Source organism: Mytilus galloprovincialis, chromosome 7 (assembly GCF_965363235.1).
Source record: "Mytilus galloprovincialis chromosome 7, xbMytGall1.hap1.1, whole genome shotgun sequence".
In the NCBI taxonomy this organism is placed as follows: Eukaryota; Metazoa; Mollusca; class Bivalvia; order Mytilida; family Mytilidae; genus Mytilus; species Mytilus galloprovincialis.
The window spans coordinates 68,057,723-68,201,901 of NC_134844.1; the positions used below are offsets into that span (position 1 = coordinate 68,057,723).

General features: G+C 33.5%; 4 protein-coding genes and 3 long non-coding RNA genes across 7 annotated transcripts in view; 5 read left to right on the forward strand and 2 right to left on the reverse strand.

The window, feature by feature from the left end:
- The window catches only part of LOC143083521 (uncharacterized), a 14,328-nt gene extending 12,223 nt beyond the window's left edge, over positions 1–2,105 (forward strand). The window contains exon 3 of the mRNA XM_076259773.1: positions 1–2,105. This exon is cut by the window's left edge and continues 1,264 nt beyond it. Within this exon, the coding sequence (XP_076115888.1) occupies positions 1–34 (34 nt within the window). The 3' untranslated portion in view covers positions 35–2,105.
- A 5,164-nt stretch (positions 2,106–7,269) lies between these two features.
- LOC143083522 (uncharacterized) lies at positions 7,270–14,449 on the forward strand. The gene is made up of 2 exons (XM_076259774.1): positions 7,270–9,065; positions 11,081–14,449. The coding sequence occupies exons 1-2, from the start codon at positions 7,499–7,501 to the stop codon at positions 12,376–12,378; spliced, it is 2,865 nt and encodes a 954-aa protein (XP_076115889.1). The 5' UTR covers positions 7,270–7,498; the 3' UTR covers positions 12,379–14,449.
- Positions 14,450–24,802: 10,353 nt separating this feature from the next.
- On the forward strand, positions 24,803–30,208 carry LOC143083523 (uncharacterized). The gene is made up of 2 exons (XR_012980761.1): positions 24,803–25,812; positions 28,098–30,208. It is a non-coding gene; the product is annotated as an uncharacterized LOC143083523 (long non-coding RNA).
- A 23,050-nt stretch (positions 30,209–53,258) lies between these two features.
- On the reverse strand, positions 53,259–65,977 carry LOC143081906 (sulfotransferase 1C4-like). The gene is made up of 6 exons (XM_076257555.1): positions 65,841–65,977; positions 58,228–58,438; positions 56,762–57,088; positions 56,062–56,162; positions 55,291–55,453; positions 53,259–53,402 (listed from the first exon to the last, which is right to left on the reverse strand). The coding sequence occupies exons 2-6, from the start codon at positions 58,418–58,420 to the stop codon at positions 53,272–53,274; spliced, it is 915 nt and encodes a 304-aa protein (XP_076113670.1). The 5' UTR covers positions 58,421–58,438; positions 65,841–65,977; the 3' UTR covers positions 53,259–53,271.
- Positions 65,978–73,582: 7,605 nt separating this feature from the next.
- Positions 73,583–102,731, reverse strand: LOC143084253 (complement C1q-like protein 4). Its single transcript, XM_076260662.1, has 4 exons — positions 102,671–102,731; positions 100,978–101,073; positions 99,110–99,276; positions 73,583–73,906 (listed from the first exon to the last, which is right to left on the reverse strand). The coding sequence occupies exons 1-4, from the start codon at positions 102,729–102,731 to the stop codon at positions 73,616–73,618; spliced, it is 615 nt and encodes a 204-aa protein (XP_076116777.1). The 3' UTR covers positions 73,583–73,615.
- LOC143083524 (uncharacterized) lies at positions 73,936–82,668 on the forward strand. The gene is made up of 3 exons (XR_012980763.1): positions 73,936–74,387; positions 75,503–75,610; positions 82,506–82,668. It is a non-coding gene; the product is annotated as an uncharacterized LOC143083524 (long non-coding RNA).
- Positions 102,732–114,980: 12,249 nt separating the features above from the next.
- LOC143083530 (uncharacterized) lies at positions 114,981–118,165 on the forward strand. Its single transcript, XR_012980767.1, has 3 exons — positions 114,981–115,335; positions 116,862–117,308; positions 117,736–118,165. It is a non-coding gene; the product is annotated as an uncharacterized LOC143083530 (long non-coding RNA).
- The last annotated feature ends 26,014 nt before the right edge of the window (positions 118,166–144,179 follow it).

The following is a 144,179-nucleotide window of genomic DNA, read 5'->3' on the forward strand; positions in this document are numbered from 1 at the left end:
AATAGACAATACTAAGCTACCAAGAAAAAGATAGACTGGGGAAAGTATTTTGACACCTGAACTGTAATTATAAGGGAAATGATAGACAAGACAAGAAGTATAATTTTTCTTCTTTTATTATGAAATCACATGTACTTAAATATTTAATTCATGCATACTACTAGTATAACAGCTATAACATTCATGTACATGTATAGAAGGTATAAATTTGTCAGTTTTAACTTAAATTTAAAAAGCATCAAAGTCCATAATGTAATACCATAATACCTTATATTATAATGAAGTATAATCTTTTCATATTTGCTACAAGTTATATGTATACACAGGTAGTTTCATAACAAGCTCATGGTGTTTGCTTTAACTGTGCTCTATTTAAAATAATTTTTTGAAGAAGAAAACAAATCAAAATTCTTACCTTTATTGAAATCTAAACAAGAAATAATTTGTAAAAGACTAATTTAAGCAACTAGATATTTACACTGTTTTATTTGTTTTTTAAAAATTAAGTTACTAAAAAAAAGGACATATTGTTTACATTTATGAATACAATGAAGTACATGTACCTGTAGTCTGTAGCTATACATAGATAGCCATAATTCAAAATTCATATATTTTTTGTAGCTAGCTATACATAGATAGCCATAATTCAAAATTCATATATTTTTTGTAGCTAGCTATACATAGATAGCCATAATTCAAAATTCATATATTTTTTGTAGCTATACATAGATAGCCATAATTCAAAATTCATATTTAAAATATATATATATATATATACATGGTCATCTACATGTACCATAATGTACAGGTCCATCTGTTTACCTTGTAAATACTGTTATTATTATTTAAGAAATGATATAAGTAATTTGTGTACATATATTTTGTATTTGTATTGTCATTCATACTACATGTACAGTAATTAATGTCTTTCATACTTAGTTGTTAACATGTCTTTCTTTCAACGCTTGTCTCAGACTGCTTGAGCTTTTTTTCACAACTTTTTTGTTCTGTATTATATTATTACGATGGACACGAGTGAAAGCATTTCCACGAATGGTTAGAAACAATTTGATTATGTCCTCCAAAACAAGTATGTATTGAGAAAAATCTAAGTCTGTAAAAACCTTTTCGGAATAGTATTTCACCATATAGGATTCCATAATATTCTCCTGTAATTTTTTACACAAGAGTGATGAAGCACATATGTTGGATGGAATGTTTTTCTTGACAACCATCTCAAACTCACGGATTAGGAGGTAGAAGTTGTCACACGGCACAATAAGCCCACCACGGTCATTCTTAATGGTCCATTTAGAAAATCTGGTGAGGAATGAAGAGGTGCTAGATTGCGACCTCAATCTGTCTATACAAGCCATTTTTGAACCTTTTTTTTCACCTGTCAATTTACAACACTTTTTGCTGCATGCTCTTATGATGTAGCCACTTATGTAGAATAGAATACTCTGGTCTTTGTCGGAAAGTTCTGATTGTTGAATGTTAGATTTCTGTGTTTCGTGTAAACATTGTTGATTCAGAAGTTGATTTATGAGCTCAAGCATGAACACTTGCAAGAAGTTTTTGAAATCGGATTCAAGAAATTCATTACTACTAAACAGGGTGCTGTATGCCTCTGTCACGGATTTACTTAATCTTACTTTATGGAATTTGGAGAAGAACATTTCTCTGTCATGAGACAAGCATAAATTGGCATTAAATTTGAACAAGTCACTGAATAAGCTTTGAAAAAATTGTTCAACTTCATTGTTTGTCTTACATTGATTAGTAATTTCTGTAATAGCTGAATCACCAAATAGATTTTGAATAGGATCTGATATGATGCTGTCTGCAGTATCTATGTAGGCAGTGTGAAATATTGTGTCATATGTAGTACTGAAATTGCATTGACCATCTGTATTTTTTTCTTTTTTTACCTCAATTTTGTTGGATTTTTCTTTAGACAGGTTAGATGCTGAATTTGTAACCCTATGGTCATAAGCTGTAAGAAATGAAAAAAAAATTATTGAATATGAATATACATTAATGGCATTATAATTATATATATATAAATAGATGTATGATAATAAAAATATTATTTATACCTGGAATGATTTTTTGTTCTCTTGACTTATATTTTGGTTTAAAGACTGAAAAAGTATGGAATCATATGCAGTGATATTTTAGATACATGTACATTGTATAAATACAACTTCTAATTGATTGTCGGTCTGACTGGTCCTTTTCAATTTAGAATAATAGGGTGTATGGTGGAGTTATTTTTACAGATGTGATTTGGTTCATCAAAAAGCAACTACAAATTAATTGGTTAATAGGTTTTATAGATTTGCTGAACGTGGGGAAAAAACATCACAAAAACAAACAGAACACAAAATCATACGGCTTGTGATAATGATGAAATCTATTAATCATGCCTTCATTCTGTATATTATATACATGTGTATGGTTGTTTCAAGGAGATTTTTAATAAGTCCAAAAGAAACATGTAGGGTTCGAAAAAACATAAACCATGAACTGATGTATGCTTTGAAGTCTTGCCAAGTTACTTGTCGTGCAACACAATATTATGTTTCTTAATACAAAACTTTTACACAAACGGGTAGCAATTATATATAAAAAAGGAAATGTGGTATGATTGCCTTTGAGACACCTATACACAAAAGACCAAAATGATGCAGACACGGCCGTGTTTATACATACAAAAATGAATGAAAAACAAATATGTCACCATAAACCAGCGACAACCACTGAATTACAGGCTTCCCACTTGGGACAGTCGCTTCCAAAAATATTTTGGCAGGGTTAAACATGTTAGCAGGATACCAACCCTCCCCCTAACCTGGGATAGTGGTATAACATACAACGTAAGAACGAACTATAAAAATAAGTTGAAAAAGGTTTAACTCATCAGATTGACAAAAATACAAGTGGACTTGGCCGGGTACTTATACTTTCCGATAAAAAAAGACAACAAACAGATCTGAGAATATCTGACAGCTATAGTTCAAAGCCAAATTACAACTACAAATCATGCGTCTTAGACTAATATATCTGCTACTATGGGTTCATTTAGTTTATTAAGCAGTTTCTTACAATTTTAATATGGTTTTTCCTTCGAGATCAAAAGTCTTCAATTGTCATAAAGTGTGATTGTTGGAAAATTGATGTCCAGTGGCATATATTTCATGTATGTTCATGACGGGTTAATGGTCAGAAAGTCACATGTTTTGATAGGACAAAAAGTCACTTATAGTTTGTTGAAAATTGCTCAAATATTTTAGAGAAAGATCTTGAAATAATTCTATTTATTCATGTTAAAGTTAAGGAAATTGTTCACAAGCCTTCATAAATGCAAATGCAAATTCATAAAATTTTAATCGGATACGTTTCTTGACACTTAAGCCACTTTAACATTTTTTTTTTCATAACTAAACTATTATTTGACCGTTATTGAATTTTATAATTACAAAATTGCTTTATATATTGAATAAATAGTTGAAGAAAAAAACTCAAGATTTAATTTTTAATTGAGTGTTTTCCTGTTCAAAGCTGAATTGTGACTTTCTGTCCTACATTCGTTCAGGACGAGGGTTATGACATTTGTATTTAAGATAATGCAAAGAAAAGTAAATTCACTGTACCTTTTAAGTCTTGTCTTCCGTGTTGCTTTGATGTGTGACCACGGAAACCACTTAAAGTTTTTAGATATTTATTGCAAAGGGGACACTCATATCCATGTGCAGTTGCACTATTGTTCAATTCTTTTTGTTTTGGTTTTTTTGCTGGTATCTCACTAATATCTTCTTCACTATCACTATCGACAAAAAGTTCGTTATCAGTGTATTCACCTAGGAGTATATCCAAGTCGTAACTATTGAGATCGTCATCCCACGAAATAAAATCGGACTTCGACATAATGCGTGCACATGAATGTAGTTTATTTCAAATGAGACAAAAATTGCCATTTTTTTATTAAATATATGTCCTAAATACACAATCCATGAAAAGGAGAAACCATAAATTTTACCGACAATCATAAAAAAAACAACTCAATGCAAGCTCATAAGGAAATTTCGAAAATCACACTTAGAAAACAACAATTTACCGACAATCCTAAAAAAACAAATCAATACAAGCCCAATTAATAATGAACACAAAAAGTAATCAACTTTTAATTATCTATATAAATCATGAATATAAGACAAAAGTCGATCATGATTAACGATAAATATACAACAAATTAAGTTTTTTTTAACACATTAATCATCTTTACTTTTGTAAATAGTACTTTCGGAAAGAGTGTGGACACCTGTGGTGTAACAACGTCTTGTTTACAAGGGGTCAATTAAAACTCTTGTTTTTTTTCACAGGTTGTGATTTACCTGACCATCGAATATACATGTCACCTGTGAAATTATATTTCCGAGAGAGGTGTATATTCAATAAAAATCCATTATGAACTATCAATTAAAATGAACTCTAATACAATTTATCAAGTATTATTTATTTAATTAATATCCCTTTTCTTAATTTAAATTCAATATCAAATTATGTCTCTTTTTCGATAATATATAATACAAATCAAAATGAAATGACATTGAAATAAATAATTATGTATGAAGTCTAATTATTTAATTAATTATGTTAAATTTAACACTGAAGCAGTTAATTTATGCGTACACATTCGCCCTTACTTTTAGTACTTTTAATACTTTGATAATGACTCTATTATCCAAAGAGATCTCGCGAGATTTAAATGTGGCCGAGTGATATTACGGGATTTCGCCGAGTTGCCAATCTCTTGTATTATATGTCTCTGCTAATAAGGTGTCTAAATCCATGTGTATATTTCCTGTAATAAAGTAAATAGATGTTCTCATCCTCTCTCTAGCCTCCTCATAGTTAGAACAATGTAAAAGGTAGTGTTCTACAGTTTCTGGCTCTCCACAGGAACAGTTTTTGTCTGATGATGGTATAATTTTGGATTTATAATCATTTAGATCACAATAACCTGTTCTCAAACTAGAAGTAATTGAAAACGACCATTTGGATGGTAAATCTTTTGGTATTTTCTGACAGACTTTTTGATGATAGTTGTAATAATTTCTGCCACGTTGACTTGATTCCCATTGGTTCTGCCATTTTCTTAAAACACTTTCTCTTGCTGCACATTTTATATCCTGCCTGGTTACTTCTGATGGTTCTTCTATTTTTTTGTAAAACACGGATTTTTATCATTACTTTTCCGTCCTGGTCCGGTATTTAGAAAACGCCAATGTAATGCTTCTGGTTTCTCGGGAGTTATCAACCTATTGTTGGGTAACTAACTGACTTCCGAAGAGGCAAACTTGCATTTTATGAAGTAGCTTTCCCCCTTTCTCTTCTTCTCCTTGACAAAACGAAAATGTACGAGTAGAGAACATCTGAACAATTAATGAATGGAATGCTACTACAGACAACATGTTAAACGACAAATTTTAGTGCACATCACTTTGCAACCACTCGTCAGTAATTTTTATTGGTAAATGCACGTTTATGAATGATTACTGAAAACTTTTCAAAAATACGGAAAATTTGATAGTTTGTTACTGATTGTGTCAAAAGGGGGTTGGCATCTATGAAGATTGTGCCATTGTTTTTTTTTATAACCCTGTTTGCATGTTTAACCCCACCACATTACTTATGTATGTGGCTGTCCCAAGTCAGGAGCCTGTATTTCAGTGGTTGTCGTTTGTTTATGTGTTACATATAGGTGTTTTTCATTATTTTTTTTGCTTGTTGTCTCATTTGAATTGTTTTACATTGTCTTATCAGGGCTTTTTATAGCTGACTATATGCAGTATAGGCTTTGCTCATTGTTGAAGGCCATTAAGTGACATATAGTTGTTTTAAAATGTCTGTGTCATTTATTTAAAATTTGAAAAGTGCTATTCATGCGGTGCGCTGCAATGTTTGGATTTTACTATTAGTACAAATGGTCATATGTAAAAAATGTTCCTTTTATATTGTTCAATTTATATCTGCATGAGTAGACAATTAAAGAAACAGTTCAAATATAAATTATTTTAATCTCAATATGAAGTAATTTACTACAATGTAAACATTTTAACAACGGATTCTGGACAGTTTCAATTTGTAAAATTTTGATTTCGATTTTTTTTCTATCTTAATTGTTCCACACTTCTGTCTTTCTGATCTACAAATTGTACATTTACAATCAAAAATGAATCCTTTGACAAAGAGGCAATCTTTGTGCTCATCCTCAGCTGGTAGATATTCTTTCTGTCTTTAAAAGTTAGCATTGTTAGTTATTTAAACATGTGTGATTGTCAATGAGACTACTAGTTACCCCTGACCCAACGACCTAGAAGTTAACAACTATATATTGTTCAACGTACAGCATTCAACCATGAGCAAAACCTTTACGACATAGTCTGCAATTAGAAAAATGTGTGGACATCACGGGGTACATTATATTTAGACAAATACAGTAACATGTATATCCCCTCCACATCCAACATTATAATTTTATTTAAATAGAGGAGTTGGTATGATTGCCAATGAGACAACGGTCCACAAGTTGAAGAGACTAACACATAAATTAACAACTATACGTCACCGTACGTCCGTCAACAATGAGCAAAGCCCATACCATATAACCAGCTAGTATGTTTTCACGCGTGTATGTAACTTGTTAAAATTTGTAATTAGTTTCTTGTCTGTCCCTTAACCAAATGTTAGGAAACTTATACACCATGCCTATTACCTCAAAACACAGTCTGTAGTTTTGGTGGAGTTACTGTTACAGTTCTGGTGCCATTTATAAGCCCCTCTTTACAAATTGAAAAATTGCTGAATTTTTTGTAAGTTTAATTTGCCTCAAACAGATGATATAAAACTTGTACACAATAAACATTATAAAATTGACAAAAGAAATGTGGAATATATCAAAGAAACAACAACCTGACTCAAAATATAGTGCTAAGCAGACACTAAATAAAGATTATTACTTAATGAAGTTGATGTCAGTAACTTATATTGTATGTTAACTGTACATGTACAACCTTCAACAATTGACAAAAACATATCCAATATATGTACCTATGGCCATAATAAATATTAGGTTTGTTTGCCCAAACGCTACCTACCCAGAAAAAATTTGCCTAATCAAATTCTTTTATTGTCCTGATTTGAAGAATTTTTTTTTAATCAAATAGGCATGAAGAGTAATAAACATCTGATACATGTACTTCAATTTCTTTTTTTGAAAAAAAAAAGAAAATGCCTACCTACCTACCCACTGTCTCGACCATTGGGTACGGTTTCGTCCAACCAAAATATTTTTAAGTGTGGCCTTAAATAGTAAGCTTTAAAAGGCCCATACAGGACAGAACAATATTTAAAATAGATTTAGCATAATAAAACCTGAATATTGTTGCATGACATAGGAAGTAAAGTTTAAAAGTAAGGCAAATACTAGTAGATGTTGTATATAATCACGATAATCAATAATAGGCTCAACAAACTCAATTTTTTTTTCAATTCTAAATTTTTTATTTTTTTTTTATTTAGAATGCCAAAGAGGAAAAGAGGTAGTAAGCTTACAAAAGGAGTAAAAAAGAAAAGTAATCCTCGACCATGGCCAGCAGTTGGTCGCATTATGGAGGAGATATCAGTTGCAGTTTCCAACCCCACTGAAGATGAAAAGGATGAACCATGTTTTAATCAAGACTCATCCCTGCTCGAGTTTGTACGTTCGGAGGAAATTTCTAATGCATCAGGTGAAGACAAAGCAGAACACATGTTAGATGAACACTCAGACCACACTTACGCAGCAAAAGAACAGCTATTTGAGAATGAAAGAACATGTACACTTCAATTTGATTGTCAGGCAGATTTTTTTATAGCACCAGTGGAAGGCACAGAGCAACAGATTACTCAAGAAATAGAGATATCTACAGTGACTGAGACACGCAATGAACCTGAAGAACCTTGCCTTTCTCCCTTTCAGACTTTATGCGATTCATTACAAGGTAACATCAGCAATCCATATATCCTAAGCTGTACAGATATGGAGATTTGCATAGTTGAACTGTACCAGATCAGTTGTAGAGAAATGAGCATTAAACTATCAGTTATTATTGACAGTAACTTTTGTGCCAAAATATATGTACATAGGAAGGAAGTGCCAAGAGACAATGATGTTTGGACAGGACTGCCAACAAAATATGATAGCTTAGAATCTGTGACAAAATTATTAGCACGTCTTAAGTGGTTTTCTGTCTGTGTCGGAAATCCTGATGAGGAATATCAGTATATAACTCCAGTTGGATGTGGAATCAGTGACAAGGTCACCAACACTATTCGCAGCTACAGGGAAGGTAACTTCAGTGCCACATCAGGGACTTTTTCATACGGATCAACAATCCGATCAGTTCATTGTTCATTGTTAGTCAGAGGAAAGCGCTGTTCACAATGTTTAGATGACCGTCGCATGTTAAGAAAGAGACACCAAAGAGCTGTAGAGCGTCAGAATTCACCTCCAACAGATTTTGTGCACAAGACAATCAAACATGAAGACATGAGTAGATCAAACCTGATAGAAAAAATCAACCAGCAGCGAGATGAAATGAAGTCTATGTCATCAGAAATTGAAAAACTGAAGAGAAAATGTAAGCAGGATATTCTCCAGGATGGTGTTTCATTTGACCAAGTGCAGAACATTGAATTAAAAGACTTGATGTCCACATGTAACGACGAATTTATGAAAGCATATCCAGACCCAAACAGTGTACAAAGACTTTTTTGGGAACAACAGTGTAAATTTGAGACATCTGGCAAAAATGGGATGAGGTGGCATCCAATGATAATTAGGTGGTGTCTTTATATGAGGAACAAAAGTGCCAAAGCTTACGATGCCATGAGAGACTCTGGCTTTATACAACTGCCCAGTGCAAGGACCTTATTTGATTATTCACACTACACTAAGAGTGCCTTGGGATTTCAGCCAGATGTTACCAAAATGTTACATGAGGAAGCAAAGAAATTAGGTATGTACATGTAACACTTGTTAAGTGTAGTGCTCAGTCATGATCAATAATATATATATGGCATTAATTTATTAAGATAATTTAAGGATCATGAAGTCATGGTAAAAATTCATTGTCACAAATTCTTGAAGCAAAATACATTTATTGTTTGAATTTATATTTAAAACTCTAAAATTTCAAAATGATTATAATTAGACCTAAAAAATGGAGGGTCTTAACCAAAGTGTTGTGTTTCCTTCTTTCCTACATGTCATATATGTATATTGTCATGATTGTTTGAAGGCTTTATATATCTCTGATATTGAGTTATACATTGTACATTGTAACATAAGATTAAAAAATATATTTTACATGTACTGTACATGTACCTTTGGTTATACATGAACATGTTGATTTTATACATGTACAATACACATGATGATGTAAAGTTAAGAAAATAAACTGACAATTAATGCATGGCAAAAAAGGCAACAGACGTAAACATGCTGAAGAAAAAAACAGCAGCCTAAATATACCATAATGATGAATACAAATATAATTTGGATTCAGTGGCGGATCCAGGAATTTTCATTAGTGGGGCCCACTGACTGACTATTGCCCTAAGAGGGGTCCCGCTCCGGTCACTCTTCAGTGATTCCCTATATTAGCAACCACTTGGATTAATGTGGAATATTTTGAATAGGTGATGAAGTACATAACTCACAAGCATGTTTATCATGTTTAAGAATGTTGGATGTACATGATGTACATGTATATATATATATATTTGTTGTTTTGTTTTGTTTTAGTTTTTGGCAGTATTGCTTTGTTTTTCATGTTTTTCATACTGTACATGTAACCATTAGGCCAAAAAAAAGTATATGTATGTCTGTTTCCCGACCGACCCTGACTCAAACTCCCAGACCCTAGATATTTTTATTAAAATCTGGTAAGAAATTGTTTACGGTCCAATCCAGATCCATATCTTACTATGCCCAAATAATCAAAATGGCTGCTCCCAGCACAAATGTGCTACAATTAAGGTTTAGAATTGTCGGCATTGGGAGGATTATTCAATTAAAGCTTCTTTACAGGGATTAAATCATTTTGGGGGTATAGAACCCTAACCAAACATGACATTTAACCGACTGCAAATCTGACAGGGAGTGCAAAAAAAAAATTAAGAAAAAAAAAATCCCGACCAACCAACCCTGATTTATTTGCCTTGGCAGCAGGAAACAGACATATATTTCTTTTTGGCCTGACAGGGAATTAGTTGACTTCTATCTTGATAACACTGCATGCATGCATATATTATATATGCAGTCAGAGCTCAGACATAAACAAGTCTATTTTTGTTTTTGACTTAAAGAAGTCAAAACATGTATTTATCATAAAATGAGTTTTCAATTTTAGACTTATCTAAGTCATAAAATGACAGACTTGTTTAGGTCTATTTATGTTGATGAAAAAACTTAATTTCACTTGGTGGCCAAACTACACAACCTATGACAGCAAAAACCTGTCTGAGAGTTCACAAGGACTTGAGCTATCTATATGTAATTGTCGAATTGAACATCCTTGCTAAACACAGATGTTTTTCCTCATTAAGTGTAGTTCCAGGTGGTTGCATTGTAAGGTTAATTAACATTATCTCCGATTTTTTAGACTCTCATTCATATTTTTCTTTAGAAGACAAAGCATTGTCTTTCAATGTTGTCATTATTTGATTTAGATGCATGACCTCCTTATAAATATGCGTGGGTCTTGAAGTTAACCAATTTTGATCACTTATCGACTTGTAGGAGTCGATATTTGCAACTTTTTGATTCTGGTCAATTATTTCTTGCTTAACAACATTTGACTTATGTAAGTCGTATTTTGTCTTGCATTAAAGGGAGACTAATCCTAAAACTTACAAATTTAGACCTCCATGAGTCAAAAGCAGATTCAGACTTATTTATGTCTGAGCTCTGACTGATATGTATTTGTACAATATTGAGACAAAATAATTTGAGATGTTATTATTATTGTAGGTATGTTTGAAGAGAACTACAAAAGTTATGTAGGAGTATTGTTTGATGAGATCCGCATTAAAGAAGACCTTGTTTATGACAAGCACACAGGAGAATTAATTGGGTACTGTGATTTAGACTCTATCAGCAACCAAATCATGAACTTAGAGAAAGCTGTAAATGACAGCAAGCCAACACAAGTGGCAAAGTTCATGCTAGTGATAATGGTCCGAGGTATAACTACAAATCTCAAGTTTCCTTTTGCAGGCTTTGCAACAAACAGTATAACTGCAGACTTTTTATACCCGATCTTTTGGAAAGCTGTATCAATCCTTGAATGCTCAGTTAAACTTAAAGTCCTATTTTGTACATGTGATGGAGCCTCTGCAAACAGAAAATTCTTCCAATTGCACAAATTAGACAACAGTACAGAACCTGTGTATTTCACCCAGAACCCCCATGATGAGAACCGTAACTTGTATTTCATTTCTGATGTGCCACATCTGTTGAAGACCGCCAGAAATTGTTTAAGCAACTCGTATTCCCACAAGAAAACTCGTCAGTTATGGAATAGGGAAAAAGACATTTCATGGATGCACTTGGTCCGTTTGTTTGAAGAACATTGCGAACAAGATATTTATAGTCCATGTCCAAAATTATCAAGACCGCATATTGATTTGACAGCTTTTAGTTATATGAAAGTCAATCTGGCCGCTCAGATATTAAGTGGAACTGTTGCTAATGCATTAGAACATTTTTATGATGAAAGTGTTTCTGAAACTGTATGTTTCATTAGACATTTTGATAGATTTTTTGATTGTCTGAATGTACGAAGTCTTTTCGAAGGTCGCAACAAAAGAAATCCAAATTTGAACCCATATACAGATGTAAATGACGACCGTTTGGAGTGGCTGACAACAACTTTCCTGGGATACTTTGAGGAGTGGCGACAAAATATTGAAAACAGAAACATTGCTGCAACCACTAAACAAAAGTCCGCCATGACTTTGAGTAGGCAAACATTAGATGGACTTAAAATCAGTGTAAAATCTATTACCGAATGTGTTAAATTTCTGCTTGAGGCTGGTGCTGATTTTGTTCTTACACATCATTTTAATCAAGATCCCCTGGAACAACATTTTGGACATTACAGACACAAATCAGGAGCAAACAATAACCCGTCAGTATATGAAGTGAGAAACATGATGACAACACTCCGTGCCGTTGGTTCCCAGGCTCTCCAACCAAGAAGAGGTAACATCAGTGCGAACCGGGAAAACATCCCAATAGACAATACTAAGCTACCAAGAAAAAGATAGACTGGGGAAAGTATTTTGACACCTGAACTGTAATTATAAGGGAAATGATAGACAAGACAAGAAGTATAATTTTTCTTCTTTTATTATGAAATCACATGTACTTAAATATTTAATTCATGCATACTACTAGTATAACAGCTATAACATTCATGTACATGTATAGAAGGTATAAATTTGTCAGTTTTAACTTAAATTTAAAAAGCATCAAAGTCCATAATGTAATACCATAATACCTTATATTATAATGAAGTATAATCTTTTCATATTTGCTACAAGTTATATGTATACACAGGTAGTTTCATAACAAGCTCATGGTGTTTGCTTTAACTGTGCTCTATTTAAAATAATTTTTTGAAGAAGAAAACAAATCAAAATTCTTACCTTTATTGAAATCTAAACAAGAAATAATTTGTAAAAGACTAATTTAAGCAACTAGATATTTACACTGTTTTATTTGTTTTTTAAAAATTAAGTTACTAAAAAAAAGGACATATTGTTTACATTTATGAATACAATGAAGTACATGTACCTGTAGTCTGTAGCTATACATAGATAGCCATAATTCAAAATTCATATATTTTTTGTAGCTAGCTATACATAGATAGCCATAATTCAAAATTCATATATTTTTTGTAGCTAGCTATACATAGATAGCCATAATTCAAAATTCATATATTTTTTGTAGCTATACATAGATAGCCATAATTCAAAATTCATATTTAAAATATATATATATATATATACATGGTCATCTACATGTACCATAATGTACAGGTCCATCTGTTTACCTTGTAAATACTGTTATTATTATTTAAGAAATGATATAAGTAATTTGTGTACATATATTTTGTATTTGTATTGTCATTCATACTACATGTACAGTAATTAATGTCTTTCATACTTAGTTGTTAACATGTCTTTCTTTCAACGCTTGTCTCAGACTGCTTGAGCTTTTTTTCACAACTTTTTTGTTCTGTATTATATTATTACGATGGACACGAGTGAAAGCATTTCCACGAATGGTTAGAAACAATTTGATTATGTCCTCCAAAACAAGTATGTATTGAGAAAAATCTAAGTCTGTAAAAACCTTTTCGGAATAGTATTTCACCATATAGGATTCCATAATATTCTCCTGTAATTTTTTACACAAGAATGATGAAGCACATATGTTGGATGGAATGTTTTTCTTGACAACCATCTCAAACTCACGGATTAGGAGGTAGAAGTTGTCACACGGCACAATAAGCCCACCACGGTCATTCTTAATGGTCCATTTAGAAAATCTGGTGAGGAATGAAGAGGTGCTAGATTGCGACCTCAATCTGTCTATACAAGCCATTTTTGAACCTTTTTTTTCACCTGTCAATTTACAACACTTTTTGCTGCATGCTCTTATGATGTAGCCACTTATGTAGAATAGAATACTCTGGTCTTTGTCGGAAAGTTCTGATTGTTGAATGTTAGATTTCTGTGTTTCGTGTAAACATTGTTGATTCAGAAGTTGATTTATGAGCTCAAGCATGAACACTTGCAAGAAGTTTTTGAAATCGGATTCAAGAAATTCATTACTACTAAACAGGGTGCTGTATGCCTCTGTCACGGATTTACTTAATCTTACTTTATGGAATTTGGAGAAGAACATTTCTCTGTCATGAGACAAGCATAAATTGGCATTAAATTTGAACAAGTCACTGAATAAGCTTTGAAAAAATTGTTCAACTTCATTGTTTGTCTTACATTGATTAGTAATTTCTGTAATAGCTGAATCACCAAATAGATTTTGAATAGGATCTGATATGATGCTGTCTGCAGTATCTATGTAGGCAGTGTGAAATATTGTGTCATATGTAGTACTGAAATTGCATTGACCATCTGTATTTTTTTCTTTTTTTACCTCAATTTTGTTGGATTTTTCTTTAGACAGGTTAGATGCTGAATTTGTAACCCTATGGTCATAAGCTGTAAGAAATGAAAAAAAAATTATTGAATATGAATATACATTAATGGCATTATAATTATATATATATAAATAGATGTATGATAATAAAAATATTATTTATACCTGGAATGATTTTTTGTTCTCTTGACTTATATTTTGGTTTAAAGACTGAAAAAGTATGGAATCATATGCAGTGATATTTTAGATACATGTACATTGTATAAATACAACTTCTAATTGATTGTCGGTCTGACTGGTCCTTTTCAATTTAGAATAATAGGGTGTATGGTGGAGTTATTTTTACAGATGTGATTTGGTTCATCAAAAAGCAACTACAAATTAATTGGTTAATAGGTTTTATAGATTTGCTGAACGTGGGGAAAAAACATCACAAAAACAAACAGAACACAAAATCATACGGCTTGTGATAATGATGAAATCTATTAATCATGCCTTCATTCTGTATATTATATACATGTGTATGGTTGTTTCAAGGAGATTTTTAATAAGTCCAAAAGAAACATGTAGGGTTCGAAAAAACATAAACCATGAACTGATGTATGCTTTGAAGTCTTGCCAAGTTACTTGTCGTGCAACACAATATTATGTTTCTTAATACAAAACTTTTACACAAACGGGTAGCAATTATATATAAAAAAGGAAATGTGGTATGATTGCCTTTGAGACACCTATACACAAAAGACCAAAATGATGCAGACACGGCCGTGTTTATACATACAAAAATGAATGAAAAACAAATATGTCACCATAAACCAGCGACAACCACTGAATTACAGGCTTCCCACTTGGGACAGTCGCTTCCAAAAATATTTTGGCAGGGTTAAACATGTTAGCAGGATACCAACCCTCCCCCTAACCTGGGATAGTGGTATAACATACAACGTAAGAACGAACTATAAAAATAAGTTGAAAAAGGTTTAACTCATCAGATTGACAAAAATACAAGTGGACTTGGCCGGGTACTTATACTTTCCGATAAAAAAAGACAACAAACAGATCTGAGAATATCTGACAGCTATAGTTCAAAGCCAAATTACAACTACAAATCATGCGTCTTAGACTAATATATCTGCTACTATGGGTTCATTTAGTTTATTAAGCAGTTTCTTACAATTTTAATATGGTTTTTCCTTCGAGATCAAAAGTCTTCAATTGTCATAAAGTGTGATTGTTGGAAAATTGATGTCCAGTGGCATATATTTCATGTATGTTCATGACGGGTTAATGGTCAGAAAGTCACATGTTTTGATAGGACAAAAAGTCACTTATAGTTTGTTGAAAATTGCTCAAATATTTTAGAGAAAGATCTTGAAATAATTCTATTTATTCATGTTAAAGTTAAGGAAATTGTTCACAAGCCTTCATAAATGCAAATGCAAATTCATAAAATTTTAATCGGATACGTTTCTTGACACTTAAGCCACTTTAACATTTTTTTTTTCATAACTAAACTATTATTTGACCGTTATTGAATTTTATAATTACAAAATTGCTTTATATATTGAATAAATAGTTGAAGAAAAAAACTCAAGATTTAATTTTTAATTGAGTGTTTTCCTGTTCAAAGCTGAATTGTGACTTTCTGTCCTACATTCGTTCAGGACGAGGGTTATGACATTTGTATTTAAGATAATGCAAAGAAAAGTAAATTCACTGTACCTTTTAAGTCTTGTCTTCCGTGTTGCTTTGATGTGTGACCACGGAAACCACTTAAAGTTTTTAGATATTTATTGCAAAGGGGACACTCATATCCATGTGCAGTTGCACTATTGTTCAATTCTTTTTGTTTTGGTTTTTTTGCTGGTATCTCACTAATATCTTCTTCACTATCACTATCGACAAAAAGTTCGTTATCAGTGTATTCACCTAGGAGTATATCCAAGTCGTAACTATTGAGATCGTCATCCCACGAAATAAAATCGGACTTCGACATAATGCGTGCACATGAATGTAGTTTATTTCAAATGAGACAAAAATTGCCATTTTTTTATTAAATATATGTCCTAAATACACAATCCATGAAAAGGAGAAACCATAAATTTTACCGACAATCATAAAAAAAACAACTCAATGCAAGCTCATAAGGAAATTTCGAAAATCACACTTAGAAAACAACAATTTACCGACAATCCTAAAAAAACAAATCAATACAAGCCCAATTAATAATGAACACAAAAAGTAATCAACTTTTAATTATCTATATAAATCATGAATATAAGACAAAAGTCGATCATGATTAACGATAAATATACAACAAATTAAGTTTTTTTTAACACATTAATCATCTTTACTTTTGTAAATAGTACTTTCGGAAAGAGTGTGGACACCTGTGGTGTAACAACGTCTTGTTTACAAGGGGTCAATTAAAACTCTTGTTTTTTTTCACAGGTTGTGATTTACCTGACCATCGAATATACATGTCACCTGTGAAATTATATTTCCGAGAGAGGTGTATATTCAATAAAAATCCATTATGAACTATCAATTAAAATGAACTCTAATACAATTTATCAAGTATTATTTATTTAATTAATATCCCTTTTCTTAATTTAAATTCAATATCAAATTATGTCTCTTTTTCGATAATATATAATACAAATCAAAATGAAATGACATTGAAATAAATAATTATGTATGAAGTCTAATTATTTAATTAATTATGTTAAATTTAACACTGAAGCAGTTAATTTATGCGTACACATTCGCCCTTACTTTTAGTACTTTTAATACTTTGATAATGACTCTATTATCCAAAGAGATCTCGCGAGATTTAAATGTGGCCGAGTGATATTACGGGATTTCGCCGAGTTGCCAATCTCTTGTATTATATGTCTCTGACTGCATATATATATGAATTACTTTTCAGCAACAGACATTGTCTTTTTTTAGTTGTTATTTTGTTTGTGATTCGTTCCAATCTGTCCATGTTCAAAACATTTTTACTGTGTTTGTGTTATGTTGTGTTGTTATACAACTGTGTCAATTTGAGAAAGTGGTGGGCACTGGGAAGTTCGTTTTATCTCGTCACACTTTGTATGCGCCTTTTTAAAGTCATGATCGAGAGCCTTTGATCCATTACAGACTGATTACTATTTGAAGTATTCGTGTTTCGTTTATTACGTTTGCATTAACATGGCAGTTGGTTATTTCGTTTCAACTAATTAACATTTTGCCAAGAATGGACCTTCCACATCTGACTTAAATTTTACGGTATGGGTTTTGTTCATTGTTAAAGTCCATACAGTTGCATTATGTTGCTAACCTTCACATCACACATACATGTGTGGATAGTTGTCTTATTTGAAATCAAATCATATTTAAATAATAAAAAATATATTTATGTAAAATTAAAAAAATTAATATTTTTATTAATAAAATGCATATTTATACACCGAGAAGTTGAAGGCATATAAACAATACAATACAAATATATGCACAATGCAAACATTATAAAATATCAAAAATCATATATATATATAGCGGTACCGTAGTAAAACAAGTAATAATGCATGTGTTGTGTCCACTCTCCTCAGTCCAAATGACTTTTTAAAAAATGGAACAGAAAGCTGCTGAATATCAAATGAAGATAGAAGTAATTATAATCTATTTTTGTCAGATAATCCTGGAAAAATACTATTTATGTCATGAAGATTTTTTTAAATTTACACGTAAAGAAAAAGTGAGTTTCATCTTCAACTTCATTAATATTACAATTTTTACAATTTCTATTTTATGATGATTCTGTCATTTAATCTCATAGTTCCTGCATTTGACACTGTAATAACATCCATAATGATTGCTGATCTCTATATTTTGTTGACTCGTATCCACGATCCGTTTTAATTTTCCTCAATTAAATCTAGACATCGCCGTACAACATTTTATTGTTTTTATAGCTTTATACGGTGTCTTCCTCGAATGCCAACATTTTATATGTTACCTATTCCTGGAACGCCAACAAAAATATTTCAATAGATGTTTATATATTAAGAACAATAGGTGTTTTTATAACTATTTAAATCATTTTATAAGTATTTAAATGTAAAAAATAATTAGAGAAATTGATAAAATTGCAACATTTTATCACTTCTTGATAAGAAGAAAGTAAATTTTGAGGTTAAAATTATCATGAATTTTCAAAAAATAATAAAGAAATAAAAACATTTTTTATTACTTTTTATTTAAAAAAAAAATAATTTAGGAATGGAAAGGTTTATTAACATAAGACATGTTTTAAAAAAATTAAAAAGTCGAGTTAAATACAATTATTTCAAACTAAAAAGGATATTAAATATTTATTTAAATCCATATCATTTTAAATATTTTATTAGTTAGACTGAGTATGAACTACTTATAACATGAATTTTTCACAATAAGTTAAACTTTACACTTGTAATAGACTCTTAAATGTGGAAATTGCTTGTATAGAATATTCAACAATAATTATCAGATCACATATGAAGATTTGTGCTTTTTGTCAATGTTTACTTAGGTTATATGTATTGTTTTCTGTATATAAAAAATAGAAGATGTGGTATGATTGTCAATGAGACAACTCTCCACAAGAGACCAAAATGACACAGAAATAAACAACTATAGGTCATCGTTCTCTGTCTACAAACAAATAAATACTGTTCAACATTTTCTTCTTTTTATGCTATGAAAAAGTATGAGAATATCCTCCATATAACTCTACAAAATTTCAAGTCCATAAAATAAGAATTCTGATGAATTGCCAACATAACAAACACCTGAACAATATATCATAAATGACTTACAGTAAACAAAAAAGGGTGTAATATTATACCCAAGAAAAATATCCTGAACAACTGAACAAAATAAAACATAGTAATCTAACATTCATACAAAGTTTCGAGAAATTCAACATGATGATATGACAGCAAACACAACTATAGAAATATTGGAAAAAAGTATCCAAGTCCAAAGACTTTGTAATGCAATAAATTTCAAAGTTTTATTTTTAGAGAAGAGCATACTGGTTTAAGCAGTTACAGCAAAAAATGATTTTCAACAACTTTACAAACATGAATGTGATTTAGCTACCTAGAATTTACCTTAAAGTTTCTGTTTAATTAGTATAATTGTTTTGATAAGCATGCACTTTTGTTGTGATAACTACTTGCACCTATTCCTCGAACGCCAACATAATTTTACAGGTAAATTGTCGGTAGATCAAAGGATGTTGGCATTGAAGGAATAACCCGAAATTATACCTGTGTATGTTAAATCAAACTTGCCATGTCACATCACTTGGAAAAGGACTGTCCCTACATTTTTTTGTTTCTAACAAATGATACTTTGTTCAAAAGAAAGTTTGTATAAACTGTCCTTAAATCTTTCTGTGTACTGTACATCAAACCGCTCATTCTGTGCTACTGTAAAATGGTTTTTCCAGTCGCCTATTTCCCCTGAAACAAAATTATTGGAAAATCATATCCATACTAACTTTTGCAAGGAGCACTTTACCTTTAATTTTTTGAATTGTATGTCATCGATATTAAACTTTGACAGTAACGTTTGGATTTAAATGTAAAAATCGAAAAAAAAGTCGTATGGTTAGTTCTTATATTGAGCTGTTCCTTTTTTTAGGTGCAAGTATATTTTGAACATCAATGTCTATATATTTTGGCAAATTTATCAAAACAAAATTGTCTAAGGTGGTACATAACACTACAGGGAGATAACTCTGTAAAGTCAGCTAAACGATTTAATTACATTGTTTTGTAAAGGTACCAGTCTTGTATTACAACTCCAGTTTTCCGGTGCATGTCAAAACATGGAGGGAAACAAAATGGTCTATTTTTTTCTGAATTTTTTTCTGGACTCAAGTTTTTCTGTTTGATTATAGATTTATGCTGAATTGAAACATATATATAGATTAAAAAAAAATCTTGCATCTTTTTGGGGATATCAATCCAGGAAAGTGGAAGGATATCATGTTTACTGGAAGTGGTGCGGCCTAGTAAAAAACAGCAAACAGAAAGTAGAAAAAAAATTTTGACTTCAGGGTTAATTAACTTTTTATTCTTCGTGGCTTGACCCACTTTTTTTTTCGATAAAATTTCACATTAGTACATACATGATATGAACATGAAATTGTTTTCTATGAAGCATTTTTTATTTTACAATTACTTAGTAATTACAATAGGGAGTTTGGTTATTGCATAGCTTAAGATGAAATCAGTCCCTTTAATTCCTTTCCGTATCCTCTACAGATCACTAGCAACCTAATCTGGTATTGTACAGCAGGATAAAACAAGCAAAATCGTAAGGAATTTTGAAATTAAATTGAAAGGTTATTTTACTAAATTAAATTTGATTGTTAAAACAATGCACATTTTGTAATCTCTGTGTACTATCTTACATTATCTTACCCTTTCTATATATGGAGCCTTTTCCAGAAACTACTCTCGTGATATCTAGTTTATTTTGCTGCTTATTATTAAAGGAAGTTGTTCCGGAAATATTTTCTATAGTCTTTTCGGTGCATGGTATACCTAGGAAATTAGCCAATCGCTGTATCACTCTTTTACTATCCTAAATAGAATCAAATATAACTTCATTAGAGCTAACACATTGATACCACGTGACCTTATCTGTAAAGTCCAATGTTTTGCCTGCCATATAATGTTAATCAAAAAGTCATTTAAGGGGGTACCCAACACTTTGACTAAAACAGATTTGGCTCGTTTAATATTCATAAAGTTTTGACAAAATATTTACTTTGACCTGTTTACAAAAATATGAACATTTCTAGAGATTTGAACCGCACAATTTACAGGAATAATTTGGTTGGCTATATAACAGTTTGACAAACACTAATTTTGATCGTTCAAAAGCTTGATTTCTGCTTACTAATACTATAGGATTAAAACGCTCAACTGTTTTTTTAAGACTTAACTCACTTAGGTGTTCTGTTACCCCTTAAGATAAAACGTCATTTGGTTTCTGGTGTATACTTATTACATTGGAGGGTTGAGATCTCACAAAACATGTTCAACCCCACCGCAGTTTTTCGCCTGTCCGAAGTCTTGTTTTATTTATTTTTTTTATTTTAGTTCATTTATATGTTTTGACTTTTAGTGTGACGTCCATTTTCACTGAAGTAGTACACATTTTTGTTTAAGAGCCAGCTGAAGGCGGACTCCGGGTGCGATATTTTCTTGCTGTGTTGAAGACCCATTGGTTGCCTTGGGATGTTTTATGCTTTTTGGTTGGGTTGTCGTCTCTTTGACTCATTCCCCATTTCAATTCTCTATTTTATTATTAAATTGACAATCAAATCACAAGCATTCTGATTTAATCTGAAATTACCCTTTTCTTTCGGAAGACTTGTACGCTTGTGGTGTAAATTATTTTTAACCATCTGCTTGAGCTGTAAATAAGAGCAGCAGTACCTAGATGTAAAACGTTTTTGACTGTAAAAGAGAGGAGAGGGATAACAAAAGGACATCCAAACTCACAAGTTGAAAATAAACTGACAACGCCATGGTTAAAAAGAAAAAGACAACTAAACAACAGTACACAAAACACAACATAGAAAACTAAAGACTGAGCAACACGAACCCAACCAAAATAGGGGGTGATCTCAGGTGCTCCGGAAGGGTAAGCATTTTCTGTTTCACATGTGGTACCCGTTCTTGTTGCTCATGTGCGTATTGGAATAAAAATGCACATAATGGAAATGATTGCATTATGTCAAAAAAGACCTTTTTCATTTCTTCGAAGTAGCAAGTAAATATCATGCCAGGAAAATCTTTCTCTGCTTGTTCCATTTCTTTCTCATAATTGTACCATGATCCATAGACACCTACAATTTAATAACATAGTTTTAACAATATAATTCTACTGATAAGAATGAAAAATACTCTTCCATATAAATGAGAAAAACAGTAAAAACTTAGTGAACCAAATTAGGAGGACACAAAGGAGGTAAAATTAAGCATGGGTCCAAATGGATAGATAGCAATAACTTGGAGAGTTGAAGGCCGTACTTAAACCTATAATGGTTTGCTTTTTACAAATTTTGACTTGGGTGGAGAGTTGTCTCATTGGCACGCATACCACATTTTCTTATATCTAAAAATAAGAAGGCAATAGACGGTTAAGTTATATCCGAGTGTTTCTGTCCTAAAACAAATCGATCTTTAATGGTATCTGTTAAAATAAATAGCATTTTTTCTATATTTAGCGCATTTTTTTTTAGATTGACTTACAATACAGAGACGTGTTCATGGTTGATGATCAAATTCTGAACTGAATATGTAGTTGGGCTTCTTTTCCATGTTGCAGTCTCTGACGTCTATCACCGTTTTATAATTAGTGCTGAACATGTATGAAATATTTCTCACTGGACGACAAACAACCAACAATCAATCAATTAATCTCATTTTATTCATAAATAATTACATCAGATGTACTTTGTTTCATTATAATACGTTATTCTGATTTGCTACACTGCAATCTCGCGTTATTCCTTATTAATCAACTTCATCACACAATAAAATTTATCAGTCATGATGACACGAGGTCCCACAAAAAAGTGCACAGGTAAATTAAATAAAAACTTGATAAAAATCATGTTTTCAGGATCCTAGCTAAAAAATGTAATTATAAGTATTGAATGCTTCTTTTTGTAACTTCATAGGGTTGTAAAAGTGTTGACCGAAGTACATTTTTAGAATGAAGCGCTTCCGCGCTTCATACAAAATGTACTTCGGTCAACACTTTTACACCCCAGTGAAGTTACAAAAAGAAGCATTTAATTCTTTAAACAAGATTTTCTTTTCTTTTTTTATCAGTTAAACTATGTGGATCATTTGAATGAATGCCAAGATAAATAAGTTTTTTTTCAGTGATTTTGAATGCTGGTAACTTAGATTTGTCTGACATCCACATTTCGAGAAAATCATCCCAGGATTCAGTAAAGTCCAGTACTTTGCGTGATAGTAAAAAGAGACACAGACATTTTTCGGGTTTTTAATAATATGAATAATCTTGCATCTAATTTCGATATGCTTCTTTGGTAGATATTTAAATGAACAATGAGTATTAAGTAACCTTGGTGATGACAGTGCATCTAAGACTGAGAGATCAGGTATAACTTCTAACATCGTCGAAATATTGCTACTGGTATCCAGTTCTGTTTTATTTCTTATTAACATATTGGTAACTTCATTAACCAAATGCGTTCCTTTGGATTAAAAAAAAACCACTGGAAAATTAACAACTATGAATTCAGGTCTTATTAAATTTATTCGTATAATAGGAATCGATCGTTTTTGTTATTAAGACAATTGTGAACGTGCCTTTCCCAAGTCCGGAAGCTCATCATATGTCGTGTTTAGTTATATCTTACAGAGTCAGATTCTAATGGATTCTGGGTAATTTCATTGTTCGTACCCCAAAAAGAAAACAACGTCACGTCGTTGGTTGAATTTTAATTGTTTTGGACGTTGTTAGCCAATCACAGCGTTTTGGTGTACGCTTTTGAAAATATTACCCAGAATGCTTTAGATTCTGAAACGGCGAATTGGTGGTGACATTTGATTTTTGGTAGCCTATTTTGATTTTATTCACATCTTGTCAGAACTGGGTGTATTAGAGCCTGATAAATAGTTAACACAATTTAATTTTTGATTGTTACCATGGTTACAGACGGATATTTGTTCTCTAAATTTCTTTTGTATTTTGTTTAGTTGTTAGGTGACTGACTACTGACACATACTATGCAACTTCTTTTAAATAAAAAATAAACAATTATGATGAATATTGTTGAATGATAACTGTAATTTTAAGTGGTCAGAAAATGGTGATATTTGATAGATAATTAGAAACAGGTACGTACTGCTATAAATACGTGCGTAAAAAGATAAATACATTTTTTAGATCAATTTTGCACGGAGAAATGTGCATCTGGCACTGGCACCGAGGGTATTACCAGTAGCCAATACTTATGAAAATGCGGATATTAAATATTGTTTTGATCAAAATTTACTGTTATGAAATTTTAATAATCATTCAAAATTTACTGTTATGAAATTTTAGAAATCATTCAAAATTAAGGAATGTATCTCCCTCATCATGCTCATGTAAAGCCTTGATTCCTTGTTCGGCTTTGGCTGTACTGTAGGTCGTTTCGGTGGATCAGCTTTTTAACGTTTGTATTAGGTTTTGGATTTTCAAATAGTTTGGCTTCGAGCATCACTGAAGAGACATGAATTATTGAAATGCGCATCTAGTGCAGTAAATTAGGACCGTTTATATTATTGTGTAATTCTCGAATACATACTCACATTTATAACGTTTTTATATTGTGCACACAAAATTGTCGTTCTAGTGTTTTATGAAATAATGTGTGTAATTTGTTTTATTGCGAGACTTTTTCAACTGTATAAACAACATGCGCATGCTATCGAATGATTTGATTATTAAATGAGAATTATGTATATAATTCAGGTTTATACAAGAGACGATTTGCCCCTTGCCGTTCCTCATTGCATTATCTACATTCAATTATTTTTAGCACGTGAAAACTATTTATAAATTTTCTTTGTTTACGTTGAAGGCATCGCCATTCTTTTTGTTAATATATTTAACACAATTAATCAACTAATTCGTATATATCAGCTGATATAAAATTCGATTCTAAGTGACATTCCTTATCAATAAGGATTTATCTGAACATTAATGTGTTGTTTTAATTACAAACAGTTTAATACACACATTTCATGAACTATTGGTGAACTTTCGAAACCTGAGATAGTTATTTATAACGTGATACAGAGGATAAATTTCTACACATCTATTTCTTTTAATCGTACGTAAGTACATCAACTAAAACAATATGAGTGGTAGAAAGAGGCCACGTAAGCAAAACATTGATAATAGTAGAAATTGGCCAAAAGAAACATATCTGGAAAAATTAAAAGAGATGGGTATCGGGGTCAATGCAACGTGGAAGGTAGAAATGCTTCGCCAGTTGTATTTGGCTAATAAAACAAAAACTCCGTCTATAACAATTCCTGAAACATCTAATCAGCCTCCCGTTAATGAGTTGCAAAACTCTACAAATACGAATTTGAATGATCAAGAAGTAGGATTATATCACCCGTCAACGCTTCCTGTCGTTAATGATACGCATATTCATACGCCAGGTAACACACCTAATCTTAACAGTGAGGTACTCTTCAGGGAATCTGCGGCAGCCTTTACTTCAGCAACAGAAACTCTTTCAAATATCGCTAAGCTCTTGTTAAAAACTTCAAATACAGAAAATGTTACCGAAAAGGAAGTAACAACACCTACACTTGAATCTGCAATAAGATGTTCTAATAGCCGACCAACAGATTCCGCTCCCGAGGCTACATCGACAGGAAAAGTGTACTACGCCGAAGATCTCCCAAAGATGGATTTCGTTGCACCTTCCATCAAAAAGCAGATAATAGAAGGTAGGGACATTAACCTGGCTACATTATTGGCACCTAAATATGATATACCTCAAAACCAAACTATGCAGTCAAGGGGGTTTACCGTTGAGCTTTCGAGTAAGAAAGACGTAAGATTGGACCACAATCTTTCAATAGAAGAATTTAATAGGGCTTTCCGGAAATACCGTAATATTATGGGGAAAGCTTTCCCTCAGAGAAAAGTTGAATTGGAACAATATGAATCTGACATAAACGAAATATCACAAAATTACGGCCCATGTTTCTATACATATCACAAGATGTTTTCTGCTAAAGCAGCTGCTGCCATAGTTGAACACAATATTGTTATCAACTGGTCAAAGGTCGATGACAAATTGTTGAACCTTGTTACTCATAATGTTCAAAGCAGAGCATGTACTCACTGCGGGGAATTTGACCACACATCAAAATTCTGTGAAAAGGCAAAACACGGCAATCCAACTTTATCCCACGGGGCTACAAATATTCGTAACACAGATAAGAGGGGCAGACCGGTTTCTAGTATTGCAGGGGCAGAACTCTGCAATAACTACAATTACGGCACTTGCTATAGAAGGGAATGCAAATTCATGCACGCATGTAGTCAATGTGGGTCAAGCGGGCATGGCATGAAAACTTGTAGTTTAGCCAAACAACAGACAAAACAACCAAGGTCAAACAATGAAACTGCAAAATTAGATAAATTATCCAACTTATCTAAAGCTTCACAAAAAGAAATGCCAAAGGCAAACATCTGACTAGATATGTCACCTATAAACGTAAACAGACTTGAATACGAACTTAAAGAACACCCAGATAAACATTTTGTTATGTATCTTTTGAATGGTATACGTTTCGGTTTTGATACATTAGTATCTATACTCGATTTACCTACGTTTGAATGTAAGAATTTACTTTCTGCCATCAGAGACCCCGAAAGTGTTGATATGCTTTTGAAACAAGAAATAGATAAAGGATATGTTAAAGGCCCGTTTAGTAGTCCACCTTTCGAAACTTACCGTGTTAGTCCTATTGGGATTGCAGAAGGCAAATATTCTGGCAAAAAACGTCTTATCCTTGATCTATCTTCTCCACACGAACATGAAACACATGAAAGCATCAATAGTCTTATAGATAAGGAGGTATGTTCGCTATCTTATGTAAAAATAGATGACGCAATAAGGGCCATCAAGCATTTCGGAAAGCAAACAATTCTAAATAAAACCGATATGACCGATGCATTCAAACAGCTAGGGATTCGTAAAGACCAGCATCACTTATATTGCATGAAATGGAAAAACAATTATTATTATTATGTAAGACTTTGTTTTGGTTCTCGCAGCTCGCCTTGCATCTTTGACAATCTATCACGGGCTATTTGTTGGATAGCAAAGGAAAATTACGGCATACCAGTTATACTTCATCTCCTAGATGATTTTCTCACTATTCAACCACCGGACTCTTGCGGATTTAGAACAATGGCGCTAATAACGCTTATATTCAATCGTCTAAATATTCCGATTTCTAAGAAAAAGACTGTAGGTCCCACTTGTACTATCGAGTATCTAGGAATCATACTAGACACTGTAAGTTTTGAAGCAAGATTACCTAATGAAAAGGTAGAAAGAATTTCAAATTTTATCGACAGTTTTCTGCATAAAAAATCGGTAACGAAAAGAGAATTATTACAACTGTTAGGACATTTTAATTTTGCGGCCAGAATTATTCGTCCGGGTAGATCGTTTGTCAGCTATCTCATTAAGTTATCTACAAAAGTTGATAAACTACATCACTATATATCATTATCAAAAGACTGTAGAACAGACTTAATCATGTGGCGAGATTTCCTAAAAGGCTGGAATAGAGTTACTTTCTTTTATGACGAACATATAACTTTAGCTAGTGACATTGAACTGTACACAGATGCGGCTTCTAACTTTGGTTTCGGAGGTTTTTTTCAAGGTAAATGGTTTAGTAGTACTTGGCCTTCTGAACTATCAACTTCACTCGATTCAGACATGTCCATGGCTTTTAGAGAACTGTACCCGATTGTTGTTGCATCTTTATTATGGGGGCACTTATGGAATAAGAAACGTATCATGTTCCACTGCGACAATGAAGCCGTTGTTAATATAGTTAACAAAGGAAGATCTAAAGTGCTAGACATTATGAAGTTAATGAGAACACTAACATGGCTATCCGTTAAACAAAACTTTACTATTCAATGTCAACATATTCCCGGAGTTAAAAATGTGATAGCTGACTCTTTATCTCGTTTTGATTTTCAGACCTTCCAAAAAGCAGCACCAGCAGCAGAGACAGTACCCACTCCGTGTCCGAAATCTTGGCAAGTAATGTGGAATTAAATGCAAAAGTTAAAACTTTAATTCACAACTCCATCGCAAGCAGTACGCGTTCGCAGTACGAACATGGATTTAAATCATACAAAAACTTTTTGTGTCTCTCCGGTTTTAAGTGGGATGATAAAACAGATATGCCACCTCTAACGGAAGATATTTTAATGCATTACGCTACACATTGTCACGAAAATCTTAAGATAAAATGTTCTACAATAAAAATGTACATTTGCGGTTTAAGATACATATATCTTCAATCCGGAGTACAGTGTTTATTCACTGACTGTTGCTCTTCAAAACTGCTTAGGTTAGAAAATATTTACAGAGGTATTAAAAAACAAGAAGTAAAGAGTTCCCGAAAAAGATTACCGCTAACTTATGATATAATTAAAAATATGATAACAACGCTTCATAAGGGAATATTTCCGCCATTTGTAACTGCACTTATTGAGGCAGCTTGTGTCGTTGCTTACTTCGGATTTCTCCGCTGTGGTGAATTAACCGTCAACACGGACTTCGATGCATCTTGCAATCTATGTTTAGAAGACATCACTTTCGAGGAGGATTACGCAATCTTACATTTAAAGACGTCTAAAACAGACCCTTTCAGAAGTGGAGTAAATATTTATCTTTTCAAAAACAATACTTCTGTGTGCCCGGTCAAATCGTTGATTAGATACCTCGATGTTAGAAGATCTAGATTCAGCATAGCTTGCAACTCTAGTCCGCTATTTGTTATGGAAAATGGAGAGGCTCTAACACGTACGTTTTTCATCAATCATGTTCGATCCATCTTGGAAAGTATCGGACTCAACCCATCTAATTACAACGGACACAGCTTCCGAATAGGAGCGGCAACATCGGTTGCATCAAAAATTGAAGATCACCTAATCAAGATTTTAGGTCGTTGGAGTTCCGAATGCTATACCAGATATATTCATACTCCAAAATCAACGATTAAGCAAGCCCAGCTAGCTTTGATATCCGATTAGTCTAGTTTTACTATTCAACTGTTTTCTTTGTAGAGTTCATGGAAAATATGTGTGCGATTCTATAGTGGCATAATAATCCACTGTTTAGAATGAGTGTTTTCTACAATTCAATATAATGAAATTTCAATTAAAAATTCAACTAAAAGTGGTGTACTTTTCCGGATATGATTTGAATATATTCTATTTTGAGCATCATGATAGTGTAGTATGATCATGTATATACTTCAGATTGTCAAAGTCATATGCTTTTATTTTTAAACTATACTTCGTGTTAAGACTAGTTATTACCCTTAATGAGTTATAATTTTCTTACTTAAAAACTGAATATTATGAATATGAAATTACTGACAACATCGAGAACATTTTCTTTAACAGTCAAAGAACTTCTTATATGCTATTCTTGCTGTTTTTGGTTCCAAAAACACTTTAATCGGAAGTGCTGGAAACTTCATTTCATAGTTACCATAATCTTATTTTTCATACTCCCTTCAATTTGGGGTCCATCTGTCTCATCGGCCTTATCAAAATATTCAACATCTGTTTTTGGGGTCATTTCGAGTTTTCACTCAAATCACAAATTTACGGGGTATTCAGTGGTCACTTACATCCTAACTTTAGCATAAGTCTTGCCAATATTTTCTGGCTAGAAAGCTCAGACAAAGGCTTATGCTAATTGTTTCGCAGATCGGCTCTCTCTGGCTTTCTACTATATCTTTGGCTACTTATCTGAATCACAGTTCAGATGCTTATCAATCACATGCTTTGGAACCAGGAGAGCGGATTGTGCATAATATAGTGTTTCTGTAGTAGCTTTAAACTAGATTAGACACTGGGCACTAACCAGCCGATCTGACTACTTTAAAGTTATGTTTGCAAGCAAACCGCAGTTTGCCTACAACTACACTATTTCTATTTGTTTTTCAAAAAATTCGGATAAAGTGACCATGCACGCTAAATTGCTGAGACAGCCGTACGCCAAAAAAGTATTGTAAATAATTGTATATTGTATTAGTTAATATGTTTTGTAGTTTAGCAATAAAATTATATTCCTAGCTTGTCTTGTGTATAAAATGAGAATTATGTATATAATTCAGGTTTATACAAGAGACGATTTGCCCCTTGCCGTTCCTCATTGCATTATCTACATTCAATTATTTTTAGCACGTGAAAACTATTTATAAATTTTCTTTGTTTACGTTGAAGGCATCGCCATTCTTTTTGTTAACCACCTTCCTCCCCTCCACCACCGATAGATTTTACTGTTACACATTATTAGCATGTCATATGGTTTATTTAGTGTATTTTTATATATAGATATCTATATATTATTATTATCATTTTTTTTTTCTCATTGTTATAATTGTTGTCTCAGTTGAATGCTAATGTTTTCATACTGTTAGATCATGTGGGTCATTTCGAGTTTTCACTCAAATCACAAATTTACGGGGTATTCAGTGGTCACTTACATCCTAACTTTAGCATAAGTCTTGCCAATATTTTCTGGCTAGAAAGCTCAGACAAAGGCTTATGCTAATTGTTTCGCAGATCGGCTCTCTCTGGCTTTCTACTATATCTTTGGCTACTTATCTGAATCACAGTTCAGATGCTTATCAATCACATGCTTTGGAACCAGCAGAGCGGATTGTGCATAATATAGTGTTTCTGTAGTAGCTTTAAACTAGATTAGACACTGGGCACTAACCAGCCGATCTGACTACTTTAAAGTTATGTTTGCAAGCAAACCGCAGTTTGCCTACAACTACACTATTTCTATTTGTTTTTTCAAAAAATTCGGATAAAGTGACCATGCACGCTAAATTGCTGAGACAGCCGTACGCCAAAAAAGTATTGTAAATAATTGTATATTGTATTAGTTAATATGTTTTGTAGTTTAGCAATAAAATTATATTCCTAGCTTGTCTTGTGTATAAAATGAGAATTATGTATATAATTCAGGTTTATACAAGAGACGATTTGCCCCTTGCCGTTCCTCATTGCATTATCTACATTCAATTATTTTTAGCACGTGAAAACTATTTATAAATTTTCTTTGTTTACGTTGAAGGCATCGCCATTCTTTTTGTTAACCACCTTCCTCCCCTCCACCACCGATAGATTTTACTGTTACACATTATTAGCATGTCATATGGTTTATTTAGTGTATTTTTATATATAGATATCTATATATTATTATTATCATTTTTTTTTTCTCATTGTTATAATTGTTGTCTCAGTTGAATGCTAATGTTTTCATACTGTTAGATCATGTGGGTCATTTCGAGTTTTCACTCAAATCACAAATTTACGGGGTATTCAGTGGTCACTTACATCCTAACTTTAGCATAAGTCTTGCCAATATTTTCTGGCTAGAAAGCTCAGACAAAGGCTTATGCTAATTGTTTCGCAGATCGGCTCTCTCTGGCTTTCTACTATATCTTTGGCTACTTATCTGAATCACAGTTCAGATGCTTATCAATCACATGCTTTGGAACCAGCAGAGCGGATTGTGCATAATATAGTGTTTCTGTAGTAGCTTTAAACTAGATTAGACACTGGGCACTAACCAGCCGATCTGACTACTTTAAAGTTATGTTTGCAAGCAAACCGCAGTTTGCCTACAACTACACTATTTCTATTTGTTTTTCAAAAAATTCGGATAAAGTGACCATGCACGCTAAATTGCTGAGACAGCCGTACACCAAAAAAGTATTGTAAATAATTGTATATTGTATTAGTTAATATGTTTTGTAGTTTAGCAATAAAATTATATTCCTAGCTTGTCTTGTGTATAAACAGTCAGTTATGACAGTATTCTAGAAGAAGAATGAAACTGTGCATTTTAAAAATTGCATTGAATTTATGAAGTTTAATAACGTAAACGATTTATTATCATAATCTTTTGGGAGATATATATATAATGAAGTAGGCTAAAACTAACTAATGCAGTAAAATAGGTCATTAAGATACAGAAAAGAGAACGATGGGCAAAAACAAAGAATGAAGAAAAAATGCCTAAAAATTACAAAAAACGGAAATAAAGACAAAGTGGATTTAACTTATGGCATGCACATGTATGATAGGCAAATAATAGTATTTGATTTTCAGATGGTTGGAAAAATCTCTTATCTAACATATTAAAAGCTACTTTCTTAAATGTTGATTCATTTGATTTCGTGGGTACCAATTTTCATGGATAGCGGTGAACTTGAATTTTTGTGGATATTTGATTTCGGGTTTTAACATACATGTACTCCACATACATTTCTTTGCATTTGCAATTCGTTGAACATTTAAATTCGTTTTTCTCCTGTACCCATGACATCCACGAAAATGTTAACCCAACGAATAATAATGAATCAAAAGTATGGTGCTTTAATAATATTACCTGATTTTGGATATGTGCAGATCATAATATCTTATTCCCTAAACTGAATTTCCTTAATGTCCTGTAAAGCTTTCTCGACTCCCTTTTTTCTTATTGAAATTACAGCCGGAAATCGAACCCCTTCAAACTCTGGTAACGGAATTGGTTTCATGGTATTTCTCAGTTCCTTGAGTTTCTCCAAATTCAGATCCATCATTTACAAAACTTAAAATTAATAAAAGCAGACTTTTGGTTGCATTTGGTCTCTTGTGGAGAGTTGCCTCATTGGCAATCCCACCACATCTTATTTTCCCTTTAATTGCATTTCATACTAAGTAAAAATTGCAAAATAGTTACAATGGTTGCCATTGAAAACTTTATTGAATAGGACTTAATAATCTAGTACAAATATAAAATGATCTTGGAGTGGCCATAATTTTTATAAAACCGTTCAGACGTTTGACACCTCTATGAGGTTTTTTTCAGAAGACAAAAATCAAACACATTTTGTTTTTAAGTAGGACAGCTTTTTTTTACTATTTACTACTCTCTATATAGAAAGATTAGGAATATATATATTCCAGTAGATCTACAGCTTAAGCTATTTGATCTTTAATTGATCCTATACTTTTATACGGGAGCGAAATTTGGGGATATGAAAAAATAGACATATTGGAAACGGTGCACTTGCAATTCCTAAAGAAGGTGCTCTCTGTCCGAAGATCAACGCCAAACTTCATGGTGTACGGCGAAACAGGTAGATACATGTATCTGTTCCAGACCGTATGAGTATTTGGACCGTACGCGTACGGTCTGGACCGTATGCGTACTTTTTTCAAAATACTCATACGGTCGGACCGTACGCGTACGGTCTGACTAATATTAAAAAAGATGGTCAGGTTTATTAGATACACATGCATATAGCAGATCAACATAACTTAACTATCAAATTAATATAAAAAAGTTCAATTGTAATTGAAACCAAAACTTTATATTTTAACTTTTTTTTTAAATTCACGCTAATTAAATATGTTAATCTCTTGTATCTATCATGTCGATCAGTAATACATTAATTGAATTATAATAACTGAAATTGAAGATATCGGAAGTAAATATCATGTGGGAGGTCAATTGTTTTGGAATATTTAGCCACTTTACCACAAAATACAAATGCAAAGAACATGCATGAACTGCATACATGAAAATGTAAAAAAAATATTACGTTACTTGAATTGTGTCATCTTGGGCGATAGTACCAACATAGGATGCAGATATACCATTAAACAAATACTTAATTTCAATTGTTCGTTTGTTCATTTTATCTAATTGTAATAACTTATCAATAACAATTTGTAAAACTTAAAATCACTAGTAAAATAAAGATTGTGATAAATGCTAGTTTCAATTTGATTTATTACCCATATGATCAAATAACATGTGTGGTCAGCTCGTACCGGACCGTACGCGTATACTCATACGGTCCGACCGTACGCGTATGGTCGGACCGTACGAGTATACGTATACGGTCCGGACCGTACGCGTACGGTCCAAATACTCATATGGTCTGGAACATATCCACTAGACATACATGTAAAATTACGTATACTTAATTTTTGGGTAAAATTACTTTCGAATGATTCTAGAACTGTCTAGTATTATGTATAAGTTATTGTATGAAATGAATTGTTCAGGAAATATGCAATCAAAATGGTTATTAAATGTGAAATCTATACTGAATGATGTTGGTTTATCGTTTGTATGGGATAGCCAAGAAATTCTTAGTAAAAATAGTATAAAATATTATGTTAAACAAATCTTACAAGACCAATTTGTACAAAAATGGCACAGTATGGCTGAAAGTGCATCAAGAGGGGAACTTTATTTATCATTTAAAAGGGATTTATGTCTTGAAGGCTACTTGATGAAACTAAATAAACAACGCAGAGTACACTTGAGTAAACTGCGATGTTCAAATTTAAAATTCCCTATAGAAGCCGGTAGATAGTTAAATATACCTCTCGAGGACAGAATATGCACATTATGTGACATGGGTGTAATAGGAAATGAATTTCATTATCTGCTAGTATGTGGTAACCCTAATATTGAAAGAATTAGAAAAATACATATACCAAGATACTATTTTTTTAACCAAACTGAGGACAAGCTATTTGGTTTGCTATACTATTGTAATATAAAAGTGCTCAATAATGTTGCATTATTTTTGCAAAAAATCATGAAGTATTTTTGATAAAAGAAACTGTTTAGTACTTACCTAATTCAAGTTGTGTGTTATAATCCAATTAATCATACGCTATATATATATATATATATATGCCATGATATGTATTAGATAAAATACAAAGGTAACAAAGAAACAGGCCGGTAACAACCGTTGCCGGATAGTTTTTCTGCACGAGTAGTCAGGTCAAGGTCCGAGGCGATAGCCGAGGACCTTGACCTGACTACAAGTGCAGAAAAACTATTCGGCTGGTTGTAACCGGCCTGTTTCTTTTGTTACTTTTGTTTTTTATCTGACTTGTACGACGTTTCAAGAAAGTAATAATACTTTTAGCAAGACTAAACATTTGAGAAACGTAGACAGCCATAAAGCAGTAAATGTAAGTTACAGCATAAACACATTTTTTTTTCATTTCCCTTCAACCGAGATTTTTTTCATTAAAAAAAAACCAGGAATTTAATAATTTGATAAAAAAAAAAAAAAAAAAAAAAAGAACCATTTCAAGTAAAAGATAAATGTTTTACACATTTAAGACTTTTCAAAATGCAACTTCGTAAAAAAGTAATATAAAGAAATATTTTAGTGGTTTGTAAGATAACGTTTGATTTTTATGAATAAAACAGAAAGCGGGGAAAAGGGGGGGGGGAGGGGCTAATTCATTTTAAAATAAACAGGCTCTGATCTTTATTTTTAATGAAAAAATGCAGGATGTGCCATTCCATCCCCCCATTCCCCCTTAAAAAAAATCGTGGAAATCGCGCGTTTGTTGCCAAATACATGAATTTAATATGCAGTGGTGGGAGTCCCGGGGGTTGGAACAACCCTTTTTTTGACGATCAATGCATTTAAATGGGGACATAAAGTTGGATCCCCCCTGTTTTGTCCTAGATTTAGACCTGGATCCACCACTGATATAAATTCGATAAAAGTGAATTAAATGTTTATGAAAAAAATGGATTTTGTCTATATTCAGCCATATACTTTGATTTTTTTTATAAATTCATGCTCGTCTCTAGATCTGCAAGTGTTGATCGGGATTAAACACGTGTTACTATATGATCCAATCGCAGCTTACCGCCCAAAATTGATGACATAAGTTGAATGATTTTCTTCTAGATTTGCTGCTTATTTGGACGTGTATTACTTTTTGTTTATAGGATCAATCGTGCATTGGTGAGTTGATAGGGATTTTATCTTTTGATATTAGATTTGATTTTTATTTACTTATTTCCTGTCTTATTTTTATTGAAATATACACGTCAGTATCATCCTTTCTTTACTTTAAGCATTGTCCAAAATACTATGCATGTCCATATATTGAAGAAAACATTTATTGACCGAATATTTTGCTTCATAAAGGGGGAAGTATGTTCTTTTTTTTTAATATATATTAACTATTTACTTTTCAACGCCATCACCCAAATGTTTTTGTTTAAATTAGCACCAGGGGCGGATCAAGCCATTTTAAAAGGAGGTCCAAACCAGGACAAAGCAGGAGGGGTCCCAACCCAGGATAAAAGGGGGGTTCCAACTATATGTCCCCATTCAAATGCATTGATCGGCCAAAAAAAAAACGGGGGTACCAACCCCCGGATCCGCCAATGAGCACTATTAACGGTATTCGGAAAATCAGGAATCATGCAAAACATTAATTTGTCATCTGCTTGACCATAATAATTTTTTTCTCATAAAATTTGGGATCAAAATATCTATTTTAGGAGAAAACCATAACCCCCCCACTATTGAAGTTTAATGTCTAATCCCTAAGTGTACTGATATGAATAGTATTTAACTGGAAATGTTTGAAAAAAAGATATTGATGCTAACGTAAATATTTTGTTCAATAAAAAGACAGGAAATAAGTCGGTGAACCAAAAAGTTCAAATCTAATTAAAAGTTAAAGTGCCCATGAACTCACTGATCATGCACGAGTGATTCTATTCATAAAAAGTGTCCGTGTAACAACTAAAAAGAGTCCGTGTATCGTCTAAAAAGAGTCCGTGTAACACCCGTTAATGTACTGTTTTTCTATAGCTCTGCGGGGGGCAAAGTCGTACAAGTGTATTTGTTTGGATCGTTTAAATCACGTGTTAAACAACCGTATGTTACGGTGTGTTTGATGACTTATATTAAATTGACCTGTATATATGTTTATTTCAGTTTTGTTCTGTTATTATACCACTTCTGTCAAGCTGTATATTATGTATATCTGCCTCTTGTAACAGTGTAAACTGTCAGAGTGTACAATACAACCTTGAATCTTGAAACTAACAATTTGTCAAGTAACTTATCATTAAGATAATAAAGGCAACAGTAGTATACCGGTGTTCAAAAGTCATAAATCGATTAAGAGAAAAATATCCGCGTAACAAACGAAAATCGAGGGAAACACATCAACTATAAAAGGAAAACAAAGGAACAACAGTAACACTGAAGTGCAACAAAAACAAAAACAAAAAGCATGCAGTGAGTATTGCATGGCAATACATAGTCCCCTACCGGTTAAAAAAAACATTGTAATGGAACAAAATTCTAACTTGATCTAAAACTTGTCATAGTGTAAACTACATAAAATAATAAAGATTTTTAACTTATCTATAAAATGTCAACAACTTTTATCTACACAATGTAATGTAATGAAATATATACCTTAATACAAATAGATAATTATCTAATGAAAGGATTTCACCTAATATTTTTTTTATATGTATATATATATATATATATATATAGCATTCAGAAAATTAGTTTAAATACAAAATAACAAACAAACCTGGCACAAATTTTTCAAACAACTTACTAAAGAATTTCTTTTAAAAAATGAATTATCTCTCGTTGTATAGAAATATGGTTTAACGTACATGTAGTACGCTAACATTAGATATGGATTTTTTTTTATGGACCATCACTCAGGACTAAATCATCAGACTGGAACAAAATTCGAACTTGATCTATAACTTGTCATGATAAAATAATATACCAAATATCAAATCAATATCTTCAAGCATGAAGAAAAAAAAGTCTGGAAAACTAATTTGCCGGACTGACGGATGGACAGGCGGACGGACGGACGGAACGATGAAAGATGAAAAACTTCGTCCAGTATTTTTTTTAAAGTTGTAATCTCTGTCCTGCATTTTTTTCTCACTCTATCCTGTCGGCTTTTTTTTTTATTAGATTATCCTTATTTTTTTTACATAATTGTCATCCTTCCTTTTTCTTTTTTTTTTGCAAAGTTGCTAATCCTGACATTTTTTTACTCAAAACTTCTGTTTTTTTTTAAAGAAGTAGGCCCGGTAAGACCCCTTTTTGGCCCCAAATATAGATTTTTTACAAATTGTTAAAAATGTAAACTTTTAGCTATATTTGGAAAGTGAAATACTGTTGTTGCATCCAAATACATTTCTAAATTTACAGGTTTACTGTAACATGTGTAACTACTTCCTTGTTCCAAACATACATTTGTTAAATTCCGAAATATATATGATTTTCAAGATATCATTTTATGTTATAAATGGAATACTCACTTGAAACGAACTTTGAAAACCACTTTGATTAAACAGTCACTTAATATTTTAACCGTGTGCGCATAGTTGTAACTAATATAAATCTAGCTACATGTACGATCTTACGTTCTACCTTATGAACTTTTAACTTTTTGTTATATATATAAACAGTTATCTCATTGTAATGTCTTACTGATATGTTTTTTTTTTTTTCTATTTCAAATTAAAGCTTTTGTAATCTTTTTCTTTCAACCTGTTCATATGTATACATGGTGTACTATGTGTGGTTCCACCTTCAAACTGTAGTTTGTGCATGGTAGTGAATATATAGAAATGATGAATATACACACAGGCATTACATTGTAGTACGTTGCAAATATATCTATATAGTCTATAGATACTGTGTGTGTGTTTTTGTGTGTTGTTTTTTTAATGGGTAAATAGCTAAACCTAATTTGTTAGTCATGACAATAGTTACCTGTTAAAAACAGTGCTGTAAAACGACAAACACTTGTATTTCGATACAGTTTATCAGGCATTCATTACGTAAACAACATGTGTACTGATAAAATCACACTATTTTATGGAAGCCCATTAAGGACCTTCCACAAATATAATTTGAATTCAAGATCACGAATTCAAATCGTTAATCATCACGAATTATACACGAATTGTATGATTCGTTATCACAGATTAAGTTCGTGAAAACGTAATATCGTAAAAGTAATACAACAATATTGTTACTATTTCTAAGCATTCTACATGTTCTAAGGGCAATCTAACAGCTCAAATAACATGAACAAAATGTTCCCCAATAAATATAATTTTTCAAAAAATGATAAAACTGTTCTACTTAGAAGATGCAGTTCCTGTGGTTCTCTCCGGACACCCCTGTTTCCTCTCCCAATACAAACTGACAGCCTTGAAATATCCAATATTGCTGAAAGTGGCGTTAAACATCAATCAATCAATTAATCAATCAATGACCAAAACAAAATCTTATAAATATATGAAAGAACTAACTAAAAAGTTTGAAGTAATTTGTGGTAATGGAATCCGTGACTTAATAATTTACTCGCTATACATAGATTGCGTCTTTTTATCTCTAACACGTCACTATAGACATGTGTATAGGAAACAAGTTGTGAAATATATAAACCATAAGAAGGTAAAGAAGGTGCCAAATGAAAATTAACAACACATGTCTTCTATTTAGAAGATATTACAGTATCGGGAAGTCGAAGTCATTCATTATGTATGTTGATAATCCTGTATTTTACCTGAATCTTAAAGCAATAAGAAATCGTGTAACAAACGTGATCTTGAAGTTTGCTTTTGCATATAAAGTATGCATTTTGCTTTTCATTTTACGGAGATCTTCAGGGATTTGTTTTTGTTCATAGATCACGCTTTTTTCTGATTCATTTTACAGAAATCATTTAATAAGTTTACTGTGAACATTACTATACCGATTGTGACCTACCGAATTCAACTATTTACCGGGTTTGTACTAACATGATCAACACGACTGGTGCCACAAGTGGAGCAGGATTTGCAATTTATTGAAAAATGATTAACCCATCAAATCTTTTCTGAATTAGTTATTTCAAATTATCAAAGAAACAACAAGGATCGTATATGTATTGTCGAGCTTTATAAACAGCACCACCGTAAACATGAGGATGTGATATCCCGTTTGTAATAGGAATTCTACAGCTACAGCTTAGCTTCTATACAGAATTGTTTCTGCCGAAGTCTGTGGTTCTATCCGGACACCCAGGTTTCCTCCTCCTATACAAACTTACTGCCGTGAAATAATCCAATATTGCTGAAATTTGCGTTTAACACCAATCAAGCAATTAACCAATCAATGATCAAAACCAAATCTTAAATATATGAAAGATCTAACTAAAAGTTTGAAGTAATTTGTGGAAATGAAATCCGTGACTTAATAATTTAGTCGCTATACATAGATTGCGTCTATTTATCTCTAACACGTCACTATAGACATGTGTATAGGAAACAAGTTGTGAAATATATAAACTATAAGAAGGTTAAGAAGGTGCCAAATGAAAATTAACAACACATCTCTTCTATTTAGAAGATTTTACAGTATCGTGAAGTCGAAGTCTTTCATTATGTATGTTGATTATCCTGTATTTTACCTTAATCTTAAAGCAATAGGAAATCATGTAAAAGAACGTGATCTTGAAGTTTGCTTTTGCATATAAAGTATGCCTTTGGTTTTTCATTTTACGGAGATCTTCAGGGATTTGTTTTTGTTCATAGATCACGCCTTTTCTGATTCATTTTACAGAAATCATTTAATAAGTTTACTGTGAACATTACTATACCGAATGTGACCTACCGAATTCGACTATTTACCGGGTTTGTACTAACATGAGCAACACGACTGGTGCCACATGTGGAGCAGGATTTGCTTACCCTTCCGGGTCACATGGGATCATCTCTATTTTTTGTGGGGTTCGTGTTGCTTAGTCTTTAGATCTCTATGTTGAGTTTTGTGCATGTACCATTATCTGTCTGTTTGTCTGTGTCAAAAACATCTCAAAGACGCATACGCAACTCACAAGAATTTCAGAAACACGAAGTACAAGATACATACAGTCCTATTGTCTGTAATTTTTGTGTGACTAAAATGATTATATACTTTCACTAACTTTGATACTTTCTGGTTAGATTAAAGTTACACCTCTTAAAATTGTGTGATTTGTACCTTAAAGTTTGCCTTGAAAATCAATATAAAACAATTAAAAAAAATAGCAAATTTTGTTTTCTTTCTGTTACGTTCTTTGCTACCTATAAATCCTTTCTGTGTTTATTTCTCTCAAAAAAATTAATGTTCATCCTATGTTTCGTAACGTCCAATTAAAAAAGGTTATATGCATATCACATGTATCAATCACGTTGAACAAAGAAATCATTTACGGTTACGATTATTAATTACGTCTCTAGATCAAGCTGATTTGAAAAAAAAAGGTTTAATGAAAAACTAACCAATGAATTTAAGTGAAGGATGTAAGTTGCATATATATCTAAAATATGTGTTTTCTATCAGACTATACAGAATATCTGTCAGAATCAGTTCTAGGGTAGCACTGTCATAATCAGTTCTAGTATAGCACTGACTGACTCAGATCTAGTGCAGCACTATCAGACTGATATCTAAGAATAGCACTGTCAGAATCAGTTCTAGGGTACATTTTTTGTAGCACTGTCAGAATCAGTTGTAAGGTAGCACTGTCAGAAGCAGTTCTAGGATAACACTGTCAGAATCAGATCTAGGGTTACACTATCAGAATCAGTTCTAGTGTATCACTGTCAGACTCGGTTCCAGGGTAACACTGTCAGAATCAGTTCTAAGGTAGCACTGTCAAAATAAAATGTCGGCTAGTTCAAAGAGAATAGGCCTCTGTTTTTCTTCAATAAGGACTTTGAATTCATCAGTCGACATTACTTAACTGCTATAGCTATTTTTGTGATATCACTGTCACTAATGCTAACAATCATGGGTTGTTGGTTGGTAGCTACCATGCTATCAGTAGAGCTATAAAGGTCAGTACTTCTGGTAAGATTTTTGTTTATGGCAATCTGTGTATTTTGAGGGGATGGCCTGGCTGAGTTTTTACGTCTTCGCTTTTTTGTATTTATGGAATCAGTATAGGACACAAATATATTATATCTCAAGTTTGGTTTTTAATGACGGACACTCGAGTAACATAGTCTATATCATCATCGGAATGTTTGTTTGTTTATTTTTAAAAGGTGCCCTCGAATAGTACTATTAAAACATTGTACCTGTTCAATGTCACATCTTAGTTTTACGTTAAATATGATTCAAAATTTATATAGTTGATGTCCGTAACGTATAAACACTGAACCAAAGGCACTCAATCATGTTAAAGTCACACATGGAAGCTGTTTTCCTGAGAAAATCACAAGTCATATTTATTATCGGAGCTTCAAAAAACGTTTGTTTCCTTTCAGAGATGCGCAATCAAACCTCAGTTAAAAGGTAGCACTGTCAGACTTAGTTCTAGGGTAGCACGGTCAGAATCAGTTCTAGTGTAGGACTTTCAGAATCAGTTCTAGAGAAACATTGTCAGAATCAGTTCTAGGGTAACACTGTCAGAATCAGTTCTAAGGTAGCACTGTCAGAATCAGTTCAATGGTGGCACTGTCAGACTCAGTTCTAGGGTAGCACTGTCCGAATAATTTTTAGGGGAGCACTGTCAGACTCAGTTCTAGGTAAGAACTCTCAGAATCAGTTCTAGAGTAACACTGTCAGACTCAGTTCTAAGGAAGCACCGTCAGAACAAGTTCTAGGATAGCACTGTCGGACTCAGTTCGGAAATAACATTGTCAGAATCACTTCTAGGATAGATGTAGCACTGTCAGAATCAGAAAATATGTATATTTTATTTGAAGTTGAATTGTATTTAATTGCTTTCATGTTCCGATACCAGATCTTTCACGATCCAATAGCAATGCTTGACCACCGTTACTTACTCTTTTGTGGTAATTTTTTCGATATACCGATGGAAAACGGCGAGTAAACGAACAGCACAACGAAAGTGGCAGAGTGAAATTTAAAATAAACTTAATTTGACAAAACATGTTTCTTTTAAGTTATTCAACATTAATGATTATGTTAATTAAAAGGTACATTTTTCAGAAAATGAAACTTTACAGCTGCTTTTAAACCTTCTGCACATGCTGTTCGTGAAGTATTCTTACTATTAATTCTAATAATTTCTTATAATTTTTCAAAAATCATAAACTTGTTGTTTGTTTATTTACCATTCTTCATTAGAATACGTGATTTAGCAAATTTACCTGACCATATCGGGAAATAAGTTTTTAGTCGGATCTTAACACGTACTTGTGATTTGTTTAAAACCGGTTATGATAAAAATAAACGAAGAAATGTCGAAATGTTCAGGACTTAATTAAATCCGTATTTTGGTAAGATGGTGCAAGCATACGATTTTTATTGCGTCTTACACTTTGAGAAGCGAATAATCTTTAACTACTTTATTCAAATATTGTGTAAAAACGTTAATTATGAGCTATGAAAGTCAAGTGGCTCGAGCATTTTTCTGAGAAAGTTTTAAAAAATTGTGAAGAAATATTTTTACGGTGGGTTAGCGTTCATTAGTCTTCACTATTTATAGATTAACAACTTTTGGTTACATTTATAATTTAGAATCATCATTGAAGGTGGAGCACGATTGCACAGTTAATTAATATATCGATGTGCCATTTGTATGCAAGAGTGACATTCCGTTGTATTATGTGCCAATTCGAAAGAGTTATGCAAGTATTGTCTCCCTTTAACAGGTTTATTATTTTATAATTAAGTTTAGGTTTCTGATATAATTTTGAATAATTACAAAATGTATCAATTCAATATATTTCAGTTTTTTGTTATTGGTGTATGAAAAACATTGATGTACGAATATAATTTCATAAATTTGAAACGTTTAAAATGATTACATACCAATATAAAGAACCGTTCACCATTTTTGAAAAAGACTATGAATGAAAATAGAACTCTGTAGCTTCCCTTGACGATATATTGATTTGGAAATGAACCAGAGTTATCTAATGGTAATCACAGAGAGGGACTAGCAAGCAATTTTTAATTGTAGCTTATTCAACGTTAAAACAATTTTCCGATATAAACGAATGTTACTTTATACAAATATAAGGACTCTGTTAGCTAAATCTACAAATTTTATTAGATATTATGATGTTTTGATGTTATATTTGTTATTCTCGTCGAATTTTGTCTAATGCTTAGTTCGTTTCTGTGTGTGTAACATTATAATGTTGTGTCGTTATTCTCCTCTAATATTTAATGCGTTTCCCTCAGTTTTAGTTTGTTACCCCGATTTTTTTTTCATCGATTTATGAGTTTTGAACAACGGTATACTACTGTTGCCTTTTTTCATGGTTAAAAACATCAGTATTAAATTTTGCTTTGAATTTTCTATTAGGTATTGAACCTTGTTTCACAAAAATTTATAGTTATATGTATCTTTTTTCTTATGATAATAATGCAGTTTTTTTCATGCCCTCCTTAATTTCATCATTTATCCACTCATTGTGGTAGGCATGTTTAACTCGCTTTTTTTTCATTCACTCTCATTCTCGCACACCACAATCTCTCTTTCACGCACTCTCTCATCAACGCACACTCTCATTCACCCACGCACTATTCTCTCATTCACTCTCTCATTCACCCACCCATTCACCCATTCACTCTCTCAATTCACCCACTCACACTCTCATTCTAACACTCACACTCACCCACTCACTCACTTTCTCATTCACCCACTTACTCATTCTCTCATTCCCTCACTGTCTCTCTCTCTCATTCACCCACACACTCTCTCATTCTAACACTCACACTCACCTACTCACTCACTTTCTCATTCAAATACTTACTCTTTCTTTCACCCACTAACTCTCTCTCTCTCTCATTCACCCACACACTCTGTCATTCACCTTATTCTCACTCACTCACTCTCTCATTCTCATTCTCACTCACTCACTCTCTCTTTCTCATTCTCACCCATTCACTCTCTCATTCTCTATCTCTCATTCTCACCCACTCACTCTCTCATTCACCCCCACTCACTCTCTCATTCACCCTCACTCGCTTATTCACCCCCAAACACTCTCTCATTCACTCACCCACTCACTCTCTTATTCACCCACTCACTCTCTCATTCATCCACTCACTCTCTCATTCATCCACTCACTCTCTCATTCACCCATAGACTGAAATGTCACCTTTCCGTTGACATCATTTTGGGCATTTTTACAACCCAACAGGTCTATTCCCAAAGTTGAAGTGTGTGTCTGGCTGAGGCAATGCTTATGTTCTACTCCGCTGTGAGTTAACACAGTATATCCAGGAGAACACCACTGTCCACCAGTATGTGGGAAAGGTCGGCATCCTCACCTTCAGTTATACTTCATTAGGGGAGGAGCAAAATCAAAAAGGTGACGTGAAACACTATATTTCAAACAATATTTTGTATGCTTTGGTATATTTACAATTGATTTCTTGCAGTTTAATTTTCCTGAAAAAACTTCGTGTCATGTTGCTATCATCTGCATGATGATTGTTTAGCGTCTGTTTACTTTTTTAACTTGATTTACTAAACATATTTTAAATGATGTGTAATTGAGAAAATTACAAATAGCCATATTAAAGGGAAGTAAGTACATTTTGTTAATGTAAATAAGTATATACCAGTCAACAAAAGAAACGATACGCAAGTTTGAACTCCAATTTATCATTAAATATAATAAATATGAAAAACTGATACATTATCCAATGAAATGCATATGATTTACAGAATCGGAGCAAATTGGAAAATTAGAAAATACTGAGTTACATGTATTGAACACAGGGGCCAAATTTATTCAGCGGGAAAAGATGACAATTTCAAAAATGAGTATTCAGTTTTCAAATATTTCCAAATGCATTCAAAATTTGAGGTTCATATATCGATTTTTGTTTTTTTGTTTGGTAAAAATTACGATTTTTACAATTACAAAAATTAAAATAAAACATGTTCGCGTTTTGCTTCAAATCAATGGTTTTGATAAGAAAATAACACTATGTTAAAAAAGACCAATTTGGCAGTTATTTACCTTGGTACATTGTGTACTATGTATCAAGTTTCATTATTATCAAATGTCGGGGGGAAAGTCCATATTTCATTCTTTAAGCTCCTTAAATTTTCAACCAAGATCATAAATTGGCACGTCAGCGAAAACAAGCATACATAATATGCAATTTGTGAATTGTTTGATTTATTTGATTTTGTTTTGTTCCTTACCAGCAAAAACTTTTCAAACCTCAACACATTTAGATGCAGATTTCCATTACTAGATTATTTTTCGCATTGTCTTTGTTTACATTAATGATGCTTCATATTTACATGTATATCATAAAAATATAAATAGATGTTTATGTCACTCGTAAAAGAGTTATGCTATAAATAGGTAACAGGTCCAAACGAAAGAGAATTTCATTCAAAACAGCCCATATTTGATGTGTATGAAGTTAGCAGCCGGTTCGTTATTCGATATTCGATATTCAATATCCAAACGGCTTCTAGCAGTCGGTTGAGTCGGTTGGATATTCAAAATTTTGTTGGAAATCATAACAAAAGTATAATAATACTTACTAACAGTAAAAGCATGATTTTCATAGTTAAGAGAACTGATAAGATACGTAGGAAAACGTTTCATGACCTCTACAAGCAAGCCTACCGTAAATTCTCGTTGTTCTCGAATATAAACCCTTTTCTAACTTGCATACATTTGTCTTTATGTAATATAGATGTGTGTCAATAAAAAAAATAATATTAAAGATGTAACTTTATATACGATGTTTCTTAAAACAAAAACAAAAACCGATAACTCTAGAGACATTTAGGAATATAAATAAAAATATTTGGAGCGCCCAAAAAAGAAATATATAATGAAAACCTACCTGAAACCGCTTGAATGAGGATGAAAGCCCCCTGAACTTTCAATGTGCTTAAACATGAATTAAATTATAGACTTTGCATATATAAAGGTTGTATTAGAAGGATTTCCAAGAATAATGTCGTCTTCGATATATATGGAGGGCTTAGGTTGTCACTTTTCAGCTACATATTGTCAAAATTTTAGGACAAAGGGCATAGGGCAATGATCAGAGCCCCCTGATCTATCAATCTTTCTAATATTATGCAGACATTTAGTTAATAGGTAGATACACACATGACTAAAAGGAAATTGGGTACACTTCCTGTCTTCCATGTGTACGGAGCGCCCAAAGTGCCAGTTGGATATTCAAAATATATAGTGAAAACCTACCTGAGACCGCTTAAATGAGGGTGAGACACCCCCCCCCCCCCCCCCCCCCTGGACATTTCATGTTGTTATATGTTCATAACGTATTTTTTGTCGAGCCTGCGATTTTTGTCGCAGAAAGCTCGACATACGGAAAGTGACCCGGCGGAGGCGGCGTTAGCTTAGTTCTTAAAAGCTTTATATTTTGGAAGGTTGAAGACCTGGATGATTCATACTTTGTATATTGACGCCTCATGTTACGAAGTTTCCCTCAGTCACATGTCCAATGTCCTTGACCTGAATTACATGGTTCAGTGATTACTTTTAATTCTCTCTTATTATAAGTAATAGGATAACTAGGATATTTGGTCTGTGCGTACCTTACAAGGTCCTCATACTCGATCGTCAGACAGTTTTCACTTGAGCTTGACCTTATTTCATGGATCAGTGAACAAGGTTAAGTTTTGGTGGTCAAGTCTATATCTCAGATAGTATAAACAATACAAGTAGTACATCATGTACATGTATATTCGGTGTATAGAACGATTGTTAGATGAACGTGTCCAACTGACTGGTGTCATCTGAACTTTGCCTCATTTTATATGGTTCAGTGGTTATAAGTATGTTTTTTTTTGTTTGATTTTTTTTTTCTAATACTATATGAAATAGGTCTACTATATTTGGTGTATGGAATGGTTGTAAGGTATAGCTAGCTGGCAGGTGTCATCTGACCTTGACCTCATTTTAATGGTTCAGGGGTTATAGTTAAGTTTTTGTGTTTTTGTTTATTTTCATTATACTGTATGCGATGGGTATACTACATTTAGTGTATAGAATGATTGTAAGGTGTACATGTCTAGCTGTCCGGTGTCATCTGACCATTACCTCATTTTCATGGTTCAGTGGTAAAATTAATTTTGGGAGTTCTAGTCTTTTTTCTAATACTATATGCAATAGGTCAACTTTATTTGGTGTATGGAAATATGTTATGATTTAAATGTCAGTTGCGCAGGTTTTACTTGACCTTGACCTAGTTTTTACAGTTCATCGGTCAGTGTTAAGTTTTTATGTTTAGGTCCTTTTTTTATTAAAATATAAGCAATAGGTCAATTATATTTGTTGTATGGAAGAATTATTAGATGTACATGTATGCCTGGCATGGTTCGTCTGGCCTTGACCTCATTTGCATAGTTCATTGCTCAATTTTAAGTTTGTGTGACAGTTGTAATACAGCTCTATATTTAGGACTATCAACATAATATCTATGATAAGTAATAAAGAAGGCGAGACATTTCAGCGCGTGCACTCTTGTTTAATATTGGCATGCATATAATTTATATTTGTAAATAGTAGTAAAGTCTAAATATTGCATTTCAAATTTCATTTCTAAAATATTATATCTTCAGAATAAACAACTCCTCGTCTCTTATACTAATCCATTTATTACGTATTTGTAATACATTAACTTTGATAAGAAGGTCCAATTTGTTAGATGGCATGACGAAACAAAGAATTTAACTCTATAAATATTTGACTTCTTTTGACCTGAGTTGTTTTTGTGTGTATTGTCGTATGTTTGTATATTCTACATTGTTTATATAAAAAGGAGGAGGAATACACAATTTTGCGGCTGTCCCAAGTCAGGAGCCTCTGTTCTTTGTGCTTTCCTACAAATGTTAGTTTATATGTTACTGAGGAAAGTGTGACGTTTATATTCACTAAACTAATACCTTTTTTGTTTAAGGGCTAGCTGGAGCCCGTCTCCTCTTACATCCACTTTTGGTGGTTAGTTGTTTCATACTATATCTCCTTTATCTATAGACACAATTTAATGTTCTTACCTTGTAACAAACTATAAACATTGAAAAAAGTATTGCAACAGCTTGATTTTTTAAAACTTGAAAAATCAGTCTCTTATTTTAGATGGAATATGATAAAATATTTGTAAAATAATATTGAAACGTAAATAGTTAATGATAACATTGGCATTCATACGAACAACAAATGTATAAAAAAAAGGGTTTATCTAACCAAAACTTGTATTCAAAATGAAGTGTTTTTTGTACAATACAACTTTTGCTGTAGTCGAACTGAACAATGTCAGACATTTCAAATTACATCTTTAGACAATTGTTCACATCATGGTTGATCGTTATACGCCAAAGAATTAGTACTTTGTGCGCAGTCTCCATTCAAACGGATGACCGCATCATAGCGTCTTCTGATTCCTGCCATGAGTCGACTAGTTTGTTGCTAAGGTAGCAGCAACCATTCCTGTCGAAGGGTATTGTTTATTTCATGACGTGTTTGAACTGGGTGTCCTTTTGTGCACTTTACACCCAATAGTGTCCCAAATATGCTCGATATGGTTCAAATTCGGGCTACTATCGGGCCAAGGAAGATAAACCGAATTCCATTGGAACAATGGATCTTCCTCCACGATGCTAAGTTCCAACTTTGGCGAGCTCTGCACTATATTTTAAACGGGCAACTGTGTGTCTGTTCGTAGGCAAAGGTCCCAGAATTGGTCTTTTCGCACGATAACAAGTAGAGATGAGCCGATCTCGAATAGTTCTTGTTTAAAGGCTCCTGCATGGTCATCACCCTCTTTGTAGTATTGTTTGCAATGGTTTCCTTCTGACCAACCTTCATATGCTTGATTTTCCCTAGCAGAAGTTATAGGGGGTCTTCTTGATATCGGAAGGTCTTTACATCGTTTGTTGCCTGATTTGTATTCTCAAAACGACTTATAGTGGAATGGTGATAACAACAATTGTCACAGCGACATACCTGCTTCTCTCATGCTGATTATCAGCCATCTTGCTGCAGTTATGAGTTGTGGATGACCAATTATAAGGTGCCAATCACATAACTTTATAAACTTGGTTATTTAAAGTGTTGAAAACAATGAGGATAAAAACATCTGGGGTGGTGTTCTCGAACGTATCCTAAGATTCGTCCTAAGTCATAGATAAGAACAATTTTAGGATGGACTTAGGATCAATTTAGGACATTCTTAAGTTGTGTCTCGAAGCTATCTTAGACGTATCTTATGTTAGGACGTCATAAACATATCCTAAGTCGAAATTTTAAATCGTCAAATTTATTTTTTGATAAAACATTTATTAATTACTAAACCAATTAATAAACTGATTGTTTACGAATTTTATAATTACAATTAAAGAATTAAATCCATGATTTTAAATGTAATACTAAAATTATATCAAAAACGATTGTTATTTCAACTGGAAAAGAACTTGTTTTGAAATGAGAATTGAATTGGTAGTGTAATCGTAAAAACGAAGATCAAAATTCAAAATCATGCCTTTTTACTTTATATACGAGTCAAAACCGATGGTGCGTTTCATTTCATATTAATCTTCAGGTAAAAAAATGAAAAAAAAGCGAAATCCAAACTTTATTGTGTTAGGATGAAGATAGGATGATCCTAAGACACCTAATTAGGTGTCCTAAAGTTAGGACGAAAACTGCGATATATCGTAAATTAAGAGAGCTTCGAGAACACGACTTAGGATAAAAACCTGTCATAAGATGGACTAAGGACACGTCCTAGTCCTAAGATAGCTTCGAGAACACGACCCCTGTTTTATTGTTTTCGAGTACAGTAGCTGCATGTGCAGATAAGAACTTATCGAGTCGATATTTATTAATTAAACTCAGGTGATATTTAAATAATGTTTAACTAGTTCTATTTCAACAAATTATATCACAAAAAAATAAAGAGTGTTTTTTTAATTTGAATTTCAATTTGGTGTTGCAATACTTTTTTCCATGTGTATATGATTAAATAACTATTGTAAAATGATAGATACATGTACATCATGTTAACTTTTCACACTTGTAATTGTTTTTTTGTTTTTTTGTGTTTTTTTTTAATTTTAGCGAAATAAATTTTAAGACCTCTAAATTTGCAGTTTCTTAAAACGATAATATACATTAGGCACGCATGAGATGTCGAAAAATGAACAGTAATGAGATTAAATTAATACTTTATAGATTTAAGAAATGAAAAGAACGACAAATAAAATAAGACATTCAAAACCCCCAAAACGAGTACAGATGGAAATCAGAGTCCAAATGATAGAAGCAAAATGATAACCAAAGGTAAACATAAATTATAATTCAGACCACGAAAGAATACCATGAAGTGCAACTGTTCTATAAGACGGTTTATAATATATGTCTTTTTGTCAAATAATGGATCATCATGTTAAAACTGAAGTAGTTAACACTTAATTTGCATGAGGGTCTGGATGTCTTTTATTTCTGTGTTCTGATTTTAAGCCATATTTCTAGACTCCAATCTTAATTGACTAGGATAGCCAGTTTTCCTATCGAAGGTCGGTGGTTTTCTCCGGGAACTCTGTCTTCCTTCACCAATAAAAAGTGGCTGCCACAAAAAAGCCTAAAAGTGGCGCGTAAAAGTGGCATTAAAACACCAAAAAGCAAATCAAATGTATTCTTTATGCTTGTTGTCTATTATTCTCTATTCTTTTAAACTATTATTGTTGGTCGATTTTTCTCTTTTCTTTATATGTTTTCCCTTTATTCACTATTCTGTAAACCACCATCTTTCAAATTTCATTAAAAGTGTAGAAAATTTCTTTAAAAAATCTTAAGAGGAAAGTATTGTTGAACTGCGCTCGTCATTACAGATAACCTTTGTATTGCATATTATACATTAGAAGGTGTGGTATAGTTAACATGTGTAAAACAATTCAAACGAGATAACTAAAGGCCTAACTTGTGTACGAAATAATGAATGAAAAACAATACCAATCAGTTCTACAGTTATTTGTTAGATTACAATATTGTCATCTGTATATTCTTGAAGACTGTGTTCTGCCCCTGACAGTCCTTTGTGTATTTGTTGTCGTTTAGTAGCTGTCTCATCGATGTAACTACACATCTTATGTTATTGTTAAATAATCTAGTGCTACATTGTACATAGTGGCTTTGTAAAAAACGTTTTTTGTTCATATAGTAATAGCACTATTGCAGGAGTTAACAGTTATATACTGAAAGCTATGTGTGGAAGAACAGTAATATAAGGCATTGAAGGTGGAAGTACACTAAGATCTAAGTTCCTAAAATGCCGACTAGTCGATTCTGCGTTTATAACTATAACTTGAAAATCTTAGAAATAAAAGAAAAAAAGAACAATTAACAAATTAAATATAAATGTCAAGATATGTTAATAAACATGATATAATTAAGAAGATGTGATATGAGTCTTAATGAGACAAATCCCCATGCAAGTCACAATGTTTAAAAGTAAACATTTATGTGTGAAAGTACGGCCTCAACATGGACCCTTAGCTCACACCGAACAGCACGTGATATAAATGGCGCCAACATGGATGAAGAATTCTTTATTTAACACTTACATTCACAAATGTAGTGTACTCAATGAGCTTTGTGGTTTATTTGACCTTTTTGACTGAAAACAAAAATGTTATTTTCACTGATGATTATAGAAAAAAAAGATGACTGTGGAGTGATTACCAATGAAACGACTCTTCACAAGAGACCAAATGACAAAGAAATTAACAACTATAGGTTAACGTACGGCCTTCAACAATGAGGAGTTAATCCCATACCGCATAGTCAACAATACCAAATGACACAGAAATTAACAACTATAGGTTAACGTACGGCCTTCAACATGGAGGAGTTAATCCCATACCGCATAGTCAACAATAACAAACGACAACCACTGAATTACAAGGTCATGAGAAAGGCACACATATATATAATGTGTGTGTGTGTGGGAAGGGGTGGTAAACATATAAGCGGATTCCCCCTTAACTGGGAAAGTGGTTCAAAAGTACAACATACGAACGAATTATGACAATCAATCCGTTGAAAAAGGCTTAACTCATCAGATGGATACATGTACAAGAAGTGCATCTAACAAAAATACGGAGTGGACGTGGCCGAGTACTTGTACACTCTAACAACAAAAAGACATTAGGTACAGATCTAAGAGTAAGTACTTGCAGTTACTGGCAGCTAGTTCAAAGCCACTAACAACTAATAACAAAAAATCATCTACTACACGAAACCCGCGTCTGGCGTAGAAAATTGAAATTCTGATACATTATTACTTTATTGTACATAATTCTAAATCAAACATAGATTTGTATGAACAGTCTTGAAACTCTTCAACATATTGGGCATCAAATTGTTCATTTTGTGCTACAGTGAAGTGGTTTTTCCAGTCTCCTACTATTCCTGAAACATAGTGATAATGAACGTATTTTCATAAAATATAACTTTGATTAATGAACATATTAAGTAAAGTGGATTTTTTTTAAAGGATAACATCACCATTCTTTTTAGTGTAGTATATGAAGAAAGTCTTAAGGTACCTTGCACCTATTCAGAATACATTAGCAGTCAAAAATTATTTTTTTTTGTTAACGATTAATTCTGGGTCGTCGTTTCGGTCGGCGTTCAATTCTTGTTGTTCTTATCCGATGGTTTGGAAAGCAAAAAACTTCTATAATCATCGTACGTTTATTTCTTATAAAAATGTAATTTTAATGTTACACGTATTCTGATTGGCTTGAAGTTTTTTGTCTATTAGTTCATAGATTGATTGACTTTTGGTTGATTAACGTCCAGTGTCTTCCAGTGTTTCTCTAACTAATAGACATAATTTTGTCATATGTCCGTGACGTCATCAACACTTTGCCAAGATGATACCGTTAAATATAGAATTTAGAATTTAATGAATAGAACTGACTGTCATAACATAACCTAAACAATGTGGCTTTGTGGGTTATTCAAGGTGCACAAATTTCTTGATGTTATTTCTTCATAGCCAGAACAAATAGTACATGTACAATCATTACTTAAATGTCATGAATGTTAGATTACAGGATAAATTATATATTAATCGTACATTGTAAAAAAATAGGAATTTCGTATATTCTCGCTATGAAACAAGAAAAACGCTCGGCAAATCTCCGTTTTGATTATTAATAATTTAATTTATTGCTTACAACTAAATTCTACATATTTTCAGTGAACCAACAGGGCTTATCTAGCACATGAAACTGCAGTTTATTATTATTGTGAAGTTCGTTCAAAATAATCATTAGAAACCCAGAGGAATGGCTTAGAGATGTTAAACTAACAGTGGAACATGTGGAAAATATTACATACATATCAGGATAACTATTTAATGTGATATCAAAATAGATAGCTTTATATTGAACGCAATGTATTAATTCGAGTAAATATAAAAAAAAGATCTGCTTATCTGCTAACCCGAATAATCCAGTCGTTATATTAATTACACTCCCTATCGATCACTCATTCGTCGAAAGGTGGAGAGAATCGGAGACGGTAAGGGCTTGAATTATTCGAGTTACTTATCTGCTCAAATCAAAAGATATTATCCTTCTCGTTTGTAGTTTGTTGGGTTCAAGTTGCGGAGTATTTAGTTTTCCATGTAATGCTTTGTAGTTTGCTGTTTTTCGTTTTGTCATTAGTTGTGCTTTGTCATGGTGATGTTGATTTTTCTTTTCGTCCATTTTCTTAATTTTGAATTCTTTTTCATCCTTTATGATGTAAGCCTTCTCTGATTTTTTAACTTAAATATTGATAGGAATAGACATAACACTAGAATTACATGTACTCTTATTTTGTCTTTATTTGCATGTCTAGCACAAACACAACTGAAATTAGTTTTTATTAATGCAAATGTTTAATGTTATAAAAGAAGATCTACATTTGTGTTATATTGACTTCATGATTTTGCGTGCATAACATAACGGGAAAATGTTACTTTGAAAAGAAATGTCAGCGACGATATTAAATTTAATGCACAGAAATACCTTCAAGTTGCTTGTAAGATTGATTACTGAATTTCCAAATATTTTCATTTATTGAACGATTATACATGTAATAAAAATACAGATTATTTAGAATTGGAGCAAAACAGCCTATTGCATACTCCAAAACAGTGACAATGTACATGTAGTCTTTTCTCCGAACCTCTGTCTTATGTAAATTTAGCGAAGTTGGCATGCGGCAATCAAAGAATACGTATCTGGCATATTTTTGACAAATATATTTAAGTTTCCTTTAAGATAAAAAGGAGTATTAAAGTTACCTTTTCTATATATGAATGTCGTTCCGTCCCCAGCTTTTGAAAAATCAATCTTTTTTTCTTTCATGTTCTCAAAGGATGTTGCTTTTGCAATGTCTTCTATAAGTTTATCTGTGCATTGTACTTCTAGGAAGTCGGCTAGCTTCCTAATCTCTGTTTTGGGGTCCTTTATTATCCATTTAAAAAAATAGATAACCATTAAAGTGAGAAACACAACCCGTTTCAAGCTCACATGGACATATATTTTTATGTGTACTTCAAAATGACTGCATGAATGTATATGGAATTGGATATACATGTATATCATTGTGTGCAATTACTTAGCCAGATATCAGTTTATGCATAAAAAATAAAACATGACGAACAGCATGTTATTTTATTTTTTTTAGAATTCATATCCAGCTCAAAGAGTTCTAAATATATAACAATATACTGTAAACATAAAAAGAGCCGTCTTATTACGCGTATCTCATTTTGAAAATCTTGTTACATGTATATCAATGAATTACAATTATGAAACACAAAGTTAAAATTTTATCAGAGCGAGAGATAATGTATAAGAATATATTGCTTTCACTACTGTCATCTGAAATAATGAACAGCAAACAATCGTGCTTTCATAAAAAAAAAACAATTTTAACTGAGTGCAGATACAGGTTACATAATCATTTATCGACATCTTGTATGTGATTAAGCATAAACCAAGAATACAAACTAAGGTTATATTTGGTTGGAGATTAATTTATATTGATTATAAAATATACAATCACAAACCTTTTTCATTTCCTCATAAGAGCAAGTGAATATCATGCCAGGATAGTCTTTCTCTGCTTGTTCTATACCCTTTTCATAAGTGTACCATGATCCATATGCACCTGCAATTATCCAATTGTATAAGTCAATCAAAATGCACTTATTATGTAAAGTATCCACCTACATATAATTATTTGTAGTAGAAAATGATTGCGAATTCGCAGTTCATTTGTAAAAGTAATGAAACAAAGAGTTTTGAAATTTCGCGAGTGCTACGTCGATTGCATGAACATGCACACAAGCGACATCAGGAACCTCCTGCCTTTTGTTAGTCTTGTTTTTAAAAAAAATTTGTTAATAGATTTCGCGGAATTTTGTCTGTCAGTGTCTTCCATTTTTGCTGAACTAATATATAGTCTTGTTAAGGGGTCACATGAAAACATGAAAACTAATTGGTGGCCTTTTGTTGTTTTCCGCTCTTTGGTTTGGTTGTTCTCTATGTTACACCTTCTCTGTTTCCATTTTCAATATATCACTACATTGTATCTGTCCGCATAGCAGTCACTTTTTTTTTTTTTGGGGGGGGGGGGAAGGGGGAGTAAACCCAAGGTATCAAGAATTAACCACTGTCTTCATAGATTTCGATCAGTGTACTATAATAATTGCTAACACATTCGCAAATACAATTTTTATTCTTTTTATTAATGTATCAATAACTTACATTTTGCCGACATCCACAAGTCGAAAAACTCATTCCAAGTTCCAAAGAAGCTAAGAAATATATTGTCTTTCCTCGAATGGTGATAGTACGATGCGCATGTGTCTTTCGGGTTTCTAATCATGTGTATTATCTTGCCCCTTTGTACGATGTGTCCCTTCGGAAGATACCGGAACTGACAATGAGTGTTGAGTAGTCTAGGCGATGGAAGGTCATTCGTGACAGAAAAGTCGGAAATGGTTTCCAGCATCGTCGTAGCTTTGTCTTTATTATCGAGTTCTGCTGTTTTTCGGATTAACATACTGGTGATTTCGTTTATCCAATGTGTTCCTGGGAAAATGGATATTAACATCGTTAAATGCATGCATAATCATAATCTTTCAGTCAGTTTAATTGAAGTCTGGAGCTGGCATGTCAGTTAACTGCTAGTAGTCTGTTGTTATTTATGTATTATTGTCATTTTGTTTATTTTCTTCGGTTACATCTTCTGACATCAGACTCGGACTTCTCTTGAACTGAATTTTAAGGTGCGTATTGTTATGCGTTTACTTTTCTACATTGGTTAGAGGTATAGGGGGAGGGTTTAGATCTCACAAACATGTTTAACCCCGCCGCATTTTTGCGTCTGTCCCAAGTCAGGAGCCTCTGGCCTTTGTCAGTTTTGTATTATTTTAATTTTAGTTTCTTGTGTACAATTTGGAAATTAGTATGGCGTTCATTATCACTGGACTAGTATATATTTGTTTAGGGGCCAGCTGAAGGACGCCTCCGGGTACGGGAATTTCTCGTTACATTGAAGACCTGTTGGTGACCCTCTGTTGTTGTTTTTTATTTGGTCGGGTTGTTGTCTCTTTGACACATTCCCCATTTCCATTCTCAATTTTATGCATGTTTATTAAACTAGACAACATACAACAAGAGCTGTCAAAATGACAGTAAACCGGAATCTTTAACATTTGTTTGTGTTCTGGCATTTGTCAATATTACAAGGACCAAAACTCCTAATAGGAAATTTTAAAAGGTTTGGTTGAACGGTTCATGAGTAAATGCACGGACACAACATTTTTTAAACTTTCAAGAACCGTAACTCCTGAACGGTAAAAGTCAAAATCGCCATTATTGAACTTGACCTCCATTTTGTTGTCAGTAACAACATATTAAAATTTTAAAAGGTTTGGTTGAACGCTTCGTGAGTAAATGCACGGACAACATTTGGTTGCCGCCCGCCCGCCCTACTGCCCTACTGCCCGCCCGCCCGCCGTACATACCCAAATCAATAACCGACATTTTTGACACAAAAATCCGGTTAAAAATGGAAAACATATCTGTAAAATTTCAATAATAATTTCACAAACAACACAAAATGCACACAAAGCGCGTCGAGTCCGAATATAATACATGAATATTAACTCATATGACTCGAGCTTAATTTTAATCATTCATGTTTGTTTAATGTTACAGATAAATACCTGACTTTGCATACGTGCATATCATAATGTCTGTATCTCTTGACTGGAAATTAGTGATATCTTTTAAAGCTTGTTCGGCTCCTTTCTCTCTGAATGGAAGGAAAGATGGATAACCAACTCCATCATGTTCCGGTAAGGGAACAGGTTTTAAACTCTCTCTAATTTTCTTTATTTTTTCCAAATCGAATGCCATATTTTAAGTAATATAATTCTGCAATCAAATTCAAATTAATTAATTTCGAATGATTTATTTTTTTATGAATAATATTCATTATATATCTACGGGGCTCGAAAAAGATACATGTAACTGTTGAGTCTATTGCGAAAAACATAATGTTACGTAATTAGATTGTTCGCGGTGTCAAGCTAGTTTGTGTTAAATTCGTAACTTCGTGCCGTCTGCCTACACTTGCAGAACAAAAATGTGAAGGAAACTAAACGGTCTTTCAAGCTAAAGCGTCGGTACTAAACTGACAAAGCAACGGCTTCGAAAGAAAAGGCCAAACAAGAGTACATAATACACAACATTGATCAATAATGACCCTACATAAAACGGGGGGATATCAGATGGTAATATATGGTATATGAAAAGCAGATCCAGTTCCACACGTAAAAAATGGTGTTACAATTCGTGAAACCTTGAACAATACCATACCAGAAAATAAGAATATAATATTATAATCATGATAATGGTGCTATATATTAGAACCATAAAAACAACGATTGCGTCACTCTGTAAGATTTAAAGAGACCAGGGCCCGTATGCATAAAGCTACTTAAGTTAAGATTTTCCTTAGTAAACACTTAAGTTAAGGAAACTCCGCCCTTTTTATCTAAGTGGTATGCATAAAAAATCTTAAACTAAGTATTTCCTTAGTAAAATCTTAGTTGTTTTAAGTCCCGCCCACAAAACTTAAGTGTTATGCATAAAACCCCTTATACTAAGAAAACGCTTAAGAATTAACTTAAGTCTAAGGTACCTATAGAGCTACCTTAAATTTTCAGAAATAGTTAAAATCATTTGAAAGAATATTTTTTTTTGCAAATCATTAATAGCATAGATAAAATTTAATTGATTAAATAATAATATCAGTAATAAAATACTAATAATTCGCTTAATATTAACGATCATCGTAGTTTTCTTAAAATCACGTATAATAAACAAATCAAGTGATAACAGAGGGTAGATATATAATTTCATCATACCATTATTTCTCAATGTCGTTGTTATCTATACCGAAGAGTACTCAGTTTTTAAACGCATGGACTTCATGCTATTATTTTCTTTTGTTTACTCTGTACGTGCATTTTTACACACATAACTTATAACGTTAATCTGTTTTAAGTACACCTCGTGGCATCAATTGTAACCGTTAGTAAAAAAAAAAAAACAGTATGAAAAGAAAGAAAGATGAAGACTGCATGCATGCCAAACCTTGTTTTCTGTATGCGTGTGTGTATGAGCGGCATCGGTTAAATTTTCCATTATTTAGTTTTATTCTAAAGATTTAAGGCAAATTTTCCCAGAATTTGTTACACTTACAAATCGGAAAGTTTTAAGACCTACCCATAGCCAGTGGTGCATTTAAAGAGGGGGGGGGGGGGGGGGTACGAACATCCCTTTTGAGGAACAATTTGGTTTATAATTTAGGAAATCATTGGAGCTCTTATGGCAGTCAGTGCCCCCCCCCCCCCCCTTTATGAAAATTTATGGATCCGCCACTGCTAACCCATGCAGGGTCGGATCCAGCCATTTTTACAATTGGGTTCCTAACCCAGAATAAATGGGGTTCCAACTATTTGTCCCCATGCACATAAATTGATCGTCGAAAAAAGGGGGGTTCCAACCCAAGACCCCCCTCGATCCGCCACTGCCATGCGAATCGACGTTCATATAACGTATTTATGGTACCTTAACCGTATTTTTCATGTTTCCTTATATATGCAGTGATAAGTTGCTGTTAACGAAAATATTGATAATCGCACTTAGATGTTGATAATACCTTGCTGTGAATATATCAATCTAATCATGTGTCTTAGTTAAGATTGTAGGACCTTTTTTGAAAATGCCCTCGTTTTTATATGGATTCGTGGAAAATTGATCCTTCTCTTTTTTTTTGTAAAAAGAAAATGATAAAACTATTTATTTCAAATCGAAATAGATTTTTTTAAACCAATAAATAAAAAGTAAGAAGGAGGTCTGAAAGGGGGGACGACAGTCCAAAAGCAGCTGAATGTTTTATTTAAAAAAAGTTTTATTAATCTATTTGTAAGCACTTGCTTACAATGCTACACTAGTGCTATTACCAATGTCATTTCAACTGATCGGGCGGAGCTTACGTTTTAATTTGCATAAGGACAGTCTATTTGAAGATGTGTGTGATAAGGATGATAGCCGTTATAATTATTACTGATTTCTAATCACCTATCAGTGTCATCAAAGGAATTTAAAAAAAACAATGACTGGACACTTCATTGATGAGTTTATCCTAAAACACCTATCTATAGATGGACTGGTTTATTGTGAGCGAATCGGTTAAACTCCGCCCAGTCAAGTGAAATAAATTGAGTAATACGCCATTGGAACTTTTATGAGGGGGAGGACAGGGGGTACCCTTCTCCCTTCTCCCACCCCTCTTCTCCTTTCTCCTACCCCCGTTCTCCTTTCTCCCATTAGAATAAAACATCTCCTTTTGAAATATTTTTTCTTGAAATATTAGAAAATTTTTTAAAAGGAGAGATATTTTATTTTTTCTCCTTTCTCCAACTTTTTCTCCTTTCTCCCAGCCTTCCTCTCCTTTCTCCTACCCCCTTTCTCCTTTCTCCCACCCCCTTTCTCCTTTCTCCTACCCCCTTTCTCCCTGTCTCCCTTACCCCTGTCCTCCCCCTCCTTTATCATGCAAGTTTTGTTAGAGTTTAAATAATATTGTTGTCTCTAGAAAATATAACATCCATGAAGGATGCATTAATTTAAAGATTGAGTAGTTTTAAGTTTTGGAAACATCAAAACGTAAATCGTTTCTCTTATGCATTAATGTTTCATCCGTTTTTAGTTATTGAATTGTTTAACATACCGACATCCATTTGACCCAGCTCTTAATAAAAGTATGTATTGATCAATCAATGTAAATATTCATAACAAACTTTTACACGGATGATCAGTTCAAGCGATGAGCTAAATATACTCATACATGTATATATCATACGGTAATTAAAGAAAGGTTCCGATTTAAGTATTCCTTAGTTAAATGAAGACTTACGTAAGTTTATGCATACGACTTAAGATTTTTACTTAACTAAGGGAATTCTTAGTGAAATCTTAGTTTAAGGAATACTTAAGTTAAGATGTTTTATGCATACGGGCAGGAAAAAAAAAAGAATCCGTGTGTTCACAAACCTTAACTCGTGTCCAGACTAAGCTAACAATGTCAAAATGAAAACCAACTTGTAAACTTATTTACATACAAATAAAAGGATTAATATGAAATATTACGTTCTAGATGTTGACATAATTTAGTATGACTTATTATCACTTTCATATAGGTCACGTTATCAAATGGTAGGTTATGTAAGGTCAGTATATTGTAACTAAACTATGTCCTAAAAAATTAATAGGTCATTAGCCACATAAGGACTCAAGGATACACATGGTTATGTATTAGATAAAATACAAAGGTAACAAAGAAACAGGCCGGTAACAACCGTTGCCGGATAGTTTTTCTGCACGAGTAGTCAGGTCAAGGTCCGAGGCGATAGCCGAGGACCTTGACCTGACTACAAGTGCAGAAAAACTATTCGGCTGGTTGTAACCGGCCTGTTTCTTTTGTTACTTTTGTTTTTTATCTGACTTGTACGACGTTTCAAGAAAGTAATAATACTTTTAGCAAGACTAAACATTTGAGAAACGTAGACAGCCATAAAGCAGTAAATGTAAGTTACAGCATAAACACATTTTTTTTTCATTTCCCTTCAACCGAGATTTTTTTCATTAAAAAAAAACCAGGAATTTAATAATTTGATAAAAAAAAAAAAAAAAAAAAAAAGAACCATTTCAAGTAAAAGATAAATGTTTTACACATTTAAGACTTTTCAAAATGCAACTTCGTAAAAAAGTAATATAAAGAAATATTTTAGTGGTTTGTAAGATAACGTTTGATTTTTATGAATAAAACAGAAAGCGGGGAAAAGGGGGGGGGGGGAGGGGCTAATTCATTTTAAAATAAACAGGCTCTGATCTTTATTTTTAATGAAAAAATGCAGGATGTGCCATTCCATCCCCCCATTCCCCCTTAAAAAAAATCGTGGAAATCGCGCGTTTGTTGCCAAATACATGAATTTAATATGCAGTGGTGGGAGTCCCGGGGGTTGGAACAACCCTTTTTTTGACGATCAATGCATTTAAATGGGGACATAAAGTTGGATCCCCCCTGTTTTGTCCTAGATTTAGACCTGGATCCACCACTGATATAAATTCGATAAAAGTGAATTAAATGTTTATGAAAAAAATGGATTTTGTCTATATTCAGCCATATACTTTGATTTTTTTTATAAATTCATGCTCGTCTCTAGATCTGCAAGTGTTGATCGGGATTAAACACGTGTTACTATATGATCCAATCGCAGCTTACCGCCCAAAATTGATGACATAAGTTGAATGATTTTCTTCTAGATTTGCTGCTTATTTGGACGTGTATTACTTTTTGTTTATAGGATCAATCGTGCATTGGTGAGTTGATAGGGATTTTATCTTTTGATATTAGATTTGATTTTTATTTACTTATTTCCTGTCTTATTTTTATTGAAATATACACGTCAGTATCATCCTTTCTTTACTTTAAGCATTGTCCAAAATACTATGCATGTCCATATATTGAAGAAAACATTTATTGACCGAATATTTTGCTTCATAAAGGGGGAAGTATGTTCTTTTTTTTTAATATATATTAACTATTTACTTTTCAACGCCATCACCCAAATGTTTTTGTTTAAATTAGCACCAGGGGCGGATCAAGCCATTTTAAAAGGAGGTCCAAACCAGGACAAAGCAGGAGGGGTCCCAACCCAGGATAAAAGGGGGGTTCCAACTATATGTCCCCATTCAAATGCATTGATCGGCCAAAAAAAAAAACGGGGGTACCAACCCCCGGATCCGCCAATGAGCACTATTAACGGTATTCGGAAAATCAGGAATCATGCAAAACATTAATTTGTCATCTGCTTGACCATAATAATTTTTTTCTCATAAAATTTGGGATCAAAATATCTATTTTAGGAGAAAACCATAACCCCCCCACTATTGAAGTTTAATGTCTAATCCCTAAGTGTACTGATATGAATAGTATTTAACTGGAAATGTTTGAAAAAAAGATATTGATGCTAACGTAAATATTTTGTTCAATAAAAAGACAGGAAATAAGTCGGTGAACCAAAAAGTTCAAATCTAATTAAAAGTTAAAGTGCCCATGAACTCACTGATCATGCACGAGTGATTCTATTCATAAAAAGTGTCCGTGTAACAACTAAAAAGAGTCCGTGTATCGTCTAAAAAGAGTCCGTGTAACACCCGTTAATGTACTGTTTTTCTATAGCTCTGCGGGGGGCAAAGTCGTACAATATCAATTGATCCAATGCATTTTATCGACTTTCCCACATCATTATTTGTATATTATACTTAAGCTGGGGTCACACGTTCACGATTTTTACTACCGTCCTTGACAGGACCATTCCCGACTAAAATTTATTAAAAGTCTGATCAAGATCCTGTGAATCGTGGATGGAAATTCAAACTTTAATTAAAATTTGTTAAAAAAATAATTTGATCACGACAACAATCAGATAGTTTTCAGGAAGCGTCGATATTCAACCGTTTCCAAGCGAATATGTCCCGATAATCTCGTTCTGAATCCGCTTCTTATCCGATTCGTATTTTTCGCCAGGTAAAATTCGACCGAGTCTGTCACGACTGCGTCCCGACTCTGCCGAATGTAATTCGACAGAGATCAGACAGTGACCCGACAGTGAACCGACGCTGACGGAAGTTATCCGTTCAAAAACTGTCGGCATATTCGGGATGCTCAGGTACTGTCGGAACGTAATCCTATCATGGTCCGTTGTATCGCATTGCAAACAGCTTTGTCCGGTCTCAGTCGTATTGTATTCTGTAATTGTCGGGACTCTGACGTGGGTATCATTGACGAATTTCGTATTAATAACGGGACTGTTTCGGAACGGTTTCGGCAAAAAACGGTTCGCAATCGACAAGATCTGGATGCAATCTGGACTCAATCGGCAGAAAAACAGCTATGAAAAATTACTGCAGATCATTCCCGTTCCACAGGACACCGGCCAGAATACACAAAACATTGTTCGGAATTCGATCCGATACAGCAGAATCTGTCACGCCATAGCCACGATTGTAATCCGACTAGACAAAATCGGCTGAGTTGCCCCGAATGTTACGGGACGCACCTAACTGTCGGGGTGCTTTGCCGAACTATTCGGACCCTTCCCGACCCGTAGGAATCTGTTAAGAACTAAAACGACTGCATTCCGACAATGATAGGACATTCCAGATAATTGAGGATACTAATCCGACTTTTTCACTTTTCGTGTCGTATTGCTGTCTGATCTCAAACGGGAGCAATAATCGGCAATGTGTGAACCCCGCATTATGGCATTTTTAATACAAGGTATGGTCACAGTTTAGGCATTGTCCGTTTCATAAAAAAAGTGTATACACTATACAAAACGATATGAAATTGTCAGAATTATAGTAGAAGACATCATAAATAGTATCATATTTTGCATTAAGATTTCTTAAAATAAATATACCTACAAAGTAGATCTGAGGGCCCTCATGGGGTTTTTGATTATGTGATTACTTGGCCGTTTTTTTAATGATTATTTGATTATTAAGCCAAATATTTCATGATTATTTGATTACCTAGGACTGTATTTTTAGTTTATGATTATTTGATTACTAAAGATAAGCAAATATTTAATGATTATGTGATTATATTGGCAAAAAAATGGTGATTATGTGATTACTAGGACCCCCCCATGAGGGGCCTCAGATCTAGAGCAATCTGATATGTCGGCATTATAACATCTTGGCCGACATTGCATTCTTTAATTATAACATGTTCAATACAAAAGAGTTTCCGCGTAAAACGACATTTGCAAGCAAGCAAACGAGAGATAAGCGAGATGTCGGAAAATAGCATTGCTTACTTACTACTTAATTTTCTATCGAAATTGACAAAGTAACATCAGAGTTGCTTAAATGCTTCCTACTACATTGTATATTATAAAACTATACATATATTGAGGTCTTCTGTCTAACATAGTATGACATTATACACACCCAAGCACGTGCTATTTGATTACTGTTTGCGACAATAGTTCTCAATAGTTAAGCAACTACCCAATAGTGTATAATGTCGAAAGACAAACACATATATGATAATATACATGTATACATAATTTCAAACCTTAATTTGATGACAATCTTATTGGTTCCAAAAAAGAATCATTTCTGTGTGTGATTATTTTAGGGTATGCTTTATCTCTCTTCACATTTAATCTATTGTGTGATGCAAAGTTATAAGACTTACCTTGCAGTTACTTTTAAACTGATTTGAAGTCAGCACAATTGTTTTTAATCCAAGCTAAGTAGACGTCAGTGGTTATAATACGTGTTTTTTTTTAACTTACAACTCTCGTTTCATGTGTTATAGTGTTATCTCACACATGTAAAAAGGTCAATTATAGTATGATTCGGGTATTGTACCTTGTATTTACATCGGACATTCTGATATTTAACCTCCACAAACTCTCGTTTCATATGTTACAGTGCTATCTAATACATGTAGTGATGTTGGTGGTATAATATGTCGGGTAACATATTATGGTATTTACATAGGACGTTCTGATATTTAACCTTCCCAATCTTGACCCTACTGTATTTTCTCGTCAAAAACAACGATAATATAAGACATGGTTCACCTTTCAACGGCGTTGTTACAACTTTACTGCATTCTTTATATCTTCTTGTCACATATTTGTAATAATGAAAGTTAACATTTAACCAAAAAGTATACATATTGTATACCTTTTTTAAGATAAAATATTTAACATTTTCTTTTTAATGAACGGAATAGTAAGTTATATCAAATGAAGAATGAACTAAAATTAATGTTATTTCTTTAAAACAGAAAATACAAAAAAAAAAAAAAAACCCAAAAAAAAACAGATAAAACAAAAATCCCGAACAAAGAAAATAAAATTATCATTAAATTCTATGTCTTTTTTTTCTATGGCATGGTATTGGTAGCAAACATTCGATATTTTTCATTCAAATGCAATATTTTATATTTAATTGGTATATTTCTTCATTGAAATGCAATATTTTTTTCATTTGAATGGTATATTTTTCATTTAGATGCAATATTTTTTTTATTTAAATGGTATAATTTTTCATTTAAATGATATATTTTTTCATTTAAATGCAATATTTTTTCATTTAAATGCAATATTTTTTCATTTAAATGCAATATTTTTTATTCAAATGGTATAATTTTTCATTCAAATGGTATAATTTTCATTCAAATGCAATATTTTTTATTCAATTGGTATAATAGTTTTTTTTTTTTTTTATGCAATAATTGCATTATGGGAAATTCTTTGACGTCTTAAGGTCAAATTTGCAACAACGTTTGTGATTGGTCGATAATTGTTTGGATTTCTCCCCTTTCTTTCTAAACATGAGTGACCAATAATTAAAAAAAACGCTTCAGAATATCGCCCCTCTAACTAAATCTGGCGTTCGTGCGAGTCTTACACTGGCTGTTTCATTCAAATCTTGTGGTCCTATCTAGTATTTCTATTGCAAAATTTCGATGGTCATAACGTTCGGGACACTTTTCAAAAACTTCCATTGTATAAAGATATATATGCAAGTATACCTTTTTCAAAAGTAGATTAGACTTTAAATGGTTTTACACTAGTCATTTTTTGGGGCCCTTTATGACTTTCTGTTCGGTTTGAGCCAAGGCTGGATGAAGAGTTGTCTCACCGGCACTGATACCACATCTTCTTATATCTATATACAACGTAAACTAGACGTTTCTCAGGCTGTTTTCTTTTTTTTTTTTAATCCTTTGCCGCGCGTGTTGTGTACTATTTGAGAGCTAAAGATTTGTTTCAGTTCTAGTTGTTATTAGCTTTTACTCGCGGCAAAATTTCCAGTAATTGCATGTCGGTGCTTTGTGTCTATTGTCTTAAAATTAGTTTGTTTGTCTGTGTCTCGTTTCGATCTTTTAAGTTAATCTAATTGCAACTGATTGTACATGTTGTTATTTTATTGTACTGTTATACCACTGTCCCATATTCGGGATGCATTGAGTGCTCACAAACATGTTGTACTGTTACACCGCTGTCCCAGATTAGAGGGAGGATTTGGGATCCCGCTAACATGTTTAACCCCGCCACATTCTGTGTGTATGTGCTTGTCCCAAGTCATGAGCATGTAATTCAGTGGTTGCCGTTTGTTGCTTTGTTATACATATTTGTGTTCGTTCATTTTTTTGTGCATATGTACATTTATTCGGCCGTTAGCTTTCTCGATTGAATTGTTTTACATTTGTGATTTCGGGGCCTTTTATAGCTGACTATGCGATGTATGCTTAGCTTATTGTCGAAGGCCGTATGGTGACTTATAGCTGTTGAATTCTGTGTCATTTGGTCTCTTGTGGAGAGTTGTTTCATTTGCAATCATACCACATCTTCGTTTCTATATCAACCCTGCCATAGTCTTTGTTTACCTGTCCAAGGTCAAGAGTCTGTAGTTTAGTGGTTGTCGTTGGTTCATGTCTCGACTCATATTTGATATTTTGTATATTGTTTTGTTATATATAATTAGGCTGTTAGTTTTTTCGTTTGAATTGTTTACATTTTCATGTCGGGCCTTTTATAGACGACTTTATACAGTATCAGGTTTTTGTCATTGTTGAAGACCTTACGATTGTCTATAATTGCTTACATCCACTTCATGTTTGAACTCCGGTGGATTACAAAACTTTTAAGAATTTTGGTCCTCATTGCTCTTCAACTTCGTACTTTATTTGGCCTTTTTAATTTTTTTGGATTCGAGCGTCACTGATGAGTCTTTTGTAGACGAAACGCGCGTCTGGCGTATATACAAAATTTAGTCCTGGTATCTGTGATGAGTTTATTTACATGTTTTTGCAATCACATTCCAGCTCTTCGTTTTTATATTATATACCTGACTTTTTAACTCGTGTTTTCATGAACAAGCATGAAATATTTGTCACTGGGTGTTAAAATTAGCAACAATCAATCAATTTAAACTTGTGTTACAATTGTAAATAAGAGCCATTTTATATTTATATATTTGTTCGGGGGGACAGAGGGATTTCATTAATGAATATGGTTGCCTGGTAAGGGCTGAAAAATTGGCATGATAAGCGACAGATTGAAATGAATAATAATGCCCTCCCTTCCCTTCCCCATCCTTCATTTATAGATTTAAACTGACCAACACGGAATAGCCCAATAGTGTTGAAAGTAGCGTTAAACACTAATCAGTCAAAAACCCTTCCCTAGAATACCAAATAATTGTCCCTTAAGAGTAATTGTCCGTGTAGTTTTTATATTTATCCAGCTTATCGTCCTACTGTCATACCATAAAAAACGTTTATAAAACAGCTCACATTCTAATATATCTGCATTCATAAATTTATCAATTTCATTTAGACTAAACGACGCCATGTTTGTTATCTTGATAACCTATCAAAAAAGAAGAGGTAAAAGAGAGCCAGAAGATCTTCCAAATGCAAAAAAAAAAAAAAAACCAGAAATAGACTTCTTCTGGCTCACTTCCGAAGAACAAAAAAAAAAAAAAAAAAAACGCAACCCATAAATATGTTTTTAAAAACGCCTTGCCCCTCCCTTTTTTTCCAAAAAAAAATTATTAATAGAGTGAAATGATAAAAACTGAAAGATACAGAATTATAGAAACGATCTTTGATCTGAAACACACACACCATAACCATTACTGCCAATACTCGCATATATACATCTCTATACAAATATCTAAATTTAAACCTCCCCCTCCCTTTCCTAAGACACCGAGGTTTTTTATCCGCCCCTGTTATATGTGTTTTATTATATACATTTTGTACAAGTCTGGATAATAGCTAAACGTACAATCATATAATTTGTTGGATACCTAATTATATTATATACTGTATCACAAAATAAACTTGTATACTTCCCCTCCTTTCCCAATGCAGTATTGAAAAGTAAATCATTTAAAAGTCCTGAAGATAAAATATGTTTTACTTTTCTACATTGGCTAAAGGTATAGGGGGAGGGATTGAGATCTCATAAACATGTTTAACCCCGCCGCATTTTCGCGCCTCTGGCCTTTGTTAGTCTTGTATTATTTCAATTTTAGTTTCTTGTGTACAATTTGGAGTTAAGTATGGCGTTCATTATCACTGAACTAGTATATATTTGTTTAGGGCCTGCTGAAAGACGCCTCCGGGTGCGGGAATTTCTCGCTACATGTTGGCGACCTTTTGCTGTTGTTTTTTCTATGGTCGGGTTGTTGTCTCTTTGACACATTCCCCTTTTCCATTTTCCATTTTATTTGAAATATGCTCTGCATACTTATTTAAGCAATGACATATAGTAATTATTGAACTACTGTGGGGCTTGAAAAAAGTCTATTTAAGTGATTCGGAGAATAAAACAGTAAAAAAAGCTGATCAGCAACGAATTCTTAATGTAAAATGATTTGCGGCATAACTTAGTAACAGATAGAAAACTCAGGATTAGAATTCACAAAACCAAGAAAGAGCAGTGGCAAATATTTCATGTATATTACGCTTTGTATTTCAAATATTTTTGCCACGAGCATCACTGAAGAGACATGTATTGTCGAAATGCGCATCTGGTGCAAGAAAATTGGTACCGTTTATTTTATAACTACCACTGGGTCAATGCCTCTGCTGGTGGACTATTAGTCTTGAGGGTATCACCAGCCCAGTAGCCAGTACTTCGGTACTGGCATGAAAATACGGATTTTTTGTGTTATTAAAATTTGCTGTTACAAAATGATATAAATTATTATAAATTAAGGAATGTATCTCCCTCATGCAAAACTCTGATTCCTTTCACGGATTTGGCTATACTTTTTGGACCTTTTGGCTTATAGCTGTTCATCTTTTATATAAGCTTTGGATTTCAAATATTATGACCACGAGCATCACTGAAGAGACATGTATTGTCGAAATGCGCATCTGGTGCAAGAAAATTGGTACCGTTAATTTTATTGAACACAGAGAGAATTACACCGGCACCCTTTGCCAAAAAAAAAAAAAACCCTTCTTTTTCTCATTTGTGCCTTCGGACTTTATGTTTGGAATTGTAGTTTCACTTTCCATATTCGGTGTTTACTCTAATGTAAGCTCCGTGTGGTAAAAATCACATGATGCAGGAATATAGTATCTTGGAGTTAGGCTATTTCTTTTTTTTCCGGGCGTATACTCCAAGCAAACAACATGCATGTGTATAACGGCCCTGTAGATTTTCGTATTAAATAAAGAAAGTTGCCGGTCAGGTACATGAACAGATTGGTTAGAAAGCAAGGTTTTAATTTTGATTAGATTGGAAAGCTTAATTCGAGGGTTGAAAATAGAGAGCACAAAAAAGGGGGGTCCACAGGGAATATTTTTATCTTATGAACACTACATTTGAAAGGTTTATTTTTCTTTTTATTTAATTAAAAGAGAAAAACGAATGTAAAACAAATTGTGAATGGTCTTTCTACCTTTCTCCCATGCCAAGAAATTGCCTCCGTTGAAATTCTGCAAATACCCCATAGAGCAAATTACATGAATGATTAATATTGACCATTTGGTATATGGCTGTGTTCTAAGCGACACGTACATGAATGTCATAAATTAATAATTTGTTGAATGAAATCAAATCTTTAACTTCTAAAGAGGAGGTCGACCGGAATTTTTAGCTAGGATTTCTTGGCATGATACATGAGAGCACATATTATAGGTAGTATTAAATATGAAGTTCACGCCTCATACAGTGAAGTCATATATATGTCATAGGACTATTGTTGTAACATGGGTTAGTAACTAGTTCCAATTGATCCTGAATTGTCTTTATTAAAGAATTAGTTCCGGAGTTTAGGTCTCTACTTGTCACGTCGGAGTCTCTGCTGGTTCTAATGTTGTAATTAGGTGATTTTTTTTCTTCATGTAGCAAAAAAGAGGTGGCTTAGCTCAAATAATCATAACGTCCTGGAAGACTTTTTATTCTTTTTTCATGTTTGCCCTCCTGCAACTTCTCTAAGGATCAAGAAAAGTAAAAAAAAATAATATACATGTAGCACAAAAGAACGTCATAATAACATGTATCTGGACTTTGAGGGGGAGGGGGTACTAGCTATATATTTGTTCACTTCAATGTGAAGACTGTAGGGGAGTTTCTTCAGTAAGGGTTTTTATTGGAGATGTTTTTGCAATGCATGCAGGCATCTGTTTCTATTCATGAACAAGTTGTGTGTCAAATTAATTATTATTATTTGTCACTCGCATTTTTTGCTCTGCCTGGCCATTATTGGCATAAATTGCCAGTGAACGAGCTCGCACGAACGCCAAATTTTAGTTAGATGGGCGATATTCTGAGGCTGACGCGTTTTTTTTAATTCTTGGTCACTCAAGTTTAGAAAAGAAAGGGGAAAAAAATCCAAATACTGAAATACCGACCAATCACAAACGTTGTTGCAAATTTGACTTTTAGCAGTCAAAGAATTTCCCATGATGCAGTTATTGCATAAAAATAAAAAAAATATTATACCTTGCTGATTGAATTAAAAATATTGCATGCAAATGATTTTTTATACCAATTGAATAAAAAATATTGCATTTGAATGAAAATTATACCATTTGAATGAAAAATTATACCATTTGAATGAAAAATTATACCATTTGAATGGAAAGTTATACCATTTGAATGGAACATTATACCATTTGAATACAAAATATTGCATTTGAATGAAAATTATACCATTTGAAGGAAAAATTATTCCATTTGAATGGAAAATTATACCATTTGAATAAAAAATATTGCATCTAAATGAAAAAAAATATACCATTTAAATGAAAAATTTTACCATTTAAATAAAAAATATTGCATCTAAATAAAAAAATATACCATTCAAATGAAAAAATATTGCATTTAAATGAAGAAATATATCAATTAAATATAAAATATTGCATTTAAATGAAAAATATCGAATTTTTGCAACCAATTATACCATGCCATATTTTTCTAGCTGTTTTCGTACAGATTTATTAATTGTACATGACTTTTTGTATTAAAGTGTGTGTTCATGTTCAAGCGCATTTCTATGACAATGTTCACTTATTTTATTTTCTTTTTGAATTATTTTAAAGCCAGCCTGGTACTTGAATTGTTTCACGTTTTGTCATGCGTATGCCTGTTATAGCTAATTATCCGGTATGTGTTCTGCTCATTTGTGAATGTCTGGAAATCGTAAAACATTCAATACAAATAAAATAGAAAACAAAATGAAAAAATGTTGTCCATTCAACTCAATATGAGTAAACGTTTATGGATGTCGTTATGTTGCTCATTTAAGAAAAATTAAACGATTTACTCGCATTAATCCCTTTTGCTAATATATTTTTTTCTGAATTCTTTTGTGTGCATTATACCGGCAATCTACGAGGGAACCCTATTAGTTTTGTTTTACATATCGTTTTGGTATACACGTAAATATTGTTTTCTTTCAAAATTTGCATCGATGAACTTAAGCCCTTTTCAACTGAATTTTTATAGCTTGTACTTAGGTGGTACTGTAACACAACTGGCCCGGCAGTTATGGGGAGGACTGACGCGCCTTTAAACTAGTTTAACCCCGCCACATTATACATGTGCCTGTCTCAAGTCAGGAGCCTGTAAAACAGTGGTGTCGTTTATGGGTGCATATTAATATATTCGTTCTATATTTTATAAATCAAGCCATTAATATAAAAAAGAAGATGTGGTATGACTACGAATGAGACAAATCTCCAGAAGACACCATATAAAACAGAAATTAACAACTATAGATCACCGTACGACCTTCAACAATGAGAAAAGCCCACACCACATAGTCAGCTATAAAAGGCCCAGATTTCGCAATGGTAAAACAATTCAGACGAGAAAACTGACGGTAATAATATCTATATTTCAGTATGGAAAATGCTTTGTAATCAAAATATACATTGTACAAAAAATGTATAAGACATTCGATATAACTCATTTATTAGTACCAATTTGCTTAGTTCAGTAACCATCCAGAAAATGTTGTTTTACCGTATGTATTACTGTTGATATAACCTGATCCCTCGTGGGTAGAGTGTATACGAACGTAAACACTATCACCCTTCGACGCATGTGCAACAACGGTACCGCTAACTGTACCATCGGTATGTCCGTTGCGGAGGTAAAGGGATCCGTAAACGGAATTATTAATCATTAACTCAGTTGAATGTCTTGCAGAATACAATCTAACTACCCACACAAACACGTAGATCCCAGTCTTTGGACAAGTAAACACGCCTGTATGACTGTTATATCCGGTAGGCACTTAAAGTTAACCATCGAGAGACGTTAACCACCGAGAGTCGGTTTTTAGACCCGCCCAGTGCACCTAAGCACGCCTACTTTTGGAGCTCTTTAGTATGAAGATAAGAAAAATATACGAAATTACGGAACTGTGTACCATGTTTTATCCTTGTTGTTGGTGTTTATTGCGCATGCGCACAAAGCACGGTGATAGTTACGGTTACTGACTCAGGAACCTTGTATATTATATACCTCGGTTTACAGACGTTTAATAAACTGGATCCCTGTTGTGTTCACTTATCGATACACTACGATGGAATTACGGACCAGTTTAACATAAACATGGTAAATAGATAGACAGCTGATAATCATAATTGATTAAGAAATAACCTGGAAGAAGAAATGAGTTAACTATTGATGATAACAGAGACGAGAATGCCATCGTGTTTGTTCTGCTAAAAAAAGCAGGAACATTGGAGTTTATGGTTAGATTTTAAATATTTCTTGTCTCCAAACTGGGTAAATTTGATATAGTAACACCCCCCCCCTTTTTTAAATAACTCGAGAACCACACATCGCGCTCGCTTAACAAAGTAACAATAAGAAATAATTATTGTTAGTTTCAAGAATAATTAATCGTCAAAACTTATCCCCTCCCCGACATCAAAGGAAGTTAAATGTATTATCCCAAAATTAGACCAAATTATTATGATAAAAGGACGTCTTGACAGGCTATTATTTTATTTTGTTTTGTTGGTTTTTTTTTTGCTTTGACGTCTTCCTCCTGTATGAAAAAAACATAATAGACCCCCCCCCCCCCCTTTTTCCCCATAATATAGTTTTTTAAGAAGTCATAATTATTTGGACTACCCCTGAATATATTTCAGACAGACTCTTCTCTAAAAAAATGTAAACATGATTTGAGAGAAATCTTTGGAATAGTTTTTTAAATGATTTAATTATTATGTCATGTATATAATTAACATTAACATAGTTATAAACTGAGACTACTAGTATAACACATAGTGTTATAGTAGTCTCAGCTATAAACTTTCCATTGTATTGACCAATATGACTAACTCATATGCTCTTTCCCATAAATGTCACAATATCAATATATTACAGTAAAACTGATAGTTTGATGACATTGTTTAAGACTATTGACCTCAGGTCAGCCTAAACTGAGTTTAAAACTGTAATTTATTCATTAAAACAGTTCAACACATGTACCTTCTGAAATGTGATTGCATCAAAATTAAACCTAAGGCATAACATACTTAGTGTGCAGGAAGTGCCACCAAATAAATACTGATTTGTAAAATTAGATGATGATATTTGTGAAGTCAAAGATATTATAGCTAGTTATAACTGGTTTTAGATATAAATCTGAGTAAAAGGTTGATTTATATGTGCTCTTTCATGTTTAGATTATAATTTAAATTTAATCTTTTGAAGTTTTTTTTATAATATTAAGACATTAAAATCACAATTATTTATTTATACACAAAAAAATAATTTTTGTCCTTTTTTAGTTGAATGACTGTACACAAACATTATACACACATAATTTTGATAATTCTGTAATGTTTTTTTTCTATAGCCCCAGAATATGACAAAAGACTTATTAACCCAGATTTACAAAAAATAGAAATAGTTCAGCTACCATAAGACTGCTATGACAAAAATTCTGCAGTTTCCAGAATTTGAGGTAGAGTATAGTTAGGAATAGTTTGATTATGCAGATGCTTAGTTTGCCATAAACAATTATGCCCTTGATACAAAAGCAGAGGAAACAAAAAAGTATGAAAATAGTTGAAAAAAGTAATCATTATTTATACCTAGTCATATACTGTAAATAGAAAAAGAGAAAAGCACTGGTTATGATTTGGTATTTTTAATAGCATTATCATTTGTTCATAACTTGGAATATATACTGGATTGAGCTTGACATTTATTTAATATCATTGACACATGGTTGCAAGAAATGAAAGATGGTAATTTAAACCTAGCAATTTTATTAAGATTTAAAAAAAAGCTTTTGATTTGGTAGAATATGACTTTCTTTGTTTAAAGCTCGACATGTATGGATTTAGTGAGACTACTGTTAGTTTTTTTAAGTCGTACCTGAATTACAAAAGGTATACATTTGTAATGTTAACTCTGAACAACAACATGTAAAATTTGGTGTTCCCCAATGTTCTATACCTTGTCCTCTATTGTGTGTGCTATTTATAAATGACCTTCCCTTATGCATTAAAAATTGTGAAACAGACCTATATCGTTGTATATGCTGATGACACCACTATTCATAAATCAGGGGGAAACATCTAGAAAATATAAATGATGATGTTCAAGAAGATTTATACAGGGTTGAAGAGTGGTGTAAAATGAATAACATGTTCATAGATGCAAATGAAACAAAATGTTTGATTACTGGAACAAAGCAGAAACTATTCAGACTTTTCAACCAAACTTGATAATAAATTAAAGTATTACAAAATTCTTCATGTGAAAAAATATTAGTTTCAAAATTGACAGCCCACTAAGTAACTGGAGAAATCAAATTGACCAAGGTTGTGCTAATATATCATCCAGAATATACCATCTTTCTTAAATACAATTTTTTTTATATAACTGCAAGAAAACATAATACAATGGGTGTTCTGCCCCTAATTGACTACTGTTGTATTATTTAAGATGAATGTAAAAATTGAGGGATAACAAGAATTTTAAAAATCAAAAAAAAGGGCAGCATGATAAATTCTAGATGCAGATCCGTTATCCCTCTTGGTATATATATTAGCACTATATTCTATGTTAACCTCCGACAGTAGGTATAAACAAATACTGTTGATAGACGGTATATAGGAGCACTATATTCCATGTTAACCACCGACGGTAGGTATAGACAAATACTGGTGATAGACAGTATATAGGAGCACTATATTCTATGATAACCACTGACGGTAGGTATAGCCAAATACTGTTGATAGACGGTATATAGGACCACTATACCTTATGTTAACCACCGACGGTAGGTATAGACAAATACTGGTGATAGACGGTATAAAGGAGCACTATATTGTATGTTAACCACCGACGGTAGGTATAAACAAATACTGTTGATAGACGGTATATAGGAGCACTATATTGTATGTTAACCACCGACGGCAGGTATAGACAAATACTGTTGATAGACGGTATATGGGTCATTTTCAAAAAATGTCGAATTTTTAGTACACCCATGCTAAAATTTGTATTTCTAATGGAAATTTCAGTTGTAATGGTTTAAATGAAAGCTTGTCGGATTTGTGATTCAGAACATTAATAATAAACACAACTGACATCTATTTTGATAAGATTAAACTGCATTTAAGTCCGATTTTGGGGGTATTTGTGTGCGTACATTGTCAGAAAAACACATTTCAAATGATTTTTTTCTGATTGTCTGATCGCATTGATATCTGCAAAAGGGACTTTTTAAGAACGTTAATTATAATTCTAACGAAAAATCGTAGCTTCTTTATCATTGTATGTAACAGATTATCTACAAACTAAATTCAATCAGCGTACAGGAGGTTCATGTCTATCCTGTTACCGCTACTTAAATCAGTCGTTAAATTATTCTCCCTATGAATATCGAATCAGTCAGTGTTGATTTCAAAAATGCAAAGTAATCTTTACATTAAAAACGCCTCGTTTCTTGAACGACAGTGTAGAGAAAAGAAATTTCAAGACATTTAGTGAAAAAAATAGAGCGTACTTTTTTTCATGTCTATGCTGTTACCAACCATTTTGATTAATTACACTAACAGTATGGTTGTAAAAAGTGCAATAACGTGTTGGAAACCAAATTCACAATAGAAAACCATAATCACTTCACCAAAGGGAGTAGTTATTTCACAACAGCAATCAAAAACGAAGAAATTTGTCTATCCTGTTATGTCTATCCTGTTACTATGGTTGCTATTGTTACAGTAATAGGATAGACAATTATAGACAAAAACGTCGTTAATTTTTTTTATCTTAACATGTAGGTGGAAAACGAATGGAATATTTCATTGTTTGAACTCATCTTCAGGTTATAACGTCTTAATCTTCCCAATTAAGCATTTGCAGGTGCAATACTGATATCGGTAACAGGATAGACTTTTATATAGTGATATATCAAAAACGTACGTTCCTGTTACCAACGAAATAAAGAGAAAATTAAATTAACTTATGAGGGATTTACTTGATGTTGGGTTTATTTGAAAGGGTGAAAAAAGGCCGAACAATATAAATTGCTATCTTAGACTTGCATTACTGGTGGTAATTTTTACAACCTTTGAAAACCAATTTTTAGAGCCATTTTTCAGTACAACCTAGAAAATTGGCAAATAATCTATTATTTTACAGAATGAATATATATAGAAGTTTATTCTCTTGAAAACCATCTAATTGGTAACGTAAAACAAGCTTAACATTGTATCTAAACCTTTTCTTAATAACCCAAAATTTCTTTTGAAAATGGTAACAGGATAGACAAAATATTGTACCACCGATCAAAAAATGTTTCAAGATATTCTTGTATGACATCATTAAGATTGCATCTTTTAATATGTTGTTCTTAAAGTACTGTTTGTTTTGATTTGCTTATGTAGAGGGTTGTTTGAGTAAGTAACTTTTAATAAATTTTTCAATTTCAAAATTCGACATTTTTTGAAAATGACCCATATAGGAGCACTTTTTTGTATGTTAACTACCGACAGTAGGTATAGACAAATACTGTTGATAGACGGTATATGGGAGCACTATATTGTATGTTAACCACCGACGGTAGGTATAGACAAATACTGTTGATAGACGGTATATAGGAGCACTATATTGTATGTTAACCACCGACGGTAGGTATAGCAAAATACTGTTGATAGACGGTATATAGAAGCACTATATTGTATGTTAACTACCGACGGTAGGTATAGACAAATACTGTTGATAGACGGTATTTAGGAGCACTATATTGTATGTTAACTACCGACAGTAGGTATAGACAAATACTGTTGATAGACGGTATATGGGAGCACTATATTGTATGTTAACCACCGACGGTAGGTATAGACAAATACTGTTGATAGACGGTATATACACTGTAGGAGCACTATATTGTATGTTAACCACCGATGGTAGGTATAGACAAATACTGTTGATAGACGGTATATAGAAGCACTATATAGTATGTTAACTACCGACAGTAGGTATAGACAAATACTGTTGATAGACGGTATATGGGAGCATTATATTGTATGTTAACCACCGACGGTAGGTATAGACATATACTGTTGATAGATGGTATATAGGAGCACTATATTGTATGTTAACTACCGACAGTAGGTATAGACAAATACTGTTGATAGACGGTATATGGGAGCACTATATTGTATGTTAACCACCGACGGTAGGTATAGACAAATACTTGTGATAGACGGTATAAAGGAGCACTATATTGTATGTTAACCACTGACGGTAGGTATAGAAAAATACTGTTGATAGACGGTATATAGGAGCACTATATCTTATGTTAACCACCGACGGTAGGTATAGACAAATACTGTTGATAGACGGTATATACACTGTAGGAGCACTATATTGTATGTTAACCACCGATGGTAGGTATAGACAAATACTGTTGATAGACGGTACATAGAAGCACTATATAGTATGTTAACTACCGACAGTAGGTATAGAAAAATACTGTTGATAGACGGTATATAGGAGCACTATATTGTATGTTAACCACCGACGGTAGGTATAGACAAATACTGTTGATAGACGGTATATAGGAGCACTATATTGTATGTTAACCACCGACAGTAGGTATAGACAAATACTGTTGATAGACGGTATATAGGAGCACTATATTGTATGTTACCTACCGACGGTAGGTATAGACAAATACTGTTGATAGACGCATATAGGAACACTATATTGTATGTTAGCTACCGACGGTAGGTATAGACAAATACTGTTGATAGACGGTATATAGTAGCACTATATTGTATGTTAACTACCGACAGTAGGTATAGACAAATACTGTTGATAGACGGTATATAGGAGCACTATATTGTATGTTAACTACCGACAGTAGGTATAGACAAATACTGTTGATAGACGGTATATGGGAGCACTATATTGTATATTAACCACCGACGGTAGGTATAGACAAATACTGTTGATAGACGGTATATAGGAGCACTATATTGTATGTTAACCACCGACGGTAGGTATAGCAAAATACTGTTGATAGACGGTATATAGAAGCACTATATTGTATGTTAACTACCGACAGTAGGTATAGACAAATACTGTTGATAGACGGTTTATGGGAGCACTATATTGTATGTTAACCACCGACGGTAGGTATAGACATATACTGTTGATAGACGGTATATAGGAGCACTATATTGCATGTTAACCACTGACGATAGGTATAGACAAATACTGTTGATAGACGGTATATAGGAGCACTATATTGTATGTTAACTACCGACGGTAGGTATAGACAAATACTGTTGATAGACGGTATTTAGGAGCACTATATTGTATGTTAACTACCGACAGTAGGTATAGACAAATACTGTTGATAGACGGTATATGGGAGCACTATATTGTATGTTAACCACCGACGGTAGGTATAGACAAATACTGTTGATAGACGGTATATACACTGTAGGAGCACTATAATGTATGTTAACCACCGATGGTAGGTATAGACAAATACTGTTGATAGACGGTATATAGAAGCACTATATAGTATGTTAACTACCGACAGTAGGTATAGACAAATACTGTTGATAGACGGTATATGGGAGCATTATATTGTATGTTAACCACCGACGGTAGGTATAGACATATACTGTTGATAGATGGTATATAGGAGCACTATATTGTATGTTAACTACCGACAGTAGGTATAGACAAATACTTGTGATAGACGGTATAAAAGAGCACTATATTGTATGTTAACCACTGACGGTAGGTATAGAAAAATACTGTTGATAGACGGTATATAGGAGCACTATATCTTATGTTAACCACCGACGGTAGGTATAAACAAATACTGGTGACAGACGGTATATAGGAGCAACTACCGACAGTAGGTATAGACAGATACTGTTGATAGACGGTATCAAAGAGCACTATATTGTATGTTAACTACCGACAGTAGGTATAGACAAATACTGTTGATAAACGGTATATAGGAGCACTATATTGTATGTTAACCACCGACGGTAGGTATAGACAGATACTGTTGATAGATGGTATATAGGAGCACTATATTGTATGTTAACTACCGACGGTAGGTATAGACAAATACTGTTGATAGACAGTATATAGGAGCACTATATTGTATGTTAACTACAGACAGTAGGTATAGACAAATACTGTTGATAAACGGTATATGGGAGCACTATATTGTATGTTAACCACCGACGGTAGGTATAGACAGATACTGTTGATAGATGGTATATAGGAGCACTATATTGTATGTTAACTACCGACAGTAGGTATATACAAATACTGTTGATAGACGGTTTATGGGAGCACTGTATTGTATGTTAACCACCGACGGTAGGTATAGACAAATACTGTTGATAGACGGTATATAGGAGCACTATATTGTATGTTAACTACCGACAGTAGGTATAGACAAATACTGTTGATAGACGGTTTATGGGAGCACTATATTGTATGTTAACCACCGACGGTAGGTATAGGCATATACTGTTGATAGATGGTATATAGGAGCACTATATTGTATGTTAACTACCGACAGTAGGTATAGACAAATACTGTTGATAGACATCAACGGTATATGGGAGCACTATATTGTATGTTAACCACCGACGGTAGGTATAGACAAATACTGTTGATAGACGGTATATAGGAGCACTATATTGTATGTTAACCACCAACGGTAGGTATAGACAAATACTGTTGATAGACGGTATATAGGAGCACTATATTGTATGTTAACTACCGACGGTAGGTATAGACAAATACTGTTGATAGACGGTATATAGGAGCACTATATTGTATGTTAACTACCGACGGTAGGTATAGACAAATACTGTTGATAGACGGTATATGGGAGCATTATATTGTATGTTAACCACCGACGGTAGGTATAGACATATACTGTTGATAGATGGTATATAGGAGCACTATATTGTATGTTAACTAACGACAGTAGGTATAGACAAATACTGTTGATAGACGGTATATAGGAGGACTGTATTGTATGTTAACCACCGACGGTAGGTATAGACAAATACTGTTGATATACGGTATATAGGAGTATTGTATTTTATGTCAAACATCGACGATAGGTATGGACAAAATCCGACAAATACTGTATACAGACAGTGTATAGAAGTACTGTATTGTATGGTTAACACTGACGGTTGGTATGGACAATTTCTGTATCATGCATCAATTGTAAATAAAAGTATCATGTGAGTGACACAGGCTCATTGAAGCCTCTAATTTATCATTTTCTCTATTACATGCACGATAACTGCAACAGTTGAATTGAAATAAAAGTGATAATATTTCTGTTGTAGGTTATCAAGATTTAGTGTTTCCATACAAGTGATAAAGATTGAACAACAAAAACATCTCAAACTTTACAGGACAGAGTAGACTTTTTTCACTGTGCTTAGTTTTGTCTTTATGTCTAAATTATGATACCTTTAAAAAAACCAATAAAATATGGAATAACATTTATTTCTATCTTATAAAGTGGAGTGAAGAAATAAGGGGTCATTGAAAACATAAGAATATATTGCTATCATATATTGCAATATTGCAGATCAGCAGCCCATACATTTGCTATAGCACATAAATATGGGACCAATAATTTCAAGTTGCCTTTTAAAAAAGACCTTATTAATGTTATGCGAGATACCACCAAAGACCACTAGGTGTTGATCAAATGATATTGTAAATAAGAGGGTTGTCCAAAATATTTCCAACAGCTGTTTGATATACACTACCTTAATCAAACCACAATGGTAAAAAAACAGTTTTGGTCAGTCTTAAAAGAAGCAAACATAATTTAGAAAAAGTGCAAGCTGTTGATAAAAACTACAAATAACTGCCAGTCCTAAATGTGGGTGGAGATTACCATTTAGCACAAATGAGTTTCTGGACTACAGAAAGTAATTTCGGCACAAACCGATTATACCCTTTCAAAAACTATGTGTAGTCCCTTTTATAAAAGTGGCAGATTATCTTTCTATCTAGAGTATCTATGACAACTAACTGCTGCTCCTAGTGACGTTAGTCTTTGGTTTTTGAAAAGATTGGATATATTGTCACAATTCTTTTCTAAGGTACCGGTCTGATAAACAGGAAGTAGCCAGATTAGCTACTAAATATATGCACACTGAAATATAGTCCCTTAAAATTCCCATGGCTGTACATGTTCAGATACGAACTATGAAAATTTTGTTTATATCTTTAGAGAAGTAAAATCAAGTATGTATGTCTTTAGTTTTGTCAAATTGCTGTCTTGTTTTGTCCTGTTATTAGGTAACAGTACTGATACAATACTGTAAAAATACGGAGATGTGGTATGATTGCCAATGAGACGCCTACATGTATCCACTGAAGTTCAAATAAAGTGGATGTAAGCAGTTATATGCAACCATACAGCCTTCAACAATGAGAAAAATCATATTAAATAGACCCTTGTAAATAGGTGTTGATCAAATGATATTGTAAATAAGAGGGTTGTATATTTCATGACGGTATAATACTAAACCCCTAACAGGAGGGATTGTGCCTGATATTCATATGATGAAGACATAATCTTTCAATCAGTTTAATTAAGGTCTGGTTCTGGCATGTCAATAACTGCTAGTAGTCTGTTGTTATTTATGTATTATTGTCATTTTGTTTATTTTCTTTTGTTTCATATTCTGACATCGGACTCGGACTTCTCTTAAACTGAGTTTTACTGTGCGCATTGTGTCGCGTTTGTTTTTTCTACATTGGCTACAGGTATAGGGGAGGGTTGAGATCTCAAAAAACATGTTTAATCCCGCCGCAATTTTGCGCCTGTCCCAAGTTAGGAGCCTCTGACCTTTGTTAGTCTTGTATGATTTATAATTTTAGTTTCTTGTGTATAATTCGGAGCTTAGTATGACGTCCATTATCACTGAACTAGTATACATATTTGTTTAGGGGCCAGCTGACGGACACCTCCGTGTGCGGGAGTTTCTCGCTACATTGAAGATCTATCGGTGGCCTTCGGCTGTTGTCTGCTCTATGGTCGGGTTGTTGTCTCCTTGACACATTCCCCATTTCCATACTCAATTTTATAGTATAATTTACATCTGCAATAATCACGAAACAATCAGAGACAAGTTTGGGTCTAAATCTGTATGTCCCACATAATCAAATTGACCGAAGAGAGAGGCGAAAGATACTAAAGGCTTATTCAAACACATAAGTCAATAATAAACTGACAAAACCACGGCAAAAAAAAAGAGAAAGATTAAAAAACCAACAACAGAATGCAAAACACAACAAAGAACATCACAGACTGAACAAAACGAACCTCGCCAAAAAACTGGTGTGACCAAATGACTAATTTATCTCAGCCTTACATTATTTAGCAGACCCTTTATTATACCAAACCAAACAAAGTTCTTTATGGTACAATGTTTTTGATCCATCGGTCTGTCAGTCCTGTTCTCGTTATTGCAACTCCTCTGAAACCACATAACAGAGTTTTATAATTTTTTGTAGATAATGAGGAAATTATGAAATTATCAATTCATTGATTTTCTATATACTCCTACAACAGTTTGTCATAAAATCTGTCTAAAGACCACAACAGAGTTTCATGAATTTTTTAGATAGTTAGGACATGCTATGTAAATGTGCATATTGGCAGAAAATCATGATTAATTTTTTTATGCCCCACCTACGATAGTAAATGGGCATTAGTTTTCCGGTCTATGCGTCTGCTCCTTCGTCCGTTTTCTCGCTTCAGGTTAAATGTTTTGGTCAAGGTAGTTTTTGTTGAAGGTCAGGTCCAATAAACTTGAAACTTAGTACATATGTTTCCAATAATATTTTGTTTTCTAAGCTTAATGCCAAAGAAGGTTTTTTTCCCCTATTTCACGGTCCACTGAACAAAGAAAATGATAGGGCAAGTGGGGAACGGTGTACGATGGACACATTCTTGTTTTTGTCGAGCTTGTGACTTTTGTCGCAGAAAGCTCGACATAGGAATGGTGATCCGGCGGCGGCGGCGGCGGCGACAGCGTTAGTTCACTTCTTAAAAGCTTTATATTTTAGACGGCGAACGACCTGGATGCTCCATACTTTAAATACAGATGCCTTAAGTTTGGAAGTTTCCGTCTGTCACATGTCCATTGTCCTTGAACTCATTTTCATGGTTCAGTGACTACTTGAAAAAAAGTTAAGAGTTTTTGTAATTTCTCTCATATTATGGGTAACTATGTTTAGTATTTGCGTACCTTGGTCAGCATGCCCATCAGACAGTTTTCACTTGACCTCGCCATCATTTCATGGATCAGTGAAAAGGGTTAAGTTTTTGGTGGTCAAGTCTATATCTCAGATACTATATGAAATATGTCTTGTATATTTGGTGTATGGAAGGATTGTAAGGTGTACATGTCCAACTGGCAGGTGTCATCTGATCTTGACCTCATTTCCTTGGTTCAATGGTCAAAGTTAAGCTTTTGAGTTTTGTTCGTTTTTTCTAATACTATATGCAATAGGTCAACTTTATTTGGTGTCTGGAAATATCTTATGATGTCAGTCTCGCAAGTCTCATTTGACCTTGACCTCATTTTCGAGGTTCATTGTTCAGTGTTTAGTTTTTGTGCCAAGTGTCATCTGACCTTGACCTGATTTGTATTGAATGATTGTAAGGTGTAAATGTATTCCTCATTTTGGTCATATGACCTTGATCTCATTTTCTTTGGTCATGTTATTAATAAGTTTATGTGATAATTGTAGTAAAACTTTATATTTAGGTCTATCAACATAAATAAGGCGAGAAATTTCTACGTGTGTACTCTTGTTAGGAATTAGGAACTATGCCTTCTGAACTTAGAATTTCGGCCTAAATATACTTCTGCATATCTTCTGAAATTACACAACAGAATTTCATGCGTGTTTGAACTAAATAATCTGTTGAAATTGTGTTTGCTTAGTGACAATGTCGGGCTGTAAAGTATGTGAGCGTGCTCACAAAGGTTCTTTGATTACACACAGTCAATGCATTGTCTGTGCTTCCCAGATACAGTCTGTATGCATTTTCTTTGTTGTAAATTAAATTAAGTTTATGTATTGTACGTCGTTCTTAGTCTTTATACATTGTTTATATGATTTGACTATGAGTCTAAGATACTTCTATTGTCGGTATATCTTAGATTTAGTCGGTTAACACTGTCTATGGATCAGAGACACAGTATGTATGCATTGTAAGTTGTTCCAAGTTGAAATAAAAGTCTGTATGTTTTGCCTGTTACTGCAAGATAAAGTGTGTGCACTGCCTGTGGCTCTCATATACAGTCTGTATGCATTTTCTGTATGCTTTATCTATGGGTCTAATTTTTATATACAGTCTGTAAAAAAACTGTATCTCTGACCCATATACAGTGTCCAAAAAACTCTGTTTTAAGATCTCTAACCCATATACAGTGTGAAAATGATCTTTGGTTCTAAGATGCATTTTGTTTGATTGGCTGAATGCTCAGTATATATTGGTTTCGATATATGGTCTGTATGTATTGTATGGATCTTATATATTTGTATTTTTTTCCATCTGATGAATAAGCCTTTTTCAACTGATTTTTATAGTTCGTTCTTATGTTGTACTGTTACACCAAAGTCCCAGGTTATTGGAGGTTTGGGATCCCGCTAACATGTTTAACCCCGCCACATTCTCTATGTATGTGCCTGTCCCAAGTTAGGAGACTATAATTCAGTGGTTGTCGTTTGTTTATATGTTACATATTTGTTTTTCGTTCATTTTTTGTATATAAATTAGGTCGTTAGTTTTTTCGTTTAAATTGTTTCACATTGTCATTTCGGGACTTGTTATAGGTGACTATGCGGTATGGGCTGTGATTATTGTTGAAGGCCGTACGGTGACCTATAGTTGTTAATTTCTGTGCCATTTTGGTCTCTTGTGGAGAGTTGTCAGTAGTGTTTGTGGGACAGAATGAACCCATAAAGGTGGACGTCGGACGCTGACGCTATATTTGGACCTGGGTGTGAATGCCGACGCCATATTTGGGCCTTAACGCGGACGCCATGGTCGACCATGAAATCGGGACGCGAATTTGAGGTTGGACCGTATGATTCGGACATCGAGACACCGACGCCATATTTGGGCTTGGACGCTATACCTTAATGTTATACCAGTAACGAATTATAAAATTCGTAATAACGATTTAAATTCGTGATTTCGAATTCAAATTATATTTGTGGGAGGTCCTATGGGCGTCCGTAGCTTTCCGACTTATTTGAACCACTTAATTAATATCCTATGGTCCTGTTTAACATGACATCTCAAATAATTAGATTAAGAGATAAAGCACATCTGGTGATTAAGAATAAGTATCTTTATACACTTTCTTTCAATAACATGTTTACAGGTGTACACTTTTTTATTTGGTTCCAATTAACGGACACCAATTATAAAAATATAGTCTGTGACATTAAATAATTATCTTTATCTTTTAGATAAGCATGACAACCGTAAACATTGAGTAGTATTGCATTCCAACTCATTTCAACCACATATAATTACTATCATATGATTAGGATTTCAACCCAAATGATTAACTAAAACCACGTCTGGTCATTTAAAATTGTTTCTCATTTAACATAATCTTAACTATATATTTGAAAATTCCACGGTCGTAGTTGGTTTTTATCTTCAAAAATTACACGGATAATATATTTAATCAATCAATATTTATATACAAGGAGTTTGGATTGGGTTTACAGAATAGAGAATAATGGACGAAAAAATAAATAAAGAATGATATGGGCGAGAAAAATAAAGAATAAAGAAATATGACCAAAATAAATATAAAGAATAGTGAAATAGGGACTGGTAAAATATATCGAATAGAGAAATATACGGCTGCTTAAATATAAGGAATTAAGAATTATGGGATGTTAAACTATAAAAAAATTATAAAGGAATACAAACAAATACGACTGTTACAGTATATAATTGCAGTAGCATTTTTTGTTTGTTTGTGCACGTGCAAGAATTATGTCCGTGCAGAGAAACAAGAACCGGTTTGAACCGGTATAAATGAGATGATTCTGGCTCTGTAGGTGGCCGGCTCTTAGCATACGGTCCAATCAAACAAGTTTTATGTCTATATAGTCCTTAACATAAAATTATGATGAAGATTACTAAATGCTTAAGGAAGAAAGATGATCAGGAGGATTCATTAATTATACAGAAACACAAAAAATTGTATTGACTATAATAATTATTTCAACCGTATAGAAGATACATTAGTCTACTGTACTTATATAGTTATACACAACACATTTTAGCCTATTGCAAGGCAAAATTTATGTTCCTATCCAATATACCCTTTATCCCGCGGGGTGGCCTCTTTTACAACACCTATACCTATTGTATTTATGGTAACGTGTTCTAAACATTCATGAATTATTTGCCACTGGACGTTAAGCAATCAATTACTATTTCCGTTTATTTCCTTAAATACGGCTTTGAGTATAACAAAGCTGAAAGAGAGATACTAAAGGTTTCACTGGAATTAACACTATGGACGAGTTTTGTTTATTTATTAATAGCGAAAACTCGCTTTCATCCATCGTTTGAAAATAACGTACGTGGCAATTTCAAAGTGCGCCTTGCAAAACGCTATACGTTGCATTGATCGTGGGAATGTTCATTGAAGGTGTCGTTCATACCGGAATTAGAAGCCTAAACGAGACGTATGTACTTCTGTTCCGATTTCGTGCACCAGTCGTACGTTAGGGAAAATCTCTCCATATTCTCCAGTCGATAGATATTACGGACGTGAGGTTTGGGAAACCAGTCTATTTCACGGTAACCAGGAATGAATTGTATCACATCGAATTTGTTTCGAGATACGATCATCTTCAAATATGTCGTCTAAAAGATGACCATGTATTTCTCTTGCTATATTTTCGAAGGAAGTGAAGTAAATCTATAAGAGGAAACTACTCACTGTCATTTAGGAAATTACGAGTATGTTTAATTGCAATATTTGCTGTTAAGTGTATGTGTGGCCGCACGATCTTCAAAGACTTAAAGAAGTAAGCATTCTTCCGATGAGCCACTATACCACCCAGGTGTTACCCAGCAGCAGCAAAAGCAGCAACAGCAGCAGCAGAAAAAGAAGCAGCAGCAGCAAAAGCAGCAGCAGAAGGCTTTCGTGTTTAGACACCCTTCTACCATGATTGTGTCCGGTCCAACCTCCTGCGATAAAACTTATTTTATGTTATTTGTTTCATCACATAAAAAAAACTGTGAAGTCCTAGTCCAGACAGGATCGTTTGGTTGTATAAAAGGTGGCAACCTATTTACGAGGAAATACAACGAACATGCAGTGCTTCCACGCGTTGAATTCATTCGTGGAATTCCTTTTGATCTCGAAAGGGACGATTTTTTCGATCCCAACATTCGAAACATGATCCTATTAGATGACCTCATGTCGACATCGGACAAAGACTCCAGAATAAATGATTTGTTTACGGAAGGGTGTCACCATAGGAATTTATCGGTCGTCGTTTTTAATCAGAATTTATACTTTGGCAAAGACCCCACCCAAAGACGAAACTGTCATTATCTCATTCTCTTTAATAACCCCATTGATCGACAGCCCATCGTGACTCTTGGCCGACAGATGTATCCTTCTCGAGGGGACTTCTTTCTCCGGAAATTTGAAGAGGCAAAGAGGACACCTTTCGTGTACTTTCTTGTTGACCTAAAAGCTAGAACCCCAGAAGCCTCCAGATTGCACACAGAGGTCTTGCAGGTCGGTCAAGGAGAGACACCAGACGGACAGAGGGATGACGACCGTCTCTCGAATACTTTTGAAGACGATACTTCGGTCTCATCAGACGAAGATATTGCCGACGAGACAACACATAGTTCGTCAGAGGATACTGAAACACGGAAAGATCTCATCGCCTGTCAGGATTGTGGAGTACTTAGTGTTTGCTCACCTACGTGGATTAGAAGCCCAACGTCAGCAAGGTTGTGGGAATAAAAACGGCATTGCCCTTAACGATGACCGGGAAAGATGTAGAGGATGTTTTGAGTGGATTGCCCGTGACCGTTTGCTGTGCAAAAGACTTGCCTAGATATGTGAGCGACAGGCGTAGAAGGTTTGTGGTCAATACGGAAAACTGTGATCAAAAGGGGGGTCATTGGGTTGCATTTCATTTCCCCGCATCGGGTCCATCAGAATTTTTCGACTCCTTAGAACGATTACCGGAAAAGTACCAACGCTATTTCAGAAATGTACTCATCGTCAATGGACCGAAATACTGTGTGGTTTGCAATCAAATCCAACCCAATGATTCAGATACATGTGGCCTGTATTGCATTTATTACGTCAAATTGAGATGTCGGGACTCGAGATGAAGGACATTATCAACAACTTTTCATCCACTGACACGATTCAGAATGACAGTAAACTCGTAGCTCTATTTGGTTAAATGAAAAATAATGATACAAAAAAAAATAATGAAAAAAGAAAAAAAAAAAAACAGAAGAAAAGAAAAAAAATCTTAAAACACCTACATGGATGTATAGCAGGTTTCAAGTCTTGAAAAACACTTTCTAGGGTCACTAGAAGTATCCACCCTGGAGGGTAGCCTGGTCAATAATTAAGATATAGCGTCCAGGATTTAAGCCCAAATATGGCGTCGGCGTCTCGATGTCCGAGTAACATGGTCCAACCCGAAGTTTGCGTCTTGATTTCAGGGTCGACTATGGCGTCCGCTTTAAGGCCCAAATATGGCGTCGGCGTCTGCGCCAACTTTCGAATATGGCGTCAGCGTCCGACGTCCACCTTAATGGGGTCATTCTGTCCCACAAACACTACTGTTGTCTCATAAGCAATCATACAACATCTACTTTTTTATATTATATATATATTATCTATACGTATATATTTTCTATATACGAATTTTACATGTTTAGATGATGCAATGAAAATTCAGAAGATATGTGGTAATATTGCCAATGGGAAACTCATCCACCAAAGACAAACGAATGTGAATCAGCCATGAGTTACACATATGTATTCATGTAAAATGCTATTCAAACCCATTCCTGACTAGATGTGACGAAAAACGAAAACTAACAGCCCGATTAATGCTGAAACGATAAACGTAAAATCATTATCAAAAACAGCAACCAATAACAATACAGTGCTCCTATATATCGTCTACCAACAGTATTTATCTATACCTACCGTCGGTGGTTAACATGCAATACAGTACTCCAATGTACCGTATATCAACAGTATTTGTCTATACCTACCGTCGGTGGTTAACATACAATATAGTGCTCCTATATACCGTCTATCAACAGTATTTGTCTATACCTACTGTCGGTAGTTAACATACAGTATAGTGCTCCTATACACCGTATATCAACAGTATTTGTCTGTACCTACCGTCGGTGGTTAACATACAATATAGTGCTCCTATATACCGTCTATCACCAGTATTTGTCTATACCTACCGTCGGTGATTAACATACGATATAGTGCTATTATATATACCGTCTATCAAGAGTTTTAGTCTATACCTACTGTTGGTAGTTAACATACAATATAGTGCTCCTATATACCGTCTATCAACATTATTTGTCTATACCTACTGTCGGTAGTTAACATGCAATATAATGCTCCTATATACCGTCTATTATCAGTATTTTTCTAAACCTACCGTCTGTAGTTAACATGCGATATAGTGCTCCTATATACCGTCTACCAACAGTATTTATAATGAAATTCAAAACAGTGTGGCTGTGGCCATTGATTGACACATTAAATTCATCCATTGACTGGGACAATTAAGGTGAACGTTTTTATGTAACTACCACTGCTCACTATGTACTTTTTAAAGACACTTAAACTATGGGGTCACCAAAGGTTCTCAACAACTTAATAAAGTAATTCGAAAAACTAATCAGAAATAACACGATGTTTTGATTTATATCAATTATATAAATCAAAACATAAAGGTTATTCCTGATTAATTTTTTGAATTATTTTATAATTAAAGGCGTTAAGAAACCTTTGGTGACCCCACAGTTTAAATGTCTATCGTAGGTACGTCGTGAACAGTGGTCGTTACAGACAAACGTTCATGTAAATTGTCCCAGTCAATGGATGAATTTAATGTGTCAATCAATGGCCACAGCCACACTGTTTTGAATTTCATTCTATCTATACCTACCGTCGGTGGTTAACATGCAATACAGTACTCCTATTCACCGTATATCAACAGTATTTGTCTATACCTACCGTCAGTGGTTAACATACGAATTAGTACTCCTTCACACCGTCTATCAATAGTATTTGTCTATACCTACCGTTGGTGGTTAACATGCAATATAATGCTCCTATATACCGTCTATTATCAGTATTTTTCTAAACCTACAGTCGGTAGTTAACATGCGATATAGTGCTCCTATATACCGTCTACCAACAGTATTTATCTATACCTACCGTCGGTGGTTAACATGCAATACAGTACTCCTATTTACCGTATATAAACAGTATTTGGCTATACCTACCGTCGGTGGTTAACATACAATATAGTGCTCCTATATACCGTCTATCAACAGTATTTGTCTATACCTACTGTCGGTAGTTAACATAAAATATAATGCTCCTATATACCGTCTATCAACAGTATTTGTCTATACCTACTGTCGGTAGTTAGCATACAATATAGTGCTTCTATATACCATCTATCAACAGTATTTGTCTATACCTACCGTCGGTGGTTAACATACAATATAGTGCTCCTACAATGTATATACCGTCTATCAACAGTATTTGTCTATACCTACCGTCGGTGGTTAACATACAATATAGAGCTCCTATATACCGTCTATCACCATTATTTGTCTATACCTACTGTCGGTAGTTAAATACAATATAGTGCTCCTATATACCGTCTATCACCAGTATTTGTCTATACCTACTGTCGGTAGTTAACATACAATATAGTGTTCCTATATACCGTCTATCAACAGTATTTGTCTATACCTACTGTCGGAAGGTAACATACAATATAGTGCACCTATATACCGTCTATCAACAGTATTTGTCTATACCTACCGTCGGTGGTTAACATACAATATAGTGCTCCTATATACCGTCTATCAGCAGTATTTGTCTGTACCTACCGTCGGTGGTTAACATACAATATAGTGCTCCTATATACCGTCTATCACCAGTATTTGTCTATACCTACTGTCGGTAGTTAACATACAATATAGTGCTCCTATATACCGTCTATCACCAGTATTTGTCTATACCTACCGTCGGTGATTAACATACGATATAGTGCTATAACATATACCGTCTATCAAGAGTTTTAGTCTTTACCTACTGTTGATAGTTAACATACAATACAGTGCTCCTATATACCGTCTATCAATATTATTTGTCTATACCTACTGTCGGTAGTTAACATACAATATAGTGCTCCTACATGTGTATATACCGTCTATCAACAGTATTTGTCTATACTTACCGTCGGTGGTTAACATACAATATAGTGCTCCTATATACCGTCTATTAAGAGTTTTAGTCAATACCTACTGTTGGTAGTTAACATACAATATAGTGCTCCTATATACCGTCTATCAAGAGTTTTAGTCTATACCTACTGTTGGTAGTTAACATACAATATAGTGCTCCTATATACCGTCTATCAACAGTATTTGTCTATACCTACAGTCGGTGGTTAACATGCAATATAGTCCTCCTATATACTGTCTATCAACAGTATTTGTCTATACCTACCGTTGGTGGTTAACATGCCATACAGTACTCCTACATATCGTCTATTTACAGTATTTGTCTGTACCTACCGTCGGTGGTTAACATGCCATACAGTACTCCTATATACCGTATATCAACAGTACCTGTCTATACATACCATCCGTGGTTAACAAGCATTACAGTACTCCTATATACCGTCTATCAATACTATTTTTCTCTACCTACCGTCGGTGGTTAACATATAATACAGTGCACCTATATACCGTCTATTATCAGTATTTTTCTAAACCTACCATCGGTGGTTAACATGAAATATAGTGCTCCTATATACTGTCTATCAACACTATGTTTCTAACCTGTTTCTATACCCCCTGTTGGTGGTTAACATGCAATACAGTGTACCTATATACCGTATATCAACAGTATTTGTTTATACCTATTGTCGGTGGTTAACATGCAATATAGTCCTTCTATCAACAGTATTTAGTCTATACCTACCGTCGGTGGTTAACATGACATATAGTACTCCTATATACCGTATATCAACAGTACCTGTTTATACCTACCATCGGTGGTTAACAAGCAATACAGTACTCCTATATACCGTATATCAAAAGTATTTGTCTATACCTACCGTCGGTGGTTAACGTAAAATATAGTGCTGTCTATTAAAATCATGTGTCTATACATACTGTCGGTGGTAAACATACAATAAAGTGCTCCTATAAACCGTCTATCAACAGTTTTCATTTATACCTACCGTCGATGGTCAATATAACGTATTATATGGTCCGTATATAGTGCTCATATATACCGTCTGTCAAAAGTATCTGAATTTACCTACCGTCGGTGGTTAACATACAATATAGTGCTCCCATATACCGTCTATCAACAGAATTTGTCTATACCTACTGTCGGTAGTTAACATACAATATAGTGCTTCTATATACCATCTATCAACAGTATTTGTCTATACCTACTGTCGGTAGTTAACATACAATATAATGCTCCCATATACCGTCTATCAACAGTATTTGTCTATACCTACCGTCGGTGGTTAACATACAATATAGTGCTCCTATACACCGTCTATCACCAGTATTTGTCTATACCTACCGTCGGTGGTTAACATACAATATAGAGCTCCTATATACCGTCTATCACCATTATTTGTCTATACCTACTGTCGGTAGTTAAATACAATATAGTGCTCCTATATACCGTCTATCACCAGTATTTGTCTATACCTACCGTCGGTGATTAACATACGATATAGTGCTATTACATATACCGTCTATCAAGAGTTTTAGTCTTTACCTACTGTTGGTAGTTAACATACAATACAGTGCTCCTATATACCGTCTATCAACAGTATTTGTCTATACCTACTGTCGGTAGTTAACATACAATATAGTGCTCCTACATGTGTATATACCGTCTATCAACAGTATTTGTCTATACCTACCGTCGGCGGTTAACATACAATATAGTGCTCCTATATACCGTCTATCAAGAGTTTTAGTCTATACCTACTGTTGGTAGTTAACATACAATATAGTGCTCCTATATACCGTCTATCAAGAGTTTTAGTCTATACCTACTGTTGGTAGTTAACATACCATATAGTGCTCCTATATACTGTCTATCAACAGTATTTGTCTATACCTACCGTTGGTGGTTAACATGCCATACAGTACTCCTATATACCGTATATCAACAGTATTTGTCTGTACCTACCGTCGGTGGTTAACATGCCATACAGTACTCCTATATACCGTATATCAACAGTACCTGTCTATACCTACCGTCGGTGGTTAACATGCAATACAGTGCACCTATATACCGTATATCAACAGTATTTGTCTATACCTACCGTCGGTGGTTAACATGCAATATAGTCCTCCTATATACTGTCTATCAACAGTATTTAGTCTATACCTACCGTCGGTGGTTAACATTACATATAGTACTCCTATATACCGTATATCAACAGTACCTGTTTATACCTACCATCGGTGGTTACATGTAACAAGCAATACAGTACTCCTATATACCGTATATCAAAAGTATTTGTCTATACCTACCGTCGGTGGTTTACGTAAAATATAGTGCTGTCTATTAAAATTATGTGTCTATACATACTGTCGGTGGTAAACATACAATAAAGTGCTCCTATAAACCGTCTATCAACAGTTTTCATTGATACCTACCGTCGATGGTCAATATAACGTGTTATATGGTCCGTATATAGTGCTCATATATACCGTCTGTCAAAAGTATCTGAATTTACCTACCGTCGGTGGTTAACATACAATATAGTGCTCCTATATACCGTCTATTAACAGTATTTCTTTATACCTACCGTCGGTGGTTAACGTAAAATATAGTGTTCCTTTATATACCGTCTTTCAATAGTATTTCTTTATACCTACTGTCGGTGGTTAACATAGAATTTAGTGCTCTTATATACCGTCTGTCAACCGTATTTGTCTATACCTACCGGCGGTTGTTATCAAAACAAACTATTTTCAATCGACGGTCCAAAGTTTCGTATCTATACTTCACTCTGAATGACCGATGACATTTATTTGAACAATAACATTCCCTATTGTATTCATTATTTAGTTTTCTCCCTGAACTTGTCTGAAATATTTGCGGCTGTACTGATGGCAAACAACAAGCAATCAATTTCTTAAAGTACTTCTTAATCTAAATAATATATTATTTTTTAATCTAACCAGTAATATGTGATCGGTGAATGTACGTATGACAATTACGCCAATTTTGAAAAAGCATATTTTTTTTCATTTGCGCACATTGACATTTTTTAATTTGCGCCAAATTGATTCGAAAGGTTAGGTCTGATAAATTTAGATGATAAAATTAAACTTGTTTAACCAAACGCAGCAATTCAATGAACACAAGCTACAATATAGATAAATGTGTGTATAGACACATGTTGAGATCATGAGTATCATCATTTAATCACACTTCTGGTACCCGAACATTTACTTTCATATATGGAACCGATGCCATAAAGAAAAAACAGGCTTTAACTTATAAAAATTTTGATAAAAAAGGGGATGCTTTATTGTAGGGAAGATATCACAAGGTTGCAGTTCAACAGAAGTGTTGCATGACAATACTCAGTTAAAAAAGATTTGTGCATATGCAAATGTGCTTTTTATGTCAAACTGTTACAATCTTATTTTATAAAGTGCTACTTCAAGTGTGATGTACACTTGCAATAAACTTATCCTGCTTTCAATCCCCCTCCTCCTCCCCGTCACGTGTGAGCAAGTGGCAGGTGGCAAAAGGCCAGAAGGAATATTTTTGTTATTATATAAATAAATTCTATACATCTTATATGCCTCATGACTTGTGTTTACCTGTTAATTTGTGCAAATGAAGAAAATAAATTTGGCGCAAAGAAATAAAAAAAAAATAGGCGCTAATTAAGTGCAGATTTGCGCAAATGGAAAAAGCCGAAGCAAATATAATCTTTTCTTGTATCAAGATTTCAAGATTTTATTCATAACCTCAGACACATACTTGTGTACAAGAGGACAATAATATATACAACCATATTAAGATAATACATAGCGAGACAGGACAAACGAAACACAAATACATAGTATATTTTAAAAGACAATTGGTATAATTAGATTAAGTATTTTATGATTTTCTTCACGAAAATTGATAATTTCCTTTGAACTTTTACGTTACATATAGACAACAAGCCAGTGAATTTCTTCTTGCTTGGATTCATTACATAGTAATTTGGTACAAACTTTGATCTAAGAGCAGAAACATCAGCATTTTTACAGGTAAACAATATATGAAACTCATCCCCTATTCCCTCATTACATAATGTACATATTCTATTTTCCCTCGCGATCCCCGCCCATCTATCCGTCTCAATAGGTAACTTCAAATTCGAGCATCGAAGTTTAGATATGTAATATCTGTCCTTGGGTAATAATCGCAATAGATACGGTTCCAAACCAAACTCGAGTTTGAATAAAGAATAGAATTCACCCCTATCAGATTAAATTGGTGTTTTCTTTCTTTTTTTCGTTCAGTTTCATCTAGTCCATTTGTTCATTTGACTCTGTTTCCATCACGACTAGGATGCATTTTAATTTATAATGTAAAGTCGTTCAGGTTTTTGTTTTATTATATAAAAAAAGAAGATATGGCATGATTGCCAATGAGACAACTCTCTAAAAGAGACAAAGTGACACCGGAATTAACTATCAAAAAAAACCTTTAACAGATTACGGTACGCTGACGGTACAGATGTCTGTAAATTCAGAAATTAATGCGAGGTTTTTATTATTGCGACAATAATTAAGACTCGCATTTTGAAGTATTGCGTTTGAATTAATCAGGATTTTTTGTTAATCGATGTAATCTAAATCTCATCGCATTAAATATTTAACAATTGCACGCAACAAATTTAAAGTTTATTTGAAAAGGTATAATTCCTCTATACAAATGGCAAAATCTTTCATAAAATATCCAGTAAGTTGGATAAACGTTTACCAAATCATCCCAATACAGTTTGATTTATATATTCACTTTGCTATTCCGTTCTTGCACAGTGATATAGTTCATTTTGCGTCATCCCATATTCTAGCAAAGGGAGATTATCTCAGCATCACCGTTACATTAGTAATAGCTCTCGTACATAAAATAGTTAACTCGAACTGTATGATCCTGTGTGAATCTGATCTTTATATTAAAAGTGCATAAATGGTTCACATATGGGTCTTATTTAAACATTAAACAGTATCAAAACAATTAGTGCATTATAATATAACCAAATAGGCATGCAAAAAAGAATCAATAGGCAAAATATGCTTGTCTACCGTCTAATTCTAATTGCTATTATTTACTGTATTGTACATAGCTCAATTCCATTCCATTCCATTCAATTTTATTTATTTTTTAATTTTCAGAAGAAAACAGTATTTCTAACAATTAAATTGAATTAATTTGATATGACGTTGACACACGGTAATCACTCTCATGTTTTTATTTACATCGCTGTCAATCATCCGGTAAAGATGAATATTCATTACTACCCTCGGTAGTTAACGTCCCTCGATGGTTAACTTTAAGTGCCTACCGTTATATCCACTTCCCTGGTTTGTTTTTGCTACATCAAATACCAGTCGACGACCAACTCCCGGGTTTCTTAATAGTTTTGACATGAAGGCGTAAAATGCAATTACTGTCGATTCGGGAGTTTCTTTACAGTTTTTACTTCGGTAATTTACAGTGACATCATACCGACCTACAATTAATTCAAAATTGCGTCATTTAGATTTATTAAATTCAGACACATGCGTTAAGAAAACAATGTTTTTATTTCTTTTATGAGTGAATCCCTTTTGTCTATTAAGACTTTCATGTAATAACAAATGCAAATATCTATAGTTAAATTAAGAATAGAAACGAGGAATATGTCAAAGAGACAACAACCCGACCAAAGAACAGAAAACAGCACCAATGTCCACCAATGTGTCATAAACACAACGGGAAAATCCCGTACCTGGAATCAGGCTTCAGCTGGGCCCCTAAACAACACGAAGCTACTTAAAGGTCAAAGTTATATTTTGTATTTTCATTCTGAACTGTTGTTGTACTCAAGTGATATTAATAATTGCAGTTGGATACTCAAAAAATGATCAAGATGCATATAGCGAAGGTTATATTGTATTTTCGGTTAAGTACATGTAAGTACCGATTATCAGGTTTTCTGTATATTGATAATGCAATATCACAGCTGCGAGTCACAATTAGTGATTGTGTCGAGTCAGTAAAGCGAAATTGTCCAAAAAGGCGTTGAGATTTTTTGTCGAGCATCTGAAATTTTACAAAATCAATATGATGAAAATCAGATAACCGATCTATTGGATTGTTTTTGACTGTTTGTTTTTCAATCAAAAATACAATGCTTTTTTGCAATTATATTTGAATGTAAACGGTTAGCCAGCGCACATTTTGTATAAAACGCGACAGGGTCTTATTTTAAAAGGTGCGTTAATATTTCAAACTTTTACAACCATATAAAATTACAAAACAAATCTATTTTTTTAATTACTTTTATATGCTACAACCATTATATTTTGAATTACTTTAGAAATCATTTGAGATTAGCAGATTGATAGTAGTAAAGAGAAATCCTATTCGGATCACTGAATTACAACAACAATACTAAGTACTCATTTTATCTACCTACATGTACATAAAAATAAAGGGATGCGGTAGGATTGCCAGTGAAACAACTATCCCCCAGAGTTCAAATGGAGTTGATGAAAGTAATAATAGGCAGCTATACGACCTTCAACAGTGAGAAAAATCCATACGGTATAGTCGACTATAAAAGACCCTGGCATACAAATGTATATAACAATTCAATGGAGGGAAGCAGCGGCATAATGCACAACACAACAATGAATGAAAAACAAATATGATAGACAGGACCCAACGACAACGACGGAACTACATGCTCTAGACATGGGACAACACAAGAAATGGGCAGGTTTAATCCTCATCTGACCTTGAACAGTGGAGCCACAGCACAACATAAGAACAAACTGTTAAAACAGTAGAAATTTGCGTAACTCAAAAGATCGGTATGAGGGACCCAAACAAATCAATCTAAAATCAATAGAAACAAAGCACCGAATAAGAGTAGTTTATGCCAAATAAGAGTACTGTCTGGCAGGTATTGAAAGCTAGTTCAAAGCCAATTACAACTAATAAATAATGTATATAGCTAGTTTTTAAAGCTGAAATCATCCCTAATAATGCTACAAATTTGAATGTCACACTCTCGTTCATTTTATTTGTTTTGATTTCGTCTTAAATAATTTCGATCAGAAAAGTTTTTGTTTTCCAATTTATTCCGTGTTGTCTTTTTTAGCTTATACCAAGTGTATTCTGTTTTGAATAAGTATCTTTAGTTTTTATCTAGACTAGAACTACTTACCGTCTGCTGTTCGACAAGAACTCGTCGCGACTGCAAAAGTCACCATATGAAGGACCACAATCCAAGAAACCAACATGCTTGTTAGAGATATAACGACTGACAAATTTTAGCGTGATCTTTTATGGAACAGCTTTTTATATGACTTTTTTTTTGTATGATTCTTAAAATGATAATGTGTGTTTTGCGTGTTGATTCTATGCAATTTGATACTGAGAAAAATATAGAAAATCTATTTTCGGTTTAGTCTAGTACAAGCTGTGTAAAGTATATAGCATTGACATGATATTTGCCTCTTGACTTGAAACTGTCATCACTTAATCAAATCTAGAGTGCCAAAAAGTATGCTTTATATGTATTTATCGTTATACAAACAAGTGTACTAAGATTCAAATTGATAGGACTTCAACTTAAGCATAAACTACATTGACCAAAAACTTTAACCTGAAGCGGGACAGACGGATGGACGGACGAACGAACGAACACGCAGACCGAAAAAAAAAAACATTATGCCCCTCTACTATCGTAGTTGGGGCAAACAAAAAATAAAAACAACACCAAAATACACATTAATGTACTCAGATTAAGCACACAGCAAATACTACAGAGATTTGCATTTCAGTTATAGGCGATTATTCCAGGAAAATATTTAAGTTTTCATATTATACTATTTCTACAAATACAAATATGTGCTGTTGAATGTATTACAGACTTCAAATTTCAATTCTCCTAAAGAGTGACTGGAAAATAGAAAAATGGGCAGTTTGATTTTCTTTCGACTGTCAGTGAAACCCTTAAGGTTTAAACATATTTGTTTACACAGCCACGTCTAGTCAGAATGGGGACTTTAAATCTAATGCCTTGCACGCTCTCTGCATTTCATTAACCAATGCAATATCTATATTCGGGGTCCGTAGGTGTCGTTTTGCACGGTAAAATGTCAGTCCCTTTAAAAAATATACCCTCATTTTTCAGTGGCAGTCCAAATTTCCCGGACCTTCATGCGGACAAAATTTACTGTATTTATTGTATATTGCTCTCATTTTGAACATGCCTGACCAATTAGGCTTTGGACGTTAAGTAACCAACGATCAATCTATTCTGTTATCTCGTTCCTCAATTTACATAGTTCGTTAAATTTTATTCTCAATATGTTTATTTGTTCCTGATCTAGGAGTGTTATTCATCTCTAAACCGTATAAAAACTTCAAATATCGTTATCATCGTTACATGTACCTATTCCCTTTCTAACACGTTATCTCAAACTGAACTGCAAGGTCATCACAGAACTGAAGATATTTCAGGACAAACGTCATCTTGGACACAATTTGTGTCTAACCACAGAGTGAGTTACATTTCTAAGTTTGTATTTGATGCCTTTTAACCGTTCATCACATATTTGAACTCTTTATCTGTGATATACTGGAAATTTCACCTTCGTAATTGCAGCTTTATTTTGCGTTCAACGGACTGTGATATTATTATTTTTTTACGTTTCATACATTATAACATTAATTCAACACATTGTAAAATTCTTTTTTGTATTTTCAGCTTTTTACCATTTGTTAGATTGGTTCTTGATTAAAGTTACTGCACCTGGTAATTTTTTCCGTTTGTGCTTAATCGCCGGTATTCTTAATGGTCAGACCATTACAGTAAAAAGTCTACGACTTGCCGGGTGTGTCTCACATATTACGCCACTCCACGTCAGTTCTAAGTCTACAGCCTTCCTGTTGTGCCCTGCAATAAAACGTCATTCCTCGGCGTGCAGTAAATTGACGACAACCTGTCTATACATATCCAGACAAGGAACGACAACGTAGCAACGTTGTTAGCTGTTACATCGGCAGTACGCAACACAGTTTGTGTGTACCAGACAGCAAACCACTTACGTTGGCAACAGCTTACTATCCGTAAGTTGATTAGGAAACATGGACTATGATCACGCAGAACGCCAAGATGACCCTTAGACGAAACAGAGCTCAAAACAGAAGCGGAGCTGCAAATAGATGGTGGAGAGCCTAGCGAAAATCCGTCGAATGTAGATGAAAATCCCGCGACTAGTCGAGTACGTGACCTCACGGAAAAAAAAGCCAGTGAACATTCACAGAAAAACGTGACAGGTTCTGTCAGGAACTAAAGACCCTCTGGTTAGATATAGAATCCTAGTTATTAGAAGTCACCACGCCTCCTAACGAGCTCCAGCAACTCTCAACAGCCCAGGACAAAGTTGTAAAAGCCTGTACTAATTATCGTAGGCTCACAGATGAATACCAGAACTTTCTGAAAAGGACCAGAACATTGGTCAGACTAAAGGACATTGACGCATGTACTCTCTCATTGGATATATTTGCTGTCCAAAGTGGACCTAGCTATGGAAACCTTATACGAACATCGCCTTGCCATGACACAGGCTAAATCCACAAAAAACGGAGATATCTAAGGGGGAAGAAAGCCACCCATAGCGGAAGCTCAAATGTCGCCGACATGTCAAGCCTAGCACAGAGGACGCGTGCCATAGCAGAAGCTGCTAAATCTAAAATAGTCTTGGCCGAAAAACAGGCCTTTACCCTTAAACAGGAGGCCGTATTAGAGGACCAGGCTCTGTTTAGACAAACTCAAATGAAAGCCAAAATGGAGCAACAAGCCATTCAAACAGAACAAAAAGCCTTACGTAAAAAAGTGCAAACGGAACAAGAAGCCTTACGTAAACAACTTCAAATGGAAGAATAGGCTGCATAATGAAAAGTTCAACTAGAACAATAGGTCATATACGCACAAGAAAAGCTCAACTAGAACAAGAGGCTGCATATGTAATTCAGGAAAGGGCTGAACTAAAGACCAATTTGAATCTTTTCGAAGAACAGAGAGAAGCTACAGACGCAGAAGCCGATGCTTGTGTCCTAGAGGAAAGCCAAGCATTAGACGATCTTCCTGACGAGACGGGCGACCCGCTCCAAAGTTTGCAAGCTTTCGTCAATAAACATCCTGAAATATCTGCCGTACAGGAAGTGACAGTCCTTCAATAGAAAAACGCAAACTCCGGTTAAGGTTGAGCTTAGTCATGAAGCCCCAGAGTTCGTGCCATCCGTGGCATTTAACTTGCCTTTACAAACATCTGATTTCTTGCTTACAGATTTTGATTTTAAACATATTTAACTCATTAAGATATGAAAAGGATTGAGCAACAGGCACATCCTATAAAAGCTTTCTCCATATTACATGCTCAAGGTATAATTCAATTATAACAACTGTATTTGAAATAATGCAATATAGTGTAACATGCATACTACTTATGAGCACACACGAGGAAATATATGTTTACAGTGTTACTTACTAAATGCAAAATATATTTAGGTATATAGGCAATCACTCATCATGTATTAAAGAACCTTGAAACATGCAAATATCCTTTATAAGTCATTAGAAAAATATATATATGGCTTGAAAGAGACACTAAGCGTGCTTAGTGGATAAAATGAATTAATGTTTAAGTGGAGGAGAAAAAAATAAAAAAAATAAAAAAACTAAATGAAACAAAAAATAAGTAAGTTTCAAACAAAACGTTGAGTGTCACTGATATATTTATGAACAGATTTAAAAATAGCAATATTCATATCATATGAAAATAATCTGTTTCCAAAAAGTAATAATTCAATATTTATATCAACATTATCTGCAATGGAGTTGATGGAATCAAGAAGGATATGCCTTGCTTACATCATTGTACTTAGGGCAAATGAAAAAGAAATGTTTGTTATCCTCAACAGGGTGATTACAGTCTGCACAACAAGTGTTCTCGGATACGAACTGATTAAACAGATGACATTTTAGTTTGCTAACATTATTTCTGAGTTGAAAATGACTTATATTAAGTTTCCTTATCCCATAGTTGAAAGGTTTAAATATATCATCAGTCCTATAAAACTTTTCCAGTCCACTTCTAAATATACCCAAACTTATGGATTTTTGTAAACTCCAAGGTAGACTATTCCAAAGTCTTATAGTGGAAGGAATGAAACTATTAAAATAAGAGCTAGTTCTAGCAAGAGGCGGATGAAAAGTGTTATTTTCATTCCTCAAAGTATAAGGGGTTTGTCTGGGAAGATATGGCTGGACTAACTCATATAAGTATGCAGGTGTCATCCCATTTAATATTTTGTAGAATAGTATAAGCTTATGTTTATTACGTGAGAGTTTCTAAACCTAATTCTATATAAAGTTTTTGTCTGGAGGAATTACGTCGTAAACCTGTAATAGTACTAGCGGCTTCTACTTGAATATATTCAAGAAGCTCAGACTCGTCCTGGGAGCAATAGCCCCATACAACATCACCATACTCTATTATAGGTATAATAAAAGCATAATAAATACGTATAAGTGAACTCCTATCTAATAAATGTTTAACTTAACGAAGCACAGATAGGCGAGAGCGTAAATAATACCAATATGTGAGTTCCATGAAGTTGATGACTGAAATGTTATCCCAATATGACAGTGAATATTTATTTTCTCAACCACTTCCCCGTTTATCATGTTTATCCTAAAAAATACAGGTGGGTGTTCCCTTTCTCTTCTAGTAAATACAATATTTTTAGTTTTCTTAGAGTTAAATTGAACAGCCCATGATTTTGCCCAATTTGAGATAACATCCAAGTCATCAGTCAAAGAAGCAGCTGCTTACGATTGCTCATGTGCATCTTCTCAATACAATTATAGTCCAGCTGGTCATATTATTACTGGTGACCTTGGTATTATTACCAATAAACAACTAAGAGAGTTGCTAGCCAAGGGACCAAAGTATAGAATCCCCCAGCCCATCAACTGGAAAAAGAATTTCAAGTTACTGATGGATGCAGTTGAGGACTATGCAAGAAAATGGATAAAGCGCGAACCAGACGAACCCGAACTGGACACTTTGTCTGAATGGATCAAAGCTATTCGATCATGCATTCAGAGGCGCATACAAAAACTAAGATGTAATATGAGTACAAGAGTTTCTAACCCTTTCAAGAATCCGGAGGTTGTGGATGCTTTATCCTCTTTGCATGACAAATATGTCGTTGTTCCGGCAGATAAAGCCTCCAATAATATTGTCTTCATATGTAAAAAACATTATTTGCAATGTCTCACTACAGAGCTTGGAATTGATCAAACTACTGGTAATCCTACATATTCTTTAACATCATTTACCAAGGATGAAATTTTACAAAATCATAAATCTGTCCTTCTTTCTTTTGGTATCAACATCAAAGAAAACGAAGAAAACTTGCCCTCATTATACTGGATACCTAAATTACACAAAACTCCATATAAAGAACGATACATAGCTGGGTCTTCAAAATGTTCGACTAAACATCTTTCTAAAGTATTGACTACTATTCTTTCTACAGTTAAAGATGGGCTTCAAAAATATTGTGAGGAAATATATTCTACCAGTGGTGTTAACCAGATGTGGATTCTCAAAAATTCGAAAGATCTACTGCTTAACCTTCGATCACAATCTTTGCAATTTTGCAGCAACATAAAAACTTTTGATTTTTCTACGCTATATACTACTATTCCCCATGCTCAGTTGAAAGATCGACTTCACCAACTCATAAAACAGAGCTTTTTCTATAAAAATGGGAATCGTAGATATAAATTTCTTGTTTTGGGATACAATACTTCATATTTTGTGAAGAATCACACTGAATCTTCCAGAAAATATACTGAAGATGATATTATTAAAATGCTGGACTTTTTGATCGACAATATATTTGTTGAGTTTGGAGGATTTATATTTCAACAGACAGTCGGTATTCCAATGGGTACTAATTGTGCACCCCTGCTGGCTGATTTGTTTTTGTATTCGTATGAAGCAGAATTTATTCAGAACCTTCTAAAAGACAAAAAGAAAAAGCACCTTGCGAAATTCTTTAATTTTACTTTTCGATATATTGATGATGTTTTATCGTTGAACAACCCATACTTCAGCCAATACTTACATCTCATATATCCCAGTGAACTTGAAATTAAGGATACTACTGATACTAGAAGGACTGCTTCATACCTTGATCTTTTCCTCAATATTGACGTAGATGGACGACTTCACACAAAAATCTATGATAAACGGGACGATTTCAACTTCCCAATTATCAATTTCCCATTTCTCAGCAGTAACATACCCTCTGCCCCTTCGTATGGTGTTTACATATCACAATTGATACGTTATTCACGTGCTTGTTCACACTATACGGACTTCATATACAGGAGTGTGCTCCTTACGCAGAAACTGCTCCAACAAAGTTATGAGGAGGACAGATTAAAATTGACACTCCGTAAATTTTATGGACACCATCACGAATTGGTTGATCCATATAATGTCTCTTTAACCAAACTAGCTAAGGACATTTTTACCACATGGTAGATTGTGGTTTGTCATTATGTCGTCTAATCTTTTAATTACCAAACGTGACTTATTCCCGATTGTGACCGTTTTGCTGAATGTGAATTCGCATTACTATAAGACGTGTTTCTGTACTTGTTTATCCCAAATTCATGTATTTAGTTTACATGTTTAATGTTATATTTGTAATTCTCATCAGATTTTGTCAAATGTGTTGACGTCTTCTTATTATATATTTAGGTATGACGTATAGAAAAATTAACCACCTCCTCTTTATTAATTATATTAAATTTTGTACGATTATTTACGTTTGAAGTTATTCATAACAAACTGGACATATATATATTACAGTTAATTGCTATTAATAAGTATTGCAATATGCATTTTGTTTAAATGAATTATCAGTATTTAGTTCTAAATCAATCCTAATTCTATCTCATTTTTGAATGATAGTTTTTCATATGTGACGTCATGCTGTTTCTAAATTTCATAAATTCAAATGTGGCATAACGTTTCTGCCTTTTCGCCATCGTATGTGACGTCACAATTTTTTTAATTACGTTGACGCTTGGACTGATTCGGATGTGTGTCTATTTTGTGATAAACTTGGGTTTAGTTTTCTGTAATTAGTTAATATTTCAGTTTCATTATGTATTTCTCTTTCATATTCATTTGTTAACATTTACTGTTTGCAATAGCATTAAGTATTCTATATAATAAGGATGTTCTTATCCCGTGCATAAAAACAATGCCGTATTTGTCAAAACCTATTCAACTTTTAATCTTCAGTGCTGTACAACTTTGTACCTTTTTCACGTTCGATCTTTTATATCTAGGCGTTATGTATTCAGGTTTAGTTTTCTGTAATTAGTTAATACTTTAGTTTCTTTGTGTATATCTCTTTCATATTCATTTGATAAAATTTACTGTTTGCAATAGCATGAATTGTTCTATATAATAAGAATGTTCTTATCCCGGGCATAAAAACAATGCCGTATTTTGCGAAACCTTTTCAACTTTTGATCTTCAGTGCTGTACAACTTTGTACTTTTTTCACTTTCGATCTTTTATATCTGGGCGTCACTGGTGAGTCTTGTGTGGGCAAGGCGCGTTTTTGGCGTATTGAATTTTAAACCTGATGCTTTTTGTTATCTATTAATCATGTTTTTCTGTGTCTAATATGTTCTCCTATTTGTTTGTATTGTAGTCCTGTAATATTATGTTGTCATTTCAATGTTATATTTAACTTTGCCATTAAAGTGCGAGGTTTGGCATGCCTTAAAACCAGGTTCAACCCACCACTTTTATTCCCCTTTAAAAGTGTCCTGTACCAAGTCAGGAAGATGGTCATTGTTATATATTGTTCGTTTCTCTTTGTGTTGCATTTTAACGTTGAGTCGTTTGTGTTTTCTCTTATTTTTGAGATATTGAGATAAGACGTGGCACGGTACTTGTCTATCCCAAATTCATGTATTTGGTTTTCATGTTACATTTGTTATTCTCGTGGTGTTTTGTCTGATGATTGGTCTGTTTCTGTGTGTGTTGCGTTTCGATGTTGTGTCGTTGTTCTCCTCTTATATTTAATGCGTTTCGCTCGGTTTTGGTTTGTTACCCCGATTTTGTTTTTTGTCCATGGATTTATGAGTTTTGAACAGCGGTATACTACTGTTGCCTTTATTTACAGATACTTAGTCACCAGAATTTACTTTATTCCCAGATCTGGGAACAGTAACTGGCATACAAAAACAAGGCGTTTCAGAGGAGACCCTTGCTGTACACCAAAAACAGGGCGTTTCAGAGGAAATATCTGTTGCAAACCAGCAACAAATCAATCATATATCGGCGATAACTAGATTTCTCCAACGTAAGGACCTGTTGTTCTCCCGTTTAACAAGCTTTAACGACCGGGGAGAATCCTTGTTTTTTAGTTGTAAATTCCTCACATGTATCTCAAACTGAACTGTAAGGTTTTCACAGAACTGGAGGACATTTAAGGACAATCGTAATCTTGGACACAATTTATGGCTAATCACAGACACTACAAACCATTAAAAGTCTGAAATGGCCTATATCTGTACTCGACTGTACTGATTTTTACTCGACCAGTGTGAATTCGTCTGAGATTTACTTGATAATACTCGACTGTAGTCTGAACCATACTTAAAAGTCTGAATGTGTACTTGGCCAGTACTTAACCGTTTTAGGCGAGTCTGAACCGTACTCGACCTAGTCTAAACCGTACTCGACCTAGTCTGAACCATACTCGACCTAGTCTGAACCATACTCGACCAAGTCTTAACCAAAATAGACATATTCTTTGTATCTATCAACTGGATTTTATCAATTTAGCATTTTTTTTTAATAAAAATGAAATTTGAACAACAACTTGAAATTAAAAATGTATTCAATACAGTATTGAAATTAAAATTTCACAATAATCAATCATAATATAACTTCAACTCAATATTAATCAACACTTACATAATAATATATATCAACTTTAAAAATATAAATAAAACAACCTGACCAAATGATCTAAAAGAATGAATTGTGACTAATATTTTCAATATTATTCAAAATTTTATGAATATTTCGGAAGTATTTTATGGTAACTGGACTGTTTTCACCCTTAACTTAAGCCTAGTATAGATTTATGGTGTCAGTTGAGTTCAGGTAATAATGCAGTAAATGTGTTTTTATTAAGATATCTATAAAATAGTATATAAAACAACTTAATAAATTTAAAAAAAATGAGAGCTTAATTGTTGTTTTATTAAACCAAGAATTTAATCTAATCATTATAATAGAATTTCCATAGCAATCCTTGATAACCTTTTTAAAAAAGGAAATGTATCCTAAAGTAACAGTAAACAATTTTTTCAATTAATTTAAGCATTTTTTTGTCAAATTAATATGGCATACATAAAGCACTTTAATATATTCTAATTACCTCAGTACATGTGTGTTTTACAGGTAAAAAGAAAGCCCTATTTTCTTCAATTCGCGTATTACTGATCTAGTACATACATGTATATTCAAAAGGCCTTGTTATTTAATTTAAACAGGATGTTGCAATTTTGAATCAATGTTATTTAGAATTTAATACCTCTGACCAGATGTGATCTTATTTATGAGTTTGCCCCCAAGCAGAGGTGATGCTTTATATTTCACCACTAATCAGAAAAACAATTTTATTTATTTATTTAATTGTATCCCTTTTTGATATAAGTGATATATAATATATTTTTTTAGATCCTAAATATAATCAGAGATATATTTCTTTTATAAGGTTAAAATCTTTTATAAATTTTGTTAGCTGTTGTTATATATGTCAGTTAAAAAGAAATTTATTTTAACAGTTAAAAAAGTACAGGTTTTTTGGTCTAGTATGGTTCAGACTGGTCGAGTATTGTTCAGACCTTTGGTTAAGTATGGTTGTAACTGGAAAAATAGGTCAAGTACATGTCGAGAATGGGTTAACACTGTTTCAGACTGGTCGAGTAATAGTTCAGACTTTTTTCGACGGCAAAGATAAGGGTCAAGTACGATTCAGTACAGTCAAGTACGGTTCAGACTGGGGTCGAGTAATGTCAAGTAAAAGTCAGACCAATTCAGACTGGTCGAGTAAAAATTAGTACAGTCTAGTACAGATATAGGCCATTTCAGACTTTAATGGTTTGTAGTGAGAGTGATTTACATTAATAACTTTGTATGTGATGCCTTCAAACCGTTTATCCGAATTTGAACTCTTTATCCGTGATATACGGGTAATTTCACCTTTGTTATTGCAGCTTTGTTTGGCGTTCATTGGACTATGCTAGTATTTATTTTTTACGTTTCCTACATTATAACAATAATTCAACACATTGTAAAATTGTATTTCGTTTTATATTTTCAGCTTTTTACTATTTGTTAGATTGGTTCTTGATTAAAGTATCAGCACCTGATAGTCATTTCTGCTTGAGGCTAATCATCGGTTATTCTTAATGGTTAGGCCATTACACAATCAACCAAACTGAATTTAATAGACAAAATACACATCAAAGTTCAGCAGGAATTGATGGTTACGCATGTCATTATTGCCATGTAAATGGAAAAGGCTAAGAGAATAAATGAGACATCGTCAACGCTGTAAAAAAATAACACAAAATAAAATACTCTTATTAAGCATGTTAAGTGATACACTGTTAGGATTATCAATTTGACACATTTTCGATTAAAATTAAACAAAAGAAAATTTAAAAACCAAGGAATCCTTATAAAATATAAAACGGACACGTAGTATTAATGCCATCTGATCGATATCAATTGTTAATCAATTTCTGTCTGCGTTTAAATGTGTTCTGCAACTGCAAGTCTTTGTTATCAGACAAAAAAAAAATCAACGTTGTGCGTTTGATTAAAAAAAAACATATCATTCATTTCATGATATACAACACTATGATGGAATCACCATATCATAACACAAATTAATCTTAAAAAGCACATATTTATAGATTTGTTTTTGTTATTTAAAAGAACACAATTACGTCAAAAGAAATCGGAAAGAGTTGACTACTTGTAATATTTTCATGTCAATATATATTACTGTGCTTAATCACAAATCTGATCAAGGAAAACCATGGTCGAACAAAGACAGTCAAAATAAACTGACTCAAATCTGTATCAAAACTAGATTTATAATTGACCAGTTATAATGGAGACTGTTAATAAAAGATAACCGTCATTCGGTTTAAACATAAAAAACATGTACATGAGCGATTTGTATAGAAAGGACATATGCCCGTTATGAGGAAACAAAACAAATAGTATTATAAAATCCTTCTATTTAGACCTTTTCAACATCTCTCGACACCTACAGTTGAGAACGACTACGACAGGTTAAATGTGAAGGGTCGTCTCAAAAATCAAAAACAATTTGAGATCATTATTGATTTCATTGCTTTCAATCATTGACAATGATAAAACTTTCCAACATAGTCCAAATGACATGTTTTTTTTTTATTTATTATAAAGAAAATGATAGACTTTAAGTCACACTTCATCTTTTAGACATTTAGCTTCTAGCTGTCCTGGTTGAATTTGAAAAACGAAAAGAACAAATCATGTTTTATTGTAGTTGATATTTAGTTAAACAATGATTATGTCGGTTGACAAGGGCGGCACATGTCTGTTAGTTTTGGCCTTGGATGCCTCCATAATGTATTCACTACTTTGTATCATTTCAATTCACCAATTTGGTGTTCCACTTGAATTCTGTATTCACCAATCACTGCTTAAATGTTGCAACATTGAAACGAGGGGTCAATTATATATTTTTTCAAAATTCATCAAGGAAAAACTTTACCTCGAACAAGATATCTTGAAGCGGAGAAGACCGTCGTTGATAAAAAAAAAAAAAAAAAAAAATCTTGATATTTTCCTTCGACCTAAAAAATCAATATGTAACTATGTAAAAATTGAATATGTACATCAACTAAGATCGGTGGAAAAACACAAAGTTGGTCGTGTGATACGGACGGACGGTCCAGTAATCTTTTTCTTTTAAAAAAAAATTAAAACCTTTTACACCAACAAATTAAATCGTTATTGGCATGCGGCAAATATTTGGCGAAAGACTCACATAATCACAAAAGTGAAGAGAAAATGGGTTAGGATCCTGAATGATTCGAATAATTGTTTAATCAATTCAACATGAAATGTCGTGCAAATACATACGAAATAAGAATATTATATGGCAGAGACATATGTATGGTGGACGGATGTGGACGTTTCCCCTTTTCGTGTTTTCGAGAAATCGAGAAAGCGAAATCAAGAAATCAAGAAATTGGGAAATCGAGAAATAGAGAAAGCAAAAACGCAAAATCGAGAATTTAATTTCGCGTTTTTGTGTTTTCTCTTTCGTGTTTTGACGTTTTTGCTTTCTTGATTTCTCGATTTCTCGATTTCCCGATCTTATCTATTTCCCAATTTCTCAATTCCCTATTTCTCGATTTCCCGATTTCCCGATTTCTCAATTTCTCGATTTTGCTTTCTCGATTTCTCGAATTCCCAATTTCGCGTTTGCAAAATGAAAGGAGAAGTCACGAAAACGCGAAAAGGCGAAATAAATGGCCGCATCCGGCTACCATACATATATTTATTCATTTATTTGGTTGATATATATTCTTAAACTATATAGTCAAAACAGTATAAAACCGCCAATCCAATATGTTACGTAATGATAATCATGATGGTTTTTGTCTTTGAGACGACCCATCCATTTTACCTGTAAATTGTAGGTGTCCTTAGTCGGTGTCGAGAGATGTTGAAAAGGTCTTTTACGACACTTGTAAATAATAGGCTTAAGGTTACCATCCAATGCGTCAATGTACAACTTATTCAAATTTTTGGTTGAATAATTTGTTCTCCTCTACCTTCATAATTTTTGGAAACATTCGATATAACAGTAATATACAAAAATTAATTGAGAGATAGTGTGTAAACGATTCGGTCATATAGCTGTATCGGAAACTTATGAGGGTTTTTGAACTCATCTCATTCTGGGCACCATGATCCTAAAAAACTGAATTTTTCACGATCAAAACAATACAAAAGTTAACTAGCAACTCATCTAGTCAAAATAATCAAGCCGTCTGCTGAGGGTATTTTTCGATTTTGATATATATTTATAAAATTTTATTTAATAATTATTGCTACAACATGCAGTTGATAAATATAAAAATAAAGAAAATGTAGTACAAATGTATGATTCCCGTTGAGATATATATCTGCAAAATGCTTATTCTAATATGATATATGTACCATGTCTCATTCGTGTTAAATAATTGTGATACAAGATAAGATGGATGTGTTCTCACTAATGCATAATATCCATTTTCGTTGCGCAATACTTAGTTATTAAATGCGTATCAGATTGCTACTGCACGTACGGAATAATATTATCTCATGTAAAGCAACAATCGTAAAGAAGGGCCAGATCTTTATTAGAGGTGCCTATTTGCCGAATGTATGGATCGACAGACCAAAGTTGCTGGTATCCACGTCATATGGTCTTTTTGATATTTTGTCATTCACAATCATATAATTTCTCTTTAGTATATACATAATAAAATTGAGAATGGAAATGGGGAATGTGCAAAAGAGACAACAACCCGACCATAGAGCAGACAACAGCAGAAGGTCACCTATGTATTGTATGAAAAAAAAGATGGAAAAAATTTGAAAACATCAAAATAAGCATGCTTCTTTATTTTAAGCAATGTCATATGGGAAAAATCATTATCTTTATTATATCACAGTACATTTCTTAAAAAAAACAAGAAAAAAAGTGTAACAAACATACTGAACTCCAGAACATGAGTATTGAAACTTTATTGTATTATGCCGACAGATTATTTTAAGAACTTATATAGTATGGTTACTCCATATTTGTATATATACACATTGTGTCATTCTGTTTTTCTTTTGACTTTGTAAAAGGTTAAGGTCATCATTGTCAATTTAAATGCGCATAACAACGATGAATATATGTTGTTGCGGTTTACATGATCAGGAAGACTGCAGTCTATATGTGCATATTACGATAGTTTAAAAAGCCTTCGCCAGAAAAATATGCGACATAGAAAAACATTTTTTTTGTAATTTTACCAGAGTAAGCCTTTTAATAATCATTCATTGGCTAGTTCGATCTTCGCGGAAATCGAAATAGTATACAGAATACATTTTCTCTTATCAATTTATCATTGTGTTAAGATTTGCTGGATATTAATTTTTTCGATTGCGCGATAACCATACAGTATTATCCCGTGGAATCATTATGGATGGTTTTGATCTAATAGTATTAGTCCTAGCTTTGCAGATAGTTTCCTATGATGGGTTTTCCTTCATGAAAGAAAAAGTTGACTGTCTAGGGTATCACGACAATAACGGTGAGCCTTGTCCTACTGATACGGAGTTTAAAGAGTACAGATGTAAGTTTTTATTTTTAGCTTATTCGGATAATGAATGTATAAGTACATTTAAAGTTGTATGATAGATTGATAGTTTATAAATATATATTGAAAATGCATAAAATTTCGGATGAGATAACACATAAAAGAATATATAAAAATATATAAATTTTATAAGCATTAAATCATTCTTTTCGGTAAAAAAATAGAAAGTGTTCTAAATAATTCAATATCTTAAACAGTTAATTTACAGAAACGGAACATATCAATGAAAAAGCATGTTAACACAAAACATGTAAAAAGGCTGACTACTAGGTTGATGTTTGTGACATTGTTTCAAGTGGGGTACAATCTCACTAAAGAAACCCGACTTGGCGCACATAACGCGCATCAGAACATTTGAACGACAACTAACCACATTATAAACATTGCATTTTTTTTACCATGGTTGTTCAAAAGGAAAATTTATGAAACGGAAATGTTTACTCTTATTATACATTCTTCTATATGAATATAAATTACATTTGGAATAGTGGTTGATTAAAGAAAAAAAATACTTAGTTTTGTATACACTATGAATATATTGAATTTGATAACTTTTGTATACACTATGAATATATTGAATTTGATAGCACCTCCTTAAAAATACAACATCCTATACATTGTACCTGTTTGTTTACATGGAGTCGAAGATAAATGTAATTCAAATTTTATTTTGTATCAAGTTCTGTAAAAAAGATTGCTTATTATTAAGTGAATAACACACATTTTTTGTAGGACCGACGGAGTTGTATATCATATTTGTAATCATCAGACTAGTCCAATCTACGCATCAGTACCATTGACAAAAATGTATTAAATATATATAATTTCAACCAAACCAATTCGAATTATTCTCTTTGAATTTCACATTTCGTGGAATTCCACTAATTTTTGCTATATATTGATCATCGAAATATCACAGTAAAATTGACCGCTAACATTGGTTACTAGCGTATTTTTGGCAACAAGGTCTATGGAACTGTAAAACATAACGGACTATTTCCTTTAAGTATTAGAGCATGATATTATTAGTTACATGGCATTTTTGCATGGTGTGATAGTGACCTTATACGATAAATATGGCCAATGCGGTCAGTAAATTCAATATGGGCTGAGAGCGAAGCGAATCCCAATATGGAATTTACTGACCCCATGTATATCGTATTAGGTCACTAGCACACCGTGTAACGGATTAATCTTATCGACTGTCTTCACATGTGGTATTTAGACTATCGGCCTATCAAACTATAGTTGCTAACCCTATATGATAACTAACCATGTATTTAGGGCACTTTTTACCTAATATATTATATAGTCACCACGTGTAGTTCGTTAACCAATTATATCCTTATAAATCTATAGGAGGTAAGATTATAGTTCATATGAAATATATTTAATCCACAAAATACGAAATGCATTGATGTTTTTGGGATTATGATATTGTTCATCTTTTTGTATAACATGTATAATGACAATTATTGAATAATAATAAATATCAATTACAGCAAAGCAACAAAGGATTCAAACAATAGTCAATCAAACCATCCAAAAATTTCTACGAACAAAATTGAAACCCAATTTTTCGTCTCCTCATGGGATTGTAAAAAGAGCAGATTCGATTGGTCTATTCAGAGACTTACTGATAATCTTAGATTCGTCTGGTAATCTTGGATCCATGTACTTTGAACTTGTAAAACAACAAATAGGTGATCTTTTAAGTCTGTTTTGTCCTCCACCAGATGCTTTTAATTCAAACAGTCGTTTTGGTTATCACCGAGTAGCACTTATTCAGTTTTCTAGTATAGTGGAGGAAGAATTTGACTTTGATGATAGCAGAAATATATTAGAGATCAAGGCAGCATTAAAGTCAGTACAATATCTAGGTTTCAATACTCGTACATGTACAGGAGATGCATTATACAAGGCTATACAGATGTTTACTTTGTCAAAAGGTAAGTTTTATTTTTTAACCAGTCAAAAGGGGAACATACCAATACTGCAGTACCAGTCATCAGTCAAAGAATGAAAGATAGCTCAGTAGCCATTAGATACAGAGGAACTGAAAGGCATTTATGCACACAAAACAAATAAAACTATTAACAAATGACTCTATTAATTTATTTGTTTTTGTTTTACTCTTATTTGACTGGTGTGCGTGTGTGTTTCTCCTGTTAAATGACGACTTCCATATGTTTACATACCAACAATGTCTGTGTGCGCGTGCGTGTGTGTTATGATGATGGACGTGTCAAACATGTTACTTTAGATTTTTTTCCAATGGTGTTTATAATGTATTTGTTCTTTGTATGCGAAGGTTTTTGTTTTTGTTTTTCAAGAAACAAAGAACGATAATAACATATTGTTCATTGATCTTTTCAGGCATGCGTGAAGGTACCAAACATGAAGTTTTAATTCTAACTAATGGGAAAGCTAATTGTGGGAAACCTCTGTCAACAGTATTGCCAGCTTTACATGCTAAAGCAAATGTATTTGCATTAACAATTGGAAGCTTTTCTGCGAGTGGCCACAAGGAATTGACATCGTATGTTAGTAAACCTACACCTGATCACATTTTTGCCGTTGAAAACTTTCAAAATTTACAAAAACTATTGAATTTAATAAAAGCTGAGATAGGTCTATCAATGCCATGCATTCTATTTGATCTATAACAAAATAAATAACATGCATTAGTTTAACTCCACAATTGTTATATGTCAACCAGTAGGGCCCTATATCAGATTTGGTGTCCTTATTTGATCGTTATAACGCTTTGTTATATATATAATATGCAATAAAAATTCATGGAAAATGTTTTGTTTGTTTTGCTTTCTGTACAATACCATAATGTATTAAACCAATTAATCAAATGCACATCCATGCAAGTATGGATATGCGCAGAGATGCTCTTGGAACTAATAATTATTCCGTTTTCCATGAAAGTTCGTTAGAATTACATAAATCTTCTAAATAAAATATGTTTCAGATTTTTCTATTATGTTTTTTTATTGTAGTGTCAAAATGCTGAATATTTTATGCAGTTTACACATTTGGACAATTAATTCAAGAAAATATAATGGAGACTTTCTTATGGATAACATAAACAATTTAATTATAATTATAAGTTTTTTACGACTGATAATTGGATATCGTTTGATATCAACTCGCAGTTATTTAATCTGAATTTTTTGAGATCAGATGTGGTTTTTATTTTCATTCCTTTTCCTTTACATTATAAACATTCTTAGACCTTATTAAACAATTTATTATTTGTGTATGTTGTGTGTATAGAAGATAATTTACTACATACATCATGCATGTTCTAAGTGTTCAGATTCAGTGTACCGGGTTTTAAATTGCAAACAAGATTTTGTCAAAATAAAATATAACCTCCCAATATGTTGTCTACTTGTTAAGCGAGAAGAGTAGTTGCAAAAACTTCTAGATTTGGTCTATAAAGATTTATTCTTGGTAATTAAGGCAAAGTAAAGCTTTATAGGCCTAACTAGCAGCTTTTGAAACTACTCGTCTCGCTTAATAAGTAAACATCATATCAAAGTTCACATTTCCTAACATCAATACATATATACATAGATAATTCCGTCCTTGTGAGTTTGGACATATCTAAAGTCCGGCAATATGAACAGCATTATACATTATATTTTATTTATATACAGACGTATACACTGCGTAGCATCATCACAGGCTATAGGTACCCCCGACGCGAAAAAACAAAACACAAAAAAACAAAACAAAAGTAAAGTCAGGTAAGGTCAATTTCTTCTTATTTTTTTTATATTCTACGTTTTGCTGACAATATACAAGTACAGTTTGTGTTAGTGATTCCTAATAGTGAAGCTACTATTTAGAGCTGATTATAATATGTATCTACTTTAGCATTCATTAAATGTCAATAAAATTTCGTAGGAAGCTTCCTTTTTTACTGGCGAATAATAAGGTCTATTGCATGTACAATTGCATGTAAAAGGAAAAATCATTCTGTAGTTTATTCAAATGATTAGACAAAAAACGGGGGTACTTGTATATTCTGATGATGTTGATGGTAATTGACGATTTGCTGACAAATAAAACATGATGATGAGGACGAGAACATACAAGTGTAATTTGAATTTAATCCTGTTTTTTTAGACAGACACACTGACCTATGTGTAAACGTGCTAGTTCACAGCGTAACAAGTTGCATGAGTCCCATATACAGAAATGCAAATACCTTAGTCGTTGTTTTGACCGACCCGATACAAAATACACTAACCGATTATTTATAAAGCGTATATACAGAAATAATTCATAAAACTTTGAAAGTTTATCAAATGATTCAAATTCTTTATGGAAACTTAGAAAAATTCCTGTACATGAAAACTTTATGCACCAAACTTGTTAGAAGACAATACATGTTCTAAAACGTTGATGATATTTGTGATTTCCCGTGAAAGTACTAAAAAAATTAAGATACTGAGCTTTTAACTTTGTACGTCAAGACTTATCAATGACACTCCGCTAATGTAATTCATTTGACCTATCAAATACCAGTCAACAGTTCCTATACGAATCAGCATCATTCCTAATAACTTTAACATGCATTTTTGTGATTTTTGGTTGACAGAAATGAGACAATGATGTTAATTGGAAATGCTACCGATTTTAAGTCGTTAATAAACCCAGGACTCCTTTTAGCTTTCCTTTGATTAGATGCTCACATTTTAAAGTAATTATACATCCTTGACAGACCTTAAATGCTTTTAATTTTGTATTGAAAAATCCAAGTCTTACGTTTGGAGGACGTATTTTCAATAGACTATCGGCATTCATATGGGGACCCATTGTGCCTCTCCTCTTGTCGAAACTGTTTGCTCTGTGACATAAATGTCAGTATCGAAATATATCTTATTTTTTAATCTTTTTTAGTAATGTATTTCCCTCATCAAACGAAGAAAAAGGATTTCTAAAATTTTGGGATAAAATTCTTACATGCAATTAAATGTTCCTTTGCTGTAAAACGACATGTTTGACACAACAGTAATATACTTTTTTTTGTTGGTTTCTCCATAAAATAAAATGCTTTGGTAATATCTTCTATTGTCTTATCCGTGCTTTCAATTTCAAAGACATCAGATAGCCTCCTTTAGTATCCCTTTAGTTATTTTTTTTATTTAAGAATAAGATATATTTAAAAGTGTTACATTCCAGTAAGAAAATTATTTCAATAGAAAACACATCTTTAAATAAAGTTAACACTTTCCCTCTGAGAGTAAATTACAAAAAAAAATGTACACCAAATTGACTTTCCCTGTATATGAATATGACTTTATACAATCAAAAACATAAAACTGTCATTATGTAAACGGAAATGTACACATCCTTTTCCTTTTATTACTTTATATCATATATGTTTTGTTCATAAATAGTTTTGAACTTTATTCAATCCGTTAGTTTTCTCTTTTAAATTGTTTTACATTTGCCATTTCATGGCCTTTAAAAGCTTACTATGCGGTATGAATTTTTCTAATGTTTACGGCCGTACGGTGACCTATAGTTGTTAACTTCTATGTGATTTTGTCTCTGGTGGAGAGTTGTCTCATAGGCAATAATATCTCATTTTCTTTTTTTTCATCATATCGTTTATAACAATTAATCATAATGATCATATACACTTATTTCTGTAGTTTAACATCCTTGGCTTTCAATTTTATGAGCGTTCCTGGTGAATTCACAGCCTAAAAAGCTATTGGATCAAATCATATTTCATGTTTAGAGGTTTAATGTCTGGTCCTCTTGATTTAACGCTTCAAAATGTACACACAGTGCACCAGCTTGTGAATTAATTAGCTAAAACAGAACATCTAATTTGCTGATTTGTAGCATTCTCAAACAGAGAGTTTCATAATAATTGTTCACATATACTTAGTTAGAGTGGTGCAACAATTGCATTTCACTTGATTTGGTAACATTTGTTTGCAATTTAACAATTTTGTTTTGACTGTGAGTAGATAAATAGTCTTTGATATAAACAATGGTTCGTACAATGTTGTGGAAGAAAACAGTGGAGATCTATATACTTTTGTACAAGAGTACTACTCTTCTACCTACATTTAAAAAGTACGATATAAAACGTTGCCTTCTGAACAAAACTTGAACTAAGTGTACATGGTGTAGGATCTGCTTAAATATTGCTGAAGTCTTATATATGTTATAAGGAGGAAAGTATAAGGAAGCAGTTAAGGTTGGACTACTGTATCAAAAAATAATTAGTAGAACATACACTATGAAACCTTTTTCATTTCCTCATAAGAGCAAGTGAATATCATGCCAGGATAGTCTTTCTCTGCTTGTTCAATTTCCGTCTCATAAGAGTATCATGATCCATAAGCACCTAAAACAATTAATGTGTAAGTATAATATGTCCGTGAAAATACATACCATAGTTATACTTTTTTGATATCACACATGACTGACAATAGGCAATATTTCAATGAAACTTGCCTTAACATAACCTTCATCAAAAGTCTACTAAAGGAGCAAATTGATACATTTTTCTGATACTTTTAACTTCATAAATACATATACAGGAAAAGATGGAACTGGTAAGCATTTTGGTTGAAACTTATCTTTAGAGATTAGATGCGAATTATTTCAGTAATGATTTGCTTCTAATTAAGTTTCTAAATATGAAGTACAGCGATTTCCGAACTGTTTGGTAGGAAGTAGCAGGTTATTAGGTGCAATGAGGCTATCGTCATATCGTCATATACAGTGGAAATCACTTCTAACCTCTCATTAGAGCTGTCAGAATATTCTGTCATAGAACTGTTCTAACCTGTCCTAGAACAGTTCTAGCTAGAACAGTTCTACCCTAGAACTGTTCTAAGTAGAACTGTCAGAATCAGTTCTAGGTAGAACTGACTAAATCAGTTCTAGGTAGAACTGTCAGGATCAGTTCTAGGGTAGAACTGTCTAAATCAGTTCTAGGTAGAACTGTCCAAATCACTTCTAACCGTAGAACTGTCAGCAGAACTGACTAAATCAGTCAGGACTGTAGAACAGTTCTAAATGACGTCACTGCAGTAAGGGCACTTCAGAATTTAGAAGAAATAAATCACTTCCAATTACTTTGCTATATATTAAATAGCAGATTTTCTATATTTTTTACTGATCAAACGACTTTTATTACGTTACATGTACAAATATCGAAGTGAATAGAAAGTTACCCAACTCATCGGAGAAATATTTTTATAAGATTGCATACGGAAACATCATTGTTTACGTTTCTTCGTTCCCCGTTTTTAACAGTCTCTTCCTAAATAAAACCCTGCATTTAATACATGGAATTTTAATCGTAATTTACCTTGTTTGCCTTGGATTTACATTCATTTAAGATTCTGTTTTGACATATGTTCAAACGAAAATTGTACAGTGGATGAATTATGGGATATTAATGAAAAAAGTACGTGTTGTACAACGTAAAAAAACTATATATACATTTGCACCATCTCGTCAATTTAGCCAGACTTATCCATAACGATTATAAAAGATATCTTGGAGTCTGCAACTCAGAAAAATATACTGGATCTGAACATGAATGAAACATTTGCTCCTGGACGTACGGCTACAAACAAAATCATGCATTTTTCTTTGCCTTCTTCAAATTATATTAACAGTATACTATTCCAAGAAGAGAACTTCCCATACATGTACTTTTTATTTTATTTTTAAAATAAAGTATATGAATCAGTCATGTGAGTGTTGGATGATGCCATTAAATAGTTTTGTTAAAAAAAAACATCACAAACTACGTATACCCTGTACGAACTGTGACGCCCGTATATGACACGGAAACCAGGCGTAAAAATCATTCTTTATCCTGGCGGCATTGCATTGTTTACAAAATGCATGTCCAGGCGTAAAATTAGGCGTAATATTTAAATGAGTACGCCTGGTTCACCAAAAAGTAGGCGTAATATGCAAATGAGTACGCCTGGTCAATAACTAAACCAGGCGTAATATCCCTACATAATACTACACTTATTTTAGTTGAGTGTATTAACCTAGCTGTGTATTTTTGTGTATTTGATACAAACTTCTGTACTGTTGCTTTTATTTCTTATTGTTTGACAAAAAACTTGAAATATAACCATTGAAGAAGCTAATATAGAAATAAATACATTTTAGGCAGACACTGGCTCAAATAAGTGTAAGTTTAAATAAGAATTATGACAATTATTTTATCTTGAAATAAAAGTAGCATTTTAACTAAGTTGTTTTTGAAAATTATTGTCTTTTGAACTAAAATATAAATGATAATACTGCAATTTAACTTCAAGTAAAAGATTTTAATGTAATCCAAGGATAAAGGTTTTGGGATTTCAAAATTTCTGATAGAACATAATACTTAATAACTTAGTTATACTCACATTATTATTATTTACTTTCCTTTTATTTCACAATTTTCATTAATTTATCTGATTCAGTATTTCCAATTTCAGATTCTTCCAAAAAGCACAAAACAAGCTAATTATCCCTGAATATATGAAGCTGCCTAGTGTCTAACTCTTGCAATTTAAAATCAAAGAGCCAAATTTTGAAAAAAAATCCCATGATCCTTTAAACAAAGCATTATGGGTATTTCTATTTACGCCATATCAACAGTTTTACGCCCGTAAGAAAATTTACGCCTTGCTTATTTCAATTTACGCATGTAAGAAAACTTACGCCTTGGTTATTTCAATTTACGCCAGGTTTACTGCTTTTTTCTTCGCCCGTAAGGACTACAAATTAACGTTTCCTGCTCCCTTACGCCTAGCCACGTAACTACCACTTACGCCTTGTTTACGCCTTATTTCCAGGCGTAATACGCCTTATAACATGTATAATTTCGTACGGGACTGACTTAAACATGTTAAAAAGTCACTTTAGCATGTTTAATGACGGTTCATTATTATGGATACAGAGAGGAAATAACGGCGCGCTAAATTCTTAGATATGGTATAAATACACCTTGTCGCTATTTGTCTGCCATTACTGGATATCCTACAGGTTCCCGTAAAATTTTGACGTCATAAAAAAAATATCTGACGCCACAATGGAAAAGTCATTGTTGTATGCCTCAAAAGTTTAAGAGGCCGGGTCAGCCAGGATTAGCGATAAGGTGTATTGTGTTTCAAAGTTGGTGTCATTTTTATCATACGATCCGTCCTCACATAGAAATAATATTGGTTTACCATGTTTACAATGAGGCCATATATACATGTATATTTACATGATAAAGTGTAAATAAGTTCAGTTTTGGTTGATGCGATCAAATAATTTTGTTAAAACAACTCTCACTCAGTCTGATATATCGAAACCACTGAAATTTGTTTACAATTCAATATTTTGAATAAAAAGAGGACTTGCTGATATTCTAAATTGATGTGGAAATTTTTTTGTAGCCAATGTGTTCCAATATTCATTGATATTTGAATTATACAATCCATCGTAATATGTATTACTATAAGTGATTTAGTATGCGGCTATATATATATTAAGATTTACATAACAAAGTGTAATTATGGTCAGTTTTGGTTGATGCTGTCACATATGGTCAGTTTTGATTGATGCGGACAAATAATTTTGTTATATTCATGAGTCAGTCTGAGATATCAAAACTACTGAAATTAGTTTACGATTCAAAATTTTGATGAAAAAGAGGACATGCTGGCACTATAAACTGATGTGAGCATAATTTTATTTTCCAATATTGCTTTCCTCTATATTAAACAATCCATCCCGATATAAAAATATACGTGATTTACTTTGCGGCTATTAAGATTGAAGTCATGTACATAATAAAGTGCAAATATGGTCAGTTTTGGTTATTGCGGACAAATTATTTTGTTATACCAGTCAGTCTGAATCTATCAGAACACGTGGTCATGGTGCTAGGAGTTGATGTAGAGGCAGAGGGAGCAAAGTTAAGAATCCTGATGAAGCAGAGATGTCGGACCGACCAATCCAACCTAAATTACAACCTATTGCTGGTCCATAAAGCTCAATGACGATATTTTAGTGAACGATAGCAGAGATGACATAGATGTATCAATATATATAGGAAGACGTGGTATGAGTGCCAATGAGACAACTCTCCATCCAAGTAACAATTTATAAAAGTAAATCATTATATGCCAAGGTACGGCCTTCAACACGGAGCCTTGGCTCACATCAATCAGCACGCTATAAAGGACCCAAAATATTACTAATAATATACCATTTAAACGGGAAAACCAACGGTCCAATCTATATAAAAGCGAGAAGCATGGTTGAGTTGTTAGAGCAAATGGATAATTACATTCAAACAAACAAAATCTAGATAGTTTTTTTATATATTTGATGTGAAAATGACAATGAGAATGATGGTCGTAGTGTGAACGTAGTCAGGTCGTAAGAAGATCGTGATGAGGACGGCAAGTGCGTGCTAGAATCGTACTATGGTCGTGAACAGCGTGGTATAGTCGCAGTGGAAGCGTAGTTGGGTCGCAGTGAGAACGTGATGGTCGTAGTGAGGTCGTGATAACGTCGCTGTGCGATCGTAGCACAGTCTCTCCGAATAGATTCACGCTTTCGCTACGCTCTCGCTACGATTGTACAGCGACCTTTGCGATCTTACTACGATCTTAGTGCGCTCTCACTACGCTTCTACTACGACCTGATTTCGCCACGACCGTACCACGATTGTTTTGAACATGTTCAAAGTTGGCCACGCTCTTCACGATCTTGAAGACCTCACCACGACCGTGATACGACCTTATTGCGATCTACACAATCGCACTACGATCATCAAAATTTGCATTTTTTTCACAGATCGTAGTGCGATCGTGGCCTAGTGGGACTGGGGTATAAGACAAATATTTCTTAAAACTGATAAATCAATTCTAGAATTTATAAATCAATTTTAGCCGTAGAATTTATAAATTAATTCTGGCCGTATAATTTATAAATCAATTCTAGCCGTAGAATTTGAAATCAATTCTAACCGTAGAACTGTCCTAGAAGTAGAACTGACCAAAGATTTGGTCAGTTCTAGCTAGAACTGTCTAAAACTGTTCTAGGGTAGAACTGTCAGGATCAGTTCTAGCTAGAACTGTCCAAATCAGTTCTAGGTAGAACTGACCAAATCAGTTCTAGCTAGAACAGTTCTAACCTAGAACTGACTAAAAGGTGTCAGGCTAACAGTTCTACATACTGTTCTAGAACAGTTCTCCTGACAGATTCTGACAGAATTTATGAGAGGTTAGAACTGATCTCCACCGTACCTGTTTTTAATGTAAAGTTCTGATTTGCAAATAAAACACCAAAATGAAAAGTTATAAACTGTTTCAAACTTCCTTACGAAATAATTAATTAGCAAAGCAAGTGATAGGAAGTCGAAGTAGAATAGATATCAATATTCATTTTAAACAAAACATATTCCGTTGAGTTGTGATAACTTTTTTATCAACAAGCCATCATCTAATACTAACAAAGTTAACCTTGATGATCTGAGTTATACTTTAAATAAGGATGTAACTACATGTATGCAGCCAGAAATAAACAGTTGACAATACAAATACCTTCAGCCACCCTCAGTCTGCAGAAAACTAATTGTTCGTACTGCTGGTTAAGTCAATCGCAGGAAAGAATAATGTCCTCGTTTGAAATAATTCTAAGCTAAATGTTTTTATAAGTGCTATTGCAAAATATATCAACATTTTTTTTATCTATGTTCTATTTATGAACGACTCTCTTGTCATAAACTTACATTTTCCTGATATCCACATGTCGAAAAATCATTCCAAGATCCAGAAAAACTAAGAAATACATGATTTTTGCTGACATGGTGATAGTATGACACACAAGTATCTTTCGGATTTCTTATCATGTGAATTATCTTGTTTCTATTTTCGATGTGTTTCTTTGGTAGAATGCGTGTTGCGAAGTCTAGACGATGGAAGGGTATCTGTGACAGAAAAAACGGAAATGGGTTCCAGCATCGTCATATGTTTGCTTGTAGTATCGAGTTCTGGTTGTTTTCGGAATAACATACTGACAATTTCAATGATCCAATGTGTTCCTTTGCAATAGAAGAAGGACGAAAGATACCAGGACAGTCAAACTCATAGATAGAAGAAAACAAACTGAAAACGCCATGGCCAAAAATAAAAAGACAAACAGATAAATAATAGTACAGATGACAGAACATAAAAAACTGAGAGACTTATCAAAACGAACCACACCAAAAACTGGGGGTGATCTAAGGTGCTCCGGAAGGGTGAGCAGATCCTGCTCAACATGTGGCACCCGTCGTGTTGCTTATGTTATTACAAATCCTGTAAAAAGTCTAATTCGGTAGGTCACATTCGTGAAAAGGGAAGGGTATTGTAGTTATGACATAAGGAACATATCCGATATTATCTGTGAAACGGTTATTCCATAACAGTCAACCAACTCGTGATGGCGTCCGTAAAATTCACGAGGGGATGATTTTAACTTCACCATTTGGAACTCTTGGTTAAATAGCTTCCTTGTGAGCAGCAATCATGATAGAAAATACAAGGTCGGGAATATCGTTACAATTGGGAGATATATACTCCGTATGCAGGCGCTGCTGGAATGTTGCTACATAGAAATGAAAAGTTCACAATTGAGAAGCTGAAATCATCTTTTTTGTGTCATGTTTTGTTTTCAACCGACCCTCATTGTCAATTTCCAGATGTAAGTCAAGATTGAGGCAGACTTAACTGTATCTGTAGTATCCTTTATCTCTAGTTCGATGGGATAGATAGAATGTTGGTGTTCAAAATCATTATAGATAAATTTCAGACAAGAGAATTTAAGATTGATTTCAAGACATGATCCTTATACAATGTTACAGTGGCGATATTAAATTGGACCCTGTAGAACAGCATAAGGTCACCCATGAAAATAACTAGTTAACTGAGACATTTACACATATAATGGTATCTTTTAACATGCCACAAAAGTAATACCTGAAATAAGAAGGAATCTTTTCAAATTCAGGGGCGATAATTTTCATGGGCTATAGCCCAAGAAAAACATAAAGTATCGACAAAAACTGTTGCTAAGCATTTGTGTATTCATACAAATTTACAGTACAGAATATTGGCCATAAAAGTAATTCATTTATAATGCAGAAATAACTTATATGGTCCAAAAAAGTAAAATCACAAAAATACTGAACTCAGAGGAAAAACAATTCGTAAAGTCTATCATCACATGGCAAAATCAAATAACAAAACGCATCAAAAACGAATGGACAAGAACTGTCATATTCCTGACATTGTACAGGCATTTTCAATTATAGAAAATGGTGGATTGAACCTGGTTTTATAGCTAGCTAAACCTCTCACTTGTATGACAGTCGTATCACATTCTATTATATTGTCACCGATGCGTGAACAAAACAAACAGACACAATAGTTAAAAATGTCAAAAATAGAGGTACAGCAGTCAACATTGTGTTATCATCTTAATCACTATAAAAACAACAAATGTAACGAAGAAGCACAAAAAGGGCATACATCAAATTAGCATCCTCATTTTGATTATATTATACGATTTTATTTGTCTATGTATAATGCACCCATCAAAGAAGGAAGGTTTTGAGTACTGGTGTAAAATTGCGCGTTTGAAATTCGCACAGGTAGACATGAAATAATTTTGTCGTTCAAAGTATGACGGGATGCATAAATACAGTCACCCAAAATAGATATAACAAAAACTGACTAAACAGTATAAAGTAATAATAAATAAAATAGTAGTGTGGTTCAAAGTATGACGGGATACATAAGTACAGAGTCACGTCAAATGTATATCACAAAAAAGTGTGTTAACAGTAAAAGTACTATTAATAAATCAAATAATTTTGTCATTCAAAGTATGACAAGATACATAGGTACAGAGTCACATTATAAAATAATTTTGTCGTTCAAAGTATGTTGGGATACATAAGCACAGAGTTACGTCAAAAAGGATATCTCAAAAAATAGACTGAACAGTAAAAGTAATATTAATAAAGACAAATAAAAGAATAATATAACACGTTATTAAGATGATAAACAACGTCAGTACGCAAATCTATACTTCAAGACCATCGTGTATTATTTGTGAAGTTGATACGGAATATTTATCAACAAGTTCTGGGTACCTTTCGATGAACTTTTAACAAGTTGTATAAAAGACAGAAAATGTAGTATGATGGTCAATGAGGAAATTATTCACGATACAACCTAAAATTATAAAAAAAACTATTTGTTCAACGTACTGGTCAACAATGAGCAAAACACAAAACGCCTAATAATCTTGTTTTTGCTTCTCTTTGCGTGCAATGGATGTCCGTTCGGCTCTGTACAATGTCTGAATGGCAACGTTAGATCCGATGCATCGCGTAGTGTAATTGCAACGCTTTCTAGACGTGAATGAATCATTTCGACGACGCTCTTGTGGCTCTTAAGTGTCATTTTACAAGGCAATATATATTCAGACCTAAGATACCTTAACTTTCCGGTAACAGTCTAATGCCGATCTATCTTGCAAAACCTACCTTTTATAATTATAATTAATTTATAACCGTCCTAAATGTATGAATCAAATAATTGCCACTGTAGATACAAAAATTTAGCAAGAAACAAGTATTTTATAATTGACCAGCAATTTTAGTTTTTTTTTTTTTTGGTATTGGTATTTATTTTATCCGTTTTGTTTTGATTTGTAGTTATATTAGTTCATTCACTAAGAAAATAAAAAAGCAAGGTAAAACAGAGTCTTAGGGGACTGCATGAATTCAAAACCGACCACCAGCAACGTGAGTGTCTCCTGTTATGCATGACCAAACTATTTAGAGATCGTTTGGAATCAAACTGATCGTAAGAGATGAGGCGATAACTATTTCAGTAATGCTTTATTGGTAGTTTAGTTTCAGAACTGCTTACTAGGTAGAAAGTTAGCAGGTTATTAAGCTGTCGACATATTTTTGTTTAATGCAAACTACCATCAGAAATCATTAAATAGCAAAGCAAATGATAATCAGTCGAATTAAAATACATATCAACATTCACATATTCCGTTAAATTTTTTCATCGACAAATCAGCATCTTATATTTACAAAGTTAATCTTGATATGTTGAAAAATACTTCAAGTAAGTGTAAAATACTCCATCAAATTCCGGTAAAGGAACTGATTTAAAACCTTTCATAATTAAGGTCTTTCCTTTTTCTATAAGGAAAGACCTTACTGTATTTCTTCTTCTGATTATTATTATTAAGGTCTTTCCTTTTTCAAAAGGGAAAACCCTTACTGTATTTCTTCTGATTATTATTAGGTCTTTCAACCTTTTCGGTTGAAAGACCTATTGGTTTTGTTCTGATTATTAGGTCTTTCTACTTTTCCGTGGAAAGACCTATTGGTTTTCTTCTGATTATTATTTTTTTTCTTCCGCCAACTTTTTGTTCCTTCGCAATTATTTTGTTTCGCAAGATGTCGCTTAGACATATGGTATATGATATCGAACAGTTATTACGCTTTTGTAACTGACACCGCGTAACCAAAATCTTTTCAATGTAAGAGTTATCTCCCCGAACACTGTTTTTCTTGTGATCGCTTAATATTTGCAACCGTATAAGAAACCTACAAATTTATTTTACCAAATTGCTCGTTATATCCTCTGGATGATTTGATTTATTTTTACCGAAGCTATCCGGAGACTCCATATGAGAGTTATTTCCCCTTTTATAATTGATATAAGTGATATGCATTTTTAACTGGAAAACCATAAGTGTTAGAGGGCTAGGGTCTTTTAATTTGAGGTCCTTGGTCCAAAAAAATGAAAATGAGGTCAAGGTCAAAGGTCAAGGTCATGATTAAATTTTTGATTTTGGCTTGTTATCTCTTATTTTCAGAAATCTTATAAGTTATCGACAAAATATTTTCACATAATTGTTAGTCGCGACATGTAGTTATACATAAATTTTAGTCGAAAGGGTACGTAAACATTTGCTGCGAGTTTTTCCCCCTTTTATATCTAATATCAGTCGTATGGTAATATAACTCATTAACAATATAAAGTAAAGACCTGGAGTCTTTTGATTTGAGGTCCTTGGTTCATGACCTTGAAATTGAGCTCAAGGTCATATGTTAATTTAACGTTCTAGATTTTGACCTTTGCTTTTACCTCATATGTATTCATGTTAAAGCTATTAGACTTTTTGCATTAGGTTGCAAGCAGTATGACGTTGAAAAAGCTAACCGGAAGTGACCTTTTGTAAACCGGAAGTAGCTAATTTTTGTAATAAATTATGTAAAAGTATGTAAAACCATATATTTTTGGAATCAGCGTCAAATAAACTCTAAGACAGTACCGGAAGTAACATATTTTGAACAGGAAGTAAAAAATTATCTCCCTTATATATATCTTATTGTATAGAAACCTTATATTTTTGGAATCAGCGTACAATAAGTTGTCATTTGACGCTGAAATTGACATTTAAAACCAAATTTTAATATTTTCATATAAAAAAAATCATTACTGGTGGAAAGACCTTCAATGGTTCTCTGAACAATTGGTTTTTAATTAGGTCTTTCAACCTTTCAGTTGAAAGACCTATTGTATTTGTTCTGATTATTATTATTATTATTAGGTCTTTCAACCTTTCGGTTGAAAGACCTATAGGTTTTGTTCTGATTATTATTATTATTTTTTTTTTTCTTCCGCCAACTTTTTTTTCCTTCACTGTTTTTTTGTTTCCCAAGATGTCGCTTAGATATATGGTATATGATATCGAACAGTTAATACGCTTCTGAAACTGACACCGCGTAACAAAAAACTTTACCTTGTAAGAGTTATCTCCCCGAACACTGTTTTTCTTGTTATCTCTAAGGCTTCGCAACCGTATAAGAAACCGACAAATTTATTTTTCCAAATTGCTCGTTATATCCTCAGGATGTTCTGTTTTATTTTGACCGAAGCTATCCGGAGACTCCATATGAGCGTTATCCCCCCTTTTGTATATGATATAGGTGATATGCATTTCTAACTGGTAAACCATAAGTGATAGAGACCTAGGGTCTTTTGATTTAAGATCCTTAGTCCAAAAAAATGAAAATTAGGTCAAGGTCAAAGGTCAAGGTCAAATTCTAAATTTTGATTTTGGCTTATTTTCACTCATTTTCATTAACTTTATAAGATTTCAACAAATTATTTTTACTAAATTGTTAGTTGCGACATGTCGTAACTTATAAATTTTGATTGGAAGGGTGCGTAGACCATAAATGGGAGTTTTTGCCCCTCTTATATTTAGAATTATGCGTAAAGTGATATTACTCATGAACCATACATAATACAGACCTAGGGTCTTTTGATTTGGGATCCTTGGTTTATGACCTTGAAAATGAGCTCAAGGTCATAGGTTAATTGGACGTTCTAGATTTTGACCTTTGCTCGAAATTCATATTTATACATCATCAAGCCATAGGAACTGACATTTTCAACTGAATCTTAATATTTTTATATCAAAATAGATCTTTATTGGTTGAAAGACCTTCAATTGTTCTTTGAACAATTGGTTTTTAATTATTATTATTTTTTTTCTTCCGCCAACTGTTTTTTCCTTCACTGTTTTTTTTGTTTCCCAAGATGCCGCTTAGATATATGGTATATGATATCGAACATTTAATACGCATCTCAAACTGACACCGCGTAACAAAAAACTTTACCTTGTAAGAGTTATCTCCCCGAACACTGTTTTTCTTGTTATCTCTAAGGCTTCGCAACCGTATAAGAAACCGACAAATTTATTTTATCAAATTGCTCATTACATCCTCAGGATGATTTGATTAATTTTGACCAAAGCTATCCGGAAACTTCATATGAGAGTTATCCCCCCTTTTATATATGATATAAGTGATATGCATTTCTAACTGGTAAACCATAAGTGATAGAGACCTAGGATCTTTTGATTTAAGATCCTTGGTCCAAAAAAATGAAAATTAGGTCAAGGTCAAAGGTCAAGGTCAAATTCTAAATTTTGATTTTGGCTTATTTTCACTTATTTTCATTAACCTTATAAGATATCGACAAATTATTTTTACTAAATTGTTAGTTGCGACATGTCGTAACTTATAAATTTTGGTTGCAAGGGTGCGTAGACAATAAATGGGAGTTTTCGCCCCTCTTATATTTAGAATTATGCGTAAAGTGATATTACTCATGAACCATACATATTAAGGAACTAGTGTCTTTTGATTCGAGATGTTTAGTCTATGACCTTGAAATTGAGGTCAAGGTCAAAGGTTAATTGGACGTTCTAGATTTTGACCTTTGCTTTAAATTCATATTTATACATCATAAAGCCATAGGAACTGACATTTTCAACTGAATTTTAATATTTTCATATCAAAATAGATCTTTATTAGTTGAAAGACCTTCAATTGTTCTTTGAACAATTGGTTTTTAATTATTATTATTATTTTTTTTCTTCCGCCAACTTTTTTTTCCTTCGCTGTATTTTTGTTTCGCAAGATGTCGCTAAGACATATGGTATATGATATCGAACAGTTATTACGCTTTTGTAACTGACTCCGCGTAACCAAAATCTTTCCCATATAAGAGTTATCTCCCCAAACACTGTTTTTCTTGTTATCGCGTAATCTTCACAACCGTATAAGAAACCGACAAATTTATTTTTGCAACTTGCTCATTATATCCTCAGGATGTGCTGTTTTATTTTGACCGAAGCCGTATAGAGATTCCATATGAGAGTTATTTCCCCTTTTGTATTTGAAATTTTGAAATGTATTTTAAACTGGAAAACCATAAGTGATAGAGACCTAGGGTACTTTGATTTAAGATCCTTGGTTCAAAAAAATGAAAATTAGGTCAAGGTCAAAGGTCAAGGTCAAATTGTAAATTTTGATTTTGGCTTATTTTCACTTATTTTCATTAACCTTATAAGATATCAACAAATTATCTTTACTAAATTGTTAGTTGCGACATGTCGTAACTTATAAATTTTGATTGCAAGGGTGCGTAGACAATAAATGGGAGTTTTCGCTCCTCTTATATTTAGAATTATGCGTAAAGTGATATTACTCATGAACCATACATATTAAGGAACTAGTGTCTTTTGATTCGAGATGTTTAGTCTATGACCTTGAAATTGAGGTCAAGGTCAAAGGTTAATTGGACGTTCTAGATTTTGACCTTTGCTTTAAATTCATCTTTATTCATCATAAAGCCATAGGAACTGACATTTTCAACTGAATTTGAATATTTTCATATCAAAATAGATCTTTATTAGTTGAAAGACCTTCAATTGTTCTCTGAACAATTGGTTTTTAATTATTAAGGTCTTTCCTTTTACAAAAGGGAAAGACCTTACTGTATTTCTTCTGTTTATTATTATTAAGGTCTTTCCTTTTACAAAAGGGAAAGACCTTACTGTATTTCTTCTGTTTATTAAGGTCTTTCCTTTTACAAAAGGGAAAGACCTTACTGTATTTCTTCTGTTTATTATTATTATTAGGTCTTTCAACCTTTCGGTTGAAAGACCTATAGGTTTTGTTCTGATTATTATTATTATTATTATTATTATTTTTTTTTTTCTTCCGCCAACTTTTTTTTCCTTCACTGTTTTTTTGTTTCGCAAGATGTCACTTAGATATATGGTATATGATATCGAACAGTTAATACGCTTCTAAAATTGACACTGCGTAACATAAAACTTTACCTTGTAAGAGTTATCTCCCCGAACACTGTTTTTCTTGTTATCTCTAAGGCTTCGCAACCATATAAGAAACCGACAAATTTATTTTTCCAAATTGCTCGTTATATCCTCAGGATGTTCTGTTTTATTTTGACCGAAGCTATCCGCAGACTCCATATGAGAGTTATCCCCCCTTTTGTATATGATATAGGTGATATGCATTTCTAACTGGTAAACCATAAGTGATAGAGACCCAGGGTCTTTTGATTTAAGATCCTTGGTCCAAAAAAATGAAAATTAGGTCAAGGTCAAAGGTCAAGGTCAAATTCTAAATTTTGATTTTGGCTTATTTTCACTTATTTTCATTAACCTTATAAGATATCGACAAATTGTTTTTACTAAATTGTTAGTTGCGACATGTCGTAACTTATAAATTTTGGTTGCAAGGGTGTGTAGACAATAAATGGGAGTTTTCGCCCCTCTTATATTTAGAATTATGCGTAAAGTGATTTTACTCATGAACCATACATAATACAGACCAAGGGTCTTTTGATTTGGGATCCTTGGTTGATGACTTTGAAATTGAGGTCAAGGTCATAGGTTAATTGGACGTTCTAGATTTTGACCTTTGCTTGAAATTCATATTTATACATCATTAAGCCATAGAAACTGACATTTTCAACTGAATTTTAATATTTTCATATCAAAATAGATCCTTATTGGTTGAAAGACCTTCAATTGTTCTCTGAACAATTGGTTTTTAATTATTATTATTATTCTTCCGCCAAACTTTGACGCAGTAAGCCTCCGTAACCGTAAGACGTGTCGCTTTCTTGTTCACACTTTGTATCGGTGTCATGAATATCTATCCAGAACTCACCCTATTAGTCGAAATATTTTGTCGGTCCGGAGTTATCCCTCCGAAACCAAAAAACCTTGTTATCGTTCCAACACCGTAACCGTAATAGGTAGAAAAAAAACAAAGGGTGAAATTTGTTCAGGACCAGACCCCGGTTCTTCGTTACATTTGGATCGAAAAGATTCAACGACTCATTGGTAGGGTTATGCCCCTATGAAAATTAACCGGTGTCGGTTGGCCACCAAAACTCAGAAACCGTAAGTCGTAGACACATAGGATCTTCACCAATCATCATCATTTCATGTATCTTTAAAAAATACCTCAAGGTCAAATTTGTATGTTGACCTTGACCTTTGACCTAACACCTTGTTATGGGATAATCTCAGAAACCATTATACTTACAGAAGTTTTAAATAGTGGAAAATGTTTGGGTCATTACGGCGCAACTTTGTTACATTTTGACCGAAGAGATTTGACCTTTCTATAAGGGGCATAACCCCTGTTTTAGGTTTCTGAAAATACAAAATCAGGTTTTACTATATAACCAAAGGTCCTAGACCCTTGGGGTTTTCAGTAATGGCATTGGGGACTGATGACCTTGACAAATGTCAAAAGGTCAAAGGTCAAGGTCATGTCCCAGATAGCGTATTTAGTGTTTTTAACCTTATATAAAGGATTTTTAGTGTTTTTTCGAGCTTTTTAAGGTTGACTTTGACCTTTTCAATACATTTTACGTCTGTTTGAACATGTATTTTACATTACAAAAGGAAAGACCTCTCAATTGTTCAAGAACAATTGACAGTTTAATTATTATTATTATTATTATTATTATTCTTCCGTCAAACTTTGACAAATTTAGCCGCGTTAACCGTAAGACGTGTCGCTTTCATGTTCACACTTTGTATCGGTGTCATGAATACCTATCCAGAACTCACCCTGTTAATCGAAATATTTTGTCGGTTCGGAGTAATCCCTCCGAAACCCAAAAACCTTGTTATCGTTCCAACACCGTAACCGTAATAGGTAGAAAAAAAACAAAGGGTGAAATTTGTTCAGGACCAGACCCCGGTTCTTCGTTACATTTGGATCGAAAAGATTCAACGACTCATTGGTAGGGTTATGCCCCTATGAAAATTAACCGGTGTCGGTTGGCCACCAAAACTCAGAAACCGGAAGTCGTAGACACCTAGGATCTTCACCATTCATCATCAATTCATGTGACTTTGAAAAATACCTCAAGGTCAAATGTGTATGTTGACCTTGACCTTTGACCTAACACCTTGTTATGGGATAATCTCAGAAACCATTATACTTACAGAAGTTTTGAATAGTGGAAAATGTTTGGGTTATTTAGGCGCAACTTTGTTACATTTTGACCAAAGAGGTTTGACCTTTCTGTAAGGGGCATAACCTCTGTTTTAGGTTTCTGGAAAGACAAAATCATCTTTTACTATATAACCAAAGGTCCTAGACCCATGGGGTCTTCAGCAATGACATTGGGGAATAATGACCTTGACAAAGGTCAAAAGGTCAAAGGTCAAGGTCATGTCCCATATAGCAAATTATGTGTTTTTGACCTTATTTAAAGGATTTTCAGTGTGTTTTAAAGCTTTTCAATACATTTTACGTCTATAGAAACATGTATTTTATATTATAAAAGGAAAGACCTCTCAATTGTTCAAGAACAATTGACAGTTTAATTATTAAGGTCTTTCCTTTTACAAAAGGGAAAGACCTTACTGTATTTCTTCTGTTTATTAAGGTCTTTCCTTTTACAAAAGGGAAAGACCTTACTGTATTTCTTCTGTTTATTATTATTCTTTTTCCGCCAAACTTTGACGAAGTTAGCAGCCTAAACCGTAAGACGTGTCGCTTTCATGTTCTCACTTTGTATCGATGTCATGAATACCTATCCGGAACTCACCCTGTTAGTCGAAATATTTTGTCGGTTCGGAGTAATCCCTCCGAAACCAAAAAACCTTGTTATCGTTCCAACACCGTAACCGTAATAGATAGAAAAAAAACGAAGGGTGAAATTTGTTCAGGACCAGACCCCGGTTCTTCGTTACATTTGATTCGAAAAGATTCAACGACTCATTGGTAGGGTTATGCCCCTTTGAAAATTAACCGGTGTCGGTGGACCACCAAAACTCAGAAACCGTAAATCGTAGAGACCTAGGATCTTCACCATTCATCAACAATTCATGAGACTTTCAAAAATACCTCAAGGTCAAATGTGTATGTTGACCTTGACCTTTGACCTAACACCTTGTTATCAGAACAACTCAAAAACCATTATACTTACAGAAGTTTTAAATAGTGGAAAATGTTTGGGTCAGTACGGCGCAACTTTGTTATATTTTGACCGAAGAGATTTGACCTTTTTTTAAGGGGCATAACACCTGTTTTAGGTTTCTGGAAAGACAAAATCATCTTTTACTATATAACCAAAGGTCCTAGACCCATGGGGTCTTCGGCAATGACATTGGGGACTAATGACCTTGACAAAGGTCAAAAGGTCAAAGGTCAAGGTCATGTCCCATATAGCGAATTTGGTGTTTTTAACCTTATTTAAAGGTTTTTCAGTGTGTTTTAAAGCTTTTCAATACATTCTACGTCTATTTGAACATGTATTTTACATTACAAAAGGAAAGACCTCTCAATTGTTCAAGAACAATTGACAGTTTAATTAAGGTCTTTCCTTTTCTATAAGGAAAGACCTTACTGTATTTCTTCTGATTATTATTCTTTTTGTTCCGCCAAACTTTGACGAAGTTAGCAGCCTTAACCGTAAGACGTGTCGCTTTCATGTTTACACTTTGTATTGTTGTCATGAATATCTATCTGGAACTCACCCTGTTAGTCAAAATATTTTGTCGGTTCGGAGTAATCCCTCCGAAACCAAAAAACCTTGTTATCGTTCCAACACCGTAACCGTAATAGGTAGAAAAAAAGCGAAGGGTGAAATTTGTTCAGGACCTGACCCTGCTTCTTCGTTACATTTCGATCGAAAAGATTCAACGACTCATTGGTAGGGTTATGCCCCTATGAAAATTAACCGGTGTCGGTGGAACACCAAAACTCAGAAACCGTAAGTCGTAGAGACCTGGGACCTTCACCAATCATCATCAATTCATGTATCTTTGAAAAAAACCTCAAGGTCAAATTTGTATGTTGACCTTGACCTTTGACCTAACACCTTGTTATGGGATAATATCAGAAACCATTATACTTACAGAAGTTTTAAATAGTAGAAAATGTTTGGGTCATTATGGCGCAACTTTGTTATATTTTGACCAAAGAGATTTGACCTTTCTATAAGGGGCATAACCCCTGTTTTAGGTTTCTGAAAAGACAAAATCAGCTTTTACTATATAACCAAAGGTCCTAGACCCTTGGGGTCTTCAGTAATGGCATTGGGGACTAATGACCTTGACAAAGGTCAGAAGGTCAAAGGTCAAGGTCATGACCCAGATAGCGAATTTAGTGTTTTTAACCTTATATAAAGGATTTTTAGTGTGTTTTGGAGCTTTTTAAGGTTGACCTTGACCTTTTCAATACATTCTACGTCTGTTGGAACATGTATTTTACATTACAAAAGGAAAGACCTCTCAATTGTTCAAGAACAATTGACAGTTTAATTAGGTCTTTCCACTTTTCCGTGGAAAGACCTATTGGTTTTCTTCTGATTATTATTTTTTTTTTTTTTTTTCTTCCGCCTAATTTTTTTCCTTCGCTGTTTTTTTGTTTCGCAAGATGTCGATTTGAAATTTGGAATATGATATCGAACAGTTTATATGCTTTTGAAACCAACTCTGCTTAACCGAATACTTTCCCATATAAGAGTTATCTCCCTGAACACTGTTTTTCTTGTTATCGCTAAGGCTTTGCAACCGTATAAGAAACCGACAAATTTATTTTTCCAAATTGACCGTTATATCCTAAGGATGTTCTGTTTTATTTTGACCGAAGCCGTATCGAGATTCCATATGAGAGTTATTTCCCCTTTTGTATTTGAAATTTTGAAATGTATTTTAAACTGGAAAACCATAAGTGATAGAGACCTAGGGTCTTTTGATTTGAGATCCTTGGTCCAAAAAAATGAAAATTAGGTCAAGGTCAAAGGTCAAGGTCATATTCTAAATTTTGATTTTGGCTTATTTTCACTCATTTTCATTAACCTTATAAGATATCGACAAATTATTTTTACTAAATTGTTAGTTGCGACATGTCGTAACTTAATAATTTTGGTTGAAAGGGTGTGTAGACAATGACTGGGAGTTTTAGCCCCGATCATATCTAAAATTATGCGTAAAGTGATATAACTTATTAACCATACATATTAGAGACCTAGGGTCTTTTGATTTGAGATCCTCAGTTTGTGACCTTGAAATTGAGGTCAAGGTCATAGGTAAATTTGACGTTCTAGATTATGACCTTTGCTTAAAATTCATATCTTTACATCATAAAGCCATAGGAACTGACATTTTAGACTGATTTTTAATATTCTAATATCAAAATAGATATTTACTGGTGGAAAGACCTTCAATTGTTCTCTGAACAATTGGTTTTTAATTATTATTATTATTCTTCCGCCAAACTTTAATGAAGTTAGCAGCCTAAACCGTAAGACGTGTCGCTTTCATGTTCACACTTTGTATCGGTGACATGAATACCTATCCAGAACTCACCCTGTTAGTCGAAATATTTTGTCGGTTCGGAGTAATTCCTCCGAAACCCAAAAACCTTGTTATCGTTCCAACACCGTAACCGTAATAGGTAGGAAAAAAACGAATTGTGAAATTTGTTCAGGACCAGACCCCAGTTCTTCGTTACATTTGGATCGAAAAGATTCAACGACTCATTGGTAGGGTTATGCCCCTATGAAAAATAATCGGTGTCGGTTGGCCACCAAAACTCAGAAACTGTAAGTCGTAGACACCTAGGATCTTCACCAATCATCATCAATTCATGTATCTTTAAAAAATACCTCAAGGTCAAATTTGTATGTTGACCTTGACCTTTGACCAATCACCTTGTTATGGGATAATCTCAGAAACTATTATACTTACAGAAGTTTTAAATAGTGGAAAATGTTTGGGTCATTACGGCGCAACTTTGTTACATATTGACCGAAGAGATTTGACCCTTTTTTTAAGGGGCATTACCCCTGTTTTAGGTTTCTTGAAAGACAAAATCAGGTTTTTCTATATAACCAAAGGTCCTAGACCCATGGGATCTTCAGCAATGACATTGGGGACTAATGACCTTGACAAAGGTCAAAAGGTCAAAGGTCAAGGTCATGTCCCAGATAGCGAATTTAGTGTTTTTAACCTTATATAAAGGATTTTTAGTGTGTTTTGAAGCTTTTTAAGGTTGACCTTGACCTTTGACCTTTCAACTTTTTATTGGATATCTCAAAAACTATTATACTTATAGAAATAGTAAATAGTGAAAAATGTTGAGTTGACTAAGGCGCAACTTTTTTACATTTTGACCGAAGAGCTTTGACATACCCTTAAGGGGCATAACCCCCATTAACGGTTTCTGAAAAGACAAAATTCGCTTTAACTCTTGAACCAAAGGTCCTAGACCCATGGCGTCTTATATAATGACATCGTGGACCAATGACCTTTACAAAGGTCACAAGGTCAAAAGTCAAGGTCATTTCCTAAAAAGCGAATTTGTTGTTTTTGTCATATTTTAACGGTTTTATGTGTGTTTGAGAGCTTTTCAATGCATTCTACGACTATTGGAACATGTATTTTACATTACGAAAAGGAAAGACCTGTCAATTGTTCAAGAACAATTGACATTTTAATTATTATTATTATTATTATTATTCTTTTTCCGCCAAACTTTGACAAATTTAGCCGCGTTAACCGTAAGTCATGTCGCTTTCATGTTCACACTTTGTATCGGTGTCATGAATACCTATCTGGAACTCACCCTGTTAGTCGAAATATTTTGTCGGTTCGGAGTAATCCCTCCGAAACCCAAAAACCTTGTTATCGTTCCAACACCGTAACCGTAATAGGTAGAAAAAAAACAAAGGGTGAAATTTGTTCAGGACCAGACCCCGGTTCTTCGTTACTTTTGGATCGAAAAGATTCAACGACTCATTGGTAGGGTTATGCCCCTATGAAAATTAACCGGTGTCGGTTGGCCACCAAAACTCAGAAACCGTAAGTCGTAGACACCTAGGATCTTCACCATTCATCATCAATTCATGTATCTTTGAAAAATACCTCAAGGTCAAATTTGTATGTTGACCTTGACCTTTGACCTACCTACTTGTTATGGGATAATCGCAGAAACTATTATACTTACAGAAGTTTTGAATAGTGGAAAATGCTTGGGTCATTACGGCGCAACTTTCTTACATTTTGACCGAAGAGATTTGACATTTTTTTAAGGGGCATAACACCTGTTTTAGGTTTCTGGAAAGACAAAATCAGCTTTTACTTTATAACCAAAGGTCCTAGACCCATGGGGTCTTCGGCAATGACATTGGGGACTACTGACCTTGACAAAGGTCAAAAGGTCAAAGGTCAAGGTCATGTCCCAGATCGCGAATTTAGTGTTTTTAACCTTATTTAAAGGATTTCCAGTGTGTTTTAAAGCTTTTCAATACATTCTACGTCTATTGGAACATGTATTTTACATTATAAAAGGAAAGACCTCTCAATTGTTCAAGAACAATTGACAGTTTAATTAAGGTCTTTCCTTTTACAAAAGGGAAAGACCTTACTGTATTTCTTCTGTTTATTATTATTATTATTATTATTATTATTATTATTATTATTCTTTTTCCGCCAAACTTTGACAAATTTAGCCGCGTTAACCGTCAGACGTGTCGCTTTCATGTTCACACTTTGTATCGGTGTCATGAATACCTATCTGGAACTCACCCTGTTAGTCGAAATATTTTGTCGGTTCGGAGTTATCCCTCCGAAACCCAAAAACCTTGTTATCGTTCCAACACCGTAACCGTAATAGGTAGAAGAAAAACAAAGGGTGAAATTTGTTCAGGACCAGACCCCGGTTCTTCGTTACATTTGGATCGAAAAGATTCAACGACTCATTGGTAGGGTTATGCCCCTCTGAAAATTAACCGGTGTCGGTTGGCCACCAAAACTCAGAAACCGTAAGTCGTAGACACCTAGGATCTTCACCATTCATCATCAATTCATGTATCTTTGAAAAATACCTCAAGGTCAAATTTGTATGTTGACCTTGACCTTTGACCTAACACCTTGTTATGGGATAATCTCAGAAACCATTATACTTACAGAAGTTTTAAATAGTGGAAAATGTTTGGGTCATTATGGCGCAACTTTGTTACATTTTGACCGAAGAGATTTGACCTTTCTGTAAGGGGCATAACCCCTGATTTAGGTTTCTGAAAAGACAAAATCAGCTTTTACTATATAACCAAAGGTCCTAGACCCGTGGGGTCTTCACCAATGACATTGGGGACTAATGACCTTGACAAAGGTCACAAGGTCAAAGGTCAATGTCATGTCCCAGATAGCGAATTATGTGTTTTTGACCTTATTTTAAGCATTTTGAGTGTGTTTTAAGTGTTTTTAAGGTTGACCTTGACCTTTGACCTTTCAACTTTTTAGTCGATATCTCAAAAACGGTTAATCTTACAGAAATAGTAAACAGTGAAAAATGTTAAGGTGACTGAGGCACAACTTTTTTACATTTTGACCGAAAGGATTTGACATATTCTTAAGGGGCATAACCGCCGTTAACGGTTTCTGAAAAGGTAAAATTAGCTTTAACTCTTGAACGAAAAGTCCTAGACCCATGGGGTCTTTTACAATGACATTGTGGACCAATGACCTTCACAAAGGTCACAAGGTCAAAAGTCAAGGTCATGTCCAAATTATCGAATTTATTGTTTTTGTCATTTTTTAGCGGTTTTATGTGTGTTTGAGAGCTTTTCAATGCATTCTACGCCTATTGCAACATGTACTTTACATTTCGAAAAGGAAAGACCTCTTAATTGTTCAAGAACAATTGACATTTTAATTATTCTTATTCTTTTTCCGCCAAACTTTGACAAATTTAGCCGCGTTAACCGTAAGACGTGTTGCTTTCATGTTCACACTATGTATCGGTGTCATGAATACCTATCTGGAACTCACCCTGTTAGTCGAAATATTTTGTCGGTTCGGAGTTATCCCTCCGAAACCCAAAAACCTTGTTA

Bases quoted from the DNA above. Each gene is read 5' to 3' on its own strand.
- LOC143083522 (XM_076259774.1), top strand. From the start codon at position 7,499: ATGTTGTATATAATCACGATAATCAATAATAGGCTCAACAAACTCAAT. The intron at 9,066-11,080 runs GTATGTACATGT...TTATTATTGTAG, and splicing joins TGAGGAAGCAAAGAAATTAG to GTATGTTTGAAGAGAACTAC.
- LOC143081906 (XM_076257555.1), bottom strand. From the start codon at position 58,420: ATGGCATTCGATTTGGAAAAAATAAAGAAAATTAGAGAGAGTTTAAAA. The intron at 56,163-56,761 runs GTAAGTTATTGA...GGATAATTGCAG, and splicing joins CTTGTGGATGTCGGCAAAAT to GTGCATATGGATCATGGTAC. The intron at 53,403-55,290 runs GTAACTTTAATA...ACTATGTTTCAG, and splicing joins GACATTCATATATAGAAAAG to GAATAGTAGGAGACTGGAAA.
- LOC143084253 (XM_076260662.1), bottom strand. From the start codon at position 102,731: ATGACGTTTTATTGCAGGGCACAACAGGAAGGCTGTAGACTTAGAACT. The intron at 101,074-102,670 runs GTAATATGTGAG...AAAATTTGTCAG, and splicing joins TAGAACTGACGTGGAGTGGC to TCGTTATATCTCTAACAAGC. The intron at 73,907-99,109 runs GGTAGGCACTTA...ACCGGATATAAC, and splicing joins ACCAGGGAAGTGGATATAAC to AGTCATACAGGCGTGTTTAC.